Here is a 144179-nt window from a genome sequence, read left to right as displayed (position 1 = left end):
AAAGATATGTTCTTAAAGTGTTTTGGTTACTGCAAGTTCATTATTTTGAAATGCTATTTTGTTAGAATGAATGATTGTCTCTTTCAAAATGTAATTATGGCATCCTTAGTGCAGCCCTCGCCTGGGGGTAACAATATCGCGGCCTACGACCCTTGCCCAGGGGAATAATATTGTGGGCCATCGTACAGAGATCTTTGATGTAGACCTAAGGGGTCTCTATGTTAGACCTATATGGTCCCATTGTGCACTATTGGATGTACCACATATGAAAATGATTTATGAATTTTGATATAACTGTTTACAAGTACGAATATGACTCTGAAATGTTACGAAATTCTGATTCAAGAATTTATTCCACTGATGTGTTAACTGTTCGTAATGGTTAAATTGGAAGTATGTAGCTCTGCTCTGATCCATATGTTAGCCTAATGCTATTTGGTTACACCCCAAAGTCTATTACTCCAAAAAGGCTCAACGAATTTCTATAAGATATACTTATGTTCTGACTCTGATACACTTCTATTCTGAACCCGATATGTCTCTATTTCGAAATTACCTTTATTAATGGTATCCAAGATTCCTATTTGAAATTGAGACCATTAATATGTGATTATATTAGCATGTGAAACCTTATTTGAGGATACTACATTATTTGTATAACTTAAAAACCTCTGACATGGTCAATGAAGGTTAAATGACCGTTCTTTTGGCAAATAATGAATTACGAATTGCATAGAAAAAATGTCAAGACTATGATTGTCAATAGAATTGAAAGACTAAGAACTTGTATTTGTTATTAGTAATGCATTGACTATTAAATTCAATTTGAAGAATCTAGCATGTTAGTAGCGAAATATTTTGATTTATTTGAAAAGTAAAGAGAGTCATGAACATCCCTTGAAATAAATCTCCTAATATGTGGAGTATAAAAAATTATAGATCGATAAATTAAAATATATGAGTTATATGATTGATGAAAATAGAAACAGTAATGAATCACCAATTTAGGTTATTAACCATTAAGTGATTAGGAATAAATATAATTTCTATGAAGAAAATCAATTGAATTGAGACCAAGTCAGAGAGAAAATGAATTAAGAGAAAGCTATATGACTGATTTTCGGTACAAGTATCTTAAGTTTTATAGCGATTATGGTTTGGACCCGACCCATTTCATGTCTTAGATTTGGATTTTATTGTCTTATATAGTTGTTCATGCTTTGTTTCCCCTTATTTCTGTTTTAGTTTGGCTACTGGGATGTGTTGGTTGCGTTTGGAGTAGGTTGGTAGCTTGTCTTCCAAATTGTTGTTGCCCAAATTTTGGCTTCTTCACTCGAGTGCCACTTCTCAAGCTCGAGCGGTAATTGTAACTCTCAGTACTTTTTCAGGCCTGCAGAGATACTGGGAGTTGGCATTCTTCACTCGAGTGACACTACTTGCGCTCGAGCAATGTAACGACCCCAAAATCCATATTAGAGATTACCTTTATGGCCTTATGGGTTAATACATTTTAATTTAATGATATCTGTTCAAATTGAAGCATTATCTGTTGAGTTATGATTTTAGAATTGAAATTACCGACCTTTACGGGTTCAGAAAGCAAAATTGAGTACTTGGGTATGTTAATGGGAATTTTTAGAACTATTTGGAAAAATTAATTAGAAATCTAAATTGTCTGATTCGTTAATGCACGTTTGGGCGGTTAACTTGGTACTGCAAATTGAAGGCCTTAGAGGCTTCAGAAACCAGAACATGGGACATATTTATGATCAGCACAATTTTTAGAGTTACCTGGAAACTTTAATTGAAATTTGATTTCGTGCGATTCGTAAGGCCACGCTTGGCTCTCCCTATTGTGTTAAGCCATGTGTGTGTTTATTTATATATATAAATGTGCCTTTGTGTGGTTGATCTCATCTTTTGGGAGCCCAAACTATCTAAAAAGAGAGAGAAGAGAACCGTGAGAGAGAAAGAGAGAAAAGAGACCAAGATTCTTGAAGAAAAGCTCAACAATCATGAGAGTTTGAAGATGATTGAAGCGAATTGAAGAAAGAGAAGGAAGATCACCCATGGAAACTTGGGGGAAGTTGAAGAAAGCTAAGAGAAAGACAAAAATTGAACTAAGGTATGATCATCTATCTTGAATCCTTATGTTTAAAGCATCAATAACATGAAATCAAGGATTGATATGGAAGATGTGAACTTTGAACCCCAACTATGGCTATATTATGCTCTTGTGTTCTTGTGCTTGGGAATTGAGTAATATTTTGAGGTTATGATGGAGATTAATAATGTGAAATTTATCATGTATTAAAGGGTTTTGGGCTTTGATTTACATGAAATTGAGGTTTGATTTTGAAAATGAGAAGTTCCAATTTTACAGCCATTTTCGGGCTACAAACTGCCCAGGGCCGCACGTGCGGCTCTGTTTCCCGCACGTGCGGGAGACAGCTCTGTTCAGCCAACTTTGAATAAGCATATCTTTTGCCTCTGGACTCCGTTTTGAGTGATTCTTGTGCGGCTCTGTTTCCCGCACGTGCGGGAGACAGCTCTGTTCAGCCAACTTTGAATAAGCATATCTTTTGCCTCCGGACTCCGTTTTGAGTGATTCTTGAGCCTAAAATCAAGCCCCGGAAGTCTAATTTCCAATGGTGGTGGTATCACTCCCAAATTATAAATACAGAAATAGTTATGCCCAAATTAGTGACGACTGTTCACTTCCTGTCAACCAGTTTTGTACCATTTCTTCACCTAAACCATTTCCCATCGATTTCTCCTATTTTTTGAGACATGGATTAGAACTTATTAAGGAATAATGAGCTTGGTGCCACCATGGCTAATTGATTGAATGATCAAAGAGAATAAGTAAAGGATCGAGTATAATCTCATATTATGTGTTGTGCACTGTTCTTGTAGGTCGAGACGAGGGCATCGTCCCATTACTATCGGGAGCCGATCACTGTGAGTAATAGTGGTGTAACAATATGTTTCACTTACTTCTTGTGATTATGATTTATGTATTGTTATTTGTGAATGGTCTATTCCATTGATGTTGTGCTTTGATTCAATTAATCGATGTGCTTGAATAATGGCATTGATATGGACCTAAGGTCGTTCTGTCCCTAGTAATAGACGTGGGCCCGAGGCTGTTATGATGTGAATTGTTCTGTTCCTATTAATGCAGTGATACATTTGCCTTCTGTCAATAGTTATTATTAATGTTCTGTTATTCGCAAGACAACTATGTCGACTTGTAATAAACCATGGGAAAATCTTTGTGCACTATTGAGTAATAGTATTGTAGCAGTACGTTTTGCTTACTGTTAAGAGTTAATACTGACGCTCTGTTATCTGCAAGTTAACTATCTGAATTCATGATGAACAAATGGAACATAGGTGTATTATGGAACAATGATATCTTTGTGTATCTGGAATCATTCTGTTTTGTTAATAATGGGCCCGAGGCCAATCTGTTGATATCGAGGCCTAAGGCTGCTCTGCATAATATGTTGGGCCTAAGGCCGTTCTGTATTATTTGTGGGCTTAAAGCCAATCTGTATCATGTCTGGGCTTAAAGTCGTTCTGTATCACATCTGGGCTTAAAGCCGTTCTGTATTGTATCTGGGCTTATAGCCGATCTGTATTATATCTGGGCTTACAGTCGTTCTATGTTGTATCTGGGCTTATAGCCGATCTGTATTATATTTGGGCTTACAACCGATCTGTATTATATTTGGGCTTATAGTCGTTTTGTATTATATCTGGGCTTATAGCCGATCTATAATATACCTGGGTCTAGACATTCCCGAACGCCCCTGGAGGATGAGTCCCGTTCTGTTCTTTTTGGGGTTCACTACAGTTCGGACTCTCAAATTGTCACGGTTCTAAATCTGAACCAAAGAGTCCAAATCCGGCAAATCGTTTTAAGAAAACAGATTTTGAAAGAAGTGCCAAACATGGACTGCTTTGCCAGATACAGAGTCGCCACCTAAATGTTTTATTTCGGGAAAATTTAGGAAACCCTGACTCGTTTGCCTAAGGCCACGTATCTGTCATCACCAAAGTTGCCTCGGCTCGGGAACTTGGGTACGATTGGGGAAGGTCACTTCGTGAGCACCCCCGCTCGCCCGATCAAAGATCGGCCTCTACTAACCATGATATCTAGTTTTGAAAACTTTATGCGTTCTTATTCCGGTTATTAGCCTAGATTTACTATGTGATGCGCACAGCATACAAGTATAGACTGGATCGTCTGAATTGGAACAAAACATTTCATGTTTATTTTTTAAAGTGGTTTGATGGTGCTACCCGCAAGTAGGCTAAGACGTGGATTTGCCACCCTCGGGTGGGCTTAGAAAAACATGATTTTTCCACTTATCTAGTGGGCTTAAAACTCACAGTCAATGCATTTATTCCAATTCAAATAATCCAACCTTCATCCACAGGCATTCAGGCAGTTATATCACATAAGCATATAGCCTCATGGTAAGCATGCTATCATGGCAGTCACTCACACACATGCAAGGATGCTAAAGCATAAACACTTACCGAGTACTCCAAACCAAAACAGAAGCTAGTTAGTAATCATATGCATGATCCTAGTTTAAGATGGCTAATGCAACACATGCGAAATGCAACTAGAAATGGGCTCGGCTATTCTAAACATGGCATGTGAAATGCTACAACTAACACGTATTCAATTTGGAATTGAAACACAATGCAGTTAGCATGATGTGCCGAGCCTGGTGCATGCAAGACAAATGTATGAATGCACGCATGCATAGCATAAGGTATGCTAATTTAAATATGCCCTAGTCTACCATCATAAGCGGGTAAATAAAAGGAAAGAAAGACGTGGGGTTGGAAGACATATACACACTCACGCACACTTATTACACAATTGCCCTTGCTCGGAGGGTCCAAAAGAATAATATAGTCCGAATAATGAATCAACTATCCTAGCTAATTAATTATTACAGACCCTCTAATTAATTAACAAATTAATAACAAAAGAAGGTGGCCACGGCCCCACCTCGGGATGCGTGAATGATGCATTCTTGACTCGTCTCGCCCGGAAACTCGCTGCCATAGCACTGCTGCCTCTATTTTTCACTGCCCTGCTCCTCTGAGGCCTGCCAAAGTCCAAGGGCATGCTCTCTGGATGTTGGGGAATACCACCGACCAAGTAGAAACACCACCGGCCTAATAGGAGGATCACCGGCCGCCTTTTAACCTGTCGGCCACAGATTACTGGCCGATCGGCACTATATTTAGCCGACCGGCCAAAGCTTCCTGCAGAATCTGCAATTGACAGCAGCAGAGGGTAAGTAGTGTATGGCATGGAATTTTTAGGCAAATCTATGCATAGCCACACCCCCTATCATGCAATGGACTCAAGGGAGCATGGCCCTCGACCCCTGGGCCACCAATTGCGCATTTCGATGCATGATGGCCGAAGAGTCAAGTATGCATTTCAATGTCAAATGCAATACACACAAAACATACAAGGGACCCAACCTCAATCATGGTTGATCAAGAGGCGAGGCAATGCACAACGATGCACATGCGACCTAAGCATGCAAGCAAACATACAAATATGCAATGCAACTATATGGCACACACAATGCTAACAACATAACATATAAAACGCATTGAAACATGACATACACAATGCAGGATGGACTTACACTAACATGAATGGACCTCAGCCACACTCACATCAGTAGCCACTAGGTGGAAATGAGACTCTCGAAATGCGTGCATACATGCACGCAAACCGATGACCGAACCTAAGGCATAACATGTAACTCTAACAAGACATGGCAAGGGATGCAAGATGGCATGCAAACTCACAAATTCCAGCACTGAAATATGATGCTAAACAGCCCCAAAACATGGAAAAATGGCACCCGATGCATGAGATGAAACCCGAAACTAGGCACATGGAATGACTTATAGCTATACAAAGCATGCATTATTTGATCATGAAGCATGAAGACAGAACCAAGGCAGTCCCAAAACATGAACATTTCTAGTTCAAAGCATGGCTAAAAGATGCTAGCGTGGTGGACAAAAAGCATGCAATCTTGACTAGTAATCATAGTTTACATGGCAAGTATATGAAGAAAATGTAATCTCACCAAACCAGAAAAAATCAGTGAATAAATCATGTGAAAATAGGTCCAAATAACCACTGATATGCAACCATGGTATGCAAAAATAATGAGTTACTTTGGAGGGCCATGCAAGGAGTTATTAAGCACATGCAAGGTAGACATTTAGCATGGCATAAAAAACTATGAAAATCAAATATGGTAGTCCTAAAACTCACCAAATTGACCCTGGAAAGTGACTTCGAAGCATGCAAGGTAGGGTCTCTTTGGAAGGCCAAAAAGGCCACCAAACAAGAGAAAGAGAGAGGGGGTCACCCCCCTCTAATCTTGGATTTCAACACAGTGTTCCAGCCACTGAAAATCCACTGGATTTTAGTGGCTAGAAGGCCGAACAAAGCATGCAATTGGGGCTTAGATGTAAGGCTCAAAAACAAGGGACAATCAAGCATACAAGGAAGCATGTGGCCTTAAATAAAATAATGCCCTTAATAAAACATGAAGATGATGTCAAAACAAGCCTTTTTCCAGTTTATAACAAGTCTCAAAAATGAACAAAAATAGGGCTAATCTATCATGCAAAGATGGCCCTAAAAGAGAGAATAGAGACAAAGGACAGCAGCTGGCCCCAAACAGAGGAGAGCCCTTCAACAAAGTTGAAGAGGGGCTCAAAACAAGACATTTCACAGTTTGTGACCAAGTCCAAAACAGCTCACAAATAAGCCTAAAATATCATGCAAAAATAGGCCTAAAAGAGAGTTTAAACACAAAGGGGGAGGAGGAGACCTCAAACAGCAAGAGGTCCTTGATCAAACATGAAAAGGAGCTCAGAATATGACTATTTACAGTTCAGGTTGGAGCCCAAAAATGTAAGCAACAAAGGCTAAGATTGCATGCAAAATAGAGCAAAAAGAGAGAGAAATGAGGCTCACTCTTGTAGTCCAAACTTCCAACAGCTTTTGATCCGAGAAATGGTGTTCCTAAGCTCTGAAAAAAAAAGCCTCAAGTTGCTGGAATGGAGTATGGAGGTTGTAGGCTATGAGTGGTAGTGTAAAGGGGGGCAAGAACCTTAGGGTTTGAAGGGTTTGGAAGAGAGAGATAGGGAGAGAGCTGAGAATTTTAGAGAGAGAGAAATTTTTTTTCTCCAAGTTGTATCTCTCCTTTCTCTTCTTCTCTCCTAAGTGAGAGAGCTTGATTGATATAGATATGTATCAATCTGCAGCTCCTCAAAACACCCACGCGTAGGTATGGGCTGGGGTATGGCCTAGAATGACAGCTGCCAGCTGTCTACAGAAATATCTGTTGAAAACCACACTTGGCCGACCGGCTATCAAAGTGGTCGACCGGCAGTCAAATTGGCCGGCCGGCCATCACATTTGGCCGATTGAAAATCAAGGTGGCCGGTGGGCAGGAGACTTGGTCGACAGGCTACCCCCTTCCCTCAGGAACACATCCACAAGCTCTTGGTGCAAAACCAGACACAAAGCAATCGAGCCGAGATATTCTAAGGCAAGGTACGCAGCCGAGGCCTCCGGGAACTCAAGACGAACACAAACAAGGATGATCACCGAGTGTTCAAACGGTGACGTCCAAGTCTTGAGGACGGTCAAAAATGGGGTGTCTACACTGGGCTTACAGCCGCTCTATATTATATATGGGCCTGAGGCCGTTCTGTGTTGCATGTGGGTCTGAGGCCGTTTTAAAATATGATTATGTATAAGATCTATGTACAGTTTGATATGCATATTTACATTCTCTAAGTCTATGCTCAATTAATTAACCTCCTTATATTGCTATTATTTACTGAGCCTTACTCACTCCGTTTTTATGAATATTTCTGTAGGTGAGCCATCGGAGATTGACACTAGAGTTGTACTAAGGTTTGCCTGTCTACCAAGTCACTGGAGTATGTCTCCATGTGGAGGCCTTAATTTGTGTTGGGAGTCATATAAATTATTAATTCTTATGTAAGTGTGTGTGAGATCTATATAAATTCTGTGATTGTATGTGTAATTCTGAGAATGTATTTAAATGCTTGAATCTAATTAAACCATCATGTATGCACAAGCTTAATGGATGTTGTTTTTTATTGATATTGCTTCCGCTTAAGGCCCGTATGTGTTTAAATATTATTCTAAATTCTGTTTGAGGCCTATGTACGGTCCGGTCATGAACCAAACTTTTAGGGGCGGGTTTGGGTCGTGACAGGTGGTATCAGAGCACGAGTTAAGATCTCACACACGTGTCCATTGAGCATTAGAGTGTCTAGAATGCATTTAAGTTGCATGTATCTAGTAACGAAAGGATATGATGTGCATTTTAAAAGATGTATGTGAGCTTGTACAATACGTTAAGTATTGAGATTAAGAATGAGAATTCTCATAGACTTTGGGCTAATAAAAGAAGGTTCATATGTTTTGTTTCATAGACTGAGTTTTGTGTTTTAGGAGAATTGTATAATTGTTATGAAATGAGAATGGGTTACATAAGGCTAAAGTTTTGAAATATGTGGAATATCGGTGTTCTTCGGCTATTCAAATTAATAAGTATAAGCATGTTTGTGGAAACGTAATATGAAAAGAGATTAAACTTAGTTTCTATCTGTGTTATATGTGAAATTAGACCATGCAAAATTTGAGGAAACTGAGGATGTTGTGAATCAATGAAGTTTATGGCAATTGAAAGATACAATGATTAATAACGAGTATGGGATTTGAGAATGATTTGATATAAGAAGTAAAGATAAAGGGATTGTCCCACTCATATCCTTGTATGCTTATGTGTGTTATGACTAGGTTTGCGAAATTATGTGTTATTAAATAATTAATGAATGATATGCGATATGTTAACAGTCTGCATCTTATGACTCTAGGAGTGGGGATGAAATGGAATGTTAATAAATACAGGTATTATGATCTATGATCACATAGTATTCGGTGGAATTTTATGGAAGTTTAGTGATGCAGGGAAATTGAAATTTTGACTAGAATGTGGGTGGTGTTGAGTATGTTCATTTGTAGAGATAGAGTGTATGTTGAGGGAATTAAGATATGTATGCTGGCGAAGGAAATATTATCTGAAATCTTGAACCATGGAGTTAAATGACTTGGTATGATCTTATGTATTAAGCTAATTTGTTTTTAGTGGCTTGAGGGAAAGGTAGTAAGAATGAGGTGATGCTTATGTTGTCTTACCACGTGTAAGAATACGAATGGGCATTGTTAACGTAGTGAGATGATATGTTTGTTAATCAAATTATTTGGGTTATTAAAGTGGATCCTTGGTGAAAAGGTCATGTTGTAAATCTTTCTATGGGATGATAAGTGAAGTTTTGTTCCTCCTTTCAGTACGAACATATATTCTTGTGAATGAATGTAAATAAAAGGAAATTTGTGTTTCTTTTGTGGACTGCCATTTGTCTGAAAGACATAATTTTGTTCTGATGCGTTTTTGTTCAGAACCTAACATGTTGTTATCATAAACTCACCATTATTGACTAAAGACGAAATATTTGTATGAGAATTAATTCAAGGCTTATTCCTTTATTGTGATCTGAAAATGAGTGATCATTGGAATGAAACTTATGTGCTCCATGTTATTTAGAGATGTCATACCATCAATTAAATTCGGTACTTCCGACATAGATGAATAATGTGCGACCTTGTGTGAGTTGACCATGGACCTAAGTGAGTAATGTCTTTGTAAAAGATACTTTTGTATAAATGATTTTGAAAATGGCTATACTCTACGATGTTTAATGAAATCTATATCTTGGTTACGAAATGTTCTATATGATAAGTATTTTCTGAAATGATAAAATATGCTATGAACTTCCGACATGTTTATGGTATGATGAGTTTTCCGAATAATTTTCCCAAAATGACTAGGTATGCTACGAAACTCCAATTGTTCAGGATATGACAAGTTTTCTGGAAGAGATATTTTGCTATGCATGAATGAGTTTTCCATTTGATAATTTATTGTGGCATGCGTGATGAATGCTCTATGTTGAACTTGAAGTCATTCTATCTTATCTGTTATAAGTTGGACCAAAGGTCCTTTTGTCAAAGTTTAAATAAGTTTAATGCTATTGGGAAGTATTCCATCATCTGATAATCTTTGAAAGGTCTGATAAGTTTCTGAATAATATCTCTGAACAACGTATTGTGTGTAATTATGAAAGGTTTGATGAACTTTATGTATTACACATTTTTGGAAAAGGTTTTTGTCCATGAGAAGAACGTTTTACTAAATATGGAACAAGAATATAATAGCTTTAAGGTGAATATATTATGTGCTTGATGTCATGATGTCGACTTTAAGATCTTCCAAGCGAATATGGATTTTAAATGATTATTACCTTACTGTAATTTGGGATTAAGGTTTGATCTGTATTTGATCTTACTAACAATTTATTTTGGAATTCGGGTTACTATTTAAAGTCTGTTAGGAATCTAATTTGAAGTGATAAGTTTAATTCTGATTATTTAAACCTACATTGAAGTTGAGGATTTGAGCCTGAATTTGAATATTCAAAATTTAGACCTCACTTATCCTATCTGTTATGGAAGTAAAACGCGTGAGGATACTTCAAATTACTGAAACTATTGTTCTGAATATTTAATTTATCAGTGAGCAAGGGTTATAAAGTCGTTAATGTAGAACTTATTGGTTTATTCTGGACCTAATTGTTGTAGTATGTTTGTGCCATTTAAAACCCGATTGAGAAGTGTTGTATACCCAAGACGAAACTGGACTTGTGGCAGGGTGAATCAAGTTTGGCGGACCAAACTTTTTAAGGTGGGGAGGATGTAACAACCCCAAAATCTGTATTAGAGATTACCTTTATGGCCTTATGGGTTAATACATTTTAATTTAATGATATCTGTTCAAATTGAAGCATTATCTGTTGAGTTACGACTTTAGAATTGAAATTACCGACCTTTACGGGTTCAGAAAGCAAAATTGAGTACTTGGGTATGTTAATGGGAATTTTTAGAACTATTTGAAAAAATTAATTAGAAATCTAAATTGTCTGATTCGTTAATGCACGTTTGGGCGGTTAACTTGGTACTGCAAATTGAAGGCCTTAGAGGCTTCAGAAACCAGAATAGGGGACATATTTATGATCAGCACAATTTTTAGAGTCACCTGAAAACTTTAATTGAAATTTGATTTCGTGCGATTCGTAAGGCCACGTTTGGCTCTCCCTATTGTGTTAAGCCATGTGTGTATTTATTTATATATATAGATGTGCCTTTGTGTGGTTGATCTCATCTTTTGGGAGCCCAAACTATCTAAAAAGAGAGAGAAGAGAACCATGAGAGAGAAAGAGAGAAAAGAGACCAAGATTCTTGAAGAAAAGCTCAACAATCATGAGGGTTTGAAGATGATTGAAGCGAATTGAAAAAAGAGAAGGAAGATCACCCATGGAAACTTGGGGGAAGTTGAAGAAAGCTAAGAGAAAGACAAAAATTGAACTAAGGTATGATCATCTATCTTGAATCCTTATGTTTAAAACATCAATTACATGAAATCAAGGATTGATATGGAAGATGTGAACTTTGAACCCCAACAATGGCTATATTATGCTCTTGTGTTCTTGTGCTTGGGAATTGAGTAATATTTTGAGGTTATGATGTTTGATGGAGATTAATAATGTGAAATTTATCATGTATTAATGGGTTTTGGGCTTTGATTTACATGAAATTGAGGTTTGATTTTGAAAATGAGAAGTTCCAATTTTGCAGCCATTTTCGGGCTGCAAACTACCCAGGGCCACACGTGTGGCTCTGTTTCCCGCACGTGTGGGAGACAACTCTGTTCAGCCAACTTTGAATAAGCATATCTTTTGCCTCCGAACTCCGTTTTGAGTGATTCTTGTGTGGCTCTGTTTCCCCGCACGTGCGGGAGACAGCATTGTTCAGCCAACTTTGAATAAACATATCTTTTGCCTCCGGACTCCGTTTTGAGTGATTCTTAAGCCTAAAATCAAGCCCCGGAAGTCTAGTTTCCAATGGTGGTGGTATCACTCCCAAATTATAAATACAGAAATAGTTATGCCCAAATTAGTGACGACTGTTCACTTCCTGTCAACCAGTTTTGTACCATTTCTTCACCTAAACCATTTCCCATCGATTTCTCCTATTTTCTGAGACATGGATTATAACTTATTAAGGAATAATGAGCTTGGTGCCACCATGGCTAATTGATTGAATGATCAAAGAGAATAAGTAAAGGATCGAGTATAATCTCATATTATGTGTTGTGCACTGTGCTTGTAGGTCGAGACGAGGACATCGTCCCATTACTATCGGGAGCCGACTGCTTTGTGTTAAGAGTTTTGCTTACTGTTAAGAGTTAATATTGACGCTCTGTTATCTGCAAGTTAACTATCTGAATTCATGATGAACAAATGGAACATAGGTGTATTATGGAACAATGATATCTTTGTGTATCTGGAATCATTCTGTTTTGTTAATAATGGGCCCGAGGCCAATCTGTTGATATCAGGGCCTAAGGCCGCTCTGCATAATATGTTGGGCCTAAGGCCATTCTGTATTATTTGTGGACTTAAAGCCAATCTGTATCATGTCTGGGCTTAAAGTCGTTCTGTACCACATCTGGGCTTAAAGTTGTTCTATATTGTATCTGGGCTTATAGCCGATCTGTATTATATCTGGGCTTACAGCCGTTCTATGTTGTATCTGGGCTTATAGCCAATCTGTATTATATCTGGGCTTACAGCCGATCTGTATTATATCTGGGCTTATAGTCGTTCTGCATTATATCTGGCCTTATAGCCGATCTGTATTATACCTGGGCTTATCGATCTGTATTTTATCTGGGCTTACAGCCGCTCTGTATTATATATGTGTCTGAGCCCGTTCTGTGTTATATGTGGGTCTGAGGCCGTTTTAAAATATGATTATGTATAAGATCTGTGTACAGTTTGATATGCATATTTACATTCTCTAAGTCTATGCTCAATTAATTAACCTCCTTATATTGCTATTATTCACTGAGTCTTGCTCACTTCGTTTTTATGACTATTTCTGTAGATGAGCCATCAAAGATTGACACTAGAGTTGTACTAAGGTTCGCATGTCTGCCAAGTCATCGGGGTATGTCTCCATATGGAGGCCTTAATTTGTGTTGGGAGTCATATAAATTATTAAGTCTTATGTAAGTGTGTGTGAGATCTATATAAATTCTGTGATTGTATGTGTAACTTTGAGAATGTATTTAAATGCTTGAATCTAATTAAACCATCATGTATGCACAAGCTCAATGGATGTTGTCTTTTATTGATATTGCTTCCGCTTAAGGCCCTGTATGTGTTTAAATATTATTCTAAATTCTGTTTGAGGCCTATGTACGGGTCAGTCATGAACCAAACTTTTAGGGGCGGGTTTGGGTCGTGACAAGCATTGTTGGCTTAAGTGATAGTCTTCTGTCTGTAAAACTTCTACAAGTTGGTATTCTTTGCTCAAGCAAAGCTTCTTGTGCTTAAACAGTGCAACTTGTTGTGTCTAGTCACTCGAGCAACACTTCTTGTGCTCGAGCGATCTATGCGTATATCAGTTCGTAAGAAACCATTTTTGAATCACTTTTTCATTTTTCTCTCTCTCTAAACATTCTAAAATCCCTAGATCTATACCCTCTATCTCTAAGACTCTACTTCTCTCTACAAATACACCTAGATCCGTCGAGTTCCCCACCCGTGTTCCTTTGTTAAAAAGATAGAGCACGTCGTGGGCTTCTTTTTTATCCGAACAAAGTTGAGTTTCAGTGTTCTTGAAGTATCTCCATTCTCTTTCTCATCTTCTAAGCTAGAGGTAGGGATTCTTTGCACTCTTTTATGATTTTTAACATAGTTATTCATTATTTTTTAAAACAATATTGTGATTTGAGGATTTTTGGACAAATCTAGGGTTTTTGGTTAAAAATGAAAAGAGGGTTTTTCAAATGGATTCTTGAAAATGGTTATGGAATTTGAAAAGAGATTGAGTTATGATAGACTGGTTGGTTCTAAAACTTGGATTTAGCTTTGAAGGAAACTAGGGTTTTGCCCTATATATATATATATATATATAATGTTGATTTTGTATAAATAATGGGATTGATGTTAGAAATGTGAAATTGAATTGATATTGGTGAGGATGGTGGAGTTAGATATGTATTATCACTCACACCTTGAGATTTGGAAAGCTTATCTTTATTAATAATTGTTTATCTGTTTAGAAATATCTGTTTTGGGCTATCAGTTGAGGATAGCTATGATTGTTGTAGAAATTGCATGAGAATTAGGGGAATTGAAACTATTTCCTCATTCATTTACATTGAGTATTATCTCACATTTATACATTGGAAATGTTTATCATTTTGAGAAAAATTGGTGAATCTAGGAAGTATGTATTGTCTCGTTGAAATAAGTTGCCCTGAGTGTCCATGGTAAAAGTCCTAAAAATCGCGCGTATACATTAGTGTCAATCCCACGGATGAAATTTCTCTAAAACGGCAATAGTAGTGCTTATATAGCCTACGTTTACATGGGTGCCGATTTACGGTTTCTCGTAGACGAAATTTCCATGAAAGGTTGATATTGTTTTGAGATTCTCAAAGTGTAATTCGTTGCCCTATTTCTATTGTAAAGGAAGTGACTTATGAATTCTAGTATAAAGTTGGCATTACATGGTTTTTGGAAAAAGATATAAAATGTTTTGACACGAGCATTGCATGTGTATTTCACCCTTATATCTTTGTTAAGATTCATATATTGTGTTGGATTATTTCTACTGGACTTTTGCTCACCCTATGTGAGAAAACCATTTTCAAGTGCTAATGATACGCCTCCGCCAAGGCAATAGCTTGGGAGAACTTGGAAGTAAGAGCTTCATTTTGTTTATTTTGTTGTATTCTTTTTGTAAAAGCCTAGGGCTTTAACTGTATTGGATTTAAATCTATTTTGTTATAACCAAGCACTGTATTCGAAATTTGTAAGCTTTATGGGCATTTCTTACTTGTTCAATTCTCATTCTATTTCTCCATTATGTTACATATGCTATAGATTCAGGGTAAGGCTTGTGAATGTATGCCTGCATATGTTATCCTTTTGTACAATCATTGGAACTAATGGGAGGTAATCACTTATTCATGTGTTGTTATTTAATGGATATGGTGGATGGTTTATTGTCTTTTATTTCAGGGCGTGACAACTTGATATCAAAGCGTACCGGGTTTGAATATTTTGGGTACGTGGGAAGTGGTTCTTACCACAATGGGTTTATCTCGCTTGATAGAGATATTTGTATGTATGGTATGCTTATGTGATTATATGGGCATGAGATTTAATTTCTAAGATATTGATTAGGTCTACGAGTTTCTAGAAGTTCTATTAGAAAAGCACTTGATCACTGCTATTTCTAATTGGAACTCTGGCAATGTTGCGGGACGATAATTATCTAGGAAGGAAATTCGTATGTGTTTATGTGACTATGTGCTTATATGGAGTGAATTATCTGTTGCTTATCGCCTTAGGATGCGAGTGAGTTAGCTTTGGCACATTGTGAATGTGCTAATCTCTTTTGTTACCTTCATTAGAATGTCAAGACATGGATGTGGTAGGCATACTAGGCCTAGACGGCATGAGGTGCTGTTACCGGATAAAATTCCGGTGCAGGAAGAAGGGGCTGATCAGGCCAATGTGACCGAACCGGTTGGTCAATAGGCCATAGGCACCTTGGCCCGTGAAATGGCCAGGGCTTTGCAAGAATCCATAGACATTTTTAGGGTTGAGAATCAAGTCCAGGCCCAAGTTGCTGAAGCAGGGCAGTCGTTCTTGAAGACAAAGTTTTTCCGGTCTAATTCGGACGAGTTTTTGGGTGATCCTAAAGAGCCTTTGAAAATGGATGAATGGCTCAAGCAGATGATGAAGACAGTCGAGATGCTTGGCATCGAGGATGATAGGTTAAGGGTGACCTTGGCATTCTTCCAATTGAAGGGAGATGCGGGTCAATGGTGAAAGTATGCATGTAGGCACATTGGAGTGACTTGGGAGCCCTTTGTCAACGCCTTCCAGGACAAGTTTTTGCCTCTTACTGCTAGGGAGAAGTTGAGGGACCAATTTTTGAAGCTCAAGCATCTTAATTTTCCAGTAGCCGAGTTTGAGGCAACTTTCACAAGCCTCTGTAGATTTACACTGGAACTCATAGCGACAGAGGAACGCCGTTGTATCGAGTTCGAGAAGAGATTGAGGACCGGGCTTCTTTTCAAAGTAGCTAGGTCGATGATTCGGGATTACGGATGCCTTGTGGAGGTGGTGACTCATCTTGAGACCGTAGTTCAGGCGGAGAAGAAGCGGATGAGGGGCTCCAGGAGTAGGGATGGCAATGGATAACCTACCCTGTGGGTATCCATGGAGACCCAACCCAAATACATGGGTTTTCCCCTCTTTTTCTTATCCATTGGGTAGGGTAGGTGATATTCTTTAAATATCCACAGGGGATGGGTTGGGGATGGGTACCCACTAATTTCCCCATATGTTTTTTTTTTTTTTTTTTTTTTTTTTTTTTTTTTTTTTTTTTTTTTTTTTTTAAGATTCACAACTAAAACTAAATATACATTCAATCTTTTTTCTTTTTTTTTATTTATTTATTTTTTCAGGTTCACAACCATTTTTTTTTTTTTTTTTTTTTTTTTTTTTTTTAAGATCCACAACCAAAGCTAAATATACGTCCAATCTTTTTTTATTTTATTTTTAAGGTTCACAACCATTTTTTTTTTAATTTTTAAGATTCACAACAAAAGCTAAATATACATTTAATTTTTTTTCTTTTTTAAATTTTTTTTAAGGTTCACAACCATTTTTTTTTTTTTTTAAGATTCACAACCAAAGCTAAATATATATTTAATTTTTTTTTCTTTTTTTTTTTACCAAAGCTAAATATATATTTAATTTTTTTTTACCAAAGCTAAATATATATTTAATTTTTTTTTATAAAGGTTCTGACTTTGTTATATAAATTTAAAGGTTCTGACTTTGTTATATACTCCATGTGTGGAAACTTTATTTCCATTTATACTTTTTTTAAAAAAAAAAAAATTTAAATTCTGAAAAGAAAACAACTTCCAATCGTTTGCCATATCGCTGCAATATTTAAGGTAATTAATTGATGGTTATCAATTATACATGGAACTACATGGTTGGAAGAGCTAAAGGTTCTGACTTTGTTATAATTTATATATTTAGTTTTGGTTGTGAATCTTTAAAAAAAAAATAATAAATATATATTTAGTTTTGGTTATAATTTAAATATATATATTTTAAAGAGTAGGTAACCCATCCAATATATAAATTTTTTTTTTACCAAAGCTAAATATATTTTTTTTGTTAAAAAAAAATAAAAAATAAAAAATAAAAAATAATAAAAAAAAATTGTTAACATTAAATATATTTAAAAAGAAAGAAAAAAGATTGAAGGTATATTTAGTTTTTGTTGTGAACCTTAAAAAAAAAAAAAAAAAAAAAAAAAAAAAAAAAAAAAAAAAAAAAAAAGAAGTGGTTGTTAACATTAAATATAAAAAATAAAAATGGGGATTAAAGTGGGTTGGGGAAAATCCATACCCATTAAAAAATGGGGAGGGTGGTACCCATGGGGAATGGGGAATGGGGAATGGGGAAAATTTATTATAGGGGAATGGGGATGGGGAATTAATATCCACCCCATTGCCCCCCATTGCCATTCCTATCCAGGAGGAGTCAGGAGGTTCAGAGTGAGGCACGAGGACAATATGAGACAGAGGGGTTCCACCCCACAGCGGTCCCAGGGTGTGGTCTAAATCGACCTTTCCTATGCCGAGTTCGGGCTTAGGGAGAGGTAGTCAGAGAGGTTTCACTTGTTTTAACTGTGGCCTATTGGGTCACAAATCTCCAGCTTGCCCGCAGAGAGGAGGAGGGCAACAGTCTGCACTAACTTCAGCTCGTTCTCAGAGTCAGAGTGAGGGGAGAGGGCAGTCGCTTACCTATTATCAGTGTGGGCAATCAGGGCATATAAAGAGGTTTTCCCTCAGTTGGGTGGCATACCTGGTGCATCTGGTTCGAGGTAGACACAGAGCCATCAGCCTACCCAGTCAATACAGACTTTGAGGGCCAATCAGAGGGCCTCTTCAACTCAATCCGTACATCAGACTTATGCTCTGAGGGGTGAGCAGGTAGAGCAGAGACCTACAGGGCGTGTGTATGTTGTTACCATGCTAGACTTAGTGTCATCACCTTTGATAGTGAGAGGTAACTTCTTGTTATGTAATTCTATTGCCAATGCGTTGGTTGATACCAGTGCATCCCATTCTTTTATCTCATCTGCATTTGCATCGACATTGGGGTCAGAAGTGGCTTAGTTAGTATCTTCACTCAGTGCAGAGTCGCCTATTGGTGGTGAGATTGTATTGGAGTAGGGGTGTTGGGGTTGTGAGATGGAGGTTGTCGGTCGCCGACTTTCTTTTGCATTTTTGTTAATTGACATGTCGAGTTTTGATGTCATATTGGGTACAGACTGGTTGTCATCGTATTGGGTTGTCATAGATTGTTGCCGTCCGAGGGTTATTGTATGTACCTCGAGTGGTGATTGCTTTTATTTCATGAGGGACAGAGTCAATAGAGCCTTATTGCCTGTGTGTGATCCGCATGGTCGGGGTGATTTTGGTCTCCTTCTAGCTACATTCTTGGGTGTTGAGACTGATGTGGTCCGAGTTGAGTTAGCGAGGGTAGTTTGTGAATACCCGAATGTCTTTCCCGAGGGTCTCACTAGTTTACCACCTCATCATGAGATTGAGTTTTCTATTGATTTAATGCCTGGCACGACACCGACTTCTATGGCACCGTATAGATTTACACCGACCGAGTTGAGTGAGTTAAAGATTCAACTCCAAGAATTGTTAGATAAGGGTTTTATCCGCCCTAGTGCTTCGCCTTGGGGAGTACCGGCTCTCTTTGCCAAGAAAAAAGACGGTGCAATGCGACTTTGTATTGATAGCTAGAAGTTAAACCGAGTAACTATTAAGAACAAGTACCTATTGTCTCGTATAGATGACTTGTTTGATCAGTTGAAGGAGTCTTGTTGTTTCTCTAAGATAGACTTGAGATCAGGCTATCATAAACATGGTTTTATGTTTGGTTTAAAATTTCGGGAATGAAATTCCTTAAGATAGAGGTTATAGCGATTCCGATTTGGACCCGACCCATTTGACGTCTTAGATCCGGGTTTCATTGTCTTATATAGTTGTTCATGCCTTATTTCCAATTATTTCTCTTTGAGTTTGGCTATTGGGATGTGTTGGTTGCATTTAAAGCAGGTTGATAACTTGTCTTCCAAATTGTTGTTGTCTAGATTTTGACTTCTTCGCTCGAGTTTCACTTCTTGTGCTCAAGCGGTAATTGTAAACTCTCAATACTTTTGCAGGCCTGCAGAGATACTGGAAGCTGGCATTCTTCGTTCAAGCAACACTTCTTGCGCTCAAGCGGTATTGGCTAGAGTGACCTTTCTGGAGCTCGAGCGAAAGTCTTCTGTCTGTAAAACTTCATCGAATTGGTATTCTTCGCTCGAGCGAAACTTCTTGTGCTTGGGCGGTGCAACTTGTTGTGTCTGGTCACTTGAATGACACTTTTTATGCTTGAGCGATCTGTGCATATATCAATTCGTAAGAAGCCACTTGTGAATCACTTTTTCATTTCTCTCTATCTCTCTCTAAACATTCTAAAAACCCTAGATCTACACCCTCTCTCTCTAAAACTCTATTTCTCTTTGCAAATACACCTAGATCTATCGAGTTCCTCACCCGTGTCCCTTTGTTAAAAAGGTAGAGCACGCCGTGGGCTTCTTTTTCATCCGAACAAAGTTGGGTTTCAGAGTTCTTGAAGTATCTCCATTCTCTCTCTCGTTTTCCAAGCTTGAGATAGGAATTCTTCGCACTCTTTCATGATTTTTAATTTAGTTATTTGTATTTCTAAAACAATATTGTGATTTGAGGATTTTTGGACAAATCTAGGGTTTTGGGTTAAAAATGAAAAGAGGAGTTTTCAAATGGATTCTTGAAAATGGTTGTGAGATTTGAAATGAGATTGAGTTGTGATAGAATGGTTGGTTTTGAAACTTGGATTCGGCTTTGGAGGAATCTAGGGTTTTACCCTAAATATATATAATGTTGATTTTGTATAAATAATGAGATTGATGTTGGAAATGTGAAATTGGATTGACATTGGTGAGGATGGTGGAGTTGGATATTTATTATCACTCACATCTTGGGATTTGGAAAGCTTATCTTTAATAATAATTGTTTATCTGTTTTGAGCTATCAGTGGAGGATAGTTATGATTATTGTAGAAATTGTATGAGAATTAGGGGAATTGAAACCACTTCCTCATTCATTTACATTGGGCATTATCTCACACTTATACATTGGAAATGTTTATCGTTTTGAGAAAAATTGGTGAATATGGGAAGTATGTATTGTCTCGTTGAAATAAGTTGGCCTCAGTGTCCATCATGAAAGTCCTAAAAACTGCGCATATACATGGGTACCAATCCCGCGAACGAAATTTTCATGAAATGGCAATAGTAGTACTTGTATAGGCTACGTTTATATAGGTGTCGGTTTACGGTTTCTCGCAGACGAAATTTCCGTGAAAGGTTGATATTGTTTTGAGATTCCCAAAGTGTAATTCACCGCCCTGTTTCTATTGTAAAGGAAGTGACTTATGAATTCTGGTATAAAGCTGGCATTACATGGTTTTTGGAAAAAGATATAAAATGCTTTGACATGAGCATTGCATGTGTATTTCACCCTTATATCTTTGTTAAGATTCATATATTGTGTTGGATCATTTCTACTGGATTTTAGCTCACCCTATGTGGGAAAACCATTTTCAGGTGCTGATGATATGCCTCCGCAAGGAAATAGATTGGGAGGACTTGGAAGTAAAAGCTTCATTTTGTTTATTTTGTTGTATTCCTTTTGTACAAGCCTGGGGCTTTAACTGTATTGGATTTAAATCTATTTTGTCGTAACTAAGATATGATTTATTTTATGAAATGCTATTTTGTGAATCATAAATGGTTGTCCAGTTTTTCTGCAATGTATTCGTACCATCCTTAGCATCAAGTGTTCATGTGATATCTGTGACCTAAAACCAGGGTTTCAAGTGGGTTCCATTCATGGAACTGGTTATGTATAACTGCTTATATGATCTGCACGTGGGTCTTTATGACTATTTCAAGTGAATGTGGGTCTTTATGACCATCCCAAGTGAATATGGGTCTTTATAACCAAGTGATTTGTTAGTTAATGGTTGTACCACGTATAACTGGTTGAGAAATTTGTATAAGTATGTAAATCTGAATTTGTTCTGATCTGAAATCTAATTTTTGAATCTGTCTTAGACATCATTCATAAACCCTTCACTCTGTTGTTATTCACTAGGCTCCAACTCATTGTATTATTTATGTATGTAGGTGATCAGGCGCGTGATCAGACCTAAGTTGCTACCTATGTAAGGCCCCTAAAATATGTATTTACTTTTAAGACCTTAATGATGAATTATTTTCTTAAAGCTCTCGTTTACTTGAATTAATTCGAATCTTGTCGGTTAGCAATTTCTATTTTTATTTTTATCGAAACAGAAATTTCTCTAACTAGATTAGTTTCCCTAACTTAATTTAATTCTACCTAGGTTGCATGTAATTAACTTCAAGCCCTCACTCTTTATTTAAATTTTAAACTTACCCCAAATTAGTACTTGTACCTTGTACCCTAGTATACCATCAATCTTGCAATATATATATATAGGTATATATACACCTTGAGGGATGTGCCTAAGACCAAAATTAATAAAATAGTCACCCAACACACTCTCCCAAGGCTGGCCCTCCTAGGGAAGGGAGAGAGGAGCCAATTTTCAAGGACTGTGATTAAGATATTCTAGGAAATCCAAACCTAATGACCTAGACCTAGGTTGCAAATCTCAAAACTAGTTACCTTTCAACTAAAGATCAACTAATTAATGCCCAAACCTATGATTTAGCACCTTAGTTACTCCTATCCCATTTGACACCATCCAAAATCCTAGCTTTCCCATCCATTTTCAACTAAAGGGCTTTTATGTCCTTTTACACCAAAATTGCCTATATATATCACACCTCCTTAGCTTACAAACTCACACAACACACTCACTCACACACACATTTTGGTTAGAGAGAGGGAGGAGAGCAAGGAAGAGAAGTCTAGAGGAGAAGAGAGAGGAAGAGGAGAGTTCTTGTGCAAAGCTTGGAAGGTAAGCCACAAACACAACCTTCTCTTCGTTTCCTTTTCTAATGCATGTTTTTGAAGATTCTAAATAATGTTTTCCAGATCTGTTATTATCAAGTTTTTATGTTAAAAATACTAAGATTTGAGTATTGAGTCCATCTCTCTTGTATTTCCCCATTTTGGCACAAAACCGTCTTCTTTTTGTACCAATCTCTCAATTTTTCAAGGGCACTCCTTCAAACAAATTTTCTAAGTTAAACATGGGATAGTTAGCATATTTTCCTCACAAAAGAAATGAAACTTTCCCATGGTGGAACCCCCTTTTTATAAATTTCTTGTTTTGGGCATTCTACATTAAAACCTGTTTTTGCAGTCAACTTTCAAAAATTCCAGAAAAATGTACAAAAATATTCTGAACCTCTATTTTATGTCAAAACCTTCCTTCAGAAGTTAGCTTTCAACTAAAATTGGTTTCATCGAAAAACATTGAGCGGTTTGCAAGAAAATCAAGTTTTCGTAACAGTCGACGGATCTGGACAGATTCTGGACAGATCCTGGACAGTGCTGAGATACTTTCTAAATCATCTAGAATCCGGAGGAACAACCCCAATTGAGTTCATGAGAATGTTTGCAGCTTATAATCATATCTTGATCTGATAATATATGTGTTGTAGTTATGTTATTTACCTTTCCCATCTTAAGATTTCATGCACATATGGATATTATTGTTTTATAAGTTAAGCTAGTATTGTCTTAAAACACTTAATTCAACGGGAAACCTAATTGGGAGGGTACTGGGTTTTCGAACATTTGAGTAATGACAAGATGAGAAAATGTGATATATGGATAATTGGGAGGCGTTCCCTTTTTGAAGGTTAAAAGCCTTGCGCAAGTGATTTTCGGAACCCTTGAACGGAGCGGTTGTATTCGGACCCTAGATAGTTGGTGTAAGGAGGGAGTTGGGCAAGGCCCTATTTGTACCGTCTCTTTTGAGGCCCTGCCGTTGGCGCTACGCGGTATAGAACTGTTGGTAGGCATCCAAGGTTCGTTCTGCAACAAAGCAGCAAAAGAGGGGGCATACCGAATAATCCGCGTCCGATTCTTGTGGTTGGGAGGACGGAATCTCTTTGGGGGATTTCTAGTTAACTGACATCTAACTTAACCATTTAATTATGTATTTATTTATTGAAATATCATGCTTTGCTACTTGATGTTATATTTTGTGATTGTGTATTGGACTGGGAAAAAGGGATGGGGTGTGTGTGTGTATGTTTACTGGGCATTCAAAGCTCACGGCGTATCATGCCAGGTGACGAAGCGGAACTCATAGCAAAAGGCGACGAGCCAGAAACCTTTGAAGACTTTTGGCTATCTTAGAAATACTAGAAATTTCCTTTCTGTTATTTTGTAAGACTCATGTGAAGTTTAAAACTTTCTTTTTGGGATGTATTGTAATAGAACAATCTTTTGAAGCAAGTGTAATTATGGCTAGTATGTATTTATATCCTATGTATGTACCTTATTGTTGCTTATGAGACCTTGTGTCAATGCCTTGTAAGATCTGTCAAAAAGGTAGTGCGCTGCCTAAGAAAGCTGGACTTAGAATGGAGGCTATTTGACTCCTCCGGCGATCTGGGATCTTACTTGATTATTGACCATAGGACTCACTAGTGACTTTCCCTTGATTGCAACCTATAGTGTAGAATCGGGGCGTCACAACCTAGATCTATTTTGTGTCAGCCAACCTGTGCGCCTCCCAAGGAGGTTCCCGGAATGCTTCAAGTGGTCGAAATTTGTGAACTGCATTTAAGCCTTTTGTTTATTTTGTTTTAAGTCTAATCAAGTTCTTATATACTCTGTATATTAGGCTAAGTCCCATTTTGATTTATCTGTATATAAGATGACGTAAGGCTGATGTGACAATGATATCATATATGTAAATAGAAGTTATAAATTTTTTGTTCCATATACGTCTGCACAGCTCTATAGACATTATATGATTGTATTTGCTTCCGCTAGCCCCTTATTTTGTTAAACTATTTCAGAAGCCTTCAGTAATTCCAGGATTACTGACCGATTACAATGTTAAACCTATAGGGGCGGGTTTGGGTCGTCACACCAAGCGATTGTGTCAGAATTGAGATCATTATATAATCATGAGTACATATATAGTGTTGAGGTTAAGCATGTTTATGAACTATGACTCACGAGGGGTTTTGAAATGTTTGACCTCGTGTGATCCAATGAATCTGGGGTGTGAACGAGATATTTTGAGTGATTTGCTAGGTTAGTTCATGGTGACTTAATATTGCACTCTTACCTTTACACCTTAAGTTGGACGCTCTATTTTTTCGTATGAGTATTCGTATGAGTAGTAGATTGAATGAGAGATTGACAAATGACAGTTGCGAATATAACTAATGATGTGGACAAGTGGGAGATGTTAGAAATTGAGTCAGATTTGACTTGACCCATTACCCATGGAATGTCCATATGGATTATTAATAATTCACATGATTTGTAAATAAGATAATTAAAAGATTATCTTTCGGTAAAGGTTTGAGTTGTGGGAGATTACAACTCCACCTCTATCGGTAGTGAATCTCTATACATCTGATATAGGGAGAAAAATAATATATGTATTATTCGTGTGGGAGTTTAAACAAAAAATCTCTACAAAATATTCCTCTTTGTTCTTCCCTCCTATGTCACCATTGTAAAATCTAAGGATTTGGAGTGTGGATATAATATTAAGAAACTCTAATAACTTCTTAATGAAAAATGTTTCAGACCACTAATTTAATACCACTAATACACCACTAATGATATGACACCATGTGGACTCCATCACTGGTGTGATAGTTTGGCCTTTGTTTTTTGTTTTTTGTTTTTTTTTTTTTTTCTTCTTGCACTGCCAGCTCATTAGAGCTGGCATTAGTACTACCATTTTAGAGCACTGAATCATTGCTGGGTCTTGATTGACAAAGGGTTTTCCAAATGAGACTTGTAATTCAAGTGTTCGATCCAAATCGTTTTCACATCAAGTAATATGGTTACCCGTGTTATTTTTATTCAACTATATATAGTAGGTGCTTGGAAAGTTGCTATTTTAATAGGTTATTTTAATTTTCATCTATTTTAGTAAGCTAAAAATCTGTGTTTAAGAGGATAGATTTTTTTTGTAATTGAATGTGATGTTTGTAAGAAAAAAAATGAAATGATTATAAATTTTGACATTTTATCTTATTAATTATTTTAGCATATTTTGTCCTTTTGTAAATTTTAACCTAAAAAAAAAGGCTAAAATCCAACTTGCCAAACACTCCCCTCAAGTGAACATGTTATTTGATGTCCAAACCTTCTTTTCGACAATGCTACGTAGCTCAAATTTTGTGGCTCAAAAGTGGCTCAAATGGCCAAAACGAAGTCGTTTTGAGTACAAAACAACATAAAAATGGCCAAAACGACGTCGTTTTGGCCATTTGAGCCACTTTTGAGCCACAAAATTTGAGCTACGAGACATTTTCCCCTTCTTTTTATGCCATGTTTATTTCTTAGAGAAATATAAAATTAAATATTAAGGTGATAAAAGGGACTTGAACCTAAAATCATTGGTCTAATAAACAATACTTCTACCACTAAAGCAATAGACACTATATTTTTAATTCAAAATCAAAATGTAGGGCTGAGCAAGGAATCCGTGAAATCCGTAATCCGATCCAGTCCAGTCCAATCCGATAGGTTTGGATTGGTTTTTTGAATCCGTGGTTCGGTTCCGGATTGAAAAATTAAAAATCCGTAGTACACGGATTGGTTCCGGATTGAACCCCACGGTTTTGGATTAGAACCGATCCGGACCGTATACAAATAGTATATATTTTTATTATACATCCTCCCCCATAGTCTGTTTTCTTATTCTATATAAAATCTAAACTCAAACTTAAAACCGTATAATATCTTCTTTTATTACTTTTGTTTGTTAGTTTTTAGTTTTAATTTGTAATGGTCTAAATACTTATGATAAAACCAGTTTTCTTATGGTTGTTTAAATTCTAGCATAGTATGTCGCTATTATAGAAATAGATGTTACTATTGTGGAATTAATATAGCGCTATGTTTATGAAATTAAAGTGTTATATATATTTTTTTGTTATTTAATTATGTGAATCCGTGGTCCTAAACCGATCCAATCCGTATTTAAACGGATTGGTTCGGATTGGTTCCATAATTTAAACGGATTGGATTGGTTCCAATTTTTCAGGAACCGTAGATAACGGATTGGTCTTGGTTTTATCCCAATCCGGTCCAATCCGAACCATGCTCACCCCTATCAAAATGTATATTTTATAGATTTAATATGACATTTATTGGGTGACACTCACCCACTAGTGTATATATATATATATGAAGTGTTGTTCAGGACACCGAAACAAAAATAAAAAATAAAAGAAACCTTAATGTAGAGAGAGAGAGAGAGAGAGAGAGAGAGAGAGAGAAAACAAAGACGTTCAGTGAATAATTAATTAAACAAAAAGCATACACAATCATGAGACAAACAGGAGGATGGTTATTAGTTATTTATGCCATCTATTTCTAACAGTCCGTGCTGCTGCTGCTCATCCTCCTATTGCAAATATTGAGTGGGTGAGCGAACGAGCAGATGTCATAATACTTTGGACTGTATTATGCGAAACAACCTCAACCTCAACATCAACCTCATCCTCATCTTCATCTTCATCTTCATCTTCATCCTCATCCTCATCAAGCAAGACTACCCCTCAACATATTCCATCGCCTTCCTCTTAACAGATTCAATCCTTTCTTCATCATCACCTACAGACTTTTCATACTCCAAATACTTTTTGAATAAGAACTGCATTTCCAACAAACCACACTTACTCACACACTCATGTGACAAGGAAAGTCTTAAAAACTAAATCTTCAGCATGAGCACGAAAATAAAAAACAAAACAAAACAAAACAAAACAAAAACAAACTTAACACACACCTTCATCCTTTTAGGTGGAAGGCTCAAACTTGTTGCCCTCTCAAATAATGCACGAATCACATCCACATCACCAAGTCGAATTTCCTGTTTGTTAATTTTTTTTTAAGACAAATTTTAATGCATAAAGCAAACTATATTTTTTTATCATGCATTGTTGAAAATAAACAACAGAAATAGAAGAAAAGGATTTTTACTTGATCAAGATAAATGCTCCACAAATCTGTTCTCTTTGGGTACTCGCGAAGCATTCCCTCAAACATGGATCGCCCTCTATCAGGAACCCCACATTTGAACTCTAGAATAGCTGCTTGCGAGAGGAACTTAATGTGCTTATGCCGGGGAAGGCATACAACAGCTCGTTTTACAATAGACTGAACTTCATCCTGATTTTGATTCAAAATCCACTGAATCCGCCTTAACCAAATCTATAAAAAATATAAATTAATAAAAAAAACGTATAGTGAAGTCTAGTAGATTAATTTGATAGCTCCGCTGCTCGAGGAAAAAACAATAACAATACTCTAGTTTATTATATCATAAAAATACCTTGCATGAATGCTTGAATTTCTTGCTCATTTTGTTGAGAAGCTCGTCAGCCAACTTGTGTTGCTCAGTCCTTTCATACATACCCAACAGTGCCAGATGCACCTTTTTGGGATCACAATACTGCAATGCTCTTCCAAATATTTTTGAAACGGCGTCCTGAAGAGAAAAACTAAAGTAAGAAAACTCCTAGAAGCTATTGAAATGATACTGATGGTGAGAGAGTTTTTTGGAAACAAGGCAAAAGGATATACATGTATAGTATATATATTTTACCTCTGGAGGATATCCATATTCATTCTCTAAATTAAAATAAGCCACCCATACATTCAACTTTTCAGATTCTTCTCGGATGTTTATTGTCTTCAAAGCCCTAAAGAACACAACACAAACATAGAGTGAGAAGCAAACTAGCACATATTATGAACATTAAAGCCAATTTGTGGATGTGCATTTATTTTATTTTTTTGATGCAACTAGCTACTGCTGACACAAAAAATGGCATGTTGGTTCAACCACAGCATATTTGATGAAGGGAATATAAGGTAAAACCAAAAAAATTTGAATGTAGAGAAAAATGAAACCAAAGAAGAAAGAAACAAAGAAAAAAAAACAAAGAACAAATCAATACAATAAGACATCACGTGACCAGAAAGCAGAAATGCAATTCAGGACCCACAATAATGTCAATTCTCCGCTTCAAGTCCAAGATCACTAATCCACTTTCACATCCTGTTCAGATATTCTCGCTTTTTCTTGACAAACAAAAGCTTACACACAAGACCATGCACTCATATGTGCCATGTGGCTATCCACTCAACAAATCAGTCTCATTATTTTGAAAATTTAAGGTTTAGCGTTTACTTTTCAACTCAAATTAAACAAGCCTTTGTCTCAATTATCTCAGCTCAATTTGAATATTTTCTTTCTTAATACCACCGGAGAAATGCTTATTATAACATTGATAAAAGCAGGCAGTGGATCGGATCCCATTGTTAATAACTTTCAGTATTTCCTGTTAAAAAATAAATCATAATAAGGAGAATAATAACAATAAAAAGACACATTTAGGGACAAAATGTTTTGCTTGAAGCAAAAATTTCAAATAAGATTTAAAAAATAAAATAAAAATACAAATGCAGAAAAAAAAAACACTCCATATGTTTTTGCCAGAGCAAACTGGAAACTAATAATACAGCTAAATGATTACCTCTCAGCAATTGAGCGGGCTTTCTCAACATCAGCCAAAGAAAGCATAAATGCCATGTACTTTATCCAGACAAAGCTGCTATTTGGGGAAATTCTAACCACTTTCTCAAATTCATCAGCACTTCTTGGAATATCTTTCTCTAATAGCCTTTCTTCAGCAGCCCTAATTTCTCGTTCCCTGAGCAGAACAATTTCCATTCTTAACAGGAAAACTGAGACAGACAGCCTTTAATAAGAAAATCATGAAAATATGTGAATAAAAAAATTACCTCTCTTCATTGGCTTTCTTCTTTGCCTGGCTTTTATTCTTTTGATCTACAGCATCAGCATCATCAACGTGCTCTATATTTTGAAAAGCAGCATTAACCATGTCTGATTTCTCTATATCATCGAGAGGGACCTCAAGTGGAAGAATAGAAGCCCTCGCTTCCACTTCAGCAGGAAGAGGATGCTGCCCATTTTCACATTCAAAGTCCAAATTCTGCATCCCCAATGAGCCTCTATCTGGCAACATTGTTAACTGAGTACCCACCATGTGATCTTTTTCCTCAATGGCATCATCATACTTCTGCTTTGAAGGAGCTTGAATGTCAAAATTGCTCATAAAATATGAATTCTTCATCCCAAGAGAAACTCGTTGTCTATCCTCATCCACCTGATAATAGTTTGAAAAATAAAAGAAAATAAAAAATACAGCTTCTGTAGCCACAGAGAGTTACTCAAACTGGCAGAAGTTCCATAGCAGCTGTTCCTATTTTAGATAATATTTAGAGAAATTATTCATTTGAATCAATATACATGTTCTCCAGAGTCTAGAAAGAGGTTACAATAATCACCATTCAGCAATCATAACACAACAACGATACTGCTTGCAAAGCTTGACATACAATTGTTTACCTTCAAAACCTTTGATGTAACTCTCTCCCCTGCTCTGTATTTAGTTTCAATATTGTCAACATGATCATCAGAAAGCTCGGAAATATGGCATAATCCAACCTAGGCAGAAGAAGAATGCAATTATAAACCCAAACTAATATACAGTCCGCTGCCAGAGCAGAATACCATGTGTTACATAACCTAAAAAGAGTTGGGGCACACCTACCCATAAAACACATCCTATATTCAAAGTTTGGTAAAATCAAACAGATGTGATGATTGTACAAACTGGCTTATTATTATAGTGACAGAAGTTGATGGGCCAGATGTCACAATAAATAAACTGAGACCCAATTATTCTTGTTCAAAACTACAAATCTGGGTATCATAAGAACGAACTTGCAGAGAAATACCAAATTACTTACTGTGTTTGTATGATCAATTGTGATAAACAAACCGTATGATTCAATGCGCTTAATCTGGCCAGAAACAATATCTCCAACATGGAGACTATTTAAACCATTTCTGTCACTTTTTTGTGTTTTGCTTGCATTTGATGTCCTAAGGGTGACTTCAACTCGCTTAGACAAAGGCTCCACAGATGCCACCCTGCATGCAAAGTGTCTCAAAAGATTGCCTTAACAACTATCTATCAGAAAGTAGTACTACCAGAAATACTTACTTGCCAACAACAAGTTTCCCAATAGGGAATTCTTTTTCGAGATTTTCAACATAGCCATCGGACAAGTTTGAGAGAAGGATTTTCGCATCGAGCTTCCGAGAAAGCATAATGAAGCATCCCTTTGGTGTGATGTTCTTAACATAGCCCTATTTAACCCAAAAAAGAAAAATAAAAAACTAAGGTGCTAAGCATGAATATTTGATGACAAAAAAAGCAACAAATGTCAACAGACAACAAAACACACTGCTCAGCCTAAATTAATTGAACTGATGCAAAACAATATTCTACATATATGACCAAAAAAAACATACTGAACATATTCTGTCCAAGCAACAAATCAATTAGAATGGATGATTACTGTACATTTGAAACTTAAATATCACATGGTCAGAACAAAAAGTAGATTCTGATGGAAGAAGAAACTGAGGATCAGTTCATTTATTTTGATAATCATGAATTAATCATACAGTCGAAAAAGATCTTGACAAAGTAAACATACCAATTTCCAATTCATACAACATTATCAGCAAAGTCAAAGTGTGGTCATTTGCCAGACAATGTAATGTAGGACAGCTTTTTGGATTTTCAGAACAGAGGCTATTTAACAGCTAAACAGTGTAATTTAGGTTTTAATGATTAAATTGGAAGCTAATAAGTAGGACAAGAAATTAGCGTTGATTTGGGTTTGATTGTAAATGATTTTCAGGCTGAAAAGTGCACTTTTTGAGGGCTGTGAATAATATAACCAGAAAATAGTAACTTGGGTATGTACAAAAAGAAGAAGAAAAAGAAATAGAAGAAGAAATAGGTGCTTCACCCTCAAAAGGGTTACGCCAATCACACACAAACACAATCTTAAATTCTCATAATTTGAACTCTATTGAATCATTGAGAGTACACATATATTTATAGGCTAAAGACTCCCCTACTCCCTACTCAAACAAAGGATTAAGACTCAAATTTAGAAACTAAAACTACAAAAATTCTAGACGAACTATTACTATGACTTCTAATTCTACTCCAACTATGACATGAGTTCAAAATAGGAAACTTTGACCTTTTTTACCACTAAGACTATTCTACACATGACAAAACATATATATAATAGGGGTAGTTACAAGCCAGTCCTGTGGACTGGACTTATTTATCAAAAAGTACACTCCAACTTTCAGTGATAAATTTATCACTTAAAAAATGTTTTTTTTAAAATGCAATTCAACTATTTCCCACATCATATTTCAATACAAACTAACACAAATAAACTAAGAATAAAACAAAATTCACAAACAAAAGTCAAATTTGATAAATTTATCAATATCATTACTAGTCACAAATTATCATTCCACAAACACAAAACACATCTAAAAAGTTTGAAAATGTTCTCATTATCAAAACAAGAGGCAAATATGTTAAAAAAATAAATAAATAAATTCACTTGGGACTTGTGAGTAAATAAGTCTAGTCAATATGACCTGCTAATAATTATCCCCATATCATAATCCATTTAATAATTGGATCCAAAATACAAACCATGGACAACCCAAACAATATGAGCCTCTACTTACACAACAACTGTATCTCCTTGCACCTTTTTTCTATTTGCAGCCCATCAAAAATTAAAAAATATAACTCACATGCCTACCCTCTAACAGCTGTAACCACCATCTCTGACTGCCGTAGCTACCATCTCTAACCACAGCAACCACCAGCCCTCCCCAACCTCCTACACATAGCCCCCATCCCCCTCAGCCCTCCCAAGCTCGGGGACCACCACATCGCAACCATCCCCAACCCAACGACCCCACTATGCAACCTTCCCTATCCAAGTGGCCATCACTTCGTAGACTCCCCCCACCCTTCCCCAACCTCAAATCTAGGGTTTTCATAAAGGAAGCGAAGAGGATCTAGAGTTCTCAGAGAAGAAAAGAAGGAAGTCACTGTCATCAAGCTACCGAAGCTGAACAAATCGTCTCTTTGCAGCGTCATGGCGTCAGTTCAATGCTCAATGTTCGAATATAGATAACCAGAGACAAACGAATAGCATTTGTTCAATTTTTTGATGTTGAATGAATCATGTTTGTTTGGAGAGCAGCCATCGAACAGGATGGTATAGTTCACTGGGGAGTCATCGAACAAGTTCACTAGGGAAGAGGAAGGGGGAGGGGGTGCGCGCGGTAGGCCAATGGCTATGGGAAGGGGTTGCGGTGGTTTTGGAGAGAGATTGCAGTGGTTTGCTGGTGTAGAGGAGGGGTTGTCTTGGTTCATCGGGATGGAGAGGAGAGGTTGTATTGGTTCGTAGGGTTAGTAGAGAGGTTGTGGTGGTTATAGGAAGGAATGGTAGCAAGTTGGGAAGGTTGTGGCGTTGGTTGTCGGTGCAATTGCTAGTAGCAATGGCAGTTTGGGGGTGTTTGAAAAATTAGGATTTATAATTTGTAGGGGAGTTTTTTTTTTGGTAATTTTACATGAGGATAGAATTGTAATAAAAAAAATATATTTTTAAAAAAAAGGGATGTGAATTACACTGACCACCCTTGAGGTTTGGAGAAAATACAGTAATCTTGGCATAATTACAATGAGTTCCCTGAAGGTTTTAATTTATGTAACACTTAGTCCCTTTTTCATCAATCATCCCTTGGCCAAATGGATAGAAAAATGATGTTAACATATTTTTCCTTGTTCATCTATATGCCTTTACACAATCTACATTAGTTCTTGGTCCATTTAGCCTCACTAAAAGGGAGGTCAATGTTATTATGTCAAAATTGTTGGACATACTATATTTTCTCCAAAACTTTAGGAAGGTTAAGTGTAATTTACTCTAAAAAAATAAAATAAAATAAAATAAAATAAAATAAAACAAACAAACAAAAGAATATAAGGAGTAAAATTTGTGGTGTAAATAGAAGCTCCCCCTACAACCCATCTCCAACAATTATTGAAATTACCATAATACCTTCAACTACTAAATACTATCATACATGGACACTTTTCTTTAGACCAAAAAGCCTTCTTGACGATCATGGGACCCTTAGACTTTGTTTCGAACTTCCAAAGCCTATCGTACTTGTTTAACATGCAATAGATGTTACATCACAATGTCTAGTTGGACCTTCTCCATTCATCATTCACAATATAATTCCAAAACAAAAGTCTAGTTGTTGCCGGTAGTTGGAATCAGTTGCAAAATTCCTTAAGTGCCCTAATGATGTGATGTGATTTTTCAAATTGTAACAGTCACAATATCGTTAAGTGGTTCATTTACCCTTGTCATTTCCGATATCCACTGGGGCTACAAAATGAACCAAACCACTCACGCTCAACTCGTGTTCAGCTCGTTAAAAACTCGTTGAAATTGACTCATTATGACTCATTATGTAAACAAGCTAAGCCTAAACATGTTTTAAAGCTCGTTAAGTTTTCAAGCTAAACTTCAACAACCTATCACTTGGCTTGACTTAGTAGGTTTGCAGCCCTAGAATCCACTCTCTTCTACTAAAAATTTCAATGGCACGTTGAAACTCCATGAGCTCACCATAACTTAACAGATCACAAAATTAATAAAAACTAAAATTTAGTATCGACATATTCAACACAATGAAACTGAGACTCTCACCAAAATATGATACTAGCAAAATGGGAAGGGAAAAATACTGACAAACACTACAAGAATTTATGTTGTTTCTAAACTAATAAATCAATGTAAATTTGAGGTAATAGAACAATGCATCCTAATTGAATTCACACAAAAAATCATCAAAAAAGACAAATAGGTGGGGAGAGAGAATAAATGAAACCAAGGCCTAGGCTGATGGTAAGGGAAAGCCTTTCGCATGCATATGTCCTGGGTTTTGAGCTTCGATCCTGCCCCCCTTCCACACCAATATTGTAATTAGATTCTCGGTCCTATCTCAAAATAAATAAAAAATAATAATAATAATAATACTTTTGGGAGGAGATACACCATGGTGAACTGAAAGGCATCCATAAAAGCAAGAGTTAATACCATGATAGATTTCACCATGACAGAGGTTTTGAGAAGTCATAGGCTATAGAGTATAGACAACAAAATATAAATAATAATAATAATAATAATTTAGAGAGAGAGGAATTTATAGTATGTAATACCTGCACATTCATCTTAGGATGAAGATCCTCTATACTTTCTACACGGCTTGCAAAATATCTGTGAATCATTAAATGGCTCTCTTCAGAATAATATTTGACAAATGATGGCATTCAAAGCATAAAAATAAAAGCTGATATTCAGCCAAGAAAACAAACTACAAGTCCTATTAACCATACATCTTAAATAACTACATTGAAAAAAGACACGCGATTCAATAATAGAGAGCCGACTATTATATTTCATATGATTTTCCAGAAAAGGGGGCAGTTTTTCGGAAATCTAAATTGCCAGCTTTGTGTGGAGCAATTTTCAGTTCTATCGGATATTGAAGGTGCTGACTGGCCAATTGGGATCACCAGCCAGGTTTATTGGAGCGTAATGTTAAGCTCTGGGCCCCATTGGTATTCAGGTCCCTGGTGTGCTGTTTGACAGTTAATTTTTTTGGGTCAGTTCAACATTGTTTTGCAATTTTCTAATATGATTTGGTGATATCAGTTCCTATTTTTTGTTGGGTGTTTGCTGACTGCTTGCAGCACCCACTAAACAAGAGGGGAGGGGGGGGGGGCTGTTTGGTGGTCACTTGAAGGGTTAATAATAATGCAAAATGATAAGTGCAAAAGAATGAAATAGAATTTTAATTATATACTGACTTGGTGATGCAAGAAAGCACCAGTAATTCTAAATACTTACACAGTGTTGTTGAGTTCACTGTTGTTGACAGTAGTAGACTTCTGAGAATGAATGCCATCTGAAGTTGTGCGTAATGACAAATCAACCTGGAAAGTTCCCTTAACTGAATGGCTGATTTCTAGGACTTTGCATTTGACAAATTGTCCCTCATGATATCCAGACAATGGGTCAGAAACCCATAAGTTCATCAATTCAGTAAAATGGACCTTTCCATAATGGTGTGGATCTATTTTGATGAGCATTCCACCCACACCAGGAAGAATTTTGGAAATCCTGCCGCCCACAACATCACCTTCGTGAATATGGTATGATACATTCCCATTCAAGTGATTGCTTGTGTCATCTATCTTAATAGTTTCACAACCAAGTGTTCTATCAGGAGCAGAATAAATTGGACGCAGCACGAAACGTAACAGCTTTTTCTCCTTATTAGCACTTAAAATATAACCAGATATTGCTTTCCCCACAGTATAGCGCTTCTGGAATTCCTGAAGTTCAGTAGGTTCATGTGAACTGTCAAGAATGTAGAGCTGAGCCTTCACATGTCGAGATATTGTTAACCAGATCCATTCACTATCCAATTTATAGACAAATCCAGTTACATGTTGCCCAATTGAATAACTGAAATCTTCATTGCCAAGCTTGCCTCCCATTTCTGTAGAACCTGGATAAGCAATTGCATTTGGATCAACTTGAGTGATAAAACAGACCCTAGAACAAAGTTTGGGTCATGTGCAACTTAGACCAACTAATGCACCAGCAAGGGCTGATTTGATACATGTTGCAGTCTCAAACAGAACAAAGAGGAAAACTGAGGACATGGGTTAAGGGAGTGGCCTTGGATCTCACCGAGCATTGCTTTGAATAGACCCAACCAGAGAAAAAGGATAAAAACTACACCCAGTAGATAAAATTATATCTACTCTTTTAATATATTAGCCATAAGAAACATCCAACGGCAAGTAGTCAGCAGCATGCTCAGGGACCAAATTTTGGGAAAATGGAGTAGAAATGAGCGGTCATGGTAGTTAAGTACTGCTTTCTATAGCAACAAAAAGATACATATAAAATACGTCTTTGTGTTTGTGTTTAAAACAGTCGCTTAGGCACGAAAGAGATGCACATTAAATACAGGTGTGAATGCCTTTTCATCTGTGCTCATACACGGATGAGGATGATCCCTAGAGCAATGCCCAACAACTATTAACAGACACATATAATGTGTAAGCTTTTCTGTTTCTGAGTTAAACATATAACAAGATGTAAGCATTTCAACGAATTTATCTTCAAGTGGGATAACTACGAAGACAATTAATAGCATAAGGTGAGTCATGCTACAATAAAGGATACCGTCTTTTTTTCCACCAAGGATGAGAGCCAGATAGTTGATCTTTTTTTGGTTTTGAGAATTTTTGGGGTGGTCTCAGGGCTAATTTGGAAAAAAGTAGTGTGGTGGGCATCAATTTGCAACGTAATAAGCTTCAATGAATGGCTTCGCTTCTAAGATGTGGTATTGAGGTACTTCCGTTCAAGTACCTGGGACTTCCACTGAGGGATACTCCTAGGAGTGAATCTTTTTGGAATCCAGTTGTGGAAAAGATTGGCAAGAGGTTGAAAGGGTGAAGCAAGGCTTTACTCTCACGTGGGGGTAGATATACTCTAGTAAGACAGTTTTAAGAGGTATTTCCATTTTTCTTTTTTATCTTTGTTTAGGATTCCAATTAAGGTTGCAAGATCATTAGAAAAGTTGACAAGGTCCTCTGAGAAGGTAAGGATGAGGGTAAGAAGGATCATCTAGTGAACTAGGAAATAGTTTCCTTTCCAAAGGAGAAGGGGGATTTGGCCATTGGTAACATTGTGGCTAGAAACATGACTACTTGGCAAGTGGTTATAGAGATTTCCAAATGAATGTGACACACTATGGCATTTTGTTATTAGAAGCAAGTACAGGATTCAGGGTAACGGTAGGGATTCACAGGTGGTCTTTAGGGGTAGTTGTCGTGCTCCTTGGAAATCAATTTCTCATCTCTATCCACTTTGGTCTCATTATCTTTCTATGATGGTGGATAATGGGAACTTGTTTGATTCTGGGAGGATGTTTAGGTGGGCTCTTCTTCCTTTGTTTCAAATTTTCCACATTTATATAGAGTGGCCCAGTCTCATAATAGTTCTATAGCTTCCATGGCTTGTTTCTTTTTGGCTCCAATTTCTTGAAATTTCAATTTTTTTAGGAATCTCAATGATAGGGAAGCTGAAGAGTTGATGTCTTTGTTGTCAAAAGTTAATCATATTTCTTTGACTCCTCTTTCGGAAGACAGAGGGTTTGGGCTCTTCATTCATCTGGTATTTTTTCTTGCAAGTCTTTTTTGGCAAAATCATTGATAATCCTCAAGTTCCTCAATAAAATAATTTGAAAGACTTGTGCTCCTCTTAAGGTAAAGGTGTTCATGTGGTCCTTGGTTCATGGATCATTTATTTTTGCACTGTCCAGTTGCTTTAAATTTATGGCATAGATTGTTTCTTTTGAAGAATGCTATGTGGGTGGCCCCAAAAGGCAGTGTGCATATGCTACTAATTGACTTTCGAGCTTTGGGTGCATCGAAGAAGGCCAACGTGCATTGTTATTGTGCCATCTTCGCAACTTTTTGGGTCATTTGGTTGGAAAGGAATGCACGGGTTTTCGAATATAAATTTCGGGATGTGGATTTTTTGTGGGATAAAATTTGTCATGTAACCTCCTTTTGGGCTGCAGTGAATGCTCTTTTTAGAGGGGTTCCACTTTTTAGAAATTGGTTGTCGATGTGTGACATGTAGAAGGATTTTGATGTAGTCTTGTTTGGGTTGTGTACTTTCTTTCTTTTTTATCCTCTTTGTAGAGGATGCCTTATCCTCGTTTCTTTTTGTTCATTAATAAATCTCTTTGTTGTTGATCAAAAAAATACTACAACAAAGGATACAAACTAGCATTACTGGGATGAACTATTTTGAGAAGGAAGAACACTATGATAAGTAGATATGATGGAACACAATTTGTGATGGAAAATAAAGTTTAACGGCTCTAGTGCTGGGGTTATAGTCCAAGTTCAAGACACTGCTTGCACAAAGGGGAGGAGTAGAAGTGTAGAAAATGATTCAAGGTTACAAGAAAAGAATGGTGTACCTAGATAAGAAAGAATGAAAAAAACAAGTTGTGTTGCCAATTCAACTACTTGGAACAAATGTCAGCCAACTTTGGGTGATATGTTAACATATTGAAAGGACAAGTATGCTGTTGAGGGAACCAAGTGAATAAAAGCTTCGATATAGACTATAAATAAAGAAACTTTAGACATTACCGTACCTGTAACGAGTGAAGGTCTGATAGACAATTCCCACTGATAGTTTTTCCTATTATTTTCTGATTTATTGGTCTTTGAAACAATTACTGCGGTCAGTGTTTGTCCAATTCTGAAGTCTTTAAAGGGATTTTCGACAGCATTATCATCATTTGCCTGCCACGACACAAGTTTAACTAGTATATACAGCCAAGTAATTGGAAACCCATATAAATCCAGAAACAATGATCATAGATGACTGTACTGTACCATTGTGTCAAAAAAATAACAAATAATAATTGAAAAATATTCACCTCTGTGATATGTACCCTCCCATGGAAACCAGATCCAAATTTCAATTTCAGTTCCAAAGTCTTTATTTCAGTAATCTAGCAATAAAACATAATTGCATATAAATAATCTTAAAAAATAAAGAAACCATGATAACAGGTTTTTGTGGTCAAATGAAGCCTTTAAATATTAACACCAAGATGGAAATCCAACAAAAATAGATATTTCTACCTCTGCCTGAACAACAGCTCCCACATCATAGCCAGACTTCTTTTTTGCTCTTTTTGAACTAGAAGTCTCTGTAACCTCACTTACAGATTTAAGTAGCAACAGCAACCTCCCAGCTGTTGCAGGGCTTGGCAAAGCCATGATGGTGGCAATGACACTACATTACATAAACAATTTCAACTTGAGAATCCACAAAAAAGCATATAAAATTTTGAACCTATACAGTTTCAAAAATATTTGGAAAGAACCTCTCCCACAATTGGATTAGTAAAGTTGGTTTATTCTTTAAGTTTGATTACAGCTTCTTTTTACTTTTTAATTTGCATATTAGGGTATTTTGCTAATTTTACTTTTCAGTTATATTCTGGTTGTCTTTTGTTCTTTATTACTCAGGTAAGCTTTCAAGATCATGAGTATGATTCTGTATAGGTCCAACCCTTAGCTTTACTTAATTTTCAAGACTACTTGGCTTCAAATTTTCAAGATTGAATCCTCCATAAAAGTGATGCAGTGGAATTACTTTGAAGCCCTGAATGAGGAATTGGTTGGAAGACAGTTACTAGTGGTATGTGATGCAACCTCTTGCAGATGTGATGCCAAAAGAGTCTAGGGGGGATTGCTTCAGGATTTCCTCACTGTTTCTACTGTCTCTTCCCATGTAGTCCTTGTTCACTGAACCCACACATTCTATCAACCACCAACTGCTGTTGTAACACCCTAGGTATTTCTATTAACTGACACGTACATATTTCTCATTTCAATGATTGAGATGCCTGGAATTAAATTTCCTTCTTCAGTGTATGATACACTTAAAAGACATACTTTGATGGTCCTTTGGCATGACTAGAAAGATTTGTTCTTTGAATAAAATACACATGTTTTGCTATCCAATGTTTATAGCCTTGAAGTTCTGTCATTTGATATGAAATGAAAGAAAACATAGAGACAAGAAAGGAAGAATTATATTTGCATACGGTAAGCTATATATAATTATATTTCCCTCATCAAGATGATTAAGTGGCATGGTCTTATGTTCTTAACATTTATATGCAATGTGTGGAAAACATAATCAGGATTAGTGGTAATTAAAGTGTGATTAGTGAATTTAATCAAGATTAATTAAGCTTAAACAGGAATAATTAAGTCAAGTGTGATTAGTTGCCTGAACTTGATTAATCAGTACTAACCTAGCTTAATTAGTGTAAACTTGATTAATTAATATTAATCATGTATTGGTAGAGACATCCAAGCACACACCTCACATAGGAGTGTGAAACCTCATACTCTATGAAGCACGGATACGGGTACGAGTACTGGTACTGGTACAATACGGGTACGTCGATACGGTAAAATTCAAAAAAGTAGGGTACGGGTACGGCTTGATACGCTTGTAAGAAAATATTTATTTTTAATTTAGAGTAATGCAAAAATTAATTAAATGGTTTAATTTGTTAAGATTCAACCTACAATTAACATTTAATGTCAAAAGTAAAGATATAAATCAAAATAAAATTTCAATATATTAAAATAACTTACAAACCACAGTTTAATTTTAAAAATATGCTAAGTATAAAACTAAAAATAAAAAAAAAAAGTTTAGTGAAATGAGTTTTATTTCTGTAGTAGAAGATAATATTGTTTCAACTGAGATACGGTACAGCTTGGGTAGTAGATACATCCGGGTATGCCAAAAATTAAAAAGAAAAAAAATTAGATACGTGTTTCGTGTACCCGGTACGTATGCAGAAGTACCATACGAGGTATCATACGCCGGTAAGTACCCGGTACGGGTACGGCATGTTTTTCGAAGGACTCATGCTTCATAGCTCATACTTGAATAGATAGATACATATATAGGAGAGACAAGTGTCTCTCCAGTAATAAAAAACAACGGAAAATAGAGAGAGAGAGAGAGAGAGAGAGAGAGAGAGAGAGAGAGAGAAAAGAAGAACCTAGACTTGCCCCTAGTTTGAATTGAGGTAAAAAAAAAATTTATTATTATTATTATTATTATTTTTTGATAGGTAAAATTCATGTTCACCTTATTGTTACCTTTAATTGGTTGACTTTATGCTTCGACACTTACTCTAATTGAATTTAAGCTTTTGAGTAGGAAAATAACTGAGTTCTTGACAGGTAGAATCTGAACAGGTTGCACTCTTTTGACTATATCTCCTAAAATATGTGAAATTTTGATGTGAAATTACTACTATTAGAAACCAGACTTATGGGAGTTCAATGTAGAGTCAATTTTGCCCAAACCCAAGTTTGTGTGAAGGAGTTATGCTCATTTGAAAGTAACTTACGTGTGCTGAAAATCAGTGCACAGGCAGCAAAAGTTTTGGGTCAATTTTGATTGCAAATCTGTATTAATTGGGAAAGAAATAAATGGTATGGCCTATACCATTGGAAACATATAGGAGTCTAGTTTCTAACACATCAAACGGAGCTCGATTTCAAGTTTTGTAGTGAGAGATATGATTGTTTTACTAAAAGGTGTCGGTGCTGCCTAGGGGTGAAGGAAAAACTGCCTACACTGAACAGGTCCCGGTTTTTGGTCTGTTTTCTGCACCGTTGGACTGTGTTGGGATTTTTTTTTTTTTCCTGGAAATCGGTTCAGCGTTCGGTTTTGGAGATTTCACCCGGATAGAACCGAACTTAAAGGATTATGCCAAATTTACCGAACATTCAAATAATATACAAGCATTACCTCTTACTGTTGTTGAATTTGATATTTGATGAATTAGTCTTGGTGCAATTATGTTGTTGTTTGTTGGGTAAAAACAAGCCTTATATTTTAATTAGATTGATCTATAAAATATATATATATATAAAGGCAATTATTATTTTTTTTCAAACAAATGCACAAACCGGTAAACTGCACCGAATCAAACGAAACCGAATTTACCAGTCCGGTCCGGTTTACCTGTTCTAGTCAGTCTGTTTGGTGCCATAGTTGTAGAAAACTGATTTTAACAATTCTGTCAAAAAAACATGCAAAACCAGACTGAACCAGACTGATTTCACCTACTGCACAATTCAAATCGCATTAAAATGGTTTCAAACTTATTTTCTTCATCTAATTCAGCCCCAAATCACACAGAATTTAACTCTAACATGTTTTGAGATATTAGCAAGGGCCTAAGCAACATGGTCGAACCTTCGATATACCTTAAACAAGTTAATTTAAAAAAAATGAATTTCAAACCGAATTAAAATTGCTCTAATTTTGCTGAAATGGATTGTGTACACCAACATGCATTGTTTTATATGATGCAGGTTGAATTATCTTTGGACTAACCTACATTTTAAGGGGGAAAAGAGGTGAGTGGCGATAAATCACAATTTATTTTGCAGTACAACTTCTTTGAAAATTAAATCTACCCTGTATTCTTCGAATATAAAATGTTTAATCAAGGATATCATATGTTTATTATATTTAATGTATAAAGATGTTATCTATGGTTTTGGTTATGGTTTTAACTGTTTTGGGAGCAAAGTACTACATGAAACTAAGTGCTACATTGTATTGTGAAAATACAATGGAAGCCACCGCTAGAATTTTTACGAGTCACCTCTTGGATCCTACATATCAGCTTTTGTCCTGGGCTGATATTGGGGAACATTAATCGACTAATAATATTCGTCCCGGAAGCTATTTGGATACATTAATCTACTAATCATATTGGTATTGTGAAAGTTATCTTAGAATGCGGTCTTGACATCATCGAAGTCAACCTAGTTATGTTTTGTTTTGTATTTTCTGGATGGGCATTATCACCATCGAAATGCATAAGATATGTTAAATTTCAAATGCAAATTTAGCTTTTAAGTTTTGAACAACTTATAATTATTGGAAATGAAGATATCCTTGTCTCTAAATAGCTTTGATACATCACAATTCATTGGGCTTTAGTTCACCGAGCTTCCCTATATATGAAGGAGATGATGATAGAGCATGAAGATTTCATGTTTGAAGCTAAGTGTTTATGTGAATAGACAAGAAAGTTTGTATGCATAGTTGTTGGATAAAAGACAAGCCCTGAAGTTTGAAAGCTTTGTACACGTTTATCTTTGGAAAGAACATGACGTTCTCTTGTAAAATTATGTACTCCTTGTGACTGAGTCTGTAAAAGGCATAAAAAATAATAATGTATGTTTCATTTCATTTACTTATGCACTTCCTCTGGATGGATGTCGTGGAATAAACAGGTCTTCCAATTTAGTGGCTTCCGCTATTCAAAGCAGTTTTTCCCCAAATTTTCCGTAAGCACAATGCTTTTGTTTAGTTAGGCCGTTGACTATTGGCTGGTCACTACTCTATCTCAGTTTCGGGTGGAATGCAGTCGTGACGACTGTGGACTTCTTAAGCCACATCATACTACTACAGAACTTTCATGCCAAAATAAAGCAATCATACTGCAATAATAGTAGAGGGCGAGCACATGAATGCAGGCTACAGCTATTGTCAGATTCTGTCAGATACTTACTTCAGTATAGAGGATCACATAATCCATATCATACTTAAGAAAATATAAATTTAAAAAATCATAAACTATGAAACCATGGTTCCATTTCAAGGCAGGATCCACTTTAAGCTTTTCATAATTAAGTTCTAAATAACGTCGAGTTTTGTTTTATATTTCCTTCAAGCACTACTGCTTCAGTTTTGCGTATCTTAAGTTATGTTATGTTTTAGGAGTAAAAAATTATTCAGCATATCCACATTTTCCAGAAATGGGCTGTAGTGCTAAAATGTGGTTTACATTTTGTTAATAGATGTGTTATTGGGTCCCTTGTTTTGGCCTTACGTGTGTTAAGATAAGTTTCACTAGTCATAATTTAAGCAGCTACTTTGCCTTATTCCTACCCCACAAGCCTCTTTCATACATTGACGAAACCAAACCAGTCTAAGTCTTCCCCTCCCCCTAAGTTATTCATTTGTGGTGATCATATAATTTTTTTTTTTTATCATTATCTTTGTTGTATATGATCAAACCATCTTAACATGTTCTCCCACAAAACCCTAAAAAGGTTGCCATACAAAAATTTCAGCAAGCCATCCTTCGAAAATTCAAAAAATCCAATCCATTTTTATCCATAAAACCTACCTTTTCGAAAATCCTCAAAACACAAGTTTACCAAAACCTAATCTCGCCAAATATTCAACTATAGGCCGCAGTATTCTAATTTTCAAGTGCTGTCAAAGAATATTTGATTTGAATTTTAAAATAAAATTAAAAAAGAAAGAAACAAAGAAACGGCATGCACAAAGTATTGATTAAATTACACCAGAAATCATGTTTCACCTTTGACCATTAACATATTGTCTGGGAGGGAACTTTTGTGTGTTGTAGTCGGTCAGTGAGGCATATCCAACAGCAAAGTTATATTGTGGTATTGACAGAACCTGCTCCACAAGTAACACAATAGGAAGAGAGAGATCAAAATAAGTATAGATCACTAACAGTGAATTCTTGTCAGACTAAACAAAAACATCAAAGACTTGCCAAGTAAGTATCTTTCACAATCTCCACCATGGCATCAACAGTTTGATGTACCTCCAGTTCTTTGTGTGATTCCTTTTTGCGTTTCTGGAATAAACAATTGCATAATTCATGTTTAAAAAGTCAAGGAGGAGAAAGAGAAGGGAACTACAGATGATCTTCATTAGTGAACCATGAGAAGTGAAATCTCTAAGACAGTAGCTAAATTTAAAATATAACATCACACCTCATCCTATAAACTTTAACAAATGAAATATAGGTGTATGGAGATTCCCTAAGACGTGAAAGCGCAACAATATAATTGCACTCAATGTGCAGCAAAACATATTCACCAGAGACCAAAAGCATTAACAGAGCTGGAAGAAGAAGAATATCAGAACTGAGAAAGATCATCCCAAATCACAATGTGGGTGTTTGGGAAGTGGCTATTTTAGAGGTTTTTTGGCTTTTTGGCTATTTTAGTAGGCTATTTTAGTTTTTGAGTTTGGAAAGATGGGATGGATTTTTATTTGAGTTGTTATATTGAAAAATGTGTTGAAATGATGTTTAAAGTTAAAATGACAAATTTACCCCTAACATCACGTTTTTCAAAATTAATGTGAAGGGGCAAAATCGTCATTTACCAAGGGATGGGACAACTTGTCAATTTGACAGTGTAGGCTGTGCCTACATTGTCCACGGTTGCAGCTATTTTTTTTATAAAGTGTTAATTTAGGAGCTTTTTGGCTTTTTTTTAGTTTGAGGCTATTTTAGCCTCAAACTCATCTTCCCAAACACCCCCAATGATAATATGTGACTGAGGAAGAGATGGAAGAAGCAAGGGAACAGACAACATTTGGTACATCAACAGTACATCAACATTTAGACACCAAACTTGAGGCAAACCTTCTTGTTAATATCAACTTTAGAAGTTTCTTCTCTCAATATATCAACAAATGCTGCCCTTAAAGACAAATCCACAAGGTGTTCAATCTTGGCAACATCAAGAACCACAGCTCGAACGATGGACCCAGTTTCCACAGTAATTCCACCTACTGCAAAAGATTTGTTGCACCAAACAGATGTATTACATCTTGAGAGATAATAAATAACTGATTCATGAAATTTTCAAATAAAGGACTTACACTGATAGTGCGTAACAAAACCAAAAACATCATCATACTTTTCAAAGCTGACGACAACTCCAAAATCTTTCACATCACTAACTTTTCCTTCAACAACACTGCCAATGCTAAAATCTTCAACCCAATTTAACCCAAGACTTTTTGAGTCAGATAACTGCAGCTTAGCAATCTGGATCATAAAGTAAGATCAGTTCAAAGATGAAAATATTACATATCCAGAACATGGTCTAGAGAGTCAACAGTAGCATCGAAACAAATATGCATGATAGTTACAGAGCAGAAGTAACATCTTACATAGGAACCTCAAATGCTAAATGAATAAATTCAATTTACAACACACTGTACAGTTTCAAGCAAAAAAGGTAAAAGATACAGAAAACAGTAATATTTTTTTTTTTTTTTTTTTTTTTGCTCATTTATCATATAAGCATTCTGAAGAATAAGGAACATAAAAGGAGGAATGTAGAAGGTACTTTAAAATTTTTAGGAAGAATATAAAGAATTTCCACCAAAATGCTTGAACAACTAAACCAACCAGTGAAAGGTTCCAAAGACATCATTCTTTGAAGTAAGTTCCACAAAGCTGTTCTACATTTTCCACAGGGGCTTCTTTTCTTTTCCAAGGGATGGCATTTTTCCCTTAGCTTATTCACTAAGCTATCCTCACCAAGCAAGACAAGTGAGTTATCCCACAATTAAGATCCCACCCTACCCAATGCCCATATGGTTTCAGCTGGAAAATTAAGGCTGTGTTTGAAACGATTTCCAAACGTTGATTCTACCCCCACGTTCCAATATGATATTTGGATAGGTATTTGGAACTAATTTTCCACAACTCTACAGAAAACTGTGTGAGGCGCGATTTTCATTTTTTTTTTTTTTTGAATTTGGCCTAACCGGTCGTCCCACTGGTCGTCCGGCCGGTTGACTGGAACAGTACAATTTTTTTTTTTTTTTTTTTTTTTTTGTAATTGACATATTTTAATTTTTATATATTCGAAAAAAATACTTTCCGAATTTTTTAAAAAAAAATTTATGTGTTTTAATAGAATTTTGAGTTGTATGTTTGGTTATGAGTTGTAAGTTTTTGTATCAAATATCAAATGACACATCAAAAATTCCCCACTCAATTCAAAACTCTTTCACCAAACAAATTTTCTATACTCAAATCATAATTCCAAAACTCACAAACTCAAAATACAACTCATACTCTCAAATCATAGTTAGAAAGCTCTACCAAACGCAACCTAAGATTTCAAAGGAAAATTCATTCGCAAATGGCATCAAATCAGATCAAACATAACAAAAAGAAATGCCATCCTTTCCTTGTCCACCTTGAACCACTGTCCAACTCTAAAACTTTGATGGCAACTTTAATAATAATAAAAATAAATAAATAAATAAAAAGAAGTATAGTTAAGACAATTCTGCATGTGCAATTAGGAATAGTTTAGACAATTTTCCTATAGTGTACATTGATACATTTCCTGTGCTAACTCATGAGCAATACTACAAGAAAATGACATAGTTAGCCTTACAGCATGACAATCGTTTTTGGTGTCCTTCAATTTCTATCACATTCACAATTCTTCCTGTTTTTGTAGAGCGCTAGATAACTGAGGAGTGATAATAGGCATTTTGGCTTTTGTGACAAGTCTGACTGTTGACATTGGTCAGTACCCCTTTAATGCTTTCTCTAATAAATCTTTTACTCACAAAAAATATAGATAATAAATAAAACTGCTTTTGCTGGCCATTGTAAGCCCTCAAACTTGTAGTTGAAGCGCAACTTTTTCCCATCATAGAGCAATTCAGAAGCTGATATAAGTTAGTCCACTAGTAAACCTTTCGTCAGCTGTTTCAAGAACCTTGTGCATACAGTGAACATCATCAGCTATTTCAAGAAATCATTACCTCCTGTTTTTATCAGTTCAGCGAACCAGAAACCATCAGCTATTTCAAGAATCTTATCCAGGCTACAGTAAATGAGTATACCAAACCAATGGACAAAAGCATCCTCAACAAGACAGGAAAATCAATTTTGTTTGAAACCTATCAAATAAGAATTGCATTTTGTACATCAATTAGAAACATGTCCATGATTTCCTAAACAGTTGAGCCAGATATGGAATTAGCACATATGATAAGTGCATTTCTAATGATTTGGAAGTCCTTGACAAAAAGAGTTGAATAACCCTTTCTTCCATGGGAAACTTTCGAGTTGTTCTGTAATTAGAATAACGACACAAAAAACAGAAATAAAAAATTTCACACTCACGAATCCAATGTTGTTGCATTTCTATTTTGTTTCCTTCTTAGTACATAGAATTTAAAGAAGAATTATCTTTTCTCTAAGTTTGGATTATTTAACTAAAGAGTTAAATTTGTAAACAAAATCATTTTTGATATGTTAAAAATATGGTGACTTCAGTGTTTACCTTTTCTTCCAAGAGAAAGTATTCTTGGATAAAGGATGCATCCGTCGAAGAGCATAATGATTGCTTCAAAGATAATGTTACTCTGCCAGTCTCGCTACTAACCTGGAAAGAAAACAAACAGAAGCTTGTAACTGAGATTCTTCAATAGCATAAGAGATTCCATTCTCAAATTGTCAACCTACATCAAGTATGTAACTGCGAACAGATTGCCCAATGTAGAAGGCTTCAGAAAGATTAGTTCTTCGGTCATCCGTTGCCTTCAAAAAACAAAAAACAAAAGAAAACCCAAAATGAGGGAGAATATTACTAAATTAAACAGGACACTTGGGCCTTGTTTGGTTCAGGCCATTTTAGCCTAAGAAACATTTCATCGAATTTTTTTGATTTTAGGTTCCTCAAGAGTAGAGGGAACCTAAAAACAAATTTTAAAAAATGATCCAATTTGAAAAAATTCATATGAGCAAAAATTAAGCCAATTTTTTGGGTAAAAGATAGCTTATTTTCGTCTTATTAAGATTCTTTAAAAATTTGATCATATTTATTATTTTTTGGAACCTAAAAAATTTAAATAAAAAATGATCAAATTTGAAAGAAAAAAAATTCAATTAAGGTAAAATAAAGCCAATTTTTGGGCAAATGATGCCTAATTTTTGTCTTAAAAGGACATTTTAAAATTCAATCGAAATGTTTTTTGATTTTTAGCTTTTAAAAAAAATAATAATAAAATAAAATAACTAGGAAAACAATTGATCAAATATGAAAAATGTCCTAATAAGACAAAAATAAGCTGATTTTTCTTACTTAGGTTAAAATAGTCTCAACCAAACCTGTCCAGAGAAAGTAATAGCTGGAAGAAAAAAAGAAATGACAGAAATAAAGAAGGTTACTACCTTGCTTCTAGGAGCAAAACCAGTTAAACGCTCAATATATCGAACAAAACAACCAGATTCAATCAAGTTACACACATACCCCTGGTTCAAACATCCAAAGTAGTATTAGTCAATAAAATTCAACTGCAAAATATCCGCAATTGATCTTTTAAAGCTATGGGACACTTTGATAATATTTCGTATACTTTTAAGTTCCAACTTTCCATGGGCTTCATCTGTAGGTAATCTAAGTTTTTGGAGATGATGATCCAGTTGTTTGGCAAGGGAAGTGGGTTAATCAAAGGGAACATAGTGAGTGCGAACTGTATGGAGGAGTTAAGTGGCTGAATAGTCTAGTGGCAAGCTGGAGTTTAATTTTTTCTCTTGTTGGAGAGTGCAGGTGTGAGTATAATATTTTATAAATGAAGATTGGGCAAGGTCGGCAATGGTTTAAGATTGGAAGAGAATGAAGACAAGGGGTGGGCTTAGGCAAACACAAACAAAGAAAATGTGAAAAGGGGTTGACAAGATTTACTTTTCATACTTTTTCATCCTATCATCTTATAATTTCATTCTTTTTTTGGCCATTTTCAGTTCTGTTTTGAAAACCAATGACACCAACAATGCATATTCTCTGGCTTCTCCCTCAATATATATATTTTTTAAGATATTACTTTTAAAAATGCAGCAGAATAGGGGCTGCATTAATATGTGATGAGTTTTCCTACAAAAATATATATATATATATATATAATAGAAAAAAACAGGGCTCAGAAATAAACTAGTAAATAAATTCTTACATGGATTACTGAGTGAGGACAAATTTGAGAAACTTCTGCAGGAAGCTGTTTAGCAGATTTAATAAGTGAATACTTTGCAGTGAGAATTAAATTGTTGCTCTCAGCGTCTACAACATTCAAGAGGAAATTTTAAAATTTGGATCAGCAATTCATAATTGTCATAAAGACTTTTTGGCAATGAAAATTTAATAGCATCTAAGCAGGAAACAAGCATACATACAAGAAATATCCTTTCAAGAAGAAGAAAATGACTAAGAAATAAAAATGATGACTGCCAAAAACTCGCTCTCTCCCCCTCTCCAGTTATTCACCCACAAGCAGCAAGGGTGCAACTCCAAAACATCTGCTCCATGAATGTATACACCCCTTGACAACCTCCCAACACCTAATACTAGTCTCTGATAATTCAATGAACCCATTCCCTTCCCCAAATGCTGCTCCCAATTCATCATGGTTTCTTGGAGGGGAGTGTAAAGAGGGGAAAAAAATAAAGGGACCATAGCTCACTAAATCAAGCAGTAAAGAGATGATCAACTGTCTTCCCTCTGTTCTTACATACAAAAACAAATGGGCAAAATAAATCTTGAATGTATTTCTGAAGGCCAATGAACTATCCATGTTAAAACTAATAAATCTTCAATGTTCAAACTAATAGCAACTGACTTGGGGACACAACCTCAATGAAGCATAAAATAATAAAAGAGGTAAAAAGCAAAAGAAAAACATTTTGTTTGGGTGCCTTTAATCAGGAAAGAGATACAAAACTTTGAGGATGTGAACAGTGCCAGACAATTACAGTTGGTGTCATTGCTATGGCTAATTATTTCAAAAGGAAAGCAAATAAGCTCAACAGAGAAGATTTTACAAGGGTTAAAAGTAGTTACGGGTCATAAACTAAGACCAAAAAAACAATATCAGTAGAAGTAGATGATAGGAGGCAATTCTAAAAATCCTTAAAGGTCAGACCTAGGCTTGGAATTGCACCACACATTCCCTAATAAATTGCTAGAAAATTCCTCGAGAACTTCTCTCTATTGAACTGAATGCATCTAGTAGGTATTATATGTAGACTAGTAGATAATCCTAACCTATGTTACGCGGACTCAGGTACAGGTATCGGGTGCGGGAGGGTATCTAGAGGTCAGACCCAGCAAACCTCAAATTTAAGAGTACACTAATTCGGTATAAAAGGTCAAATTTTATATTTTTAATCTATTATATGAAATAAAACAATGTTATCTTATATGTAACATACAATGTCAAAAAAGCATTTTATTTATTTTATAGCAATAATACAACAATATATACATATAATAACAGTGTGAAATAAAAATATGTATGGAGTGTCCGACGAGAAGTATCGGACATATATCCCACACCATTGCCCAAGTGTCGGGTGTCCAACATAAGTATTTGGTTTCTTTTTAGTCAATGTAACATAGAATCCTAACTTCAGTAGGATTTAGAATCCAAATTTAAAATTTTATATGCTTGCTAGTGCAATCCATATAACCAATATAAAGTCATCAACTAAAGATCCAATACATCACATGGACCAATAAAAAAAAGCCGATGTCAGGCAAACTAAGAAATATGAAAATATTTTGATTCGAAAAAACAAACAAAAGATGTAGAAACTGATCCAAACATACCAACCTGATAACAACAAAACAAGATGTCAGTAAGACTAAAAATGTGACTATTGCAATGTCTCAAATAGGCCCTACCCTAAAATCAAGTCAATTTCAACAAGTTTTTTCTAATTTTCTTATTTTACTCTTTCTAGTCCCTCATATGGATTACATCGGAACTATTAGACAATGGGCAAATAAGAAAAAAGCATAGCATCCCAGACCTTCGTCAAGGAAAACTCTGTGTGTGTGTGTGTGTGTGTGTGTGTGTGTGTGTGAGAGAGAGAGAGAGAGAGAGAGAGAGTCAAAAACCATAATAGCATTAATTTATTAAGTTCAACTCTCTCCCAGCAATGTTGGACTGTTGGGACATGGGGAAGTGGGCATAAATACAAATACTTACAAAAGAAAGCAACTCCAAATCATTATTTGTGCAGGTCTTTTTTCATTTTAAGTTGAGTGTTGATTTCCATTAAAACCTGTTGAAACCAACACCTATTCCACAATCAACAAAGAACTCAACCATTGTTGCTGCCTCATCAGTTTTCCTTTTTTATTTATTTCCCCTGTATGGTGTGTTTATCATATCTCAAAATCTTTAAAACTCATTTACAAATAGATATATATATATATAATTATACAAATATCAATCCTGTGGCCTACCAGGCTACAATGTACAGCATTCATTGAACTCAGGGTTGGTTTGGGAAGTGGGTTGGCTTTTTGGCTTTTTGGCTTCTTTGGCTATTTTAGTCTGGGCTAAAAAGCTTGGTTTGGGAAGGACTTTTTGACTTTTTGGCTTTTTTGACTTTTTTTGTGAGAGAAGAGTGTAATGATTATAGGTTGGATGTGATGTTTTGTTTGTTGTGGCTAAAATAGCCTATTTTGTCTTTTGTGGCTATTTTAGCCACAAACCATCTTGCCAAACGAACCCTCAGATCTAAAAACCAAATTGATAAATATGTTTCCAGAGGACATACTGGCCACTAAATTGTTCGTCCAAATTTAACTGTCATGTTTAAGAAATAATAATAATCATAAAAATAACACGAAATTGATCCTAAGCACAAAAATTGGCTTTCATAATCCTGCAGGCCTATTGGATATAGACATTCACTGAAATTCATATAAACATAAACAAAAATTTTCCAGTTGTTTAGACCAGCCAGTATCATTATTATGTCATAATAAAAAGGCTTATTTGAACAAGCATAAAACAAACTGAAAATATAAGAAAGAGTGTACATATTGAAACATAAAACATAAAAAATAATAATAATACTAATAATAAAAGCAAAAGCAAAAGAAAAATTAAAACTAAGGAAAACAATTTAACGAGAAAACAAGATGTGTCCTTGATACAAGTATTGAAAAGAAAGAAACTGAGTACCAAGAACCAATAGTTGATCAAACTCATATCCTGGCTTCAAGACAGATTTCATCAAACCCACAAGCCCTGTGCAGCAGTGCCTTGAAAGTCAGTAAACAATGAAAGAAGGCAGCCTTGAACAACCCTTTCTTCTTGAAGACAGAAAATATACCTTGGTGATCTGACAAATGTTCTGCAGAAATTGTACCCTTGGTGTAACCTTTTGCATTGACACGTACTATTGCTGCATGAGGGGTTACTCGCTCAACCACTCCAGAAACAATAGTGCCCAACTTGGCCACATCATCATCAGTAACCCTGCCAGTAGAAAATCTCAGTTGAGATTAGTACACTGTTCAATGTAAAAATGCAATTCAGGAATTGACATATATTTCCATTACCATACATGACTGTAGATTACAAGTATCAACATTTTATGTAACAGACAAGGAACAAGATTTCATTTTGTTTCAATGAAAATGACCGAAACATTTCAGTTTTCCAAGAAACCAACACAACACTGGTTGAAAACCAAAATTCTAGTGTTTCCACCAAAACACATTGAAACTCACCAAAACACTACGAAATACACAGGAACAATTTGTTAGAGCCCATTAGGAGTCCCTAGCCAAAATTGTTTGTGTTTTTCCATTTTGTAAAGAAAAAGAAACAAGAAGTTTAGAAACAAATAAAACATGTCAAATGTGATAAAAGGAATATGACAAAGTAGAATAGAGAAATAGAGAGATAAAGAGAATAGAAACAGGACATGATTGAGCTATTTATTCTCTTCTACTGTATTCACAGATATCTTCTTCTCCCCCTCTTCCCTAGTACTTTTAGTTTTTCTCTGAACAAAGACAATCCCCACTCCCCAACCCAACCATTTCATTTATCATTTGCAAAGAATCATAGACACAGATAAGGATGCGGACACAAGACATGCTCATTTTAAAAAAAATGGGGACACGGATACTGCGGAGACAAGGCAATAAAATATTTTTCATATATTTTAATTTTCTATGTAGATTAATATTACATCCGGAAACAATCAAAATTAACAAAAGCTAATACTAATTCAATATTAAAATAAATAAATAAATCACCTTTAAATTAACACTTATCGTTTGTATCTTTTTTTATGGATGATATATGAAGTATTTAAATCTAAGCAAAAAGAAATAAACATTCAACATCCAACATCCAACATACATCAAAAGCACTAAAGCAAGGGAGAAAAAAAAATACTTCGCATGTCCCCGGCATGTCCCCATAGCAGTGTTTTAAAAAGCTCTAGGCGTGAGGTGCAAGGCAAGGCACGTGCCTCATCAAAGTGAGGCACAAGTCGTAGACTATAAGTAAAATTTTAATATAGGCAAAGTTTTCAACATAAGCAACAATTTCTAAAATTTCAAAAAACATAGAACTTTCAATATTCTAAAAATCATAAAAATAACATTCAACATTCCGAAAATTTCTCAAAAATAACATTCAACCTTACTTTATCCAATACTACCTATCTTCCTTCATTAATTTATTAACGTGATTCACTTCTTTTTTAGATAAGAAACTCGCAACATATAACACCTTAGTGGTTTTGATTTTAAACCGGGCCCAAATTGCTTGATAGCTTCAATCATTGGCCCAAAGTTGTCCTAATTCACTACATTGAAAGGAATGCCAAAGTCATATATCCATATTGCAATCCAAGAGCTTTTTCTCAATCCCTAAGGGTTTTTTAATATAAAAATTGGGGCTCAAAGCACATGTTTATGTTTGTCGTCAACGGTGGCGGGTTTGGCTGTTGGTGCCGCTAAGTTTGATGTGGTTGGTTTGGTTGGAACGGAATCGACGAACGTTTCAAGAGGTTCATTATTGTGTGTCCTGGCTAGATTCGTTTATTATTTGTTGGTTGGAAAGGAGGACAGGTTCGGATTTGTTTGTTCTTTTTTGATTTTTTGGATGATGTTATTGCTTAGGTGTTGTTAGTTTTTCACCCCATGCCAAGGCTCTTTTTGTATTCTTTTGCATCATCTTGATGCTCGCTCGATAAATTTAGTTTATTTATCATAAATAAAATAAAATAAAATAAAATAAATTAAAGGGGTTATGATTCCCTATGGCGCGCACACAAAGAATAAGGATGGAGCAAAAAAACGAATGAGGCAAGCACCTCACGCCAAATCCTAAGTCACGGACCTCAAATCCGCCATTCCTATAGCACCTCGTCTCAAGTTGTCTAAGGCACCTCAAGTGCATTTCAATGCACTTTGCACCTAAGTGCGCGCTTAGGCATGTATTTTAAAACACTACCCCAGTGTGTCCATGTTGTGTCCCCAGTGTGTCCCCTAAAAGCAAATCAATTAAAAAAAGGGGCACACCACGTAACGTGTCCAATGCGTGTCCCCGCCATGTCCCCGTGTCTAAGACGGCTACAACACTTATTTTCAATTGTCGATGCTTCATAGATCATCTATCAATATTTATTGATCATTGTTGAAACGTTTTTTAACTTGTTAGAAAGAAACTTCTAATCTTATCGCTAAAGGCCTCCTTACACCTTAGAACCCCTTTGGCATTCATTTATTGCTCCCTCCATCCCACATTGTTCATCCTTATTTCCCATTTGGAATGTCCCGCAATGTCTCCTCTTCGAAAACTCAAAGCATAAGATTTTACAATTTTCCAAAATTATCTCTTATAAGTGACTAGGAATAGATTTAAGAGTGGGAATATAATGGCTATTTGGGAAACCATGTTGTTTGATTTTAAATTGAATGCATTAATGACATGCCTCCTTAAAATGCTGGAACTCCCAAATCAGACTAACATGTAAACCTTGTTTGGAAGGGATTTAATGTACATTTAGAATTATGAATGCTAACGTTAAAGACTTGTGGATTTATTTGACTTTAATTGAATTTTTTTTGTTTATATTAACATTTACTACCAAGTTTTAATAAGAATGGATGAGTAGACCTCAACTACTTTTTAATCATTAGGCTACATATGCATTTGGATAGCTTATAGTTTTTCCATCAAACATTATTGTGCTTTTCCAAAGATGTTTATGATTTCCCTCAAATTTCCCAAACATTTCCATTTCCAAAGAGACCCGTTGAAACAAATTTGACCCATGGTTACAAAGTAACCATATTTAACAAGTCACATGCTTTTTGGCCACTTATCATGTTAGAAAGTAAACACAAGATTTTAACAAATCTTGTAGATCCATTTTAAATATACAACCAATATTATTACACAGTTACATACTATTGCGCTCCGTTTGGATGGAGGGATTTGGTGAGAAAAGAAAAGAAATGGTGAGAATAGGAAACCCCTTCACTTGTGTGGATGGTTAAGTAAGTGAGAAATGATGAGAGATGGTGAGAAAAGGATTCTCACCAAACCTATGTTTTGTTTCTCACCAAAAGCGGTGAGATTTGGTGAGAAATGAATTGATTTAATGAAACTTTTCTGAAATACCAAAATTACCCTTATGAAAAAACATAGCTTATTAATATGGACGGCTATTTTAGTGAAATGAAACACAACACTTTCCTTTCTTTTTTCTTTTTTACTCTATCCAAACAAGAGAGGTGAGAAACCACATTATCTTCTCTTTTATTCATCTAAATATAATGGGGAGCTACGTTACACGGACTCTTTGTTTTTTGAGAGGTACCCGTGTTGACATGACACAACACGGGTACGGGTGCTGAATACTGTTAATTTTAGAGAATACCAGATTAGGGAATGATTAGGATATCATTCCCTATTGATATTAATGAAGATTAATAATTATAAGGAAGCCCTAAAGCATAAAATAATTACAAAATAATAACCAAAACAATCATATATTATTCTAACACTCCCCCTCAAGCTGGTGTGAAGATATCTCTCATGGCCAGCTTGCGTAAAATGTCATGAAATGACTTACTCCCAACTCCCTTGGTGAGGATGTCAGCAAGTTGTTCACCAGACTACACAAAGGGAGTACATATTGCGCCACCAGTGAGTTTTTCCTTAATGAAGTGGTGATCAATCTCAACATGTTTTGTCCTGTCATGTTGAACCGGATTGTGAGCGATGTTGATAGCGGCCTTGTTATCACAGCATAACCGCATGGAGTCCGTCTGATCAATACCTAAATCACTCAACAATAACCTAATCCATAAGAGCTCACACACCCCTTGTGCCATAGCTCTAAACTCAGCTTTTGCACTCAACCTGGCAACCACATTCTGTTTCTTACTCCTCCAAGTAACTAGGTTGCCTCCAACAAAGGTGCAATACCCTGAAGTCGATCTCCTATCAGTCACTGATCCAGCCCAGTCAGCATCTGTATAGGCTTCTATACGAAGATGATCATACCTTGAAAAATAAAGACCCATACCAGGAGCAGACTTCAAGTACCTCAAAATTTGCATGACAGCCTCGAAGTGAATCTGATGAGGAGCATGCATAAACTGGCTAACCACACTGATAGCAACAGCAATATCAGGACCAGAGTGAGATAGGTAAATGAGTTTAGCCACTAATCGCTGATAGCTCCCCCTGTCAATAGTTGCTCCTCCTTCACCATCCCCCAATTTCTGATTGAGTTCTAGTGGAGTGTATCCCAGTTTCCTTCAACAAATCAAGCACATACTTCCTCTGTGAGATAAATATCCCATCCTTGGAGCGAGCAACTTCAATTCCCAAAAAATACTTCAAGCTCCCCAAGTCTTTGATCTCAAACTCACGAACTAAATATTTCTTCAACAGAGGAATTTGCTCACTATCATCACCGGTAAGAACTTTGTCATCTACATAAACAATGAGGGTTGTAGTCTTACCAAGTGAGGAATGTTTCACAAACAAGGTGTGATCTACCTGACTCTATTTGAAGCCATATTAAGCATAGCTTGAGTGAATCTCTCAAACCAAGCTCTCGGAGACTGCTTGAGTCCATATAATGACTTTCGAAGCCTACATACTTAGCCTTTTGGCTGATGATCCTCAAAACCAGGAGGAATGTCCATATATACCTTTTCTTCGAGGTCACCATGGAGAAAGACATTCTTTACATCAAACTGACGAAGTGGCCAATCTAGATTAGCTGCTAAAGAGAGAAGCACTCTGACTGAATTCATCTTAGCCACGGATGCAAAGGTCTCCTGATAGTCAATGCCATACGTCTGAGTGAACCCTTTTGCCACAAGTCTAGCCTTGTAACGCTCAATAGAACCATCTATTTTGTGTTTCACAGTATACAGCCATTTGCATCCCACCGGCCGTTTGCCCTTAGATAACTCAGTCAATTCCCAAGTACCATTCTTCCTAAGTGCTTTCATTTCCTCAATCATGACAAGTTTCCACTCAAAGGTAACAAGAGCATCCTTAAAATGGTTAGGAATGCTAACAGAGGAAATATTGGACACAAACGCTTTATATGAGGACGACAAATGAGAGTAGGACACAAAATTTGAGATAGGATGTTGAGTACAAGACCTCACACCCTTTCTCTTGGCAATCGAAACATCAAGATCAATGGACTCAAGAGATTCAAAGTTACCTGGACTCTCATCAGAAGTAGGAGATGACAGGGGAGAAGCAGAAGTGGTCTCTTGTATCTAGTTAACTTTCTGTCTGTCTTTGTCCCTGACAAAAACTTGCCCTTCCCTATCCTTGGTGACATTGGGTTCTGCAGTCCCAGTATGAGATGGCGGTGCAAGAACAACTGGTTCCACCATAGGAATCACAGGAATCACTTCACACCAAAGCTCCCCCTGAAAGGAGGACTGTGACACCGGAGAGGACAAGAAATAGGATTGGGACTCAAAGAATGTGACATCCATGGACACAAACCACTTACGAGGAGGGTAGTAACACTTATATCCTTTTTGAGTAGGAGAGTACCCAAGGAAAACACATTTGAGGGAGCGAGGGTCCAACTTACCACGAGTAGGAGAGTGATTATGGACAAAACAAACACAACCAAATATTTTAGGAGGAATAGAAAACAAGGACTGGGAACCTAGGAGGACTTGAAAATGAGCTTGTTTTTGCAAGACTTGAGTAGGGAGACGATTAATAAGATGGGCAGCGGTGAGAACAGCGTCGCCCCAGTAGGACCGAGGCATACTCATAGAAAAACACATGCACCGAACCATGTCAAAAAGATTGTGATTCTTACGTTCCGCCACCCCATTTTGTTGAGGGTATTGGTGCAAGAGGTCTGATGGATAATGCCATGAGTAGAAAAATATTGCCCTAACCCAGAATCTATGTATTCACCCCCATTATCAGAACGGAATATTTTGATAGTGACCCCAAACTAAGTACAAATCATCCTATGAAAATTGTGGAACACAGAGAAAACCTCACTCTTGTCTTTCATGAGATACACCCAAGTAGTACGAGAAAAATTATCAATAAATGTAACAAACCAGCGATGACCTTTCACAGACACAACACGAGATAGACCCAAAACATCAGAATGTATTAATGAGAAAGGAACTAAACTTTTATTAAAACTGGGAGCAAAAGAAGCTCTGTGTTGTTTGCCAAACTAACAAGACTCACAAAGAAATTCAGACACATTATTGTTTGAAAAAATAGATGGAAATAAATGCTTAAGTAAAGAAAAAGAAGGATGCCCAAGACGCCGATGCCGCAGCCATATATCATCCGTGGTAGTAGGACGCATGGTGGAAGAATGAGCAAGCTTGTCCTGTTGATCCAGGAAGTAGAGACCATTTTCTGCACTACCACTGCCAATCGTCCTCCGCGTGACAAGGTCCTGAAGAAGACGATGATCAGGAAAAAATGTCACACTACAATTCAAATCCTTTGTAATACGATTCAAGGATAGCAGGTTAACAGAAAAATTGGGAACATGGAGAACAGAAGAGAGAGATAAAGTAGGAGTGATATGGACTAAACATTTCTCAGAAATAGAAGAAACAGTACCATCTGCAATCCTAATTTTGTCCTGACCTGAAAAGGGCTTATAGGCAAAGAAGAGATCAGAGGAGCCAGACATATGATCTGAGGCACTAGAATCAATAATCCAAGGCAAAGACTTATGAGACAGGAAAACACAAGGAGAAGAGGCTAAGTAACCTGAGCGGGCAAATGACGAGGAAGATGTACTGAGAGCAATAGAAGATCGGCGGTCCAGCAATTGACGCAGAACACCCTCAAGCTCATGAGTAGTCATGCCAGAGAGATCATTAGAAGCCTGGCCAACGGAAGCAGAATTAGAATCAAGTGTATCAACGGCACTAGACTGATGAGCCCGGGAATAGGAGCCACGTCCTCTAGACTGGCCTGACCGACCTCCTCTAGAACTAGACCGATCACCTCGACCCCCGGATGGAGTCCCATGAAGCTTCCAACACATCTCACGAGTATGCCGTGGGTTCTTACAGTAATCACAGAATACAGACTCCTTGGCGACAAACGGAGGAATGGGAGTCAAGCTGAGGCCATCTCGAGAGGTAGACAGTAATGCTGAGCGGTCAGTAGAGACAGGGGACATCATAGCAGACTAGCAACTCCTCATTCTGGACATAGGCAAATGCCTCCTGAAGTGAAGGAAGAGTATCCATACTGAAAACCCGACTCCGAACCGGATCATACTCCACATTGAGACCGGCCAAAAACTTGAAGACCCTTTTCCTGTCCAATGAACTTCCTGTACCCGACAGAATCAGCAGTGCAAACAGGCTTATAGTCCTGCAAGTGATCAAGGCGTTTCCAGCCGTTGGTGAGGAAGGTGAAGTACTGAAAAACCGTCTACTCCCCCTGAATAGAGCTCTCAATAGAGCGACGTAACTCAAATGCCTGGGAGAAATTCCCTTTGCGGGAATAGATGGTAGCCACAGCATTCCAAACATCTTGGGCAGTCTCCATAGACAAGTAGCCCTTGCCAATGTCTGGTACCATCGAATGAATAAGCCAACCCATAATCAAAGAGTTAGTAATCTCCCATTGGTCATAACCCGGGTCAGTTGTGCTGGGTGCCTGTATCCTGCCATCCACATATCCCATCCTCCCCCTGCTCTTCAAAAACATAATCAAACTCTGCGACCAAGCGAGATAGTTCTAACCATTAAATAGAAAGGTGGTGATTTTAAGACTAACGTTGGGGTTATCAGTCATAGTAATAGGTATAGGGAGACTCACTCTTGCGTGTCTAAGAAGTAGTGGACACATCGGTGGAATCTACCATAGATACTGTACTACCGAACCCACAACAAAACTAGTGTCAATCACAAACCTGGAAGGTGGTGGTGGTAGAAAGAAAAACAAACAACCACTATGACAGTAAAGAATTAACAACTCATACTATTTTCTTCTTCTTTTTTTCTTTTTTTTTTTTAAGAAAAATAAAACAAACAGTGTTGGGTTATATACCTAGGTCATATAAACACAGAGCAAACAAACAACTCAAGAGTGAGAGACAGAGAAACAAGACAGACAGAGAGAGGAAGACGACAAGAGAAGCGAAGCAGAGGGAGAGTCGAGCAGTCGAGAGAAGCGAGGTAGGGTAGCGGAAGGGGCAAGGCAGTCAGCTGAAGCCAACGAAGACTGAGGAGCTGTCGGCTAAGTCATCCAGTGGTCAACAAAGCTAGCACAAACGACGATGATGAGCCGAGGGTGATTCAGTGGTCCACGTTCATCACACCAGGTGAGTTCCGAACCCTAGGTGAACCGAAACCCCTCAGGCTTGACACGAACGAAGCCAATGAAGCCAATAATGATGATGATCCGAATGTGATTCGGCTTGGTTGGCTCCGGAAGTGGGTTGGTGGCTCCAGTGGGTACTGTATGCTTAGAGGAATTTAGGTTTTAGGGTTAGCTCTGATACCATGTCAATTTTAGAGAATACCAGATTAGGGAATGATTACAATACCATTCCCTATTTATATTAATGTAGATTAATAATTACAAGGAAGTCCTAAGGCATAAAATAATTACAAAATAATAACCCAAATAATCATATATTATTCTAACAAATACGACCGGGACACTGCTGTTTACAAACAGATACGACAGAGCCCTAATTGCAAAAGAGAAAGAAGAGAGAGAAATGAGACAACCTGGTCATCAACTTCAAACGGATGAAGACATTGATGTCAATTAAAGATAACATATATAGATAAATTAAAAATATTATTAAGAGAAATTATTAGGTGTGGTACTTTTGGTTTGGGAAGAAATTATAATAGAACTGCCATGTTATCAAAAAAATACATAAAATTTTATCAGAAAAATACAAAATATTTTTTTGCAAATCCATGTTTAATCGTATCCACATACCCGTGTCTAATTTTTGGGTACTTTTTAGCAGTACCCGTGTATCCCTCATTTAGAGGTTTGTTGAGTCCGACCTCTAAATACATACCCACACCCGACACTCGTACACGAGTCCATGAAATGTAGATGGTGAGAAACCATAATCATTTCTTTTCTCACCTCACCTCACCTCACAATCCAAACGGAGTGTTACTGTTCAAAGCATAAAAGAGCTTTCTAAGGAAGGCGGCTCACTAAACAATGTTTGAGAAGACAATTGTCCACGTATGAAGCAATGTTATTTTCAGTCCATAATTCTTTTACAATGTACAGGTTCCTATACAATTGGATGCATATTACATGTATGAATAGTAGGCACATTTCCTACTCTAACAAGTTTTCCACGAGGAAAAAAAAAGGGGAGTAATTGGTAAGTAATATAAATATTAGTTCACACTCATGCAACCAAGTTACCTTACCAAAAGATAGTAGCCATTGAATTATTGACCAAGTAAATACAGTTTCTGCTGCCAACTAACTACACACGTAGGTATCCAGTTACAAAAATGCAAATCATGTCCTTCCATTCTAGGGTAGGACTGAAAAATATGAATGAGTTGTGCAAAAGCCATGGCGTTGGTCTCCCATACCCTTCTTGTTCACTCTCCATGCTCTTTATCTCTTTCTTTTTTTTCTTATTTAAACAACCTTCACACAAGTTACAGCACCTAGGCACTGTTTCTGACATAAATTTCAACCACTTTTCCTATGAAAAATATGTTTCATCATTCTAAACAAATCATATCTTCTTTCTTTTTCCTTTTTTTTTCAGTTACTTTTCAAGGTTTCACAGATTAGGTTAAAAGATCCTGATCCTTTGTGAGTTGTGTGTCATTATGTGTCAAACATGCATTAACTATTGAATCAAATTATGAAAAAATATTCTGACTGCTCAACTATGTTATGGTTTTATTATAAAGCTAGGTATTTTGCCAAAAATTTGCCCCCAATTATAATAATAAACACTTCAACTAATGATGTCAAAGATTACCGTGCAGGTGTAATAACAAAACTAAGGTTGATGCGCCGTGAAGCAGGAACAGAACTTGTAACTCTGCATTTGACAACTTGTTCAACATGATACAGCGAAGTTGGGTCATCACCAGGTTCTAAACCAAGCTCAGATCTGGGTCAGATACAATCAGTTAGTTTCTTTCAATGATCAGATAAGGACACACAACATCAAATAAGATGATAGTCAAACAGAAATTTGCTACAAATAATAATTCTTTTTTTTTTTTTTGTTTCAGGTACAATACTTTCTTCTTCCTCTCTCTTTTTTATTTTTTTCCCAGTGCATGGGGGGCAAAGGGATAAGGAGAAAGAAACAGTAACACTTATAGAAGAAACTCCAATCAATTAAACAAACTGCACAAAATATGATTAAAACATGCACAAGCTAACACACCTACCCATAAACACAAAGAGGCCAATGCACACCTTCCCCCCATATTTTTCCCATGACTAGAACCCGAGCCACAAGGCTGAAGGTGGATATCACATGCATCACACCAGGACACAACCTCTTATATACAGACATAAAAGAACTCCCAATTCAAACAAAAGATTAATATTCCAAAATTTAAAGCTTGAGGCATCGAGTTCTAAAAAACCTATCTAACCAAATTCAAACAAATTCAGAGACTCAAAACCATCAAATGACCGATATACTGACCCATGGGTGACTTCTATAGCCATGTCCATAAAATTTAAGAAAAAAAAGTTCTATTGCCTCTTTATTGTCCAACTCATGTGATGGAGAATGCATCGGATAAGGATAAGAATAAAAGTTCTATTTATCTATGAATTTTATTTATCAAAAAGCTATTTATCTAAGAATTTTATCAATTTAGGAAGTCGAGTTTGTTTAGGATTAGTTAGGCATGCTTATAAATTAATCTTTTATGTAATGGTTTAGCTGACTTGGAAAACAATTATAGTGTGTTTGGCAACGTTTTCGTTTTCAGTTTATATTTACAAAAATTTTATAAACTGATTTTTGTTTATTTTTAAAAAAACATAAACTACAAATGCGTTTGGTAATTGACAAAATGTTTTAAAAAATTTAAAAATATAAAAAAGAGTGAGAGCAAGTGGCGGCGGAAGACGGTGGTGGAAAGTGGTGACGGTGGGTGGTGGATAGCTGGTGGTGGCGGGTGGGTGGTGGTCAAGATTCTGAAAAGCGGTTGCGGTCGCCGTAACGGTGGCGGTGGCACGGTTGCGGTTGCGGGGTGTAAAGGCCGTAGCGTAACGGTTGCGGTAACCGGAACCGTGAATTTTTTTATTTTTCGCAAAATTTAAAAAAACCTTACCGATACGCACATTTTTTTTCCATAATCATATTTATTGGGTTTTAAAATAAATATTGATCAATTTTTATAAATTTTTAAATTTGATCCAATATATTTCATCAAGGTTCTGAAAAGTGGTTACGGTCGCCGTAACGGTGGCGGTGGAGCAGTTGCGGGGTGTAAAGGCCGTAGCGTAACGGTTGCGGTAACCGGAACCGTGAATTTTTTTATTTTTCGCACAATTTAAAAAAACCTTACCGATACGCACATTTTTTTTCCATGATCATATTTATTGGGTTTTAAAATAAATATTGATCAATTTTTATAAATTTTTAAATTTGATCCAATATATTTCATCAAGGTTCTGAAAAGCGGTTGCGGTCGCCGTAACGGTGGCGGTGGCGCGGTTGCGGTTGCGGTTGCGGTTGCGGGGTGTAAAGGCCGTAGCGTAACGGTTGCGGTAACCGGAACCGTGAATTTTTTTATTTTTCGCACAATTTAAAAAAACCTTACCGATATGCACATTTTTTTTCCATGATCATATTTATTGGGTTTTAAAATAAATATTGATCAATTTTTATAAATTTTTAAATTTGATCCAATATATTTCATATTTTTAAATAACTATAAACTGAGTTTTTTACATTATATTTTAATAATTAATAAATTTATATTATACAAAAAATCAATCACTAACTATTATATATAAGATAAACAATGACAAAAGTAAGAGAATAAATAAAAGCCTAAATATATATATATATATATATTAATCAAGCCAAATAGATAATGACCACACTTATTATTATTATTATTATTATTATTATTATTTTCAAACAGTATATAGATAGACACACACAAACAAAATGGTTGAGTGATAGCAGCTGAATAGAATAGTATAGGTTTTACAATTTCAACAAATCAATAACATACTCTTCATCTTCCCTATTCTCTCTCTCTATCTCTTGTTCCTCCATCTTCCCTCTTCTCTTTGTATCTCTCTTCCCCATTTTTCAACTTTTTTTTTTTGTGTTTTTTCGAAAGAAGCAATTCGGAACCGTTACGTAACGGTGCGTAACAGGCCGTTACGGCCGTTACGGCACCGTTACGACCGCTATATCAGCCGCTACGGTCTATACATCTGTGAATCTCAATCACACTGCAAAAGCGACCGTAACAGGTGGTGGTAACTACCACAACCGTTACGTAACGGCGTTACGTAACGGTTGCGGCTACTTTTTAAAACCTTGTATTTCATATTTTTAAATAACTATAAACTGAGTTTTTTACATTATATTTTAATAATTAATAAATTTATATTATACAAAAAATCAATCACTAACTATTATATATAAGATAAACAATGACAAAAGTAAGAGAATAAATAAAAGCCTAAATATATATATATATATATATTAATCAAGCCAAATAGATAATGACCACACTTATTATTATTATTATTATTATTATTATTTTCAAACAGTATATAGATAGACACACACAAACAAAATGGTTGAGTGATAGCAGCTGAATAGAATAGTATTGGTTTTACAATTTCAACAAATCAATAACATGCTCTTCATCTTCCCTATTCTCTCTCTATCTCTTGTTCCTCCATCTTCCCTCTTCTCTTTGTATCTCTCTTCCCCATTTTTCAACTTTTTTTTTTTTTGTGTTTTTTCGAAAGAAGCAATTCGGAACCGTTACGTAACAGTGCGTAACAGGCCGTTACGGCACCGTTACGACCGCTATATCAGCCGCTACGGTCGATACATCTGTGAATCTCAATCACACTGCAAAAGCGGCCGTAACGGGTGGCAATAACTACCACAACCGTTACGTAACGGCGTTACGTAACGGTTGCGGCCGCTTTTTAAAACCTTGGTGGTGGTGGTAGGTAGGCGGGTGGCGGTGACGGGTGGTAGCGAGTGGGTGGCGGCGGTGGTGGTGGTGGTGGTGGTGGTGGTGGTGGTGGTTGCGGGTGGTGGTGGCAGGTGGGTGGCGGATGGCGGGTGGTGGTGGGTGGTGGCAAGTGGGTGGTGGTGGCGGTAGGTGACGGCTGGATGGTGGTGGGTGGGTGGGTGACGGTGGCGGGTGGGTGGTGGGTGGTGGGTGGTAGCGAGTGGGTGGTGGTGGTGGTAGTGGGTGGTGGTGGTGGCAGATGGGTGGCGGATGGCGCGTAGTAGTGGGTGGTGGGTGGTGATGGTGGATGGGTGGGTGACGGTGGCGAGTGGTGGGTGGTAGCGAGTGGGTGGTGATGGTGGTGATGGGTGGTGGGTGGTGGTGGCAGGTGGGTGGCGGGTGGGTGGTGGTGGTGGTGGTGGTGGGTGGTGGGTGGTGTGTGGCGGGTGGGTGGTAGGTGGCAGGTGGGTGGTGAGTGGTGGTGGCAAGTAGGTAGCGGGTGGTGGGTGGTGGCCGGTGGGTGGTGGGTGGTGGGTGGTGGTGGTAGCGAGGGGTGGGTGGTGGTGGCGAGTGGGTGGCAGCTGGGTGGCTTGTGGGTGGTGGTGGCCGGTGGTGGGTGGTGGTGGCAGGTGGTGGTGGGGGGTGGGTGATGGGTGGTGGCGGCGAAAGACGGTGGTGGAAAATGGTGGCGAGGTGGTGGCTAGTGTTGGGTGGTAAAAAAAAAAAAAACTCAAAACTCAAAACGGAAACACATTTTTTGTGTTTTCATTTTTTGGCCAAATTTATAAACTGAGACGACTGATTTCTAAATCAAAAATTTTACCAAACAAATTTTTATTTGAGTTTTTAAAATTTTTACAAATATAAATAGAAAACTGAAAACGTAAGCGTTACCAAACGACACCTTAATAATTATCGTTTTGACTTATGATTGATGTGAAAGCCTAGGGTGATTGCCGCTATGTCTGAAACTAAACTCCTTCAATGTTCAATCCTAATGTTTCTCGTCTTTTCTTTTCATTCTTTCTTATTGATCCTGCATCAATTTAGGTGTCAGATCCTGGCATTGACCAACCTCATTCATTCAAGAAGTTCATCGAACAGATGGAAACCACCAATGTTTCAAGTCTTGATGAACCATCAGCAGCATCAACATCATCACACTGACATTACCCATCGCATATATTGAAGTTTGGGGACCAATTACTATTTTGGATCGCATCGACACTACTTTTCGTCATTGTCCTTGTCACTTCACTGCCTCAAATCACCAGATCATCCATTGTCAATCACAACCAACACCTTCGTGCCTCACTGCCACTGTCTTTCAATTTAGAATTGCAGGGTAGCCTGAACTGATGCAATCCACAACATTAACTTCGATCTGTTTGCGACAGATAATTCCATGACTCGTTGCTGGAAATAGCAATGATCGTCAACATCCCTTGTTGAGTCATTATTTCTTCCATCAAAGCCACATCATCTATTACATCACTGTAGGCGATGCTTCCCTCATGCCAATGCCACCATCAAAAGCCAGATCCCTTGTCCGTGGCCGTGTTACTGCTCAACATTGTCAGTGTTGTGTTCTGTATTCACTCGAGGTTTCATTATAGCTATATAGTGCCTTTATGTGCTGCTATTTACTACATGAGGAAAACATTGTGCAAAGAAAGAGTATAAAAACCCTTGATTAGACACAAGTCTAACCCAGAGCCAAGAATATTTAACGCAAAACAAGCCTAGCCCAACCGAACAGTCCAGACGACAATAAATACCCACACTGACCCAAGTCCTACCTTTATTATATTGATCCAGCCATTTTGTCTTACAAATAAAGATTTCCAATCCAAGAATATAATGAACCAATAACCCAACTCAATCCAACTGCCCCTGCCAAAGCCTAAACATAACAAGGATCAAAAATTTCATTCCGGTATGTTGTTTCGTGTAGCTTGGAAATGAAAATGTTTTAGAAACATTTCAGAAATATTATGGAAACGTTTCAAAAATCTCTCAAAATATTTCGAAACCATAAGGGAAATGATAAAAGAATTTGAAAATGTTTAATATCAAAAACTAAAACCTATATAAATGTTAATACATTATCAATAATTAAATAATTACACTTTTTTTTTATCAGCTACAAAATATAAATTAATTAATTAATTAATTAAATAAATAAAATACAAAATTCATTAATAATGAAAAAAAGGGTACAAGGAGAGGACAAGATGGTGTTCAAAAAAAAAAAAAAAAAGAGAGGACAAGATGTCCTCAAACACAACATGAAAAACCACACTGAAACACCACAAAGAAAAGAAATCAAGATTCACAAACAGCTTTCCAATCTTTGGAAATCGAAAAAAAAAAAAAAAAATGCCGAACCCGTTTAAACGGAGGAGAGGCGTATATCCAAATATTCAATCCTATCCTCAAAGATCTTTGCATTCCTTTTCAACCAAACTACCCAAAAGATCACAAAGACAACACAATGCCACTATATTTTTGATTTCTAATTGCCACCAAAACCACATAAATCAATTAAGAACAAATTTGCACATGCACCAACAGCCACCCAATGTGTTTTCAATCAAACAAAATAGTTGATGCCATAAATTCAAACCCAGGAGGCAATGCAAGAATAAATGATCCACCAAATCCCCTACACATGATGCACCATTGAGGATAAAGGAAATGATTCGGTCTCCTCCTTTGAAACATATCGTTGGTCATAATGCTTCCATGAGCCAACGACCACATAAAAATCTTCACTTCAGGAGACAACACCGTTTTCCAAATCCTCTTGTGCAACAAAAAAGTAGAAACATTGGGGTTGCGTTTGGTAGAGTTTTAGAAATATAATTTGAGAATAGAGTTGTATTTTGAGTTTGTGAGTTTAGGAATTATGATTTGAGTGAAGAAAATTTGTTTGGTTATGAGTTTTGAAAAGAGTGATGTGACATATGATATTGAAAGTGGGTGTTTTGAAAAGTGGGTGTGAAATTAATTTTCTAAAGTTGTAACCAAACAACACACACAAACTAAGAGGTAGAATTAAACTTCAAAAGCTCTACCAAACAAAGCCTGGGTTTCTCAATGACTGAATCAAAAAAAAGACTTGCATGAAAAGATATCGGAAGAGTATTTAAGCCAAACTTACCTATCACAAACATTTGGAGACAACGAAAAATTATCAAGCAAAGGCAACAAAGATGCCAACTCAAGAGCCTCCTGATCATTAAGATTCCTGATGAAATTGAAATTCCAAATAATTGGAGCTAAATTGGAGCATGCGAAAGATGCAATGGAAAATTTATTGAGAACGAACCACAATATACAAGTGTAAAACAACCTTGTTAAAGGAAGATTCACCCAACCAAACATCCTCCCACAACCTCTGCACTTTGACCTGTTGCAAATTAATACCAACCACACTGCTCTTGTTCAAATTAACTGTTAATGTAAATGTAAATTACTACTACACCTACCACCAAACCTACCTCCACCTACTACTCCTATCACCTACTACACTCCACCAAACCTACCTCCACCACTCACTCCTCACCTACTCCAGAATCATCTCCTATATAATAGGAATTCTTGTACAAAATATATACACAACAATCTTGTAAAACATCAATCAATAATATACATCAATTTATTTTACATGGTATCAGAGCTATAGGTTAAAGATCTTGGTGTTCTTCGCCTTCCGGCGGGCGGCAACCTTGCCTTGACCGCCCGCCGGATCTCAACCACTTCAAACCTCCCTCTCCCTCTCGGCACCTCACTGAAACACCCTACCATGATCATCACTCAGTCAATTATTACATGAACTGAACCTGGGGCATGACACTGCTTCAGCACCAGAAATGCTTCCTTCCCCAGAAGTCAATCTTCAATCAGCCAAAAATTCTGATGTAAATGAAAGTCTATTACATGAACTGAACCTGGAGCATGACGAGGTGTTGCCAGAGAAATCAGTACCTAATACTACTGAATCGGCCAAAATTCCAGTTTGTTCGATGGGAGATAAACAGTTTTTGCCATTCATATCTCCACCATCACAGTCTTCTGCAACATTTCCGGCAACATTTCCTGTGAGACAGAGTGAGCCACCTATGCCCTTGTCGAGGACCAAAAGTGAAGCCAATGTAGATTTGCAGGATGTGTTGGCTGCAGCTCAGACTGCTGCTGAATCAGCTGAACGTGCGGCAACTGCTGCCCGCTCAGCAGCTAGCCTTGCCCAGCTCAGAATTAGTGAACTCGTCAAGAAAAAGAATAACCAGATCTCTGATAATAGCAGTGAAAATCTATTTCACATGGACACTTCTCAGTCTCCTACAATGGATAACCCTCATCTCTTTCATCAAAACCCACAAGCCTCTGCCGCCTTCGCCAACGCCGTCGGCTGATCCTCCGCTGTCACCGATGGCAGAATCGGAGCCTTACCCCACCCAACACACCCATTACTCAACTCAATCCGAATCGCCACATTCTCTACCTTCTCAACCCTCGAAGACGCAATCGTAAAAGGCGCAATTAAAGGCACATTCAGTGGCCTCCCCTCAGCTCTCTGAACATCCACAGTGAAAGTTTCTTTTGTGTACCCCACTCTCCCAATTCCCCCACTCATTCTCTCTCTCCTATTTCTACTTTCCAACCAACCATTTTTTTTTTTAATATTTCAACCCACTCTTTCACCCCGTGCTTTGAGCAGTGATTGATTTTTTTTTTTTTTTTAATTTTCCTCTTCTTTTTTAAAACAAACATCATCATCTCCTTTTTTTTAAAACCACTCTCTACGCACTAACATCTTAATATTCTTTCTTTCTTTTGTTTTTTATTTTTCTTTCCCTTTCACATGCCCCAAGATATTTCCCTTTCAAAAAAAAAAAAAAAAAAAAACAAAAACAAACCCCAACACAATTTACAAATTTGCACAACAACCCATTTGTTTTATTCATATCAAGGGATCAACCCCGATCACAATTACAAAAAAAAAAAAAAAAAAAAAAAAAAAAAACCAAACACAACCCACACAAACACCCACCCACAGTGGGATTTTTTTCTTCTCTATTCTGCCGCCGGTCTTTTCTTCTTGCCTCCGTCCTGGGCGGCCCTTGACAGTGATGCCTCTGTGTTTCCCGCGCCGCCGAGCACGTTCCCTCCCCCATACTCCTCCACTGTAGCATATGGCGGACCTTCAAATCGGAACATCACGGTGGCCTTCCGCTTCAGCTCCTTGTTTTCCGCCTTTAGCACACTTATCTCTGCTCGCGCATCCTTATACATGCGTTGGAACAGAGCCAGTTGGGCGTTTAACTGCTGCACCTCATTTGTCCTACTCTGCAGCCAGTGCGACAAGTTTGTAACCGCCGTCATGGACTCCACACATGCCTTCAAAGTATACTGATTCGCCTCCACATCCGTTTGCACTGCCATTTTTTGCTCCACCGACTGCATCGGAAAGTTCAACGGAGCAAACCCAGTGGTGTTTGGTCGAGGTTCACGGGACACCGCACCCGTTATCTCTCTTGTTGACTCGTTGAGGTCAGGAAAGAGAGTCAGCAGACCACGGGACGACGAAGCCATTTTCTCTCGCAACGAAGAGTTTTACAGAGGATTTCGCAGGTTTTTTGCTTCTGCCTCGGCCTCAGGCTCTGTCTTGGTTAAATAGCCGAGGCAGCCACGCGCATCGCGCGCCTCTTGACGCCCGACAAACTGGCACGCCTTTTCATGGCACATCTTTTGATAAAGTGGGCACGCCTTTTGAGGGCACGACTTTTGAGGGCTCGATATATATCTACATGTATATTTTTTGGGGAGCCTATATACACACTCATACAGTGTCTTGTACACCGGTCAGCTTTATCAATCCCTTTTCAACCTCAAATAGGTTTCTACCTTCACACCTATTTGAGTTTGAGGGGGGGTTATACACAGTATCATGTATAAGTCGCTCATGACGCACTGTGCACCACCACAACTTCTGCTACAACGGTCTGACATGACCCCGTAAACTGTCTGCTACACCGGTCCGACATGACCCCATAAACTGTCTTCTACAACGGTCTGACACGACCACACAGTGTCTGCTACAACGGTTCGACATGACCCCGTAAACTGTCTGCTACAACGGTCCGACATGACCCCGTAAACTGTCCTGCTACATCGGTCTGACACGACCACACAGTGTCTGCTACAACGGTCCGACATGACCCCATAAACTGTCCCGACATTGATTCCGGTCAGCTTCTACATCGGTCCGACATGACCCCATAAACTGTCTTCTCCAACGGTCCGACATGACCCCGTAAACTGTCCTGCTACAACGGTCCGACATGACCCCATAAACTGTCTTCTACATCGGTCTGACACGACCACACAGTGTCTGCTACAACGGTCCGACATGACCCCGTAAACTGTCTGCTACAACGGTCCGACACGACCATACAGTGTCTCCTATCCCATTTTTAATTGTCAGCCTATTTTTCTATTTTGTTACTCTCTCCAAACTCAAGTTGGCTAGTACCTATCCTCCTTGAGTTTGAGGGGGGCTGTTAATGTAAATGTAAATTACTACTACACCTACCACCAAACCTACCTCCACCTACTACTCCTATCACCTACTACACTCCACCAAACCTACCTCCACCACTCAGTCCTCACCTACTCCAGAATCATCTCCTATATAATAAGAATTCTTGTACAAAATATATACACAACAATCTTGTAAAACATCAATCAATAATATACATCAATTTATTTTACATTAACCTACGACCGAGCATAATTTCAAAACTTCTCACAATCCCTAAAAAATTAGCTACCATACTTTCCTCCCTTGAAAAAAAAAAAAAAAATGTCATCCACATAATGTAAGGTGAGACACAAATTTCATCCTCCCAATAACAAAACCATCAACTAAACAAAGCCCCTAGCTCTATCTACTATCCTCTCCAACACAACCGCCACCAAAATAAAAAGGAAAGGAGAAAGTGGGTCTCCCTACCTTAATCCTCTAGATGCCTTAAAAGTGTTCCCTGCTTCTCGATTAACAATGACCGACAAGCAACCCATAATCCATTTCCTCCATCTTACCCCCAAACCCTTTATTTGCATCACAAAATCCAAAAACCTCCAAGCAATATGACCAACCATATATGCTTTTTCAAAAATAAGGGCCTCCTTTTTCAAAGCTCTATATTCTTCCACGCTTCATTTGACACCAAAACAATATCCAAAATATGTCGGCCCTTAACAAAAACACCCTACACTAGAGATACAGTCTCCCCAAAATGGTTCCCAATCTTTTTGATAGAAATTTCCCCAAAATTATAAAGGGGTGTAACCAAATTGATGGGTCTAGAATTACCTTCGCTGGGTTTTCCTTTTTTAGGATCAGACAGATAAAAGAAGCATTTGTGCGCAAGTTAACTATTCCCTTCTCATAGAATTCATCAAAATCACTCACTAGATCCTTTTTCACTATCGCCCAACAATCTAGGAAGATCGCCATAGAGAACCCATCTGGGCATGGAGCTATATCACAATCAAAGACTACCTCTCTAATCTCAATTTCACCAAATGGTCTCGGCAACCAACTTGCTCTATATTCATCGATCGACATCCAATCAATTCCATCAATTCCTAGCTTCTCGACTCCCCCATCAGGGTAAAACCTTCAGTAAAAATTTAAAATCTCACTAACAAGTCGATCCTCCCTATCCACATACACTCCTTGATCAGCCTCCAATATTTTGATGAATGTCTTTTTCATCTTTCCATTAGTCATTCTATGGAAGAGCCTTGAGTTAACATCACCCTCCCTAACCCATTTTAATTTTGCCTTTTGGGCCCAAAAAAATATGCTCCATAAAATTAAATCTTCCAAATTCACTTTTAAATCAGCCCATTTGGATCTCAAATTCCCCACCAAATCCTCCCTAGCCTCAATGGGTATCCAACTCCTCAATATTCCTAATAATCTAATTCTTTGTTCCTTTCAAATCTCCAAAAGCCTCTATTCCATATCTTCAAGTTTTCCTTGATCTTCATTAGTTTTTTCACAAACCTAAAACCCTCCCATGTAAGGTTCTAAAAAGCGGTTACGGTCGCCGTAACAGTGGCGGTAGCGCGGTTGCTGTTGCGGGGTGTAAAGGCCGTAGTGTAACAGTTGCGGTAATCGGAACCGTGAATTTTTTTATTTTTCGCACAATTTGAAAAAAACTTATCGATACGCATATTTTTTTCCATGATCATATTTATTGCGTTAAAAATAAATATTGATCAATTTTTGTAAATTTTTATGTATGATCCAATATATTTGATATTTTTAAATCACTATAAACTGAGTTTTTTACATTTTATTTTAATAATTAATGACTTTATATTATACAAAAAATCAATCACTAACTATTATATATAAGATAAACAATGACAAAAGTAAGGGAATAAATAAATGCCTAAATATATATATATATATATATATAAATATACATATTTTCACCAAGCCAAATAAATAATGACGACAATTATTATTATTATTATTATTTTCAAATAATATATAGATAGACACATACAAACAAAATGGTTGAGTGATAGCAGCTGAATAGACTAGCATAGGTCTTACAGCTTCAACAAATCAATAACATATTCTTCATCTTCCCTCTTCTCTCTCTCTATCTCTTGCTCTTCCATTCTCTCTTTATCTTCCCTCTTCTCTCTATCCCTCTTCCCCCATTTTCAGCTTTTTTTTGTGTGTTTTTTTGAAAAAAACAGTTTGGAACCGTTACATAACGGTGCGTAACAGGCCGTTACGGCTGTTACGGCGCTGTTACGACCGCCGTGGCAACCGCTACGGCCGACACACCTGTGAATCTCAATCACACTGCAAAAGCGGCCATAACGGGTGGCGGTAACCGCCAAAACTGTTACGTAACGGCGTTACGTAACGGTTGCGACCGCTTTTTCAAACCTTGCTCCCATGAATGACATCCACAACTATTTCATCACACCCCAAAATCTTTCTTAAAAGAATGGTGTTCCCAGCACATATTTTCAAACCTAAAAGGTGATGGACCCCATATTAATGGACAACTCTCCATGATCGCCAGACAATGATCTAAAACGATTCTTGGAAGACCCTCCTACCTTGAACTAGGAAATAATTCCTCTCATCCCAAAGCAACTAAGAACCTATCCAACCTACTACATATCAAATTTTTTTGAAGATTAGACCCAAGTAAATATAGCATTACACAAAGAGGGGTCAATCAAATCACAATCTCTTATTAAAGAGTCAAAGTCCCTCGTGCTCCTATTTGTTGAAGTCTCATTAAAGAGTCAAAGTCCCTCATGCTTCTATTCTTGAGGTTCCTAGTTCAAGCCATTCTAGCAACACCAATTCTATATTTTTAGCAAATTTGGCATTGTCCAATTGTACCAAGACCCAAAAAGCACCAAATTATTTCTCGAATCAAGTGGATATCTTCAGAAACCAAACTGCACCACTTTTGCCATACTACTCACAGGAGAACAATTTTTTTTTATTGGCACCGGGGTGTCCGGATCAAAACCCAACTAATTCCCAGTGGTGCCCAGGCCCTCAGCAAGGAGAATAATTTTTTTTATTACAAATTGTATTTTTATTTAATAATAGTTTATTATTATTAGATTAGGTTTAGGTTTTCTCTTTTATGTAAACACATGTAACCCTTGTTATTTGGGGACGACTTTTTAGAGAGAGAGAAAAGGAAAAAGATTGCTAGGGTTTTGCTATTATCTTCTTCAATAATAGTAAGTTTTATAACTTTGATATATATATATATATATATTTTATTGGCACTGGGGTGTCTAGATCAAAACCCAACTACTCCCCAAGAGTGCACAGGCCATTGGCAAGGAGTTTCCCATAAGTGCACCACAGTTAATTCAAGGGTTAACCCCTAGTCCAATTGCCCCAAGGAATTGTTAGTACCTAAGTGGTTTCGATCCTGAACCTTCGAAGAAGCACACCCCAAGACCCAAGCCTTGCCACCGGACCAACCCCTTGGGGTTTTTATGACTTTGATTATTTCTTCAACAATGTGTAACTAAACTATTAATTAAGGTTAAAGATGAAACCACATGCTTCATAGTAATTAAATATTAACCTAATTGTATTTTCTTGAATTGTGATTTAATTAATTAATCATTCTTGTCTCTTCGTAATTAATTCAGTAAATTTTGGACATGAATTTAATCATGTTTCTTTCATGATTTGAAATCTACTGATTAATAGTTTGCCTTGATTATTATCTTGTTCAATTCGTATATTGGATATCTACTGTGATTTGTGCAAACGGATACATTAGATGATTAGATTTTTAACTTTTAGGCGAGGAAGAACGTACATAAGATAATTATTTTCAAAAGAATTTAACGATCCTATTTTCCATAAAAATTGAGATTGATTTCCATATTATTGTGAAGAGAATTAAAAAAACAAAAAAAAAACCATTCAGATTATGTTATTAATTATTATGCATGCTTGAGTGTGGATTTTGAAACCTTAGTTCTATTCATCAGATTAATTTATTCTTCAATTCCATTATTTCTATATTTATTTAATTATTTTTTCATTGCATATTTAGAATTAATTTCAATCACACCAAAATTTGTTCACTACATTAGGATCTATTTAATTTGAAATTGATTAGTTGTTGCAAAAATCATTAGTGTTTGTGGGTTCAACCTCGCATTCATTAAACTATACTATTGTACGGTCCATACACTTGCAAGTAATTAAAATTGACACATCACCCTCCATGGCCTCTAACAGGACAAGGATATTCGCAACAGATTATAAAAAAGTAAAGAGTCATAGCATGTTTTGTTTTGCGCTATGGAACCAATCTGGTTTTCCAAATATATGTAATGTAACTTTTGCCAAGCGTGGTATAGTTTGCTCATTCAAAAAATTGAAGAATTTTAATGAAGAAAATGCAGAGTCCAAATAAATACATCATATCTATTTAGAGACTCAAGAAGTTGTCAAATCATCCAAACCCCCAAAGTCAATAAGTTAATCGGGCTTATGCCATAACTAAAGTCTAAATAGAACCCACTAATTATTTAGATTCCACATCTCTTAGACAAAAACCATAGCTTTATTTGACAACTACTAAAATCATATTCATGCAAAAAAAAATTGATGTTAAACAAAAGCATAAGAGCTAAAAACCTTTGGAGTTGGGAGCCAAAGGAAACAAAAGAAACCAGCTATTTTATATTGTTTAGCATAGCTAATTTCAAAGAAGAGAAGAGGCCTAAAGACCATCATTATGTAATTACACTACTTTTTTTTCTTGATAAGCAAGACAATATTCATTAAATTACAATCACATTATTACCACAATTCACACTCAAGGCAAAAGAAAGTGATTGGAACTGAAATTAAAGGTGCTGATACTAACCTTGAGGCAAATCCCTGTACTCCATTGTAAAATCGCACAAAGCATCCATGGTTTTCGATCTTGGTTATCCATCCATGTGTTATTAATCCTTCAGTAGCATCAGCATATGAACTAACAATTCCAAGCTTTGATTTCAACTGAAAAGATACAGAAAAAAAATGTACAAAACATCATACATGAGTGTATTGCAATTTTATTTTAATTTTTCATTTTGAATAACAGAAATTAACAGAAATGAAGAGGGTTGTTAGCACCCAAAAAATTTTTTTGCATTTTGTATCAAATGGAGTAAAATTTGTTACTCTAAGATTTATTCCTACATTTTGATAGCATGTTTCTTGAAATATGCAACCTACAATAATAGCTTACACTGTAACCAAAATTTCTCTCATTTAGATTCATTAAATGGGGGGACTAGATTCAGGCGTTGAACAATATAAGGATAAATTAGTAGCAACTAGCAATACAAGATCAAATACGACATGATAATATTTAGGACACATTACAGACCACACCAATTGAAACAGGATAATAGAATCCAGCCTCAGATGATTTGCCATGTGCAATACTGCCAATACAGGTGCACAGGTAGCAGCAAGTGATTATTATTTATTTTTCTTTTTTTGCTGAGGGAACAAGAACAAAAATTGAAAATGAACAATCAATGACATAACTGATGCCACACTGAGTAAAGAAGAACAATCCAACGAGCTGATCCTTGGTAGTTGGGAAAGTCTCATTGAGTTACTCAAAGGATCTCAACAAAAACCAACTCATAGAAAAGAATAAAAAATTGAGTTCAAAATTGAAATATTCACTTTTATAAATGAGGACTGAAATGAAATGCAACTCTTTAAAATAAAGAGGGATATACAAGCATGTAATATGAGTCTGCATAACTAACAGGTGAATTGAGAAGGTGACCCCTCCTACACACATCATATACTTCATAGCAATCCAGTCAGCCCAAATTATGATAATTGAAAAATTCACAAAATTCATGCTCATGAAAAACAAATGTTGCAAAAATAAATCCTAAGGTCTCAAAGAAAGCTTGCTATGCTCAAGAATAAGATGACATTATCAACTCTACTTCCAGCACGGTAGCACCTACAATACGGAGGAATTTTCCACCCTCAACTCATGAGATGCTACTAAAATTTATACTTGGTAAGCTGTGACTTGTGAGATAAACAGGGACGGGAAAGAATAAAGTTCGGGTGGGGTCCGGTTGATTTCAGCTAAGAGGTGAAGTCTTCTAAAGGGTACGAAGCAGTCCCATGTTGGAGGACAGGTTTTCCAAAGAAGCATATTACTGCCTTTCTGTTTTCCTGGATGAATTCATGAGACAATTTAAGAAAAAGTATATCTGGAAATTAAATTTTATGGGGTTATTCGAAAACCGGATGGAAATCACAAAAGAGAAAAAAAACACCATTTGTGGAAATGGCGTGTTATTGAGGCAATTCAGGGACTAAGAGAATTTTTTTTTTAGATGTTGGGGGTATTAGATCTATTTTCTATACTTTTTCTTGTTTTCTTTCTTTGTATTTTATTTGATTATACAAGGGATGTTACTTATGTGTGGCCCCTCAACACATTCTCTAATACAACGTGAACCTGTATGTACCCATTTGGTAATGGTTGACAAAGAGAACAAAAGAATTGCTAAGATGCAGCAGAGAGGAACACAAACCAACCAAGTCAAATTTACAACAATAGAGTTATTCCTCAAAGGCATATAAGGTTTCTTTCATAAAAACTCCGTAAACCAAAAGCATAATTTTAACAAGTTTCACAATCCCAGTGCACTAGTTCATTGATAGGGACATAGATACATCAAAATGTGATTTTAAACACCAAATAACAGTGAATGTCTTATTACCTCAGAAAAAACACGAGTAGCATCATTCACAAATCAATAATGATTAAGACCTCATACAACTTATTTGGGTTTAGCAGAGGAATTATTTTCTACCGGCTAGACACTTCTCTAGTGCAACAAGGCAAGCTTGGAATTACAAATTTGATCAATTTCAATCATTCCATTCATAGATTTTAAAACAGGACCAATCCAATAAAAGGGTTTGAACATCTAATTTAAGTTTTAAAGGAGTTCTTTAAAGTTTATAAGATTGTTCATGGTAAGTCTGGAAAAGCATACTAGTGTTTTCTTGTGAGTAACAGTGATTCTCTTGGACTTGCATCCAAGCACACGGAACTGTAGTTCAGCTCCAACCTGCACAGAAATTACCAAAGATAACATTAAACAAAGTAACTGACAAGAAAAAGAATCATCTCTTTTAACAGGATGGAAAAAAACAAACAAACAAACAAACAAACAAAAAGTATTTCTGCTCTCAATATACATCATGAACTGGTGCAAACTACCCACAGAAAAAATGCAGTAATAAAAGCATCTTTAAGAGGACATGTTGCTTAAAAATAACCTGAAACTTTTTTCTAGGCTTTGCTATTTCAAACTCTGACATATGTCGAAGGGGACAAAGTGCCTTGACACCACTGGGAAATTGAACAATGGCCCCAAAATTGTCCACAACAGTTACTTTAGCTCTTACCACCATGCCAGGCTTCACATCGGAGTGAGTGAAAACTGAACCTTCAAAGGCACTACTCTGCTTAAAAGAAAAACGCAAGGACAAGAATGTATGCAACCAGATAAGCCACATATTCATTAGTAACATTGAGGAAGCAAAAACACCATTTTTTCACACTTAACCATATAAATCCCCTTAATATATTCCAACCAGTCCGCTATTTATATTAACATTTCAGCAATAACATGGCAATTTGTAAGCCAAAACAATCATTTCTTTTGCATTAGAGAAAATTCATTACTAGAAGAAGCACATCAAAAAGCCTTAAATCAGAACATATCTTGCTAAAACATTTTTGCAAATCAATCAATAACAGCACCCAATCAACAGGAAAACTATATATTAAAGAATGATGCTGTAGACAGTGTGCAATATGATTTGGTGGACTAAGAAAGGTGTATATTGAAAGGGATGGGATTAAATCAACAGATGAACCAAAGCTTTATGTGGATACAAAATTGAGCATCAATGAGAAAAATGTACTTAGAGATATAATCATGATAGGGTATGAAATCACTAAATAAAATACATTAATACTTCCAAGATCCCAATCAAGTGGCACTCTTTATACAAACAAAATATCCTATGAATCCATTCAACACTAGAGAAATGGAATTTAACCTTCTAAGTTATGTTACCAAGAATCTGGATCATTCTAGTACGAGGAATGGGAACGGGAACGTAATACACCACATGCTCTAAAATCTGGTACGATAGAGGTGGACTTCTTAATTTAATATCCAATATATTATAGTTTATTTTTCTTCAAATTAATGATTCAACAACACACTTGTATGAATATTAAAGCCCATTGTTTTACATTTTCATAATCCAAAACTCCATTCCATCTCAATTTTAGTTCATTATATTTAAGTTTTCCCTATTAAGTAGACCTTTTAATAAAAAACATAGAAACAAATTATGGGATCACTAAATTCACCATTTTGGAACGAAAGTGTACCATGTTTCAGAACGTGCATTCCAAAACGTCGCTAAGGTGTTGGCATTTTCTAGTAACACTACTTCTAAGTAGACTATCTTTCTATAAGTACAAATAAAGTTTTATAGAGACCCTGGTGCACATGTAATGCACACAAAACATTAGTACACATGCCTTGCTGGGTTACCTAAAACAAAGGCAATAAACAAACTGTTAACAAGAAATTTTTGAAAGCCCAAAAGACCTTCAAAGAGGGTATATGTTAATAAAAAATTTAAAAAAAAAAAAAAAAAAAAAAAACCTACAAATCTTCTGTTTTTTTCCCAACAATGTTCCTTCACCATGTGGAAGAAATGGGGACGTGCTATCCAATAAGAACCCAACGCACAATGCTAACTGAAAACAAAGGTTGTATCCAGTGCATTACAGCGGAGTCTTGGAGAGGTACTAGGTAGGCAGGCAGCCATCCCTCCACTCTTTTTCTATAGTGGTTTTTTAGCAGAGAGGCTAATTCTCGTGACTCAAACCAACGCCACAACAAAATATATGTTGAAGTTCTTTTAAAAATTAGTTCATCAAACTGAGGCCAAAAATTACAGCTTCTTGTCTTAAAAATGTAACTTTTCTTGTAAAACAAATAAAAACATCATAAATGGTAATGAAGTCCCGGAGGAAATTTACTTGTGTACGTACATATAATGTAACCAGTACAAAAGCACACACAAAAGAGTCCAACCATCAAAAGCACACACAAAAGAGTCCAACCATCAAAAGCACCACAATAACAACCTAAACTAAAATATAGTTCAACCTAGAATATTCAACCTCAAATAGAATTCAATGGAAGATATAAAAGTGACCTTTAAAACACCCATAGCGAGCCCTTCCAAGTGCCTAAATCCAAGAATCCGAGCACGAACATGGCTCCCTTGCTTGAAGTTTTTTTCCAATTTCCTAACATCCTTGTCAGCGACATCAGATACCTATGAATCTCATAAATTAAATATTACCATTACAAAATCAGTAGCCCAGCTGAATAAAATCAAGATCACCACTACAACTTAAGATGCCAGGATGAACTTACACTGACATATGCTGGAGTTGGGATTGGAGAAGTAGGGACCTCAAGTAGAAGACCGAATCCTCTATCCACCCTGATTACTTTTGAATGGTCAAAGATATCTCCAGTTTTAACAAGCTGCATAATGGACCCAAAAAATGAACTCCATAACTGAGCAAATTGTATATCAATTTTGCTATTCCAAAACACATTCAACTGGTACATAATATATATATATATATATATATATCAGATAGAATGCAAAAGAAGAAGGAAAACAAAAGATATCGGCAGAAACAAAGAGAATTGTCAGTGAAGCCTGAGCAGCACCAAATCCCTTTAGGCACAAGAGCCAATAAGCGAAGCTAAAGTATGCTTAGGTAAGTTAACTAGCATATGCATGCTACAATCGTAAACCTGTCCTAGAGATTTTCAAGTCTTTTGTGTACAAAGCACGCTTTTACTATTTTGCTTCATTCTGGTGACCCCATGTACAAATGGATTTTAATAAAACTGTTCAACTTGTCCAGTGAAAAAAATTCTTTTAATGCACAATGGAAAAGCGTAATAAACCAAGTCTCAAAACCAAAAGTACCAAGCTTGAGCCCAAAAGAATGCACAAGCTGAAGCTTGGCCTCACGCATGTTAATTGTACCTTTTTCCTATGCACAGGGTTCAACTGTTAATTCGAAACAACCCAAATCATATTTAGAATCTGAACATATAAGAACTAAGAAGTACTAGATCACATTCACTCCAAGCAACATTTAATAAATAACAGCACAAAATAAATGATCTCTGATTGCAATCAATGTTCTTGCAACTTGGTATATTCAAGGAGAAAGCTCAGAATTATCAGAAGTACTAAACTTACAAAAGGTGGAGCCTTGTTATGGACAAGGTGAGGATTCAGAGTCAAACCAACAGCTCTAGTGAAGGGATCAATGAATAATATCCGAGCATTGACCTAATCCCAGGTAAAAGATATTAGTAAAAAAACAAAAATGAAGACTCATCAAAATTTGAGAAAGAATTAATGGCTTTAGAGACCATGGCTGGAAAACTATCAATGGATTAAATTTTATATTTCTAGCACAAGAAACAAAAGCAAATAAAATTATAGAATCCCTGCAAAGAGCAATTTAAACAAATCTCAGTGAAGGTAAATCAGCAAGAGAACAAATCACTCCAATAAGGCCAATTCCCTCTTATGATGCTTTGATCCATCGAAACTTCTATATTTATAAAGCACCAGTTATGATATGAAGCACAAACACTCCAACACAAGTGCCGTAGCAATGTCGAACACGCCAGGGACATGGTGGACACGTACGGGACACACCAGCTGATGTGTCACCTTATTTAATTAATTTGTTTTTCAAGGCCAGGCTGAGGACACTTCGGGGACATGCCAAGTAGTTTTTTCCCCCTCTTCTTTACTGCTTTTGATGGATATTTTTATGGATTATCTATTCATTATTTAAATCTAGTTATATATAATATATATTGAATTACGGTTAGTTTTTGTTAATTTTGATTGTTTGTGGAGATTAATATTAATCTTCATAGCAAATAAAAATGTATAAAAAATAATATGTTTTTATTGTCATATCCCTGCAATGCCCATGTCCTCATTTTTTTTAAATCACCATATCCCTTGCCAGTGTTTGTGTCCGTTATTGTGCTTCTTAGGTTGGAGTCTAAGACTCTAATATTTACAATGGCTCTTGTATTTAATGTGTGAACATTTAGCTTCACCATAAAAAAATGGATTGTCGATGTACAATCATATAATTTACAATCAATAAGTGTGTAATTAATTATCTCTTGAAGCCTTCCAATATAAGTATCTATGTGGTGCAAAGCACAAAATACTGTCACTTCAAATAAACTACATATTATATCATTCACTATAGCATTCTCTGATTTCACCTGTGTCCACAAATCTTATCTTTTCCTACACATGAAATTAAAACATTTTATTGCAGTAAGTTCAAGATTCATATGATGCAATTGAAGTATTGATTTTAACCTAAGTTTTGAGTTGCAAGGACATGTCACATAATTCACATTAACAAAACTATCAAAACATAATTACATTCCAGCCTAACATGCTTTACTGGAAAAAGAAATTGTTGTCAACCGCTTGTACTAGGAATTACAGTAGTCTTTGTGCTGACCTTGTCACTCCAAAAAGATGATATCAATGTTTACCAGATGTCTAAAGTCTCATTATTGTTCTTGAACACTTTGCAAACTTGTCCCAAACTTCTAAAAGGGGAAACTTCGAATCCAAAATAAATCTCAAGACCTAAACTTATGACAAAAAGTACACACCCATGAACACCTTAGGCCTTAAGCTCAGATACACCAAATGACAACAGCAATAAATGGCTTAGATAAAGGGGGGCAAAGAATCCTATTATAGATTTCTACACCAGAGCTACAAAAAAAATGGGTGAGAAAGTGCCCAAACCTTCTTATTTTGATTGTAATCATCTTTCCAATTTGAAGTAGGGAATGCTTTTTGCAAGTGAAATATGTCAACCTGTAAAGATATGAAATGAAAGATCACGGTGGCAGGCAGTTAAATTGAACAAATTTATAACCTGTTAAATCATGATCTTATTGCTGCAAAAATATGACAGACACTACAAACTCACAGTTCCCGTAAAGTACGTAAGGAATGATAACATGATTCCGTTTTCAAGGGTTGATTGTACACGTGCATTAACCATCATGCCCGGAATGAGAAGATCAATTGAAATGCCTTTAAGCTCCTTGGTCTGTATAGAAGTACAAATTGAAGTGTTAAACAACAAAATAAATTGCTTGAGAACAGGACAATTAACAATAAAAGAATACTAATCAATGACAAGGCATACCACACATTTAGACACCACATCAGGGTCAGAACTCAGATAAACTACTTTACGAGTTTTGTCGACGCTTTTGACAACCCCTTGTAAAAGTTGTCCAATATTGACCCTAATTTCCCTGCTTTCTGCCAGAGAAGGGTAAATAAAATGAAAAAATAAAACATGTTACTAGATGAGCTGCAAATCACAAGCCACTAATGCAACCACAACAGAGTCCTCATAAACATATTACAAGTAGATTGCAACATAAGAGAGAATTCTGAGAGAGAAAATATAAAAATAAAAGGGAATAGTGTTTGATTTTTGCGAAACAAAGAATGGCCTGATCGTCATTGTGAAGCTTATACTTAATAATTTCAGGGGATATTTTTTCATAAGAAATGAAGACCTCATTCAAAAAAAAAAGAGATGCACAACAAATTTATATATACAATGAATTGTAGAGTCAAATGATCCCATCTATGGAAACCAAGGTTTCAAATAATGGTTGCAGCTACCGTAACGGCTGTGATGGCAGTGACGTGGCAGCGTGTTACGGCCGTAGTGTAATGGTTGCAGCAACTAGAACCATGAATTTATTTTTTTTCTTCATGCAATTGAAAGAAAATTGACCAATACACTTGTTTTATTTCAGAATCACATTTATTGAGATTTAAAATAGATTTTGACAAATTTTGTTTTTTTTAAAGTATTATACAATATATGCCATATTGTAATAATATCTTCCAATTACTATAAATACATTTTTTCAATAATCAATGATTTTATATATCACAAAATTACATTTGGTTAAAAAAAAAATCAATTTCACATTTAAATGTGTACAAAATTATATGTTGAATCTTGGATTAAAAAGAGAATGATTTGAAGACATCCATAAAATTATGCAAACATCCCACTTAATGTTCATAAACTAAACTCAATTCACTAAATAAATAAAAACAACGATCTAATCTAAAATTTAAAAAAAAAATTAAAAAATAAAGGCAATGTTCATAATCATACAATAAACAAAAATACTAGCAGTGTTTTTATATTTATAATTTCATATTTAATGTAATCACATTAAATAAATTGTATAGGAAAAAAATTGGCTGATAAATGACAATTTATGTAAATAATAAATAAAAGTAGAAACAGAATTGTAGATGTGGGGATATATTTTCTGAGTACCAACACGTGGCAAGGTGACGCCGACGTGTCAGCCGAGGTGCCACGTGTCCTGGTCGTGACGCCGAGGTGATCTCGGCAAGGCCGAGGTTATCTCCGAAGATATCGGAATCCGAGATAAACGGATAAGGGATCAGAGTCCTAAAATGAAGAGAAGACTTAGTCAAGATGAGGATAAATCTCTTAGAGAGTTTATCTTTATCTCTTGAGGAGTCCAAAGTAAGTACTGAGTTGGAGTTCATAGAAGTCAGGCTTCTAGTGGGACTAGGATTAAGGTAACTGTAAAAGAGAGACACCCCCGTGGGTCTAAGGTACGCAAGTTTATGCTTTGAGTAGTAAGTTTAGCACTTGATTATCTTTGAGAGATATACTGACTTGATCGTCGGAGTGCCCCCGGGTGGAAGAGGCACCGCCGGAGCCTTTTCTTTCTGTTGCAGGTTAACTGGAGCCATCTATTCTGCCAATGCTTTCCCAGCTGATTACTAGGCGGGCAGTGTGATCAGAAAATTACCCACACAATAGATATTAATGACTGTTATAGATAGTGTATAACATCTCTATCATCTATCTAGAGAACATCACTCTAAAGCATATCAAAAGACAGCACTCTTCCAGATCATATCAAAAGATAGTCAATAAAAGAGAAGGTTAAAAGAAATATCTAGAAGCTAAAGCTCCCTGATGAGGTGACCCCATCAATGGCGATGGCATCCTGTTGTCTCTCGTCTTCTCTCCTTTCCTTTCAGGCTTTGTCAATCTCACTCTATCTCCCACTGACCATGCAAGTCAAAGCCCACTAGGGCCTCTAAGGTCATCTACAGGTTTGGAACCCTCTCCCTCTCTTGATCCGAGATTCTAAAGTTGTTCAAACCTTTCAAAGATAAAAATAAGGCTATAGATAATACATCTGAGGATTCTGAGGTATGTCAATAATTTTTGGTTGAAGGGCTCTAAAAACTTTGTTTTTCCAAACCAAGGATGTTTGAAGGGCCCTGAAAACTTTGTTTTTTTTCCAAACCAAGCCTATTTAGAGGCTTACCTGCACCTTAATGGGACATTAAGACTGTTACTCTACCGTTACAGCAGTTACACGTGCAATTTTCTGTCACACCGCAAAAGTGGGCATAACGGGTGGCGCCTGAGACCGCAACCATTACATTGCACCGCTTTTTGAAACTTTGCCCATAACTAAGAAACAACAATATCAAAAGCTAAAGACATGCCACGAAGTATCAAATGGGAAATGTGGTTCAAGTACTACTAGGAACACGAGAAAGAGGGGTCCAGAGTTTTATGCTTGATCATGAAGAAGAAAAAAGTTCTAGGAGCGGAGTAAGGTATTCACCTTTCAATCTCAATATTTTTCTTTTCTTTTTTTCTTTTCTTTTTTTTCTAAGAAACGACCTTTGTATATAAGGTATGAGGTTCAAAATTTTCAAAAAATTCAAAATGTATTATATTGGCTCAGCACAAAAATTGAGCTCTCCTATATTATCAAGTAACTAGAGCAAAAGAGGATTCGAAAAAAAAAACAAAAAAAAAATCCATCATACCAAAATGAGAACTATGAAATAAACAAATCTTTAATTTTTGCACCACTATAGACACCCCATTTTTGACCGTCCTCAAGACTTGGACATCACCGTTCGAACGCTCGGTGATCATCCATGTTCGTGTTCGTTTTGAGTTCCCGGAGGCCTCGGCCGCGCACCTTGCCTCAAAATCTCTTAACTTGCCTATTCTGTGCTTGGTTTTACACCAGGGACTTGTGTTTTGTGCTTCTGAGCGTGGGAAGAGGCTTGTTAGCCACCCCTGAAACCCACCGGCCGTGGCATAAAGCCACCAGCCTTTCCTTTTTCCTACCGACCAAATGTTTGGTCGGTCGGCACTTATCTGAGGTGTATCGGCATTTTGTGTGGTCGGCCGACCATGCATTTGGCCGGTGGTCTCCTTTTCTGGCCGGTACCACCATTTTACCTTTTTCAGGCATTATGCATGCCAGCTGTGCCAGTTGGAGTGCACGGACATGCCCTCCATACACGTGTATGGAGGAATTTGCACCCTTTGCACCCTTTTGGTCTAGCTTCTTGGGGAAGCTTGGACCTTTGTCTTAGCTTCCTCAAGAAGCTTGGACACCTGTCTCAGCTTCCTAAGGAAGCCTTGGCCCCTTTGCCTTAGCTTCTTTAGGAAGCCTTGACCCCTTTTGATAGCTTCTCTTGGAAGCTTAGGCCTTCTGCCTTGTCTATATAAGGAGGCCTCCCTCCTCTTTTGAGGAGGTTCAGCAAAACCAGAGATAATACATATATATTTGATATATACTCCACTCTCTCTCTATATCTCCCTCTCTCTCTTCATTTGTGTGTGTTTAAAGGCCAAAAAGTGTGTTTTGTTCTTAGTTTTGCACTAAGACACATAGCATTACACCATACTTCGACTTTGGAGGTGTTGAGGGTTTGTTCTTGAAGTTTTGACCTAGTTTTGATCAGAAGAAGGGGGCTGGACTTGCTATTCTTGAAGTGTTCTTCAAGGGTAACACTATTGCTTTATATTCCCCAATCTTGCATTAGCTTTTACCCCTCTTTGCATGTTGTTTTGAACTTTGTGTATAACTGAAAAAAGTCTTGTATTTGCATGCTTAAGATGTTTCATTAAGGTCATTTTGGTGTTGGGGGTCGACCTCCCCCTCTTAGGCCTTGTTTGGCCCTTTTGTGCCTTCTTTGGTTGAGCTTTGAATACCTTCGTGTGTTGGTCTTCTCACCACTGAAATCCAGAGGATTTTCAGTGGTCAAGAAAAGGTTTTGAGGTCTTGCATAGGGGAGGGACACCCTTCTCCCTTTGTGTCTCTTTTGTCCATGTTTTTGGCTCATAATGGTAACATGCGTGAATAGTCGTCTTTGGCTCCATTTCAAAGGTTTTTGGATGTTGTTAGGTCATAATATGCCTCTGTTTTTTGTCAGATTGATGGCCCATTTCATGCATTATACACTTACTTGCCTTGTATTCCCCCATTTTGCCTAAAAGTGCATCTTGCCATTAGACCATCATGCTTGCATGTTTTTGCCTAGCTTTGTGAAGCTTTTGGTCATGTTTCATCATGTTTGAGGTCTGTTGGGTGTTGATTTGGTCATGCCTTTCATGCTTTCTATAGTCTCTTTGCATTCTAGCATGTTGGCATCGGGTGTGCGAGTCATTAGCATGCATTATCTTGGCTATTTTAGTGATTTGGAATCACTTATTAGGTCATTTCAGTCCATGTTTTGTGCTTACATGCTTGCATTTGCTACCCTTTCAATGCCTTGAAGAGATGTGATCTTATGCTCCATGTTAGGGCCTTGGTGTATGCCTATGTGTTTGAGGCTTTGGGCTGCCATATCGGTGGGTTTTGGGGCATATTTTGATGCATAAAAACTATGTTTTTGGTTGCTTAGTCCATGCCATGAGTGGTCATGATAGTTGTAGTAGAATGTTCCTTTTTATGCCTTAGTCTTAGGCCCCTTGGTATGCTTGTTTGCATGAGCATTTGTCCACCATTTCCACCACTTTTGGCCACTGTTTTGGGGCATGGCTGAGGCCTCCCATTTCAGTTTAAGACCACCCTTGTATATAGTTGCATGCTTAGCATGATGCATGTTGCATTACATTAGTTGCATGCTTGCATTATATCTTGTTTGCATGTTTGCATATTGTTTAGCTAAGTGCATCACATAGTCTTGTTGTATGCTTGACATGTTCATATTGCATTAGTTTAGCTTGCATGAGTAAGTAGTGTCATGTTGCATTAGCTTAGCATGCTCATATTGCCTTGCATGAGTTGCATCACTTTGCATTGTATATGGCATACATGCATTGCATCTTGTTTGGTTTGGGGTGTCAAACCAAACTTGAGGGTGTTCGTACTTAGAGTGACGAAACACGTCTCACTCCTCAGTCGCCAATGTCCTTGGCCTCAATATGATAGGGCATGAGGCATTCATTTCTTTTGTGCATGCATTTACATTGAATGGCAAACTTGGCCTCTTAGACCATCATGCATCAAAATGCATAATTGATGGCCTAAGGGTCGAGAGCCACGCTCCCTTGAGTCCATTGCATGATAGGGAGTATGGTCATGCTCACATTTGCTTGAAAATTCCATGCCATACACTGCTTGCCCTCTGCTGCTGTCAACTACAGGATTCTGCAGGAAGAAATAGCCGGCCGGCCATTTGTAGTGCCGACTGACCATCATTGTCCAGCCGATGGCCCAATATTTAGCCGATGAGCATATTCCCATGGCCGGTTATCTTATTCCTTGGCCGGTGGCATTCCACAATGCTCAAGGAGCAGTTCAGAGGCAACCTCAGGATTTTCATAATTTTTAGAGGAGCAGGGCAATGTAAACAGAGGCAACAGTGGCATGGTATCGGGTTTCCGAACAAAGCAAATCGAGCATGCATCATCCACGCATTCCGAGACAGAACTGCGGCAGTCTCTTTAGTTTCATATTTAGGCTGTTTTTGTAAATAATTTATTAATTAAAGGGTTTGTAATAATTAATGGACTAGGATAGTTGATTTGTTATTCGGCCTGTATTATTCTTTCGGACCCTCTGAGCGAGGGCAATTGTGTAATAAGTGTGTGTGAGTGTGTGTGTCTTCCACCCTCCACTTCTTTCTCCCTTTTACTAACCTGTTTTTTTTTTTTTTTTTTTTTTTTTTTTTTTTTTTTTTTTTTTTTTTTATCAACAACAACAGAAGCTTTATTAATAAAACTGAAAAAGGAGAGAAGAGGATGAGGCATCCTCTGAATACAAAACAGTGAGAAGACAACAAGAAAAAGCTCCTAACCGACTAAAAACAATCAAAAGCTTACAAAGCACACACCGCTAACCAATCTCTAGCTAACAAAAAGAGTGGAACTCCTTTAAATAAAGAGTTCCCCGACGCCCAAAAAGAAGATAAGTGACAAACATGATCCCATAAAACAATCCATCTCCCGAAATTTATCTTCAAACAACCTCTGATTACGCTCCCACCATAGCGCCCAAAAAGTTGCAAAGACCACACAAGTCCATAAAATTTTGGCTCTCTTCGATCCTCCAAATGTATGAAAATCAATTACGAGCATATGCACGCTCCTTTTTGGGGCCATCCACATACCGTTTCCAACACGAAACAATCTATGCCATAGATTCAAAACTATTGGACAATGCAAGAATAAGTGATCCACGGATTCCCCGCTCTTACAACACAGAATACACCACTGAGGATTTAAAAGACGATTTGGTCTCCTTTTCTGCAATGTATCATTGGTCAAAATTCCCCCATGAATCAAGGCCCACATGAACACCTTTACCTTTAAGGGAACACAAGCCTTCCAAACTTTTTTACAAAAAGGGAATTGAGGGATTTGAGGATTATCGATGATGTAGTCAAAAAAAGACTTGCAAGAAAATATGCCGGACGAATGAAGTGCCCAAACCCTCTTATCCTCCAAAAGATGAGATAAAGAAAAGTGATCAACTCTAGATAATAAAGAAACCAACTGTGAAGCCTCCCTATCATTAAGATTTCGAGAAAAATCAAAGTTCCAAGCAATTGGAGCTAAGAGAGAGCAAGCCATGGAAGCAATTGAAGAATTATGAGAACGAGCCACTTGATAAAGATGCGAAAAATCCGCGGCAAAAGAAGATTGACCCATCCAAACATCCTCCCAAAACCGAACAACTTCCCCATTACCCACCCTTACAGAAAGATGTCAAGACCAACATGTGAAAATTAGAGAAATTGACTTCCAAGGAGCACGGCAACTACCCCTTAAAACCACTCGTGAATCCCTACCATTGTCCTGAATCCCATATTTGCTTCTAATAACCAAATGCCATAATGAATCAATCTCCAGTGGAAATCTCCATAACCACTTGCCAAGAAGGGGCAAGTTCCTAGCAACAATGTTACCGATAGCCAAACCCCCTTTCTCCTTAGATAGCGACACCACCTCCCAATTCACCAAATGATCCTTTTTCCCCTCATCCTTACCTTCCCAAAGAAAATCCCGCATCAACTTTTCTATTGACCTTGCCACCTTAACCGGAATCTTGAACAAAGATAAATAATAGATAGGAATTCCGCTCAAAACAGTCTTAACCAAAGTGTACCTTCCCCCTCGAGATAATAAAGCCTTGCTCCAGCCGTCCAATCTTTTGCCAATCTTTTCCATTACTGAAGTCCAAAAAGCTTCACTCCTAGGATTACCCCCCAAAGGAAGACCCAAATACTTAATCGGAAGGGACTCTATACCACAACCTAAAAAAGATGCCCTACTTTGAAGTTGATCTTGCTACATATTAATTCCCACCACACTACTTTTTCCCAAATTAACCTTGAGTCCCGAAATAAGCCCAAAGATTCTCAAGATCGAATACAAGTTGAATATCTGATTTTCATCCCCCGTAGGAAAAAAAATAGTATCATCCGCATATTGTAAATGGGTCACACTAACTCTATCCCGCCCCACCTCCAACCCCTCTACAAGACCTGTTTCTTTAGCTCTATCAACCATCCTATCCAAAATATCCGCCACCAAAATAAAAAGGGAGAAAGAGGGTCCCCTTGTCGAAGTCCTCTCGAAGCCCTAAAACACTCCCCTGGTTTCCCATTAACTATAACTGACATATTGCAGGTCGACAAACAACCCCTAATCCAAGATCTCCACCTCCCACCGTATCCTTTCTTATCCATAACAAAATCTAAAAATTGCCAATCCACATTGTCATATGCCTTCTCAAAATCAACCTTAAAAATAAGCCCTTCCCTCCCTAAACTCCTATATTCCTCCACTACTTCATTTGCCACTAAGGCAACATCTAAAATTTGTCTACCTTTCACAAAAGCCCCTTGCACCCTAGACACCGTATCCCCTAAAGACATCCTAAGTCTTTTTGATAAAACCTTTCCCAAGATCTTATACAATGACGTTACCAAACTAATAGGCCTAAAATCTCCAATTCTAACAGCATTGACTTTCTTAGGAATTAAACAGATGAATGTGGCATTTGAGCTCAAATTAACAATTCCGGACTCATAAAATTCCAAAAACTCTCTCAACAAATCCCCTTTCACCACCTCCCAACAATCTCGAAAGACAACTATAGAAAAACCATCCGGACCTGGAGCTTTATCTCTCTCACAATCAAAAACCGCCTCTCGAATTTCTGTTTCATCAAAAGGCCTTTCAAGCCATATTGCAATTTCTGGATCAATGGTTCCCCATTCTAGTCCTTCAATCCCCGGTCTACTCATCTCTTCCTTTGAATAAAGTTGGGAATAAAACTCATAAATGCCACTGACAATCTGATTCTCCCTGTCCTCCACAACCCCTGGATTTAATTCTAATCTCTTGATGAACTTCTTTTTTCTTTTCCTATCTGCAACCTTGTGAAAAAATTTTGAACTAACGTCGCCTTTCCTTCAACCATTTGATCTTTTGCTTTTTGAGCCCAATAAATTTGCTCCCTAAAAGTCAACTCCTCCAGTTTCAATCTACACTCGGATCTTTCCTTTCTCAATGACTCAACTAAAACCCCACGTGTCTCCAAATCATTTAACTCTACTATTCTACCCATCACCTCCTTTTTTGAAGATTCCAAAATCCCAAACACCTCCCTATTCCAACACTTTACCTTCTCCTTGACCATTTTCAACTTTCTCATAAATTTAAAACCTTCCCAGCCATGACAACTAGCATTGGACCACCATTCCTCAAAATTTCGCTTAAAACATGCATGCTCCAACCACATATTCTCAAATCTAAAAGGCGTCGGATCCCATTTTAATGGACAACTTTCGAGCACAATAGGACAATGATCTGAAACTATTCTAGGCAACGATTCTTGTTTTGAATTGGGAAAAACCCCATCCCACCCCGAAGAATATAAAAATCTATCCAGTCTACAGCACACCAAATTCTCTTGGAGATTAGACCAAGTAAATCTGGTATTACACAAAGGAGGATCCACCAACTCACACTCTCGTATGAACGAGTCAAAATTTCTCATCCCCCTAGTCGTTCTAATCCCATTAAGTTTTTCTGAAACCGTTCTAACCACATTAAAATCCCCCCCAACACACCAATTTGGTGAACACAACCCAAATGATCCAACTATCTCCTCCCAAAAATCCTTTCTCCTAGAAGGCCTGTTAGGGCCATAAACACCTGTCAACCACCACTCCGAATTATCTAAGTTCCTAAACCTAATTGATAACGAAAACTCCCCCACTATTGTTTCACACTCAGAAACAACTCTCTCATCCCACAAAATCAAAACACCCCCTGATCTACCACTTGCAAGCAAACACACCCATCTCCTATGTCTAACCCCCCAAAGGCTTTGCATGAACCTTCTCTCACATACTTCTACTTTGGTTTTCTGTAAAACAACAATGTCCGGTTGATGATGTCCAAGAAAATCCTTGATAACACCCCTCTTTTTCCGAGAGCCCAGACCCCTAACATTCCAGCTAAAAATCTTCATAAGGAAACCTTATCTCCCCTACCCGCCCCACTTCTCCTCACATAATTCACTGAACTTGCTAGATTCTTTAATTCCCTAGCCCCCTTTTTACTACTATCACCTTCCTTTCTAACAGCTGACCCCCTCGTGGGCCTATTACTCACCCTACCCGACCCAAACATATCCTTAATTCTAACTAATGACAACCCCATGACCTGCAATAGTTGCAAAAAATGAGGAATCTCACTCTCCTCAATTGGGCAAGTTGCATACTTGCTCAACTCGTTCAACCATCTTTCTGTTTCATCCTTCTCTCCACTAAAACCCTGATCCCCCTTGTCAAAATGATTTCTGGAAATCCTACACTGATTATCGTTCACCTGACCTTGAGATATAGTTGCACATAAGGACTCAGACACTAAGGTAGATTGCATCACCGTGGCCCTCGGGATATCAATTGTAACCCCTTGTACAACAGTGTCAACTAAAGAAACATCATGAACAGGGCAGAAAGAATTGGACTGAAGAGGCAAAGACCACCCATCCCGAACCCCATCCCCAGAAGAGGAAGAATTTGGAATAGCATGTAATCCCTCTTGGAAAGGTGAAACTTGTAAACCTTGGGTATCAGAAGAATTGACCTGATTCAAAGCTTCAGGAACCTTACCGAAATCCTCATCCAAAGTGGTACAGTCAACATTAAAGAATCGGTTGGGATCCCAGTCACTATCTACTTGCTCACCCTCACTAATTTCCCCTTCAGACTTCGATTCCGAGCTTGCAGATGATCCATAATCCTCCAAATTTTGCAATACCTCGTGTATCTCAAAATGACCCTCATCCACCTCATTAATCTGCTTTTCCGAGCTCCTTATCACCTCCATCAATTCCTGAATTCCAGTCTCTGTCCTCCCATTGAGTCCCTGTAAATCCCCCACTGATCTATCGACAACATCTGCCAGCCCAAAATGGATCTCCTCTATGCTCATATCTCTGCGAATGGGTGACAAGATTTGTATAGCATGATCGACTTGATCTGAGCCTTCGCATGGTGTAACTATACTGGCCTCCTTCATCGCAGAGCTACGTCGAAGACCCTCTTCTTCATCGAACCCTGTAACCCGCTTGAAACCCAACCCCGAAACCTCAATCGGGTTGGCAAAAGAGACCTTAGGGCCTTTAAAAACACTTGGGCCCCTTTCAAGAGGCAGCCCAGATGTTGAAATTTCAAAATTAATTGGGCCCTTCTCCTTATGAATATGGCAAGCATATGGAACTGAAAACTGTGGCCCATCAGCGTAGCTATTATCTGATACTAACACTTCGTGGGTTGAGCCCACTTCATTACCAGGCCCATTAAAATTGAAGACAAGCCCATTCACATTATTCTTCCCAAGTCGACTTCCCCGATCAACCTTTGCAATTCCTCCATTATCTTCACCCTCCTCGAGCGTGTCACCCAACTGCCTTCTCATCTTCTTCGTGCCACGTGTCGAGCTTGTCCCCTGAGGCTCCTCGTCTTCCCCTTCTCCGGCTCTGGGTTCACCTGAAAAACTCCATCGCCGATGTACCTCCATTCTTCCGACGGGCTTTGACAGAGCCTTCAAACGCACAACCACCAAGATCCCATCGAACTGAACATGGAGTTTTACCCATTTCCATACCCTCTAACCTTCAATCGAGCCTCGAAGAGATTTCCAAAATTCCTGGTTCTGCAATCTACCTCAATCAGCCCACCACTTTTTGACCCAATCCACTCAAAAACTCAGTTCTTCCAGAAATTAAAAGGCAGATCACAGACAGATATCCAACCTCCATTTGAAGCGATGACAGCATCCTTACTGAATACCTCCTCCGACCACCTATCCAGTCTCACAGCAATACTTTTATGAAAAAAGCACACTCCTTGTTCACCATAGTAATCAGCTTCCTCAGAACTCTTTGCAAAAAATAAAGCCTTATTTAATTGAAAAGGTCTCAAAACAATTGAGGTTTTAAACAATCGATTTAATTCCTTTTCAATCTGAGCCCAGTCATCGAAGAAGTCAGTTCTAGTACAGACCACCACCTCGCGCATCTCCAAAAAGAAATCATTGCCATCCGAAACATTTGATCGGGACTTAAGCACATCAGCGTATGAGGCTACTCTGTTTGCCCCTGTTTTTTGGAGAGTAAACCTATTTCCTTCTGAATTTCCCTTACGGCTTCTGAATACAAATTGATCATTTATATTATGGCCTCTTTTATCTGTAGACCTTACATTCCTTTCAACATCCGAAACCCTGATACCTCCATGGATGATTCGTTCCAGCATCTTGGCCATTGCCTGCCATCCCTGACCATCAACCCCTGCTGGGATGATGATGTTGTTGCGTTTCACCCCAGCCTCCCATTTTGACATCTCAACAAAGATACCTCCCTTGTTACTAAATTTCTGAACCCAAAAAACTGCTGAACTACTTGTGTATTTAGAGAAGAAAGGTCGGTCATTATGCTGGCTCCATACCTGTCGCAAGGCTTTAATGGCCCAAGAAACACCCCCCAGATCTATCTTCAAATTGTAACTTCGAAATCGATTCCTCTCAATGATCTCCACTAAGCCTCCTCTGGATTCAGAATCCACCTGAATGGTGATAAGCTTCTGTTCGATTCGCAGCTCAGAAGCTCCCCCTACAAAAACACTCAACCTCACTCTCTCACTCATCTCTAATCAGAATTTTGTCCTTTCAACCTTTTCTTTGAGGTGCAACAGAACTTCCACTGCAAGCAAAAATACTGCCAACTAGGGCATATTTCAATTAGCATCGTTATGCTCGCATGTTTGCATCATTCATCTGTATTGCATGCACTGGGCTCGGCGCATCATACTAACTGCATTGTATTTTCCATTCCAAAGTTGAATACATGCTATCTGTTGCATTTCATATGTCATCATAGAATAGCCGAGCTTATTTCTAATAGCATTTTGCATGCGTTGCATTAGCCATCTTAACATGAGCTAGGATCATACATTTGATTACTAACTAGCTTTTGTTTTGGCTCAGAGCACTAGGTAAGCTTTTATGTTTTAGCATCCTTGCATGTGTGTGAGTGACTGCCATGATAGCATGCTTACCATGAGACTATTTGCTTATGTAATATAACTGCCTGAATGCCTGTGGGTAAAGGTTGGGTTATCTAAACTGGAGCAATGCGTTGAATACAAGTTTTAAGCCCACTTGAGAGTAGCAAATCACCTTATTTTTCTAAGCCCACTTGAGGGTGGCAAAAATCCGCATTTTAGCCTACTTGCGAGTAGCAAACCGTTTTTCAAAATGAATATGCAATGCTTTGTTCTAACTCAGGCGACCTAGTCTACACTTGTATGCTGTGCGCATCACATAGGCCTCGTTTGGGAAGTGGCTATTTTAGTAGACTATTTTAATTTTTGGCTATTTTAAGTAGGCTAAAATTTGTGTTTGGGAAGATGATTGAATTTTTTTGTGGTTGGATGTGATGTTTGTGAGAGAAAAAGTGAAATGATTATGGGTTTGATGTGATAGTCTTATTAGCTATTTTAGCCTATTTTGTCTTTTCGTGATTTTTAGCCTAAATTTGGCTATTTTTTTCTTCCCAAACACCCCCATAGTAAATCTAGGCTAATAACCGGTATAAGAACACATAACGTTTTCAAAACTAGATATTATGGTTAGTAGAAGCCGATCTTCGGATAGGGCGAGAGGGGGTGCTCATAGCTGACCTTCCCCAATCGTACCCAAGTTCCAAAGCCGAGGCAACTTTGGTGATGACGGACACGTGGCCTTAGGCAAACGAGTCAGGGTTTCCTAAATTCTCCCAAAATAAAATATTTAGATGGCGACGCTGTATCTGGCAAAGTAGTCCATGTTTGGCACTTCTTTACAAAAATCTATTTTCCAAAACGATTTGCCAAATTTGGACTCTTTGGTTCAGATTAAGAACCGTGACAATTTGAGTCCGAACTGTAGTAAGCCCCAGAACGAACAAATCGGGATCATCCTCCCGGGGCGTTCTGGGACGTCTACAACCACCAACTCTGTATCCTCAAAAGTGCATCCATCTCTTTCTCTCCACAACCACCACATGATACAATCATCCATGCTTTTTTTGGTAAAATATCCCAACCTTAATGGGATGAGTTTGGGGATGGGTAGGTAGAATCTGATTAGGTTCAGGAGGGGGTGGGTGGGAAAAGGGCAACTTCAACTCAAGCATATAAATTCTCATAAATATATTTATATTTTAGAGCAAATTACAAATACACCTCTTAAAATTTGCTTAAAATATGGATTATCCCTTGTAGTTTGAAAAATTACAAATACCTTCTTGTCAGAATTTTTTATTTAACAGAATTAACTAAAAAAATAAAAATTTTGACTACTCTTCTATAGAATAATAAAATTACATGAATTATTAATTGAAATAAATTTCTAACATCATTAAAAACTGTTAATTCATTTGATGATTTATTAACAAAAGAGCCTATTTGTTATGAAATTAAAAACTTCAAGAGGTGGAATGTAATTTTCAGAATTCATATTTTAAATTAACCTCAAGGGGTGTATTTGTAATTTACCCTATATTTTAATATATATCTACGGGAGCTTCTATTTGCACCCTAAAATGTAGGTTGAGGACCACATTACTTTGAGCACCCCAATAATAAATTTGAAATTTTATTTATTTGTTTGGACACTCTAAATAATACCTATCCTAATCTCAAAAGCTCTTAAACCCTATACAAATCTACTTTGTACACCCTATTACCAATAAACAGAGGAACAAAAACCACATTTGGAGTCTCTGGAATTCCAAGCGACGAAAAGGGATTCTGAGTTCAACCGAGACGAAGAGGGTCTCTCTCTGCTCCTCTATGCAATCCGTCTATCAAAGCAAACTACCACTCCTACATCTACCAACAGTAGGACTGTGCAAAATATCGCCCAATCCGTTAAAATCGCACCGATCTGCATCGATCCACATTATCCGCTAACCGCGGTTTAAACTTTAAAATTTATAATCCGCCTTCGAAACCGCTCTGCTCCGCTATAGTTGATACATATATATTTTTTAACCTATAATAAAATATCAAGGTAAAAATGAGTGTAAAAGATATTTAATATGTGAAATTTATTACAAATTAGTAGTTATATATATGAAAAATATTATGTAAAATTAGTTTGTGTCATATATATGAAAAATATTATGCAAATTAGTATTATATATTATGCAAAAACTTGATAATTGGCTAAAATATTCTTCAATCTGCCAATCCATCCAAAACCACTCAAACCGCAATTTACCAATCTATCAATCTGCCAATCCGCCATTCGGTTTATAATTTTACTCTCAAGCTGCCCGAACCGCAACGCACACACCCCTAACCAGCGGCTACCTGGTCCCAGTTGTTTCAAATGGATACTCAGTGCGGAACAAAATATATTTGTCCACATACTTAATTCCAAACATATGAAGTTTATTCGGATACTCAAGCCCAAACCACAGAAAATTGATTCCGATTGTTTCATATGGATACACAGTGCCGAACAAAATATATTTATCCGGATACTTAATTCCAAACACGTGAAGTTTATTCCGGCCAGTTGTTTCATATGGATACTCAGTGCCGAACAAAATATTTTGTCCGAATACTTAATTCCAAACATGTGAAGTTTGTTCGGATGCTCAGCGTCAAATCAATTCGGAAAACTAACCTACAAAAAATGATGAACAACAATTAAAAATTTAATTTCTCTATAGAAAATTGCTTGGAAACGTCTTATTTAGGCCAAGTTTGGGTAGTTTAAAAAAAGTCAAAAAGCCAAAAAGTTACTCAAAAAGTTAAAAAGTCATCACTATTCACCAAAAGTCAACAATTACGGCTGCATAATTCCCAATTCTAATTTTCTCCTACAAATTAATTTTTACAATTTTTTATTACACATTTTTCTATAAAAAGTCAAAAAGTTAACCCAAACATTCATATTTTCAACCTCAACTTTTTAGTCTAAAAAGACAAAAAGTGCACTTATTTAGTCTTCCCAAACTTGGCCTTATTGTCTATTATTGATTTCAATATGAAATAGAATACAAGAATGATGGATTAAAGTAAATAGGGTTGGGTATGAAGATGCAAAGTGATGAAAGTAGGAAAAGAATAGAGAAAATGAATATTGGGGCTGATGATGAATGGGGTTTTCAAAACACTTTTATTTACACTTTTTCCAAAGTCAAGTACTTTTTGGTCATTTTAAATAGGGACTTAATAGTAATAAAAAAATATATCATTAAATTGGGGTGCCTAATCTACTTTTTGGGATGCAAATAGAAGCTCTCATATATCCACAAGAAGTAGGAACACTTCTATGAAAGAAGTGTCGTGTCAGACACTGACACTCTGCTAACACTCCTAATTTATTGTTTCCTCTTCTTTCTCATATAAGCAATGACAATGATTGGTATGTATATACCCTGTCTTCTTTAGGTTATCAATAGAAGGAATAGTCATCTATTGTTTCCTCTTTCTAACGTAAGCAGCACAACACTAATAAAGTGATTAGTGAGCCTATATCCTTTCTTCTTTAGTTTATCAATAGTAAGAAAAGAGTAACGCAATCATCCATACAAAGAATGCCACCTTTGTTGGCGCTCCCAACTCCCAAATCACTTCAAAAGGAAATAAGATCCTCACCCTACCAAATGTTCGAGAATATTAGGACTTTACCATGAAAATCCCATTCCCATGATTCCACCAATCTTACTCCTATGAACAGTAATTCTGTATAGAAGCTCAAAGAAATAACTTATAGCCTCCGATTACTAGTCCTAAAGCAATCTAATGAGAGATATTCCCAAACCATTCCTGAGTCTCATGTAATTTGCTATCAAAGTTTCCTAGTTCACAACAACACTATGACAATCCAAAGGTAACTATGACCATCACCACAAAGCTCACGTGCTTGACAAAGTCAGACCATCCTCTATCGTCACCCTTCTCCACAGATTGTCTTTCTATTCTCCGAATATCCAAAGTCATTTACCCAACAAGGCTAGATTAAAAAGGCAAAAATGATGAAAGCCCCCTATACACAAAGTAGGCAAGCAAGCTAGGGAACCCTGAATAAGAGTGATTATAATCTCTTATATAGATATTGCCTTTTCCATCCAGCTAGCTTGATGCAGAGTATAAAATGCTCAAGGAAGAGTAAATTTAAAGAAGCGATGATATTTGAAAATTAGAATGATTTCAAAAAAAAATCGATATATAATCATGTCTCTAGTATTATTAGTCTTATTTTATGACTAGTTTTAATTTACTAGGATTTTAAGGTAGCGGTATTTTGGTAATTTTCATATTTGCTAACATGGGTTGTAGGGGTTGGCCTGTGGGTCAAGTTACTGAATTGAATTTTATTCTTATTTTCTTATTTGATTTTAAATTGGTTTCGGAAGTAAAAGAATTTTTAGTAGTTCACTTCTCTTGTTATAGTTGGAATAGGAAGTCTTTAAAGTCTATATGAAGTCATGTAATTCTTCTAATTCAATAGATTTGATATTTAAGAAAATTTTCAAAACTTTTGAAGCTTCTTTACGGATTGTGTGATGCAATCAAATGCTAGGTGTAATGCCTAAAAGATTCTAAGAGTGATTCCACAACCTATCTTCTTCTTCTCCTTCTTTCCCTCTTGTATTTTCTGCACTTTAACAGCCCCTAAACAGTGCCAAATCTCATCTTTTCATGCATAAACTCTTAAACATATATTATCCTAAACAAGCCCTACTTGTCCCCTATACTTTTATTGCAATTTCAGCCATCTATTCAATTAAAATCAACTCTTAATTTTCAAGAAACAATAACTTAACAATGATGTTGATATTTCATAATCATATATACCTTTACAAGTAACAGTGACCCAATAATAACGAACTTGTAGAACCATTAGGTTTAACTAACCTCATCCATGTAATATTAAAATATATTTATTTCAATAAAATAACAATAGATGAATTCATATTGGAAATTACTTTAACCTTAAACATTTTTAGAATATACATTCTGTTGTTTTTTTTCAAGGGAAAAAAAAAAACAGAGAGAAAAAAATGTTTAAAACATGTTGGGCCTGACTGAATCTGATTTGATCCTATTAAAAACTCCCTCATCTAAAAGAGAAAAAAAAATCATGTATATATAGTGGTTATTTCGCACCAAATCCTATTAGAAGTTGTATTATGTCATTTTAACTAAAAAAATGAAGAAAAAAATTGAAATATGTCAAACATGATAGCTTCAAGAATTGCATGAATTGTAAAAAGTGAATCGAATCGTAAATCGATTGTGAATTGCGCGATTCACTAGAGACTCACTTCCAAAATAGATTCACCCATAGATTCGTATCGATTTTGTAAAAATTGTAAATCGAATCGTGAATCGTAAGATCCTGATAGCAAAGTTCTGGATCATTGGCTTCTCAATTACGAGGTAGTTAGGGAGCTTTGGGATTTGTTGTTAGAACATTTTTGGGGTTCTGAGTTATCCCTGCTTGATTAAGAGAGTTGTTGGAAAGTTGGGAATGCTGCAAATGGAGGAAAACAAAGAGAGCTTGATTGAAAGCTTCTCCCTGCATTTTGTGGTTTTATGAAAAGAAAGAAATGGGTGCATTTTTTATGATAACAGTGTTAGCAACTTTTATGTTCAAGATTTGTCTTTTGCATAGTTTTCCTTCTTGGTGTAAAAGATTTTTTGTCAATCCTCGTCTACTGTAGATTTCGTCAGGAGCTCAACTTGGCATCAAGCCTTCTTTGATACTCTTGAATACAGGTTGCGTACCCTTTGCCCTTTTGTTTTTTTCTAATACATATTTACTTATCAAAAAAGATGTAACAAAGATTAATTAAAAGACAAAAAGTGACTAGAATGGATATGCTAGGATGACTAGTGATTACCAGCTTGACTGTTTTTCGACATAAACCCAGTAAATGAAGGCAATCCAAAATGAAGTATATAGCCGTGGTCTTCAATGCTCTTCACATATGCAGTGATAACCTGTAAATCATACACAATTAGAAAAAGAAAAGAAAAAATCATACCAGAACATAAGCATGAGAGATAAACAAAAGATATGGTTAAGAGTAGAGTGTTCAACTCAAACACAATTTCGCAAGAAACAGACTCCACATCAAACCAAAAAGAGCGCCTTACCTAGCCTCTTTTGTCATATAGGCAAATAAGGGAATAAAATTTTTATTTTACAACTTCAAAGCTAGATAATAAAGAGCTAAAAGAGCACATAATAATTAATAATGTAGCAATAATAATTGAGTCTTATTTTTTCATGGGTAATTGAAACGGGAGGATTTAATTTGAGTATTGGCATACCTCTGCTATAGAGGTCTAGGCAGTGTTTTTAAAGGCTCAAGGCGCACCAAGTCGCTAAAGGTCTCTTAGGACCTAGGCTTAAGACGCAAGGAGCAAGGCGCAAGGCGCAAGGTGAGGTGCGGGCTTTATTGGAGCAAGGAGCAAGGTGAGGTGCGGGCTTTCTTGAAGCAAGGCACGCAGTCTTAGTAAAAAATAAATAAATTAACATAGACTAATGACTCATACTTGTACTAAGACAAATTATTAAGAAAATAAAAAAATAAAAAATAAATAAAAGAAGAAAAAGAAGAAGAAAGTAACCAAGGCAAATTATCGAATAATTCTCAAACCATAGAATAAAAAAAGAAGACATGTGCTTGCTTATACAAACAGTTGTTATTCTCGTTTTTGCATTATTCCATGTAACAGAGAAGCAAAAAAAAAAAAAGACAGGAAAAAAAACCCAACCCAGCAATAGACAGAAAAGAAGAGAAAGAACCCTGCCCAGCAAAGAAGCAGGGTCTAAAAGAGAGTCGAAGAAGCTAGAAAAAGAAAAAAACATAGAGCAAAGAAGAGGAAGAGGAAGAAGAAGAAGAAGAAGAAGAAGAAGAGAGAGAAAGAGGGTGAGAGAAAGTCGAAGTTGAAAAAGAAAAAAACAGAGAGCAACAAAGTAGAAGGGGAAGGAGGAGGAGGAGAAAAAATAAGTCACCTAGCAACCAGCGAAGAAAAAGAACAAGGGAAAGAAAAAAAAAAAAAAGTCGAATCGAATTGAATCGAATCACCTAACAACAACTAACGAAGAAGAAGAAGAAGAACTAACCTCAAGATTTCGAAGTCCTCAATTGAAGTCAAAGTCGAAGTCAAAAGAAACGAGCCCAGAGGAAGAGACGACACAGATTTCTTCAATAGATTAGGGATTTAAGCTGTTGACTGATTTGAGTTGAGTTATATTGTATGAGTTGTAATCCTATGGGTTGGAGCCTTTTGAACACAGATCAGAGCCGTTAGATCAGCATCAGAAACAAAAACAAAAACAAAAACAAAAAAAGCCCTCTTAGGCTCGCACCTTGTGCCTTTCAGCGCCTGGCCAAAGCGCGCAACTCATTCAACGTGCCTCGCCTTGGATTCCTTCAAGACACTAGTTGCGCCCTACGTCTAAGTGCGCCTTTCACAACACTAGGACTAGGGTTACCACAATTCTCACTAGTCATCATCATTCCTAAGTGGGGGAACCACAATGCTGTTAGGCACATCCTTCATGTGAGCTCACCTATTATGTGATGCAAGATTCTTCCCTAATTGTTTAATCCAGCACCTGGGGATTTTGACGACATGTATTCCTCTGTTACAACCTTAAGTTGAGTCCAAGGACAAGGCCTTGTTACTTAGTCCAAAAGGTAGCCCCCTCTGGGAGTGCTCCCTTAGTTGTACAGTCAAGCTCTTCCACACTAACCACTCTGTGCTTGGCCAATATGATAATCTTAGTGGTCTGATCCAGTTACAGATGCTCGACCATTGCCTATCTTGGCCCAAATAGTGGCTGGACCAACTCTAACATTCTCGACGCACAACCCTAATTCCAATATACGGTATCTAGCCCTAGCCCTAGCCCTAGCCCTAGCCCAAAGCTCGGCTCGATCCAAGGGTGCTAGACTAGGTTTGGCCCATCTCGTGTACTTGGCCTATGCCCTTATCTAACCACATATGCAAGCTAGTTGGGCTTGACCCATGTGACGAGTTCGGCCCAATCTAGGCCTTGCCTTGGTCATATTAACCACCTTCATTTGCCCCTTAGCTTTCACTTGTACTTAGCAGTGTTTTAAAAGGCTCTAGGCGCACCGAGGCGACAAGATCTCCTATTGCCTAAGCATAAGGCACGAGGCAAGGCGCGCGCCTCACCAAAGCGAAGCGCAAGTAGTAGAAGAAAAGCAAAATTATAAAATAGACAAACTTTTCAACATAACTAATATATACAGAATTTCAAAAATCATAATCACTTCCAATAATCTTTAAACATAACATTCAATAATCTAAAAACTAGAAATATAATATCCAATGAAAGATATAAAGCATAACATTCAATCTTTTATCAGTTTTCGCTCTTTTGACCACGTTTTGTCATTTTATATTGAAGAGTTTTGAATCCCTGTGGGTATTCCCACAAAAAAAGCACTTAATCAACAATTGGAGTAGAAAAATCGAGTATGAGCTCACGTCTTGCGCCTCAAAAAAAAGCCCAAACCTCGCGCCTCAAAAAAAAAGCCCTTACCTCAGCACCTAAGCTGCACCTTGCATATTGCGCCTCGCCTTGACCTGTTAGAAGCGCAAGGTTGCTCCTCATTGCAACTCGCGCGCCTTTTAAAACACCGGTACTTAGTGAAGTAGAAGCTAACTTCAGGGGCAATCTCCTTGTGATATTAAGTGTCTACCTCCTTAGCTCAATCATCCCCCTGGTCAGACACAAATATCCGTTTGTGTACTGCTTGTGCACACGTGGCGCTTTTCAATTGGCGAAGCCAACCTATCCTTAACCGCTTGATTTGCTCAATGTGACACGATCCGTTGTATTTTTTCATCTTCCCCAACAAGTAATGATAGTAATAAACAACACCCTTTGGTTTCCCAATACACTTGGATGTCCCTTCTAGTTCAAAAGCTATGAGTACTACATCTTCCTTCCAAGAAGGTCTTCCCCTTCCTAATGATCTAGAGTGCTCTCTCGCAGATTCTATTCACTCCAATTCCGTCATTCCCCTCCAACGAGCCTGTTCCAGCCCCAACTTTGAGCCCATCTGTTGTAAGTCGTCCTTCCTCACTAGCTTTGATTCCTAGTCCCACTTAGTTCCTTTGATTTCCAATACTGTTCTGGTTTCTCCCGATGTCCGCCATTGATTCTAGTGACTATTGCCATGATTTCCCCGCCATTTATTATTTCCATGCTTTGTGAGGTTTCAACGCCATGGACAAGTTTCGGACTAAGGTGGATACTCCCGCTGCTATGGTGCGATTCCATCACGAGTACAGTGTTGCCAATGACATCACATTATCGTTGGCAAAGATGGATGCTAAACAGATGGGGACCAAATCAATAGTCGTCTTCCCCATAGCATCCATTGTTGAAGGCGGCCTTAGATTCTTGTTAGACTCTTCGTTGCATCAGCTTTTCCATCAAGTCATGCTTACCTCGATGCAAGTGTCTATTAATGTCATTAGGATAGTCTGTGGAATCTCAACCCTTAATCACAAGCTCAGACTTAACCTTGAAATCTGGGACATCTTTCATTGCAATGGTTTATTCCACAGCAAGGATTATAGCACATATTACTTGTGTGCTTGGTCGGCCGAGTTACATATTGCTTGTGTGTCTAGTTGGCCGAGTTGCACCTAGTTACCAAGCTCTTTGATAAAAGACAAGCACAATGATGACTTCCTTCAAGTTAGGAGAAATAGGGAGTTTTCAGCCGATACTAAGGACCAAACAGAGAGGCTACCACAAGTCGATAGCCATCCAAGTCTTGGACTGACCTCTCCTTTAATCTCAAATTCTTGATTATTTTGCCTAAGTCACTCGTTTGGTTCCCCTTTCAGGTCCTAGTTGACACAAGAGGCAGCCGACCACGGAGAACGTAGAAGCAATCAAGGCCACATTTCAATACAAAAAACGTTCAGCTCCAGAGTTGCTCGGTTACATACAAATCTACAGGTTTACTATCACAAAGAAAGTTAAAGTACTGATTATCTTCAAGAGTCTCCTGAGCATAAAGACAAGCATCAACTCGATTAGACTACAAGTGCCTCTTCTTTTGTTCCAACCCGTTCTTCGAGCCAAACTCCCAATAGCACTGTCTAGGGAGATAACCATACCGAAGCAAAGAGTGATGCTTGACTTGGAGACCAAAGTGCTCAACTCCACATCTACACAAGGAACAGCTCTCTTGCCTTTCCTTAGACTAGGGAGTATGAGAGGCTTGTTTAGAAATTTGTCTGTGGGAGAAGAACATTTATTTTATCTGAGGTTGAACTGAACAAGTCCCCCCCCTCCCCAAACCGAGAGGTCCTGGAAGAGGCATAAGGAGACTAGCAAAGAACTAGTTGATGCCATATTGAAGAGCAAGGAACGAAAGAGTTGCCCGAGCTGTGGGAACAGCCTTTGATGCATACTGGCCAACTGATCAATACCACTAACTCCGTTGTAAATTCGCGCGAGATGGCTTTCGATCTGTCGAAGATCTTCTTCTTCCACTTGACATGGCCAACCACAACATTCCTTCAAGAAACCACATAATGAAGGGAATAGCCCAAATGCTAACCGTGGAAATGTGTTTTTGTACATATTTAAGTCTTTCCTCTCCCTTGTTAACAACTAATTGACTGTCTTCTTCAATGTGTACAAAGGATGCATATCATTGATGATTTGACTACTTTAGAGGATTCCAAGAGGACCCCCAAGGTGGCTGAGCAAGAGGCATCTTGGCCTAAGACTTCTATTGCGTCAGATGAGAAGGCAAAGCTAGAAGCTGTGGAGATAAGCAAGAAATTAGAGGAGAGGGCAGCCAAGCTAGAGGGTGTGGTGGCAATCAAACTCTAGGTGCGATGTCAAAGGCTTGTAAAAGTGATTCCAATAACCAGATTTATTTAAAGCACTTTAACCCTCAAACATCTCACATCACAAGTGCAACCCTATAAAGAACTGCAAAATAAACATGTATTCCTATTTTTTGGATATTGTTCACAAGGTAGGAACAAGCCCAAACCAATCCCCAAAACTCGTATTTTTCAATCTCAAAACCCAACCCTTTGTTTCACTTTTAAAACCCTAAAATCCTCGTATCTTTTCACTCATCTAGCCTTTTAAAACTAACTGAAAGAGTCACATGCACTTTTTTTGTTGCTATACATTTGAGAACAAGAGTCACTCCTCTTAGTAGAGTGCAATTTGCACTGATTCTACATCACAAAAAAGCAAGGACATATGCCTAAGTGGGTACAAGATACAGGTGGTTTGCCTTTGTCTATCCTAACACCCCATTAATAGTGGGACCTCAACTACTAGGACCACCAAATCACCAATACACAGATTTCAGATGTTTACAAAGCACATCACATGCCTTTATCTTGGTATAGAGTCATCTCCTTTTGAAGATCTATCTCTTTCGCTCTCTAAGTCAAGCAAAAGCGCAAGTCCCTCGAGGGAGAGTGGAGCGAGCATCTTAATCAACCTTTAATTCTAGCCACCAAGTCACATGACCTGAGAGGTATTGCATAGGGTCATAGGGTCACACTCAACTGCCCTGTAATCGTGGAACAAACTCTACCAGAGAGGTCCCTAGGCTAGTGTAAGAGCATTGGATGCCATTGGGGGAAAAGGGGGGACACAGCATAGGTGAAACACACTATAGTAAAGAATCAATCCACCACCAAACAAAAGGCATCAAGCATGGCATCGAGAGCAAGAGAGGCGACGCGCAAGAGAGGAGCATATTGAGCACGTTTACATAAGCATATTAGAAGTACCTTACTAATTGTCTGTAAGCCCTAGGCTTAAGGTTAAGACATCGTTAGTCTTAAGTGACATGTCTCGACTCACAAAATATCAAATTTCAATTTCTCATCACAAAATATTTTATTAAACCTTTTCCTTTCACTAGTAACATTTATCATTATTAAAATTAATATTCATTTGTTATAGGATTGTGGTCAAAAAAAGTTGAATGAAAACAGGAAGGAACCAAAAATAAGAAGAAAGTATCATATTAGTATCAGAGTCATTTTCTTGCTAAAAGAAAAATTAAATCATCAATGAAACATTTGAAAAATGCATACCATTCCTTCTCGAATAACATCCAAGGTTAAGGTCTTATGCAACAAAGCAAGACGCAAAGAAAGCCAGATCTTTCGTTTCCCCTTCTCTTTCTTATCGTCACCCAATTGCAGTACAATGCAAGAAACCAGTTGCCCAACATGATAAATGCTAGAAAGAAAATTAGTCTCCACATCCTGATATAATAGAAAATAAAACCTTCTTAGACTGAAATTATGAAAACAAACAATTTTAAGCACACATAAATGTAAGGAAGGAGGGGGAAAATCTAAATGAGAAAAATTAGTTCAAAAGCAGTAGAATAATAATGGCACAAAGACAAAAAATAAATGTCAAGGGAAGAACTATTTGGATATTCTTTATAGAAGAAGCAAGTCACCACCTTCACTTTATTATCTGAAATAGGATCAAATGCTTCACTTGCACGAACTAATCCACGCAAGCCCCCTGGAAGACTAATTACGATATCTTTCTCATTTACTTCAGCAATGACTCCCCAAAGCTTCATTCCAGGAGAAATATTCTAGGAATGCACAAAGAAAGCATAACTTTAAATTAGACAGCAAATTAATGTGGAAAAAAAATATATCCAATATTAAGATGCTAAATTATTAACAGATGGCATCTATGAAGTTAACTTCAAAGTGTAGATAAGCTAGAAATACAAAAGTAGCAGTACCAATAATTACAAGAATTTTTTAAAACAATATTAGGCTTTTATTGAAATTTCATGCAATTTTTATTAAAATCTTCAAAATAAAGTCTACACACATTGTACTATTCTCAGGTTGCCCAGTCTCAATAGAGACAAATAAAGAAAAAAAATACACACAAAAAAAAAATAATAAGAAGTATAATAGATAACATTCACGTATGGAACGAGAGAAGGGAAAATGAAATAGTATGACAGGACAAGGTCTATACAGTCAATCATAACATTATGATCAGGGTTGGAGAAAGTATGATCAGGAAGAAAACAAGTAGGGTTGGAGAAAGTATGATTAGGAAGAAAACAAGTGGGCATAGCAAAAGTAGTCACAAGACTCACAGCTGACACGTTTAGCAGACCTTAGACACTCAAGTTGATCCAACAACTTCCATCAAGGTAGTCCATTAACTTCACATGAAATCAGGGGCAAGTTAAAGGAAGAAATACAAAATCTAACCACCTGGCTCAGATTTGTAAATTTTATTTTCCCATTTTAGCACAAGTAGAACTTTAATTTTAGAAATTAAGCTCTCCTTGTATTCAGTATTTTATGGTCATGGTTCATTCACCCTTTAATATATATTAATTAAAATTTTACATGGATTGAGTTTGATCAAGTCATACGGATGTACATGTCTATGTATATAGCATTCCCCTCTTCTTCTTTTTTTCTTTTTTTGGGTCAATTGATAGAGAGAATTTTTCAATATGAAGTGAATTACATCAGGGGCAAACATAGTCCAACAACTATAGAATAGAAGCCCCACAACTAATCTAGTGAAGAGCCCCTATAATAGGAAAGAAACAAGTAGCCTAACCAACCAACCTACAAACATACCCCATATTGGGGAAGAAGAGAACAATATTACGAAAGAGCGGGAAGAAATTATCAGTCCTTGCTCAATGCAAGGATTGACCCCCTAACCTCCCAAATAGGAATGTACCAGGGTAACCAACTAAGTTAACCCACCCTTGTTATTTGTACCTTTTTCAAGGAATGTAAGCACCTTAAATTCATAGATCAAACTGAGAATGAAGCTGAAACATTGTCAGTTCAGTATTGTGAAGGCAAGATTGCAGATGTATAGGACCTCAGATTTCAGTTTTTCGGCCTGACAAACAACTAAACAAAAATTCACCAAGTCTGGAAATACAGTAACTTAATTTAGTTTAATGAAATAGCACTATTAGCACCTAAGTACGGCTGTTACCAACCATCTTATTACTTCCATCACCCAGTGAATTCCCTATTCAGCTTTGTAGTTATGCAATTTTATCAGCTAACTCTAATCAAACTTGTAAATTGTTTGAGTCATTACTCAACAATCTTGTTTCTTTTCATGCATTTCCTCTTTTATTCCCCCACTTACTCTCCATTTTTTCGTTTGTTTGTTTTCTTGCAAAACCACATTGTTGTTTCAGCATATAACTCGAGTATCCAGTTCCTAAACTAGGAAAATCAGACATTCAGAACAGATGTCGCAGCAACAATACAAAAGAAAACTTGAATGAATTATACATCAAAACCCTATTATAATAATGATTCAAGGATGGGTCAACAATAGCATAGCATCCGAGAGAACCAACCATAGTGCACACTAATGATAGAATAATCTATCTCCATACATATAATGACTTAAAACACAAACAATCAATTATCTAACAAATATTTACCTTCAAGGTGATCTTATTGGCAAACCTAGGTAGTTTTCCAGAAATGCCATCACCAAAAAGAGAACCCAAATCATCCTCTTCTGCTGAATGATTTCGCTTTTGTAGCCTTTTATTCTTATTCTTATAATAATTATTATTCAACTCCCTCTTTCCTGATTCAAACTCCATATCAACATCATCGCAATCAACTTCATCGACTTCTTTCCCAAGTGAACTTCTTCCACCTAATAATAACAAGACATACAAAACAACAAACAAATTTAAAACCATACATACATACATACATACATACATACATACATGTAATATATATATATATATACACGAACCACCTCTGGCAGTGGCTCTGGGGAAGTCAGGGACGTCGTCTTGGAGTTGCATAGCCAATACTTGTGTTTCGTCTGTTTTACTTGTGGGCTTGAATGATTTCTTAGATGGCTTCTGGAATTTCTGCTCAGATTTCTTGTTTGAAAGTTTCTTGGAAGGTCGTGCCATTTTTACCTGAAATTTTTTCTAAGCAACCAAACACGTTCTAGGGTTTTGAGACAAGTGATCGTTTAAACCCTAAACCCTAGACCAATAAAGAGCATGAGCTGCGGGGGGGCTTTAGAAGGATTTTAGACAAAACTGCTGATGACAATGTTTATATATATATATATATATCAAATAAATACAATTGTTAATTACACTTTTTATCCTTCTAATTTGATTTAAATTTTATTTTAATATCTATTATTTTAATTTAATCAATTTAATTCTTATAGTTGCCTTATTTGATTAGATGAATTATAATATAATATTTGAATTATTGATTCATGAAACTCACATTTTATTATTTTGTTACAAATTTTATTATTCAGTTTAGATTCCAATAACTATCTAACAAAATTGATGAATTTTTTAATCTTACAATTAATAGCACAAAACATATATATAATTGGTTATAGACCAATTTTTCCTTACTTGATTATTGACCAAATATTACCTAAACCTTGTTACTTAGAGTAGTATTTGGGCCGTTACCTTTGTTTTTTATAAAATTTACATTTTTGAAAACTATTTGATAAGATCTATCAAAAAAAATATCTCAATTGAATATAAAATTATTTTTTTAAAAAAATACACTTTTTGAATGAAAATGTATAACTTTCGAAATTTCACATTTTTAAAATTTCATATAGTTTCTAAATTGAAAATTTTTAAATTTAAATTTCTAATAATGTGAAATTTCACATATTTGAAATGCAACAAATAAAAAATAAATAAATAAGCTTTACCCTTGTTTTAAATAAAAATAATGTGATTTTTTTTTAAAGTGCGAATATTCACACTTTCAATAAACAATAAATACTTTGTACAAGTTTTTAGTGGCCTTGTGACCTTTTTATCAAAATCCAAACTAAAATTAACAAAAATAAAATAAAATAAAATTGAAAATTTTAAAAATTACTAAAGAATTGCATCCAAACTACTACTGATTGTTGGTCATGTACTTCGTTAAAGAGGGTAAAGATTTTTCACAAGGGAAAGTTTATAGTATATATAAGAATTTTTCTTAAATATGGCTTAATGTGGCTTATACATGATTATACTAGATTCATCTCATTAAGTAAAATACATTTACGTCAATTAGATGGTGACTAATCATTGATGAATGCACCTATATATACATAATGTATAGAAGACTAATGGAGATAATGTCAATGCATTGAATGTAATAGATTCATTATGAATGAATCTTAAAGATGCATTATGTATCTATTATGAAAATATAAGATACATTAATCTATCTAATGATTTTATTAATATAGAAGATGCATTATGTATCATGAATGTATAAGATACATTAATCTAGTTAATGAATTCATTGAATGAATGGATTCTTTGATGGGAAGAATATTAGTATAAATAGTGTAAGGTCCCAAACTACACTCTCCATCACAAAAAAACTCAAGTTGTCACCACAAGAAGGCTCTCATCGCCTAAAGAAAGAGAAGTGGTTTGAAGATCTTAGACAAGTAAAGAACTTGAAAATCAAGGTTTTCCATTCAAAAAAGCTTCAATACCAGACAAGTAACTATTAATTGCAGTAGGATTCAATGTTGTAAACACATAATATCCATTGCATAATATAATCAAGAAAACTACTTTTCACATCTCATAAAAATAACACCACAAGTTAAATATATCTAATTATAAAACATAATTAGATAGATACGAAATCAAGTTATCCTTCCATTGGGCTGAATAACAATATATTTTAACAATTCATAAAAGTAAATGAGATGACTAATAAAAATAAACAATACAAAATAAAATAATCATTAAGACCGTAACGAGTTTATCACCGTTGGGCAGAAAAACTCAATGTCTCTTACTTTATTTTATTAACTAAAGCACGTGAGAAGTTTATCACCGTTGGGCATAAAAACTTATTGCTACATTTATTATACTAATCATCTCGGTTGTTCAAACATATATAGTGTTGAACCTCCGTTGGGCTGATCAACAATGTTTCAACTCATAAGGTGTGTAACAAAACATTATAAGTGCATAAAACACTATCTTAATTACCACTTGTTCAATCATTTTCAATTTTTATTTTAATATCAATAGAATAAAAGATTGGCAAAAAATAAAAATAAATTTGGACAAGTGTAAATCAAGGTTTTGCACTTGTTACACCAAACATCATCATAAAATGAAATTCATATTTATACGTTTCATGCATCAGAATTGAGAACCATGGCTCTGATACCAATTGATAGAAAACTTTGCGGAACATAAACTAAAAACCATTAAGAATTCAATTCTATACATGAAAACTATATGAATTTCTACTATACAAAATAAGTGAATACATACATTGATCCATGATAGTATGAAATCCTCTTTTAAGAAAGAGAAATCTTGAATGGAAAACCTTGATCTTCAAGTTCTTTACTTGTCTAAGATCTTCAAACCACTTCTCTCTCTCTAGACGATGGGAGCCTTCTTGTGGTGACAACTTGAGTTTTTTTTTGTGATGGAGAGTGTGGTTTGGGACCTTACACTATTTATACTTTTTCTTTGTCTTTATGTATTTTCCTTTAATGTAATTCACACAAGTACTAAAATCAGAAAAATCAAGTGAACTTAAAATTCCGTCTTTAATAAGACGTTCCATCCTTTCTCTTGATATGTGGCCCAAGCGCTTATGCCACAACATGAATGAATTTTCATTCACTCGCTTTCTCTTTTTATTTACCAAGTCGTTTACATTAAAGGATAAAAGAGATTGTGCATAAGTGGAATCTAAATTCAATGAATAAAGATTACCATATAAAGTACCAGAACCAATCATATGAGAATTGTGGAATAAAGAGACTCTATTATTTCCAAACTTAAATTCATAACCACAGGAATCAAGTTGTGAAACAGAAATTAGGTTTCTAGTAAAAACAGGAACATAAACTGTGTTTACTAAATCTAAAATGAAACCAGAGTCTAAAATTAGACGGAGGGTGCCAATAGCCTCAGCGTCCACTTCTATTCCATTCCCAACCGTAATGGTTCATTCTCCTTTATTTAGTTTCTGACTTGTAAGGTATCCCTGCATGAAATTTGTTATGTGAATACTTGTACCAATGTCCATCCACCAAGAATTTGGTGGAACATCTACCAAAAAGGATTCATAAGACACAAAACATTGAGTGTTACCTTTCTTGTCCAACCAACTTTTAAAACCTGGACAGTCCTTTCTTATGTGACCTTTCTTTCGACAGAAATGGCATCGAATCTTATTTTCTTCATTAGTCTTGTGAGTTTCATCATTTGCATTCTTCTTCTTCTTACTTTTGCCTTTCTTGAAAATCTTTTTGGTTGGACCCAAGGTGGTAAGGTGAGCCATATCAGGCTTTTCAACTTTAAGCCTCTCTTCTTCTTGAACACACATGGCAATTAACTCGCTCATCTTCCACTTATCTTTTTGCGTATTATAATTGATCTTAAAAGGACCAAATTGCGCAAGAAGATAAGTCATAATGAAATGAACAAGAAAACCTTCAGAAATTTCCATGTCCATTCCCTTTAATTGAGAGGCCATGTCATTCATCTTTAAGATATGTTCACGAACACCACTCGAACCATCATATTTCATTGTCATCATTTTAATCATGAAAGTACTAGCAAGGGATTTGGAAGTTCCAATGAATTGTTCTTCAATAGATTTCATATAGCTCACTGCACTTTCAGAAACAGGGATTGCTCCTTGAATTGCAGGCGTAATTGAGCCTTTCATAATTATTAAACTTGAGTGATTAAAGCATTCCCATTTTTCATATAAAGCCATATGTTCCTTAGAACTTGTATCATTAGGCTTTAGAGGAGCTGGCTCTCTTAATGCATAGTCTAAATCCATAATTCCCAAAACAATTCCAATTTGTTCCTTCCATTTCTTAAAATTAGTTCCACTCAAAGCTTCGTGTCTTATGAATCCCTTTTGGTAGATGTTCCACCAAATTCTTAGTGGATTGACATTGGTGCAAGTATTTACATAACAAATTCCATACAGGGATACCTTACAAGTCAGAAACTAAATAAAGGAGAACGAACCATTGCGGTTGGGAATGGAATAGAAGTGGACGCTGAGGCTATTGGCACCCTCCGTCTAATTTTAGACTCTGGTTTCATTTTAGATTTAGTAAACACAGTTTATGTTCCTGTTTTTACTAGAAACCTAATTTCTGTTTCACAACTTGATTCCTGTGGTTATGAATTTAAGTTTGGAAATAATAGAGTCTCTTTATTCCACAATTCTCATATGATTGGTTTTGGTACTTTATATGGTAATCTTTATTCATTGAATTTAGATTCCACTTATGCACAATCTCTTTTATCCTTTAATGTAAACAACTTGGTAAATAAAAAGAGAAAGCGAGTAAATGAAAATTCAGCCATGTTATGGCATAAGCGCTTGGGCCACATATCAAGAGAAATGATGGAACGTCTTATAAAAGACGAAATTTTAAGTTCACTTGATTTTTTTGATTTTAGTACTTGTGTGAATTGCATTAAAGGAAAATACACAAAGACAAAGAAAAATGGTGCTACTAGGACTACTGAATTATTAGACACAATTTATACTGATATATGTAGTCCCTTTACTATTCCAACTATTTCTGGACATAAATATTTTATTATTTTTATTGATGACTTTTCTAGGTATACTTATGTGTATCTTATTCATGAAAAATCAGAAGCACTGGATATGTTCAAACTCTATAAAGCTGAAGTTGAAAATCAACTTGACAGACGGATTAAAAGTGTAAGATCTGATAGAGGTGGTGAATATTATGGTAGATTCACTGAGTCGGGTCAAAATCCAAGTACTTTTGCTTTATTTTTGGCTGAGAATGGTATTGTTGTTAACTACACAATGCCTGGTACACCTGAGCAAAATGGTGTAGCTGAGCGACGAAACCGTACTCTTTTGGACATTATGAGAAGCATGATTTCTTTGCCAGATTATTTGTGAGGTGAAGCTTTAAAAACTGCTGTACATGTTCTTAATAGGGTTCTTAGTAAGGTTGTTCCTATAACCCCTTATGAGTTGTAGGTTGGTAGGAAACCTAATTTGAATTATTTACATGTATGGGGTTATCCTGCTGAAGCAAAAATTTTCAACCCACAAATAAAGAAATTAGACCCTAGAATTATAAGTTGTTATTTCATTGGATATCCTGAGAGATCCAAGGGTTTTAGATTCTATTGTCTCACTCATAGCACAAGAATTGTTGAAACTAGAAATGATGTGTTCTTATAGGATGAAAACATTAGTGGGAGTATGAATCTCAAAAATATTTCTTTGGAAAAAAATCGTGATTTTACGCCTTTCACAATTATCTAAGAAAATGTAGTACCTGAACCTATTGGTACACAAGAGATTTCTCACACTGGAAAAGAAGTTGTCCCAGTTGCAAAACAACCTTTACGCAAATCACAAAGAGAAAAGAAACCAGCCATATCAGATGACTATGAGGTTTATCTAAATGAGTGTGATATAGCCTTGGAGAACGATCTTGTTTCTTATGCCCAAGCCATGAAAAATGGAAATGCAACTCAATGGTTAAATGCCATGAAAGATGAGTTAAAATCCATGAAAGACAACAATGTCTGGGAGCTTGTAGAATTGCCTAAGGGAGCCAAAACTGTTGGATGCAAATGGGTTTTTAAAACCAAGCGTGATCCTAAAGGCAATGTCGAAAGATACAAGGCCAAATTAGTTGCTAAAGGATACACTCAAAAAGAAGGGATAGACTATAAGGAAACTTATTCTCCTGTTTCTAATAAAGATTCCTTGAGAATAGTCATGGCCTTAGTAGCTCATTATGATTTAGTGTTACATCAAATGGACATTAAAACAGTTTTTTTGAATGGTGACTTGCATAAAGTGGTCTACATGGACCAACCTGAAGGTTTTCAGGATGAAAGCAAGGAAAATATGGTTTGTAGGCTTAAGAAGTCCATATATGGTCTAAAGCAGGCATCTCGACAATGGTATCTTAAATTTCATGAAGTTCTCATCAAATTTGATTTTAAGGATAATGTGGTTGATCAATGTGTCTACCTTAAAATCAGTGGGAGCAATATTTGCATTATAGTTTTGTATGTTGATGATATATTGCTTGCTAGCAATAATTTGGGAATGATACATGAGACAAAGAAATTTCTTACGAGAAATTTTGAAATGAAAGATCTTGGTGAAGCCTCTTTTGTCATTGGGATAGAAATTCACCGAGATAGGTCTCGTCGTATTTTAAGATTGTCCCAAAGAGCCTATATTGAAAAGGTTCTTAAAATGTTCAACATGCAGAACTGTTCAAGTAGTGTTGCCCCTATAGTTAAAGGTGATAAATTTAGTGAATTTCAGTGTCCCAAAAATAATTTAGAAAGGGAACAAATGAAAGAAATTCCTTATGCCTCTGTAGTTGGGAGCATTATGTATGCTCAAGTTTGTATGCATCCTGACATAGCATTTGTAGTTGGTATGCTTGGTCGATACCAAAGCAATCCCGGACTTGATCATTGGAAAGCAGTTAAGAAAGTGTTGCGATATTTACAAGGCACTAAGGATTACATGCTCACTTATCAAAGAATAGACAGTCTTGAAGTGGTTGGTTATTCAGATACTGATTATGCTAGATGTAAAGACACTCGAAAGTCCACTTCTGGATACATTTTTATGCTTGCTAATGGACTCATTTCGTGGAAGATTCATAAGCAGTCTCTGACAGCCTCTTCCACTACGGAGGCAGAGTTCATAGCATGTTATGAAGCCACATGTCATGCAGTATGGCTAAAGAATTTCATATCTGGATTACAACTTGTCGATTCAATTTTGAAGCCCTTACAGATTTACTGTGATAATGATGCTGCTGTGCGGTTCTCCAATAATAACAAAACTTCAGGAGGATCAAACCATATTGATATCAAGTATCTAGTTGTTAAAGAAAGGGTTCTGAATCAGACTATTTCCATCTCTCATTTTAGTAATTGTAGACGTCCCCGAACGTCCCGGGAAAGATCTCGTTTTGTTCATTAGGGCTTACTACAGTTTGGACTCAATGTCACGGTCCTGTATCTAATCTCACGGAGTGCAATGCAAGACCGATGAATCATCAAAAAGTCCAAATTCGACAAATCGTTTTGAAAAACTGATTTTTAGAAAGAAGTGCCAAACATTGACTGCTTTGCCAGATACAGAGTCGCCATCTAAATATTTTATTTTGGGAGAATTTAGGAAACCCTGACTCGTGCCTAAGGCCACGCGTCCGTCATCACCAAAGTTGCCTCGGCTCGGGAACTTGGATACGATTGGGGAAGGTCACCTTGTGAGCACCCCCGCTCGCCCGATCAAAGATCGGCCTCTACTAACCATGATATCGAGTTTTGAAAACATTATGTGCTCTTATTCCGATTATTAGCCTAGAATTACTATGTGATGCACACAACAAACAAGTATAGACTAGATCGCCTAATTTGGAACAAAGCATTGCTGTCACGACCCAAACCTGGCCCTATGGGTTTAGCACCGTAACCGGCCAGTAATCCAAGATTACCAAAGGCCTGCTTAACAGTAGCACAGTAAAACAGAGTACAGGGCCTGGCGGAAGCCAAAACAGTAAAGAAACAATGTCCAATGAGCTGTGACAGTCTGTATGTAAAAAGACTTTTCATACGTATATACACAAACAGTACAGAACAGTATGCACAATATATACAATCATTCAGAATAGGGACTTAATCCCTATATAACAGTACAGTAAACATTCAGTCTATACAATCCACTCGGTTATTACAAAACAGCAAGACAGTACAGAAGGGGGAGTCCTAAAACACCCCTAAGCCTTAGCATGATAGGCTTAGAACCTCGCAGTCAGGCACGGTAGTTGGCTGGACAAAACTGGAGTGACCCTGACGCTCCTAGCCGTGGTCTGGTGCCTGTACACCTACATATATATATGAGCAGTGAGCTAAATCCCAGTGAATAACATAATGCGTAAAGAGGTTAAGAATGAATGTCCTTACAGTAATGAAAACAGTTCATTAAATCAGTATTTCAGTCGTTTAGTCAGTACAGTCATATGTGGTACATCCATTAGCATAACAGTACAGTAAACAGTAGGTCTTAAAAGACCGAGCAGTAAATGATGGTCATCAGTCAGTAACAGTAGTGGTTTCAACAAGGGAACCGACAGAGATCTCTGTAACAGTAATAGTAAACAATAAACAATAAACAGTAGGTGCTAAGGATGCCACAATACAGTTCAGAATATAGGACATACATTCATTCAATTAACAGTATTCAATTCAGAAACAGTACAGTTCAGTTGTTCAGAAAATAATCATTTTTGAACATATCTTTACACAATCGTTACTCACAGAGTTTGGGCTACAGTATACTAGAGCGTGTCTCCCCAGTCGCCAACCCTATACAGTTAACAGATTGAACACACTAAGCTACACAGCTGGGAAAGATAATAACTTAATCCCTAATTTGCCTCAGTGTGTTCTACATCTATATCCTCAATAAGATGTCGTAAACTAGGCCTAAGAATGCCTAGGATGAGATGAGGATGCAAAGATGTGATCAGAAAATAGTTTCAGGAGTTTTCAGAAAAACAAAGTCCCGCTCGAGCTCAGGTTTCCCCGCTCGAGCGGTCATGCAACAAAGGTACACGCTCGAGCGTCAAATATCCCGCTCGAGCGTATTGTAAAAGTACTAGATGGGTGAAATCTCCGTTCAACGGACGCTCGACGTCTGCTCGAGCTTGAGACACATGACTCCGCTCGAGCGTCTAATCCTCCGCTCGAGCGGACTGTAAAACAGTGCAGAGATACTGGATGCTCAGATTCCCCGATCGAGCGTCACTAGCCCCCGCTCGAGCGGAAGTGCAGAATCTGGAAAACCCAGATTGCACCTCCAAGCTCAAACCAAGTTTTAACAACTCAAAACTCGACCTTTTGGGCTGAATTTCCAAAAAACATTTGTAAACGCATAGAATAACATGGTTCAAAGCTCAATTTTGAGAAATTAAAGCCCAAGGGTGTTTAATTCAAATCCAATTTCAAACCATTTTCATGAACATGAAGAAAATGCAACCATGCATGAATTCAAATCAATTCAAAGCTTCAATTTGATGCTCTAAGGAGCCAATTGTTTCCAAAACATGATGAAATCATGGACTTAAACATAATTGTGGACATGCATGTAACATTTTGCCATGAAAACAACTCAACATCTACAATACAACCATGCATGCAAGGATTGAGCTTCAATTCAACAACAATGAACCAAAACATGACTTAGTTCTACAATGAAGCATGAATCATGCAAGAACTAGCTCAATGGCAACAATAAGAAGATGAGTTTCCTACCTTAGTCTTGTATTCAAGATTTAGGAGCTCAAATTAACGATCAACCTTCAATTTCTTCAATTAGCAAGCAAAACTCAAGATGGAATCCAATTCTCTCACTCTCTCCCTCTCTTGGTCGGCTAAGGCTCAAGAAGAAAGGCTGAAGGAGTTATGTTATGATCAAGTGTAAGGCTCAAATGTGCGTGAGATAGTGGACCACTAGGGTTAGTTTGGTAATTAAGTCAACTTGCAATCCATCAATATTTAATCTAATTTAATCATACCTAATCAGTTTTCAGATAAATTTACCATAAAGTCACATTAATTATGAGGATCATAAAACATCAATCAATTCTCGGTTCGGCCGCCGATAAGGCCTTCAATTAGCAGTTGAAACATAAAATGTGAACAGATCAAATAAACAATCAAACAGATAGAATACAAATTAACATACGTACGCAGTCAATTCAGTTCCAATTTTCAGTCAGTCAGTTCAATACTTTAATCAGTTCAATTAGCAGTCCTAATCAGTTCAGTTTAGCGGTAATCAATGTTTATCGGTAAGCAGTGGGGAGGGTTATTACAATTGCATACCCATTTGTTTTGGAAAATGGTTTTGAGGTTTACTACTCCCAAGTAGGCTAAAACACGGGTTTCGACGAATTATTCCAATTTAAGCAACCCAACCTTCACCCACAGGCATTCAGGCAGTTATATCAAATAAGCAGATAGCCTCATGGCAACACTCACACTCATGCGAGATGCTAAAGCATAAAAGCTTACCTAGTACTCCGAGCCAAAACAAGAAAGTAGTTAGGAAACATGCATGATCCTAATTCATGTTAAGATGACTAATGTAACACATGCAAAATGCAACTAAAATAGGCTCAGCTATTCTAAAAATGGCATGTGAAATGCGGCAACTCGATACACGTATTCAAGTTGGAATTGAAATGCTATGCAATTAGTATGATGCGTCGAGCCTGGTGCGTGCAATACGGATGAATGCAAACATGCAAACATATAGATGCTAATTGAAACATATCCTAAAACTAACCATCATAAGCTGGTAAATAAAAGGGAGAAAGACGTGGGGTTAGAATACATGCATCACACACACGCACACTTATTACAAAGCTCGCCCTCTTGCGAAGGGTCCGAATAAATAATACAGTCCGAATAATTAATCAACTACTCTAGCTATAATTAAATATTACAAAACCCTTAATTAATTAACAAACTAGTTACAAAAAAATCCAAGTATGAAGTAAAAGAGGCCGCCGCAGCTCTACCTTGAAATGATTGGATGATGTATGCTCGATTAGCCTCGCTCGGAAACCTGTTGCCATGCCAACTGTTTCCTCTGTTTGCACTGTTTCATGCCTCTGAAAGCTACACAGGTCCTAAGGCTGCTTCTGAACCACTCCCTGAACATTGTAGGAGGTCACCGGTGAAGAGACAAGACTACCGGCCATGGAAGGAAGGTCATCGACCAAAGATGGGGCCATCGGCTGGATATTGGTAGTCGGCTGGCACTGAAAGTTGCCGACCGGCCATTTCTTTCTGCAGAACACTGGTTTTGCTGCAATAGAGGACAGAGAGTGCATGGCATGGAATTTGCAAGCCAAATGTATGCACGGCCACCCTCCTCATCATGTTTAAGACTCAAAGGAGTATGGTCCTCAACCCTCGGGCCACCAATCACGCATTTTGATGCATGATGGCCAAAGGTGTCGAATGTGCATTTAATATCAAATGAAATGCACACAACACAAAAGGGGCCCCCAATCTCTATCATGGTTGATCAAGAGACAAGGGATGTAAACATGCAAGCAAAACTAATGCAACGTGAGCATGTTAATGGCAATGCCATGCAAGGCTAATAGTAACAAGCATGCCAAATACAATGCAACCTAAACAAGCATGCAAACATGCAAGGCATGTGACACCATTCAAGCATGTAACAACATGTGAGGCAAACATGTAACAACATGTTAGGCAACTTAACAAGAGGTGCATGCCATATGCAATACCACTTAAACATACAACAACATGTTAATAAGCCGAGTATGTAACAACATGCAAGGCAAGCATGCAACAACATGCAAATGATGGACTTAAACCAATATGGGCAGCTCTTAAATAGGCCCAAATCAGTGGCCAAAATGGACTAAAATGATGGCTTGCAATGCACAAAAAATGAAACTCATGCAATGGCTTATAAATGGGGCATACAAGCACAACTCTCAAATGTGCTTATAGAGTGATAAACATGGGAAGATGGCGAATGAATAAGCTCTGAAATATCATACACAATGACCCCAAAACATGCAAACACCTCAATATAAGCATGCAATAGACTTCAAAACTCAAAGCTAGGCAAGGGTATTGCACTACAACCATGCATAGCAAACATCATTCAACCATGAGGCCTAAAAACAGAGCTAAGGCAGTCCAAAACATGCACAAAATCAGTTTACAATATGGCCAAAATATGCTAGAATCAAAAGCCAAAACAACATGCATTACAAGCTAGTGAAGAGGATTTACACTACAAGCATGTGAAGCATTCAAGAGGCCACTAAACCAGCAAAATTCAGAGGTATGACATGCTAAATAAAGCCAAAAAATCCACTGAAACACGGTTAATGCATGCAAGAATGAGATGCTCCTTTGATATGCTATGAAGAGGGTTATTCTACACATGCAAGATGGACATCCAATGTGGCAAAACAAGCTATAGACAGAGCCTATGCAGGTCCTAAAACTCATCAAAAAGGCCTGAAACATGGCTTGGAAGCATGCAACTAAGGGCTCTTTTGTAAGGCCAAAAATGCTAGAAAACAAAACAAGGAGAGAGAGGGTCACCCCTCTCTGATTTTGGCACTCAAAACAACATGCTAGCCACTAAAAATCTGCTGGATTTCAGTGGCTAAAAGGCCAAACAAAGGCCAATACAAATGCTCTAAGGCATGGCTCAAAATAAGGTAAAATGAAGCATGCAAGGGGGTAGATGACTCCCAACGGAAAAATGATCTTAAACAAACATGTTAAAGGCCTCAAAATAAGACCTTTTTTTTTTTTCAGTTTACACCAAAGCTCAAATATGCTTGCAAGTATGGCTAAAAGATGGAGCAAAATAAAGCTTAAAAGAGGGAATAGTGTGTTACCCTTGTAGCTTCAGCAAAACCAGCCGCTTCTTGGACCAAAAACCAGCTCTTTGAGACCTCTCAAGACCCTCCAAGAACCTTAGATCAATGGTGGAGGTTTGTGCTTAAGAGTTATTGTAATGACCCCAAAATGCGTATAGAAAGTCATCCTTATTTAATTAGGGGTTAATGTGTTTTAATTCAACTATATCTATCGGAATTAAAGAATTATCTGCTGAGTTATGGCGACCTTTATTGTATCGGCTTGAAATTTTTTTTATCCTCCGCTCGAGCATAGGCTCATTTTTGACATTCTTAATAGTGTATTTGGAATGTTCTTACCTTATTTTGGGGTATTGTTTGAGGTGGTGGTATGATGGTAAAGTAAGATTGGACCAACGAATTTAATTCGAATAGTTAACCTACGATCAGCCGTCATTCATTTGTCCTTTTCTTTTTCCACACTTTGAATTTAAATGTGAGGTTAGAACCATTGGAAAGCTTATTTCCGGGGCTTCGATTTGGACACAAGAACGACCTAGAACGGAGTCCCGATGAAAGAGTTATACCCGTTTGAAGTTTTCACATCTGTGCTGGAAGCAGAGCCGCACGTGCGGGGAATAGCGCCGCACGTGCGGTCTGTGCGGGACAGCAGCTCTAAAAATGGGATTTTTGGACCATTTCTTGCAATTTTTTTTCCTCTTTTCTTCTCCCCTCTTCCATGTCCGAAACCCTAGCTTCCAAAACCTTGATTTCCTCAACTTTTATCAACAAATCCTCCATGGATCTTGTATCAAGGATGGAGAACAAGAAAGGGTCAACATTTCCAACCGATTGAATTTTGAAATTGAGGTGGAATCTCATCCAAGCTCGCTCCTTTGTTTGTTCTTCGAGGTAGGGGTTCTAGATCTCCTCAATACTTACATCTATGGATAGATTTATGGCAACTTCATTATATTAATGCAAAAATCTTCATTTTTATCATCTAGGGTATATTATGAGATTTGGGGATTTAGAGTTTGAGATGTTGGAAGTTAAATTGGTGGGTTAAAATGATGAATTGTGAATCCTAGGTGTAGAATCATTGGGAAAATTGGAATTAAAAGTGGTGATTTAAGAAGTGTGAATTTTTGTTAAAAATCCTCATTTCTCTTGAAACCCTAGGTTGATTAATGATGATACCCAATGATTTGGCCCAAATTGAAAGTAGAATAGTGAAATTGAGGTATTGAATTATATGTGTTCAAGTTTAATTAGAATTTGGAAATGTTTGAAAATTATGTTTAAAATTTGCGAATGAACTTTGTTATGAATATTGGAATTCATGCTAGCATGTGAAGGGAAAATTGGAGAAATAATCTATTAATGGTATGAATGATATGAACTTGGTTTTGCAATGTTGAAATGGGATTCAAAGATTTATTTCGAATTATGTTAAGTTACAAATGGTGTTGATGAACTAAATGTTGACTTTTGTTGAAGTTATGTTGTGTTGAATAATGCTGACTTGAATGGTGATGTACTATGATAAATGATGTTTGAATTACGTGAATTGTGTAGGGTCAGCTACAGGGGCGGGCCAAGCACCTGAACGCTGTGAGTAGTAGTACTTTGATGTACCTTTAACCGTTAATAATTATTATTATTGATGTTATGATCTTCGTCGTAAGAATTATGTTGATATGTATGCTATGTATGCTATGTGAGAAACATTGTGAACTCATGGAAACATCAAAGAAGTTGTGAAGTTATGTATGCTATGTGAGAAACATTGTGAAATTATGGGAACATCAAAAGATTTGTGAAATTATGAATATTTGTGAAATATGAAGTTATGTGGCCAAGGGCCATTTGTGAATTATGAATCTATGTGGCCAAAGGCCATTTGTGAAATATGAAGTTATGTGACCAAGGGCCATTTGTGAATTATGAATCTATGTGGCCAAAGGCCATTTGTGAAATATGAAGTTATGTGACCAAGGGCCATTTGTGAAGATCAAACCTATGTGGCCAAGGGCCGACTTGTGACTTATGAAGCTATGAGGCCAAGGGCCAAACTTGTGAACTTGTGAATCCAAAGGGCCGAAGGCCGATGTGATAAGTTGTGAATCTATGAAACCCAAAGGCTATTGTGAATATGAGAACCTCTCAGGCCAAGGGCCAAACTGTGAAATTGTGAAACCGATAAAGTCATCTGTAATCTAATGAAAATGTGCTTACTTTTCGTTACTAATTATCAGGAATGTCCTGTTAACTTTACGTTAATTATGTCAACTCATGGGAATAATGTAACGGTTACCATTAGGACTCTGTTAATTACAAGGCAAGGCAACTATGTTAACATATAAGAATGATTAAACAAAGGTGTATGCTATTGATTAATAGAGCACGTAAAGTAAGTCATTTACCCAAAAGAATTTATGTTCATTCTTGGATGATGGATTCTGAGTAAATATAAGAGTAGCTATGTGCATCCATATGAATTGAAGTTATTTTGCTATGATGCTTATAAATTGGAAGTTATTCAGAATCTACGTTATAAGTGTAAAGTTTAGAATCATTGTGTGACCCTCATAAGAATGTGAATTAGTCTCTTATTGTTAAGCGTACGATAATGACATGATACAACAAGAAATGCTCTAGTTATGATATGTTCCGTTCGAATTAATAAATGATGTTCAAGTATGTTTCAGGCATGTTTCCATATGTTACAAGTTCAAGGATGTTACAAGTTCTTTGTTTCAAGGGCTTCATGCCAACTTTTCAAGGGCCTTAGTGCCATATGTTACAAGGGCTTTATGCCACATGTTTCAAGGGCTTATAGCCACCATGTTTCAAGGGCTTATAGCCACCATGTTTATGTTGCAAGATTGAACCTAAGGCCATTATGTACTTAGCACAGAATCAGACTAACTATGTGAACTCTACATCTTTATATGCATTGCTCTGTGTTATGTTTCAAGTTAAGCATCGTTTTATTTATGCATTACTATTCACTGAGTCCGGCTCACTCTCTGTTATGCCTGTTTCTGTAGGTCACCAATCAGATGGTCAGTACTAGCCATGACGCTGCTTTCTTTTGTCAACCTTCGTGTATCTAGGCACTATACACAGTCATTGATTTTGTTAAGCTGATAAGATGTTGGTTTGCTTTTTGAATGTCTATCTAAGAGTGATGTATATAGCTCTCATGTTTTTGTATACGCCCAATAATAGGGCTGGGTCTGTATATATGTATGTATATAATCGATGTTCAGGTGTATGTTTTAGATTTTATTTGTTTGTTAAAAGTTTGTGGTCCTGGCATGATAGTAGTAGCTCGATGGAGTTTGTTTCTAGTGTCAAATTTTAATATTTAGTGCTTCCGTTCAGGCCCCATATATATATATATATATATAAAACAGGTTAAGTGTCCGTTTCTGAAGTGGTCATGCCCAAACTTCTAGGGGCGGGTTTGGGGTGTGACAGTTATGGTGCAATAGGCCAAGAATCAACACTTTCTAAGCCTAAAATGTAGAGATATAGAGAGATATATGTGTTTTTTGCCTTAGACCAATTCTAGAACCCCTTTAAAGGAGAGGGAGGGCCTCTCTTATAGAGAAACAAAAGGGTTCAAGCTTCTTGGAGAAGCTAGAGCAAAAGGTCCAAGCTTCTTGGAGAAGCTAGAGCAAAGGTTCAAGCTTCTTGGAGAAGCTAGAGCAAAAGGTTTAAGCTTCTTTAAGAAGCTAAAACAAGGGTTCAAAAGGTTCAAGCTTTCTCAAGAAGCTAAAACAAAAGTTCAAGCTTCCTCAAGAAGTTAAAACAAGGGTTCAAAAGGTTCAAGTTTTCTCAAGAAGCTAAAACAAAGGTTCAAATCCTTCATACACGTGTATGGAGAGCAGGGTCTGTGCTTACCAGCTGGCACAACTGGTATGCATAATGCTTGAAAAAGGCAAAGAAAAGGTCTCGGCCAGAAAAAGTGGCCAATCGACCAAAACAATGGTCGGCTGACCAAAAACATTGCCGACCGGCCAACACCTTTGGCCGGTAGCAAAAAAACAGGGCCGGTGGCTTCAAGCCATGGCCGGTGAGGTGTGGGGATGGCCAACAAGACATTCCCTGCCCTTAGAAGCAAAAACACAAGTGTTTGGTCCATGACCAAACACAAAACAGATAAGTTGAGAGATCTTGAGGCAAGGTGCGTAGCCGAGACCTCTGAGAACTCAAAACGAACACGAGCATGGATGATCATCGAGTGTTCAAACGATGACGTCCAAGTCTTGAGGACGGTCAAAAATGGGGTGTCTAGAGTACTACACTCATGTAGCAGATCTTTTAACTAAAGGTCTCACACTTAAGCTCTTTCAAGAACATGTTGCACACATGGGCTTAGTAAAAAGTTTATCATGTTTAGACTTGAAATGAGTGTATTATGTTCGTGATAAATGTTACGTTATAATCATCTTCTGTTAGTAATGATTATGTTTGTTGTTTTCATTCTCCATACTTGTGCACAATTTAGAAGAAGATGTAAATAACGGGACCATTATAGATGAATTAGCATTAATCACCATTATGTTGCTAATGTCATCTCTGTGATTTAAGATTCACTTATTCATGTTGATGGAAAATATTAACACTATAACCATTGTACAGTTTTGATCAATGTGTAAATCACTGACTACAATGATTTGGTGCTAATAATTTCATTGAACAGAATCTAATGGTGATGGTGCAATCTTCTAGTGGGAGAACGTTGGCCATATTATGATAATCTAGTTATGTAATATAATCATGCAAGCCAAGTGGGAGATTGTAAGAATTTTTCCTAAATATGGCTTAATGTGGCTTATGCATGATTATACTAGATTCATCTCATTAAGTAAGATACATGTACATCAATTAGATGGTGACTAATCATTGATGAATGCACCTATATATACATAATGTATAGAAGACTAATGGAGATAATGTCAATGTATTGAATGTAATAGATTCATTATGAATGAATCTTAAAGATGCATTATGTATCTATTATGAATATATAAGATACATTAATCTAGCTAATGAATTCATTAATATAGAAGATACATTATGTATCATGAATATATAAGATACATTAATCTATTTAGTGAAATTCATTGAATGAATGGATTCTTTGTTGGGAAGAATATAAATAGTGTAAGGTCCCAAACCACACTCTCCATCACAAAAAAACTCAAGTTGTCACCACAAGAAGGCTCTCATCGCCTAGAGAGAGACAAGTGGTTTGAAGATCTTAGACAAGTAAAGAACTTGAAGATCAAGGTTTTCCATCCAAAGTTTCTCTTTCTTAAAAGAGTATTTCATACTATCATGGATCAATGTATGTATTCACTTATTTTGTATAGTAGAAATTCATATAGTTTTCATGTATAGAATTGAATCCTTAATGATTTTTAGTTTATGTTCTGCAAAGTTTTCTATCAGTATATACATATGCATCTCTAGTTATTATTTTTGTAATTTTTAGTTGTAATTTATTGGAGTGTTAGTCATGACTCATTATAATATTGATTAGGACATTATTTGGTTATGATTCAAAAGTTTTTTAGTTATACCTTATGAATATTTTTAAATTTTGGCTCCCAACAAATTAAGTTATGACATTTGTAGTAATCAACCCCACAAATATTATAACTTACATATAGTAGCATTGCCTTTTTGACAAATGCTTAAGATGAATTTTGGAGTATGCCTATCATTTATTGCTCTCTCTTTCTTTCTTTGTTTTTGTTCTATAATGATGACATACATAGCAACTAGTGAGCCTCTACAACTAATGAGCTCAATTAGATACCATTACTGAAGAGGGCTCTTCAATATGTGTCAAAGAAACCACAAACATTTCCTTGAGTTGAGTTGAATTGACATATAATCTGTGTTGAAGAATCCAAAAACATTATAATAGTTTTGGAGAAATAAAGCACCGCTTGAACGGTGGAGTTACCGCTTGAGCGGTGAATTGAGGCAACCAATATTTTCCTCTACAAGTCTGATGTAATAACCTCAACATACATATCATGATTATATTCATTTACTTATGTGTTATTTATTAATTGTGATATGTGCCTTGTGATTAATTTGCACATATCTGTCTGATTTGGAAATTATCTATCATGATTTTTGCTCTAAATCTGAAATTGATAGCCAAAATGTTTTCAGAAACTGAAACTGAGCCCATGGATAGACTAATTGGAATTTTTGGAACCATCTGAGAAGTTTTATTAGAAATTGATTTAGTTTAGTAAAATCGCATGTGATTAAATTGAGCCTTAATTGGAACTATTTTTGATTAATTGAGTTGTATACTAACCTTGATTAATTAAGGCTACTTGTGTTTAATTAAGATGATATAAGATAATACATGATTAGTATCTAATTTAATCCTATTTATGATTCAACATCAGATTAAGTGTAGTATGAGATGGGAATTTTGTAACGTTGGTGTAGAGGATTAAAATCCATTAGTGTGTGTTGTGCTGGAAGTTTTGGAAGAGTTGTTTGTGCACGTATCTTGTGTAGGAGAGTCAAGATGTGAGAGTGTGTGTATGTGTATTCTGCTGAGTTGAGGGAATGTTATATTATTCCTTTGGTTTTATTGAGTTCATCCTTGGCTCCTTGTGTTGAGAGCTCAAGTTAGAAAGAGAGTGAGAGTTAAAGACTTGCTTTGGAGAGAAAAGAAACTAGGGAGGATCATCTCATATTTTCTGAAATCAAAGCTCTAGGTAAGAATCTTGAACACAATTCCTGTAGTAAATCCTCTATGCGTCATGATTTCATCAAGTTATTGAGCTACTTTGATGAGAGTTGTAAAAAAATGGATTTTTGAGCATGAAGATGAGTTGCATGTACATTCTTAGTAGTTAATCTTTGATTTCATCATTTTGAGTATGAGTTTTGAAGTCTTTGCATGCATGTGAATTCATATCGTGTATATTGTTTCAGAAACTCATGAATTTATAAGCACCATTGCAAATTTTTTTGAAGAATAAGAGAGAAGAGTTGGAAATTCTTGCATGCGCGGATTTTGGTTCAAATCTTTGACAAATTGATAAAGATTTGAATAAAGGATGTTTCAAAGGTCTTGTATTTGAGTTTTCTAAAACTATTTCATGTATTTGAACAAACCATGCAAGACCCCAAGTTTTGAAGAGTTGTTAGAAGCCATTTTTGTTGAGCTTGGTACCCAAAAATTTTGCAGACCGCTCGAGCGACCGTTTGGTGGCTCAAGTGAACTTCATGGGCTCCCAATAGTTTTGTAGTCTTTACAGATCGCTCGAGAGACCAAAAGGTGGCTCAAGCGAACCCTTTGTATGTTATCCTACCACTTGAGCGATGGAGTGTTGGCTCGAGCCAACTTCAAACCTTCCCAGTATTTTTGAAATCCATGCAGTCTGCTCGAGCGACCATTTGATGTCTCGAGCGATCACATCATTTTCAGCACATTTTGGGATGTTGTTTTGTGTTCGCATCTTTGTTTCCATCTTCTTCTAAGCATTCCTAGGCATGAATTATGACTCATTAAGGAACTAATAAGTAAGAAACCATCATGAATAATTGGATTAGAAAAGAGTAGATGAATTATTTGGTTCAAACAATATGTTTCAATATGTATGCTTATATGTAATGTGTAGGTTCAAACGTTGTGGAAGAACATCAACCTACTCAAGGTGAGTAATATCTTAGTAAAGATATTTTCTCCTATGTTATTTTTTGACCATAACAATGTGGTAAGTTTTTTTGTATTGATGATTTTGAAAGTATGAATGAGTCTTTTATCTGTCTGATCGGTATGCTATTTGTAAATGTATCTATCGGACCTAAGGTCATTCTGTATCTCTGTTCATGTTGGACCTAAGGTCGTTTTGCTATGTATTAAATCGGAGGCCGTTTTATACAGTTGTGTTGAATTGGAACCTAGGTTGTCCTTTTTTGCCATTGTCTGCTCTGCTTTGTTTTCTGCTCTATTCTCTGTTATACGTTGGACCCGAGGTCGTTCTGTCATGTATTGGACCTGAGGTTGTTCCGTTACGTATTGAGGTTACTTTATGGTTTTACTTATGTATATAGAACTCATTCATATAACCTCTTTACTCTGATGCTATTCACTAGGCTCACCCATATTTATATGCATGTAGGTGAGCAACGAGTTGTCCAGTCCCAGTGAGTTTGTGAAAGGATTATTGAGTTTTGTGGAGTTAGCCCAAGATGCCTCATGTATGAGGCTTTTGCCTTTCGTCTTTTGTTTCGTTTTATTGGTCATGTATTGGCCATGTCTGTACATAAGTTTTAAGTTTTGTATGGTCCTGGTTTTGTAGTATCTTTTGTGTATGAATGGATGTGAGTAATTAACTAAATGAGATGTCTATGATATGCTATATATGCTTAGCTCATTGGACAAAAGTTGTTAATCTGCTTCCGCTTTTGGCCCATTTATTATTAAAATATTTTTGTTAATTCTGTCTTTGAGGCCAAGTAATTCGAGATTACTGGCCGGTTACGGTCTAAATCCATAGGGACGAGTTTGGGTTGTGACATTTGAGATTATGGGAGAATGAGTTCTCCACTCAAGCAATGGAGTTACTGCTTAAGCGGTCTTCGTTCTCACACCGCTCGAGCGCATGATTGTCTGCTCGAGAGGTCTGTTCGGATTCAGCCAATTAAAAATCAACTTTTTGCTTATTTTCTCTGAACTTTTTCATTTCCTTTCTCTCTTTCCTCCATTCCCGGAAAAACCTAGTCTCAAACCTTTGATTTCACTCATTTTTACAAAGAATACATCCTAGATCTTGCAATATAAGTGAAGAGAAAGTGAAAATCAGCACTTTGATCTTACATTATAACTCTTTCAAAATCATGACCGTTGATCATTTACTCGCCATATATAAACATTAACCACCATCATGTTAAACACATAACTTAATCCATTTCTTGTTCCTATTTTCATATCGCATCTTTTATCATAATAATTAATATGATTCAAAGAATTCACGATATTAGCGATTAACCTTATTTGTCAACATGATTAAATAGACAAAATTAAGGCTTTTGATTTTAACTATCATAATTATATTCTATTGTTATCAATTTATCATAATCAACATTAAAACATAAGATTTATTCCTTGGATTCAAAACCCTAACCCACATCTACATGTTTTTCACAGATTCCCCTTTAAAACATGATTTTATGCAATAGAAAAATACCACAAGCCTATCTATAGCAAGGTATTGAGGAGAAGCTGTCACATCCCAAATTTTAATTACTCAGAAACATTACCAAAAGCCTGTAATTTAGGTCCTTTTTTTTTTTTTAAATAACAAATATCCATTACCCTTATGTAATAGAAATATAATAGTACATGTTCTCTCTCATAATGAATACAACAATAATAATAATACATGCCAAGCTTCCGTTACGGAGTAACAAATAAAAAATTACAAACGTCAATGTACAGAATTCATTTCTTTCACATCTACTATGGAATTACACATAAAAGATACATGAACTTCTTAACCCTCTAACCAATCAATCCAAATTCTCTTCTTGTAAAAAAAAAAATGAAACAACAAGGGATGAGCACAATTGCCCAGTAAAAATCTCATAGTTCTAAAACAATAACCATCCTATAGATAGAAATGATCATGCATGCAGAGTGATACCATATAGTAAGGTACTGTTTTGTAATTTCAAAATATCATACGTAGAGTACCTTTTCCTCAAAATTTATTTGAACATTTAAGGAAAACCTTCAGCCATAAAAATTATTCCTTATCGTCAGAAAACCATAAATCCTTTTTGAAAACAAATATGTCTAAGGAACAACATTAATTTAAATTTATTAACCAATTCTAAAATATTCCTCATTTAATTTCCATTGCAATATTCCTCTTTTTATTTCCATTTTCCCTTTTTACTAATTACATTTATTATAACTCCATAACCTCAAGTTCGTGTTCAAGTTCCCTTAATACTCCAAAACAGCCCTTATATACTCCATTCCCACATGTCTATTCATATTTGTTATAACTCCTTAATGTAGAAATCCAAATCTCTTTTATGTTCAATAACAGTTCTCCTACATTCAACTCCTACTTGTCTAATAGTTATATCACATCCACATTTGCATTATCAATTATAATCCAACAAATCATAACTACATCACATCCACATTTGCATTATCAATTATAATTCAACATATCATAAGGATAATAAATCCTTTTAATTCAATTTCTTCATTAATTACAAAACAAAACTCTTAGTCTTTCATTATAGTTGCAAACAACCCGGTAAATTCATTATCACCAACCCCTTATCCAGTTACTATTTCCTTATCCATTCTTTTCAAATAATTTCTATGTGCATCACCCTTCCATACCAAGGCACACATCAAATTGTAATTTCATCAATTCATCACAAGTCACACATATTATCACCAACTCAACACATTTCTCAACACATTCCACCTTTTGCCGACTTGATACAGTGGGATAGTGGGCACCCAATTCATAGCACATTCCACCTTTTGCCAGCTATTATACGGCGAGAAGTGAGCTCCCAAAAACCCTTTTCTCAAAATCATATTTTTCCAAAAATCATGTTTTTCCACATTTACCGACTATCATATAGCAAGACGTAAAACCTAAAAAAAAAAAACATTTTCAACTTTAAAACCATCCCCACATTTGCTGGCTATTATACAGTAGAAAGTGGGCACCCAAAAACATTTTCAAAACCATCCGTTTTTTCACTTTTGTCGGCTATTATACGGTTGGACTGTGTAGACATCAAAAACATTTTTCCACTTTTGTCGGCTATTATGCAGCAAGACTGTGTGGACACCCAAAAATATTTTTCCCACATTCGTCCAGTGATAAGCCTAGACAGGGCATTTGCGCACCTTTAATTCAAAACTACCCCCACATTTGCCGGTTATTATACGGTAGGACGTTGGCCCCCAAAAACATTTTCGACTTCTCGCGCGGGTGCCAACCACAACACAACCTAACACAACTTAACTCAACCCAACACAACTCAACTCCACACAATACAACTCAACCAAACTCAACACAACATAGCCCAACTAAACTCAACATAATTTAACATAACTTAATACAATTCAACATTACACAACAAAATTCAACACAACCATTTTGACGCCATTCAATATAATTCGGCATAATTCAATACAACTCTTAAACCTTCACATTATCATTTCATCACAAAGCTCATATCATCCATACCATTAGTAATTTCTTTCCCCTAAGTTTGGTTTCATATTATAACATAATTTAAAATATCAACATTAAGAGTTCAATCGCAATTTTTACATAGATTTTCAAACTCATTAAAATTTCAATTAAACTTGTATATGTGTAATTTGACGCCTCAATTTCATAATATTATTTTCAATTTAAGCAAAACCATCATCTATCTTCATGGACCAAACTAGGATTTTTAAGAGAAATTAAAGCTCTTCACAAAACACATTTTATTCCAACCCTTCCTCTTGAAGCAAAGAGAGATGACAACCCAAAAATCATCGGCGATGAAACCACAAAACTCTTAGATCAAAAGGAAACTCTTGATGAGATCTACAATCTTTCTCAAAGGATCAAGGTGAAAAGATCACTCTAGGTGAGTAGATCTAAAGATCTAAGTGAAAAAGTTTGAGTTGAGAGAGAGAAAAGAGAAACTCACGATGTAGAGAGAGAAAAGAGGGGAAAAAGTGAAATGAATAAGTGTTTGGAGCCTATTCATAGTAGCAAGATAATAATAGAACAATAGCTCCAAAGTCAAATGAAAAAAACAAGTCAAGAACCCCCAAAAAGTAGGGCCCAAACCGACCCAAAAATCTAAAAATTACACACAGGTTTCGACCCTTAGGAAGAAAAGTTGAGACACCATTGTGTGCAAAGGACAAGGTGTCGACACCTCCCAAGCTAGTGTCGACACTAAATTCCAGCAAGCAACCCCAGATTCTGCAACAGACAAAGGGCCGATCCTTTCTAGACCGGTGTCGACCCTTGAGGTCAACAACAAAAGGCAAGTGTCGACACCACCAAAATTGGTGCCGACCCCAGAACAAGATTTCTAAGTTCCCAAACAACTTTTCAACGTAAACAAGCGTGAACAAACAATCCCAATAAATTTAAATCGATTTATACTCCTCTAAAACCAAGATATAGCAACACCAAAGATTCCCAAAATAAAATAAATGATTCAAATACACTTCCCAAAAGCTTTAAAAGGTACAAGTGCTACAACCTCTCCACCTTAGGAAATTTCACCCACGAAATTGAAGAAGGCCAAGCAAAAAGTAGCATGAGCACAATAGGAAACACAACCTCTAACCTACAACTAGATCCATATTTGGGATAGATTCCCAGATTCTGATTCAATATCGCAGCGCTCTGAGAACACCCGAACAAGAAGAACTACAAGGAAGAGATCATGATCACTCTTTCGACCAACATACTTATCAGAGTCCAAGAGACAAGGAACAACGTCAATTACTAGTACGTCTGTCACAACCCAAACTTGCTCCTAAAAGTTGAGCATGACTGGCCTGAATATAGGCATCAAAACCAAATAATCAAATAATCCATAAACATCTTATACAATACCGGGGCCTAAAATGGAAGCAATTTTAATATTCAAATAAGACGCCCATTGAGTAGTGTTTAAATGCCAGGATCGCAAAACATTTTCATCACATATGATATTACATACATAAATCACACCCACATACATACATATACAAGCCCAGCCCAATAAATGGGCGTGTAACCAAAAACGTCAAAGAGTTAAAAGTTATACAGGTTAATCAACGTTTGACAAAAGTATTGATGACCCAACATTGCGTGCTCTAAAAGGGACTCTACAAAAGGCAAAAGGCTTCACTTTAATTGACTTGACACAACGGGATCGACATAAGAGCTGTTGGAGTTAGACTAGGGCTGGCCCCCAGGTTCATTACCTACATAACATACATAATATAGAGTGAGCAAAGCTCGGTGAATAATAGCAATGTAAGGAGGTTCATATAAATAAGCATAAGACACAATGAACATAAAATTATAAGTCATGTGCTTCTTTTGGTTCTGAATTCACTCCCAAAACGGCCTTGGCCCCAATATCATATGGAACGGCCTTAGGCCCATCATAATATAGGACGACCTTAGGCCCAATATATTAACAGCTGTTCGGAACATTAGAGGGTAGACGGAACATTGACATGTCTCCACCTCCCTCGGCCTTAGGCCATGAGTCATAGACAAGTTATATCATTATAGAGTTGATGGAACATCGGCATGTCTCCATCTCCCTCAGCCTTAGGGCCGCCAATCATAAGTAGTTCACGTCAGAACGGCCTCAGGCCCATTATTGTAATGGAAGCAAAATGACCTTGGGTCCACATTAATGCCATTGTTCAATCATTTCATTTCAATGTTCCAATCATCCACAATATCAAGAACATATGCCATTCGTAAGTAACAATAAATAAATGATAATCAACGGAAGTAAATGAAACATAACATTACACTACTATTACTCACTGTGATGTGGATGAGCAACAGTCCGTTCCTGCACGTGACCTACACATAGCATACAACTCATAAGTAAGCCATTTTTCTTTAGTCTTTTTCTTTTACTCAATATTCGATTCGTTCACCTCTTATTTAATTATAAGCATTTTAGAAGGACCACATGTACATATTAGTAGTTCTAGAGGGTCTAACGGAGAAAAAGAAGCATACATAATTTTTTTCCTTGGACCGCACGTGCTGAAGCCCTCTACTGCACATGCGGAAAGGTGTGCTGCACGCGCCTTAATTTCAGAACCTCAAACTCTCCTCCCATGTTTTCCGCACGTGCGGCTATGGGTCCTGCACGTGCAGTCGTATGCTCTGTTTGGAGCAGTCCGAAACTTAGACAAAATGTAACTGACCAAACACATGCAAGGTACAAAATAGGGAAAATTATCTCTATATTATGATATATCATTACAATAAACATGAATTACAAGCATAATTAGGTCATAACCCTTTTCAAATTCATATCTATAACCCAAATCTTTTATATTTTCATCTTTACTTGGTCTATCAAGATATATATATATATATATATATAAACATCTATATGCATGTGTGAGTTCAAAGCATGTAAAGCTAAAGAATAAGAAGTAATTCCTCTCAACATAGCTTAAGGCAACCCAAGACTCAAGAATCATCCTTCAAATCAACCAATTACCAAGCAAGACTCTCATTGCAAAACCCTAGCTTACATGAATGTAAAGTTTTCCTTCTCAAATCAATTAGAGAGAGAGAGAGGTTAGGATATTCTAGTTAAATTATACATACCTTGAATTCTAATCTTTAAAACTCTTTTTAATTTCTTCAATCTTCACTCTTGTTGAAGCCTCCTCTCCCTTTTCTTCTTCTCTAGCACTCTCTCCCTCGCAGGAGATATTTTTGATACCCACTCATCTAAGGCTCTTATAAGACCTTTATATCTATCAAGGTTAAAGTCTTAAGAGTGTTGAGCCTAAATATTTCCAATTAATTCATTACGAATTAAATTTTTACAAAACTTGATATTATGTCCTAAAAATCATGTTGATCATAATTATAAAGTCAATTTTGGGTTATCGTGCTTCCAAGGCTTCCAATTTCTTGTCTAAATGTCTCAGTTTCAACAGATTTTTCCTACAACCGACAGATATGATCCCGTAATCAGATACTTCACATAATTTAACACAATTTCACATAGAAATTCACATCAAGCATATAATTAGACACATAATTAAAATCTTAAAGCATAGAAGAGAGTTGGGTTATTACAACGTCCAAGGAAAATTAACAACTCCTCAACCGACAACAACACGCACCACTACCACCGGATAACCAATACCCACTTTGGAAGAGAAGGAAAACCCCCATTAAACCAAAAATTCGGCCAACACTAGCAAAAGCCAACGGCACACTACAATGTATGGTCCATCACAACAATTTCAATTCGCACCAAGCTTAGCAATATTTCCAATTATTTACACAGCCCGACATTTAAAGATAAAACAATAAAAATCGTTCATGTATATGTATATATATAAAATTTTCTTTCTCAAATGGTGTTCCAGATTACATCATTTACCATCAAAGTACATTTGCAAATCTAAATTTTTCACAACAATTACATTTACCATCAAAAGTGTTATTGAGAACATTAAACCAATTACATCCTCATGACTTGTCCATATTTAGTTTCCATTCAATCAACAAGCTATTCATTAACACAACTTTGATTAAATCCTTAGCATTTAGTTTAACCGTGCCATCACAGGTCACAACACAAAGAAACAAAACGTTCATTTTTCAAATTATTCTTAACATTTACCTGGTGAATTTCAACCATCACCTAATAATTTCCGTTACCCATCCGGTGACATCACAGCATCTTTATCATACACATTTGTAATAACAACGAACAGAAACAATCCGGTACATCAGAGGAGTAATAAAACATATACGACTTCCCAAAAATTGGGAGCACAAATAGTCATTAATACACATTAACACAAGTGCGGTTGTAGACACCCCATTTTTGACCGTCCTCAAGACTTGGATGTTCTTGCAGGTATATCCAGTGATGAGTTTGATTGCTCGTCGAGCGCTCGAAATTCGTGGTGGAACGCCATAGGTTTGAGCTTTCCAAACCCTGCATTAATTTTATCTCATTTTTGGACCATGTTTAGGTTCTTTCAACATGTTGTTTTTGATGCACTGCTGACCATGTTTGGGCACTACCGGCCATGGATTTTGTCTTGTTGGCCATTGATGTGCCTTGCCGGCCATCAATGAGCCCCTGCCGGCCATCACTGTATCAATAGATATTTTCTGATATTTTGTGCCAGCTGTTTGCACAGATTGAGCCATCTACTTGCACATGTATGGCTAGATCTCTTTGAGGGGATTTTGCATTCTCTATATATAGAAGCCCCCTCTTGCATGTGAGGGGGTTATAAAATTTTGAAGACAAAAAAATTCTCTCTCTCTCTAGAATTCTCTCTCTCTTGATATTTTGTGCCTTAAACCCTAAATTCTCTACCCTTTTGCATATAAGCCCTTGATCAAACTTGATCACCATTGAGTTGAGGATACTTGAGACCCCCTTTGAGCTTTAGAAGAGGATATTGGCTTGATTTGTTTTGATTTTGGTGTTTAGATTGCAGCTTGTCTTCAAGAGGTAGAACACTTGTGTTTTAAGTTTAATTTAAATACTTGTTTTGCCATCTTTACATACTGTTTTGAGTCTAGTTTTAACCTCTGAAAATCTTTGTTTTATGGTCTAAAATGGTGGTTTGAGGTTTGATTGGAGTTAGGGGTGGTCCACCATTCTTGTAGCTTGCTTGCTAAGTTGTTGTGCCATCTTTCAAAGTTCTTTAAATCAAACTTTTTGGCCTTTCTAACCACTGAAAATTAAAGTTATTTCAGTGGCAAAAACTTTGTTTTGAAGTCTAAAAGTGGAGGGGTTAGCCTCCCCTCATTGTGTCTTGTTTGCATGTGTAGATAACTTGACATGTGACTATGTTTTTCTAGCATGTTGTAACTTGATTTCAGCATGTTTTTGCTACTATTTTACCTTGTTTTACCTCTGTTTGGGACTGAGTAAGTCACTTGAGGCTTGTTTTGTATGCTTGTAGTGCAATTGTGCTTAATAGTCTAGTTTGTGCTATGTGTTGGTCTCTTATTCTAGCTTTTTTTAGCTTACTTCAAGCATGTTTTAGGACTCTTTTTAAGCTGTTTTAGGACTTTTTTGAAGTGTTTGTACCTTGTGAGCTTTGTATTGCATGCCTATAGTGTAGTGATCTTCACTAGTTTGGTGTTTTTGGCTTTTAAACATGGTTTGCATGAGTTGCTTGCATTTTGTAGTGTCATTTTGCATGTAATTTCAGCACATACAATCTCTACAACCTCCCTCATTTCATCACTTTTTTCATTTTCTTTGAGGGTTGGTTGACCTTAGGGTTGTGTTTAAGCTTGAGATTGAGATTTGTGCTTAATAGTTTTAATCCTCTTTTGAGGGTTTCTTCTAACCAACGGCATGATCTCTCTCATGCCTTAAATCTTCCTTGGTTGACCCCTCTCTTATTAGAGGACACTCACCTTGGACAAATTGACTAAAGAATGGTTTGGTAACTTAAAATGTGTAAATAAAATTGGACCAGTAAAACTTGAGCAAGTTAAGCATGTTGTGTTGCATTGCACGTGTTCAATCGGACGTTATATTGAACACAAGGAAGATTAGAGCATTTCATACTCAAAGTGATGAAATGAGCCAATCTCCTTGGTCTCCATTGCCTTTGATCACACATGATAAGGCGATGGCCTCGAGTCTTGTTTTGTGCATTTATCGAAAATGTACTCCTTGGATCTTTGGCCATCATGCATTGAAAATTCTTGATTGGTGGTTTTGGATCTAAGAGCGTTACTCCTTTGATGTTTTGAGATGATAAGGAGGGGTACAGCATAAACATACCCTTGGAAAACCCTCAATTTCCCTTTGTTTGTGCTCTGTTACAGTGTGGTGATTCAAAACACCAGTGGCCAGCAGTGGCTCATTGGTGGCCGACAGTGGCTCATTCTTGGCTAGTAGGGCACATTTTTGGCTGGCAGGGGGCCCGCAGCAATCAACCATAGCTGGCAGGCCACTGGTGTAATCCTCAACATTGAATTGGTAAGGTGGAGTAGAAAGTTTTTGAAGTGTACTCAACCTTGCAAACAAAGCCTCTCGGAATCAAAACGGAAGGCTTTTCGGGGCGAAAATCGAGTGCATGCATCTTCCGCTTTCCGAAGCAGAGCTATGGCAGCATAGTTTAATATTTCGCATGATTAGTTTATGTACATTTGTGTTGAAATTTAATTAATTAGTTGCTAATTAGTTAAGTGTTGTAATAATCAGTAATTAATTTTCTAGTTATTCATTTGATTTGTAATAATTAGTCTAATTAGTTTAATTAGATTAGTTAGCTGAGCTTGGCTTAGCTATTATTCATTCAGACCCTCCTTCACGAGGGCACAATGTTGTAATAAGGGAGCCTGTGTGTGTGCATGTCTTCCAACCCCACATCCTTCTCTCTTTTATTTATCCGCTTTTGATGGTTAGTTTAGGGTCATGTTTCAATTAGCATACCTTATGCTTGCATGTTTGCATCCATTCATTTGTCTTGCATGCACTGAGGCTCGGCGCATCATTTAAAC

General features: G+C 36.8%; 1 protein-coding gene across 12 annotated transcripts; it reads right to left on the bottom strand.

The window, feature by feature from the left end:
• Positions 1–26754: 26754 nt before the first annotated feature.
• LOC145788794 (rRNA biogenesis protein RRP5-like) lies at positions 26755–113493 on the bottom strand. Of its 12 annotated transcripts, none has more exons than XM_082912631.1 (40): positions 113185–113493; positions 112853–113076; positions 110852–110992; positions 110472–110645; positions 104237–104336; positions 85621–85739; positions 85399–85521; positions 85212–85283; positions 83610–83702; positions 82760–82873; positions 82536–82658; positions 80568–80753; positions 80282–80356; positions 78118–78254; positions 63454–63588; positions 53290–53435; positions 53139–53204; positions 50118–50224; positions 49339–49419; positions 48631–48705; positions 48449–48550; positions 46011–46179; positions 45772–45920; positions 44890–44973; positions 44689–44789; positions 39383–39536; positions 39175–39249; positions 38887–39037; positions 35547–36210; positions 34856–34913; positions 30731–30876; positions 30474–30657; positions 30070–30168; positions 29442–29827; positions 29174–29350; positions 28240–28336; positions 27967–28122; positions 27615–27845; positions 27421–27504; positions 26755–27285 (listed from the first exon to the last, which is right to left on the bottom strand). In XM_082912631.1, exons 1-40 carry the CDS (start codon positions 113345–113347, stop codon positions 27184–27186), a joined length of 5823 nt encoding a protein of 1940 aa, XP_082768757.1. In that variant the 5' UTR covers positions 113348–113493; the 3' UTR covers positions 26755–27183. The 12 variants fall into 12 exon arrangements, with proteins under 12 accessions (XP_082768757.1, XP_082768756.1, XP_082768758.1 ...); XM_082912630.1 differs by having other exon boundaries at positions 113182–113476; XM_082912632.1 differs by having other exon boundaries at positions 110894–110992; positions 113182–113475.
• Between the last annotated feature and the right edge of the window lie 30686 nt (positions 113494–144179).

Source organism: Camellia sinensis, unplaced genomic scaffold (genome assembly GCF_055761805.1).
Source record: "Camellia sinensis isolate YWXY unplaced genomic scaffold, ASM5576180v1 Unanchor4, whole genome shotgun sequence".
In the NCBI taxonomy this organism is placed as follows: Eukaryota; Viridiplantae; Streptophyta; class Magnoliopsida; order Ericales; family Theaceae; genus Camellia; species Camellia sinensis.
The sequence above is the reverse complement of the archived record's forward strand: the minus strand, read 5'-3'. Positions and strand labels throughout refer to the sequence as shown.

Excerpts from the sequence above, each read along its gene's own strand:
- LOC145788794 (XM_082912630.1), bottom strand. The coding sequence starts at position 113,347 with ATGGCACGACCTTCCAAGAAACTTTCAAACAAGAAATCTGAGCAGAAA. Across the intron at positions 30,877-34,855 it reads ATCCTAAGATGAATGTGCAG|GGCTATGTTAAGAACATCAC; the intron begins GTATTACATACT and ends TGGGTTAAATAG. Across the intron at positions 29,828-30,069 it reads TTACATCAAAGGTTTTGAAG|GTGGATGAGGATAGACAACG; the intron begins GTAAACAATTGT and ends AACTATTATCAG.